This window comes from Abramis brama, assembly GCF_963993115.1.
Source record: "Abramis brama genome assembly, chromosome: 4".
NCBI lineage: Eukaryota > Metazoa > Chordata > Actinopteri > Cypriniformes > Leuciscidae > Abramis > Abramis brama.
In genome coordinates this window covers 44,666,658-44,810,836 of record NC_139966.1, presented here as the reverse complement: position 1 = coordinate 44,810,836, position 144,179 = coordinate 44,666,658, and the positions used below count along the sequence as shown (strand labels likewise).

Genomic DNA, 144,179 nt, shown 5'->3' with positions numbered 1-144,179 from the left:
TATGTTCACAAAAAAAAAAAAAATAAAAAAAAAAAATTATATATATATATATATATATATATATATATATTATATTCAACAATAAAATAAATAAATAAATAAAATAAATAAACATACATAAAAATGTAGAAAATTAGAGCAGCAATCTCTGAAAACAGTAAATGGCAACTGGAAAATAAGTCCAAGTCATTTTCTTCATTCAATTTCTTGCAATATAATTGCACATACAAATTTTGTGAATGCATAAGCTATCAAAGCTATCAGACTCATCTAAGAGACACAAATGCCGCTGTCATAATTTATTTGTGTATAGCGTGACAAACAATTTAATCTTATGCCAGATTATGTGAAACATGAAACTGACTGTGATGTTTTAGGCTGTTATGTAATGCTTGCTGTGAGATATCAGAGTCATGGATAGCTGGTCTGCCTGTGTGTGGCTTGCAAAGATGATGAATTGTAATTGAACAGGAAAGGATCTCACTGCCACTGAAACGCCACATATCACATGGGTAGTTGGTGTGAAAAGCTTTTTACATGCTTAGTGAGTCATAAATAGATGCCATATATTGGTATTCATTATATTAACTCCATAAAACGAGCTAAACTGTTCACAATAAACATATCACAATATATAACATATATAGTTTAACATATATATTATATATAGGATTTGTTATATATATATATATATATATATATATATATATAAAAAGCTTGTACAAAAAGCTGAATACATAATCTTTCCATTGATGTATGGTTTGTTAGGATAGGACAATATTTGGTCGAGATACAACTATTTGAAAATCTGGAATCTGAGGGTACAGAAAAATCTAAATATTGAGAAAATCGCCTTTAAAGTTGTCCATTTCTATTGGCGATAGTGCTGCATCCATTCACAAAAATAAATGTTTTATATATTTAAGGTGGGAAATTTACCAAATATCTTCATGGAACATGATCTTTACTTAATATCCTAATGATTTTAAAAAACTGTAAAAAAGCAACGAAAAAAAAATGTTAATTCCTTAACGGTATGTACCCTTACTATATACAGTGAAAAACTGTAATAGCTCTCACGGGACATTTCATGTAATTTTACATTAATATACTGTTAAATGTACGGATTTTGGAAGTACACTGTAAAAAAAAAACTTACCGTTGCATTTAACGTACCTTACCGTAAAAAATACGGTAGCAAATGTTTACTAATTATACAAAGTTTTACATCATCGAACTAAAAATTACGGTGAAAAACTGGCAGCTGGTTGCCAGTATTTTACCGTAAAAAATACGGTATAAATATTTATGTTTTACGGCATTGAACTAAAGTTTACGGTAAAAAACTGGCAGCTGGTTGCAGGCGATTTACCGTAAAAAATATGGTAGTAATATTTTAGGTTTTACGGCAGTGATCTAAATATTACGGAAAAAAACTGGCAGCTGTGGTTGCCAGTACTTTACCGTAAAAAATACGGTAGAATTTTTTTTGCTTTTACGGCACTGAACTAAAGTTTACGGTAAAAAACTAGCAGCTTGCAAGTGCTTTACCGTAAAAAATACGGTAGTAATATTTGAGGTTTTATGGCATTGAACATTGAACTGAACTTTTATATAAAAAATAAAAAATAAAAACCTGCCAGCTGTGGTTTCCTGTAATCTAATTATTGAGAATTACCAGAGGTTCAGACGTTGATGTTTTATTGAAAATAATAAAGTTTGAAGTTACCATTATGGAGATGAGTGTTTGCTTTAGTTGGGCTCTTGACCCTTGACTTTTTAACTTTAGATTTACTCTGACTGCCTTAACTGTGTGGTAACAGTTACACAAACAATAACAAACGTTATGGCATGAAAATCAGAGAGAAAATGTGACCAGGTGATGATGGCAGGTTAATGATGACATAATCGTCATATTGTGGCCTGATTCACTGATCTCATAAAGAGTCTTATCTCTCACTTTATGAGCAAAGTGATAATATTAATTATAATATTAAAAATAAATATTTCATATTATTGAGTATAATATCTCTGTAAGCCAGCAGCGAGCAACAGATAATCTGAAGAACTTTAAAAATACATGGTGTAGAAAAAAGGTTTTGAACTACTGCTTGATTTAAACCAACACAGACATCAAGATTCAGTGTATGAATCTCAACAACGGTGACAATCAACACAATAATCAGATAAAACTCTGAACATCACAAAACAAGCTACTAAAAAGCTGCAACAAAACCAACTTCAAAAATAATAGCAGATATAATAATAAAAGAAAATACTAAGGCAATTCAGCATAATGTATTCCTGCTGCAATGCATGCTGGGAGATACTGATGAGTTTTGATTGGAGGCTCCATCAAGTGCACTGCACTTTTATCATCACCATTGTTGAGATTCATACGCTGACTGTTGATGTCTGTGTGTGTCTGAAAGATACAGCAGTTCAAACCTTTATTGTGCACAATGTTTTAAAAATTCTTCTGATTATCACAACACTGATGGATCACATGCTGTAGAATCATAGGGCTACTACAATCAATAATGTAAAATTAATAACACATATAATCAAAGATAAGACTCTATAAGAGCTCAGTGAATCAAACATGGTGATAGCCATCACTAATACACAACCAACATCACATGATTCATTTTCTCTCTGATTTCCTAGCCATAATCAACATGTCTTATAAACACAGAGTTACAGCAGGCAGAGAAAAACTAATGTCAGAAAGTCAAGGGTCAAGAGCCCAACTAAAGCAGTCACCGATCTCCATCATGGTGACTTCAAATGAAACAATAAATCATCAACATCTAAACCTCTGTTAATTCTCAAACAGAACTGTAGACGTCTGACAGAAATAAAGTCAGTCTGGTTAGTAATAAGTGAAGCTGGTAATGCTGTTTGTGGAGTTGTTTAATCCTCCTCTGCTGAGATCTTCACAGATTTAATATTTTTTATCTTCAGTTGATTTCATCTAAGGCTGTGGCTGAAGTCAGTTGTAGTTCTTGTGTTTCTGCTCGTCTCTTTTTTCTGTTCCTGTTGTTTCTCTAAATGGACATTCCCAGAATTCCCTGTGTGACACTTCACATTTGATGCTATTTCATTTAAATAATTATGTTTCTTCTTGGTTTTTGTTATCAGTTTTATACATTTGGGGTTTATATTACATCATATATTGTTTAATGAATGTTTATGGCATTATTTGGAGTCATGTGTGTGTCACCATGATGGTGTTTTGTGTTTGTGTGTATGACACTGTGCACCTTCTTAATATTGACATGTGCCTCAGTTTGTGGAAAACTAATGATATACTTAAATCATTGTGTGCTTTTCTTTTTTATCACTTGTGTTATTATGATGGTTATCAGTATATTACAAAAATATAAAGCAGACTTTAATACTTTAGTGAAATTTAATGATAACATTTATCGGTTTATGTAATATAACGGTTGTCCTGTGAAAACTAAAAGGTTCCTACTGTATTTTTTATGGTAAAGTACTGGGAACCACAGCTGATGTTTTTTTTACCACACATTTAAATCCTGCTGAAGAGTTTTTTTTTTTGTTTTTTTTTTTCCAAAGTAAGTTTGCTACCATATTTTTTACGGTAAAATACTGGCAACCAAGCTGACGTTTTTTACCGTAAATTTCACAGGGTTTTTTTTACATTGTGTTTTTTTGCCCGTAAATTTAAATCCCGTAAAACATAAAAGGTTGCTACCTTATTTTTTACGGTAAAATACTGGCAACCACAGCTGCCGGTTTTTTACCGTAAATTTCACAGGTTTTTTTTAACAGAGTATATATATATATATATACATACATACATATACACACACATAAATAGCAATAAAATATTAATATACTGAATAACAATATAATACAATGTGTGTATATAGACAAACTAGTCCAGTACACGCACCATATCCATGATCCACATGACTGAATGTGTATATAGACATGCAGCCACACCATAGAGAAATAAATGCATCATACATAATATACATTATAAACCAGGATGTGACGACGGTCACATAGAAGATATAAACGGTGGGCCGTTAGTGGCAGACATGAGGACGGTGGTTGGCCTGCCATTGGCTCACCGGGGGGTTTACAATAATAAAACATGGAGCCCAATAATAATATATAGAGCAGCTCCCAGATGCACAGGCTGTTTGGAAAGTAGAACGAGAGATGAGCGGCTACAACATTAACTCAGTGAGGCTGACCGCTGTTGGCAACCATGTCCTTCCATTATAGACAAGCTCTGTATAATGAGTGAGATAGACTATTGAGCTTTATCTACAAGTGCAGTGCACTAAAAATGCAGGATTGGTTTTTGATGGCATTACTTTTCAGTACAGCCTACAAATAAAAAGCATTTGCACATGTGTAAATGTGTGTTTGCTTTTATGGACACACAAGCCAGTTCATAAGACCTACTGCTCTCTAACAATACAGCCCAGTGGAAGCAACTCCTATTAATGCATTCATCTCATTTGAATATGGTAATACGCAGGGTGATTAGAGCATAAAAATGAAAGGTAAGCTCTTTCCTGCTAATAAGCAAAACCTTTAGAAAGAGCTTGCTCCGGCAGCAGTGAGCACATTTAAAATGTACAGGAAGTATGGGAGTGAGAGATTGTCAAACGTGCACTTCTGAATGCACTTAGAAGAGAGTGATTGTGGTGTTATTTCAGAGGTTATTTCACTGTTTATATTTAATGACTGGCCACGACTCCGGTTCATTGACTCATTCATCGTGTACATGCAACAAAAGCAAGACTACGCAAGTCGTGGGTTCTGGAAAATGGAAAAAAGGAAACAGACATCTTTCAAAAAGGTTTTTTTTTTTTGGGGGGACAAAAATATAGCCACAAAGTGTGCAAAACGTACTCTAAAATGAAATCTATACTCTATTAAGCACCAAAAAAAAAAAGATGAAGCACAAATATTGGATGAAATCATTTAAATTTAACTATATGGAACATTGATGTAATCAAATATTTAAGATTAGAGGGGTATTAAGTGTAAAAGTTTAAGAATATCGAATCATTGTAGTAAAAAAAGTATTGTTTATTATTCCATTTTAAATGACTAAAAACATGATATTTAGTCATGTCCAACATTTTGCACACAACCTTTTCCTAACGATACTATTCTAAAAGTATAAAACAACATGACACATGTGAGACTGCCATCACGTCACAAAATAAAGATACTTTCTATAAAAGCAGCTGCTTTAAGACACAGCCAATGTGAGACCTAAAAAATCAGGCTGGATGACACACACAAGGGCATTCGTGGGGCATGATGTTCCCTCAACCATAAAGATGGGGAATCACATTTAATTTAAATCATTCAATACAAAATTCAGTCTCTTCAACGGCAACAAATGCCTGCATGCTTTTATCCCGGTGAATAGCGCTGCATGATTTGAAAGCAAAATGCAACATTACTTGACCTCAAGCTTGACCTACTTATAATACACTGCAAGCAAACCAGGTTAATGCTGTGTGTCTGACAAAGAGAATGAGGCTGAAAGGGGAGATATAGAGTTGTGCTTCAGCGAATGACAGGCAATGCCACTCAGATACAAGGCTTATTAAAACCTGCACAACGACTATAATTAGATTAAGAAAATCCACTTTGCAAAATTAATATAAGGAAGGTCAAAGGAGTGCAATAAGAAGGGTCTGCTAGTTCAGGCTGGTTAAAAAGTTTTACAGACCCAGTGACCCTTAATATAAGAAGCTAGAAGCTAGAAACATTATCATTATTACATTATATAATGCTTATCAGATCATTAATGTTCATGTTCATTCAAACACTTGATAATGGCCTTATTGGACTTTAGACAGTACTTCAAATCGAAACAAGTGGCATCGCTCATCCCTGTTTTGAATGTTTCTGAGGTCACATAATGACCAACTCGCCACTCATGACATCACTGCAGATGTAATCCTCTGGAACCAATCAAGTGTCTCCTACGCAACCAATGGCGTGTTCAAAAGGCTCGGATAGAAGATAGTTCAGACTCAAGCCGTGTATATTTAAGCACTCAGGCAATACCAAAAGTCATTTGAGGACACATGCTGTTGCAATTTGTGTATTTGTGGAAACACAGACACAAAACAGGATGCGTCTCAAGTAAAAACTTACTCAAGTTCACACGGTGGCCCCAAAATACATTTGGACACTTGCACCACACTTTGTACAAGTAAATGTCACTGAATTATATAGCAAAATAATCAAGCAGAGTTTCATTTAATTTAAAGAAATGTAGCAAAAGCTCACTTTTAGCAAAACATTTCACAAGAATAAGTTTGTTAATAAAAAGTGTTTGGATGATGTCTGGAAGAAGAAAAAACTAAAAATACTATAAAACAGAACCTGTTAATTAGTTAACTGTAAGTATATAACTAAATGTATACACACATTATATACCCGGTATACAGTAGCTTTATACTATATATATATACATATATAAATAATATAATTCCCTAAATACAATATATATAAATTATAATTTACAGTGGAAAACAGTAAAAGGACATTCCCAAAAGTCCCTGCGTGACTTTATTATTATTATTTTATATAAAAAACTTTCAGTAATGTACATTAGGCTGTTTCATGTTATTTAGTTTGTTTATTGCATTATTTGAGTGTCATCCGTGTTACCCTGATGGTGTTTTGTCTTTGTGTGTATTCCAGTACCCAAACTATTTTCATTGCATTTCTGGCAACCACAACTGACATTTTTGTGGTCTAAATGTAACAGGATATACTTCTTTTTTTTTACAGTGAATTAATGTGGTGAACTACACTTGTGGTTATTATGCGAGGACACCTCTGTGAACTTGAGAGGAACTCACTCCATCTACTAAAAAGTACCTTTTTTATTATTGAAAACAGACAAAAAAAGGCAGCCTGTCGTTGTATTAATTATGAGGCTTGTTAACCACACTGTATGTATCCTAGGTCAGACAATGTGGTTGTTTCTCTCTTTCAAGAAAGGACAAAAAAAACACCCCAAATTTGCCTTTTTTCATTCTCTTTCTCACCATTGGAGACACAACAGAATGTTGTTCCTGTAGTGTGACCATCTGTGGGCACAGCAGTGAGGATTGTGCCTTTGACTCCAAACACACACTTAGTGAGGCGGAGTCGACGTGGTGTTTCGCTCTCACAGGGACATCTCACACACCAGGGAGTCCAGGTGGACTCATCAGTCTCCTACTGCTACATAAGACAGATACGTAGACAAGGGTGGAGAGGAACAAGGTCGAAAGATTGATGGAGATAAATAAAAAGACAAAAGCAAAGGGAAAAGCCAAAAATCAGGTAGCAGCAGCAAATATGCTAACGCCCTGTCCACAAGGGACAAATGGAACATCCATAGATACCATCCATACACATTCACTCCACATGCAAATTTAAAGGGATATTTCACCAAAAAAAGGAATGAATGATGTCATCACTTTCGTGTTGATCTAAATCACGTTGACTTTCTCTCTTCCACGGAACACAAAATATATATCTCTGATAAATATCCTGGCTGTTTGTTTGTTTTACTTCTGTGCCATAAGTCTTCTAAAATCCATATGATAGCATGTGAGGCTATTGTTAATCTAATGGCAGCATATGATTTGAGTGCTAAATTTTCACTGAAATTTGAGTCTGTTCCTCAAATAAATATAGGCCTAACATTGTTTCAGAAGACTTAAGTCTCAAGTCATATGGACTTTTTTGATACTTTTATAGGGCTTTTTTGGAGCTTGACCAACCCAGTCCCCATTCACTTCCATCATATAACAGTTTTCTTTTTGTGTTCCAAAGAAGAAAGTCGTACAGGTTTGTAATGAGGTTAAAAAGTTTGTCGAGACAAACTTTAAGTTGGCTTGAGAAAGCCGGACCAGAAAGTTTGAAGAAGTTTGAAGTTTAAAGTAGTTTAAAGTATAGTTTAAATTAGTTTGAAGTTTAAAGTAGTTTAAAGTAGTTTGAAGTTTAAAGTAGTTTGAATTAAATGGCCATTTTAATTTTTGGACACAAGTCATACACATTTTTAATACATTTATGGTGCTTTTATTGTCATTTTGGATCTTGACTGCTCCAGTCCCCATTCACTTCATTCCCTTATATGGAAAATGTTCTTCAGATTTGTGTTCAGAACAAAGAAAGTCATACAGGTTTGTAATGACATAGTGGTAAGTAATTTACAATTTAAGTTTTTAGGTAAACTATCCCTTTTTAAAAATATAGTACTGCATTTATTGTCCTCACATTTTTTTGTCGGCAGGCCAACTCAAGCGCGTTTGCTAAAATGCTTCCCAGAATGCTGTGTCGGCACTGATGTTATCAGAGCACAAGGCAATGCCAAGTCCAACTCCTTCTAATTTCTGACTTGCCCCTAAAACTGCTGTTATTTCGCTCTTATTCAACAAAATCTTGCTCCCCTCCCTTCAAGAATTATTGCAGTAACTGATTCTTTTGGAGGCCACAACTCCAGTTTGCATTGGCTCAAACTATACAAGCCACTGTAAAGTCATCAAGGCTTATCAGCTTTATAGATGGCAAGCCAGTGGATGTCTGCCTTTTATCCTTAAGCACAGAGTTGTACCTTGATGACTGGTTTACAACTTTTCAAAACATTTGCAGTGGGGGGAAGCTGGAGATAAATGCAGAAGGGAATCTGAGAGGCATATAGATATCTCTGCTTGCGCTTAGGTTGAGCGCAGTCGTGACGTTCGCTCTGGCATCTCTATAGTTGGACAAGCATTATGTCATCTTTCCACTATCAGATTATATTTCCGCCACCATTTCCATTGTTACTAAAGCCAGAGTTCAATGCAAGACCTTACAACAAACCTTTTAAAAAACGAATGTAATTTATTTCAGGGATGTGTTAATCTCTTAAATTGTTTCGTTTCAAATGACTAACTAAATAAATATTAATCACATAACAATATTATAGACATTATGGGGTGGGGGGGTAAGAATAACCTTTCCTTGAAATTAGCCTTGCAAAGACTTTCGAAAAAAAATTTTTTAATTAAATAAATTATGTGATATAATATTTAATAATAAAAAGGGACATAACAGTATTTGGTGAGAAAAACACATATATAGATATAAACAGATATAATCATTAAACATACAGCACTACAAGTGGTTTTAGAATGAAATGATTTCCATATCATTGACCATTGAGTATATAACTGAACTAAATTAATGTGTTAAATTGACAACACTGAATATTTCATAAAAGAACTGGGTGTCTGATGAGCCACGTATGTGCACAAGCGCACACATTCATACCACGGCTCTCTTATTTCTGTGGCTCTCAGCTGCCAGACAGAGTAACCCTACACTGAAAGTTGCCCCCTCTGCCTGCTTCCCTCTCCTTCCAAATGTCATATGTGAGACATCCTGCTCTCGGGGACAAAGAGGGGCATTCAGTTTCCAAGTGGGACTTAGCAACATCCAAACTTAGCTCCGGACTCACGGAGAAAGGGGGCATGAGGGGGGTCTACCATGCAATGACAGGGCAGATAGGAGATCCCCCCCCAATGCTGACAGTAAAAATAGATGTACAATAAGTGTTTGAAAATATTTTTCTTTTCACCTTTGTGCTCCGTGGAGGTTGGAACCTTCCACAACAATCGTGCCACCCAGAAGGCTGGATGTTCAGGCATCACATTCAGATTACACCCAAACAGCTTCTGTATCATGATCATGATGATGATGATGAAGGAATAATTCAGCCAAAAATTATAATTCTGTCATCATTTACTCGCCCCCATGCCACAAAGAAAAAAAAAAAAACAAAAAAAAACATTATTTAATTTTAAAATAATATATTTGATGGTGTCTCAAATGCTCTTTAAATCATCCCTTTAAAATGGATTAAGTTGTATTTAAATGGACCTAACATCTTTAAAGATGTAAATTGTATCTAAAAGGGCTTAGTTCAGCTTTAAAAGGGCTAAATTAATAATTGTATACATATATTAATATATGAAAAAAATTATATTAAATATAAATACAAATATAAACATAATATAAATTATAAATACAAATTAATCCCTTTTAGGTTCAAATTAAGTATTTAAACATTAAGGATTAAAATTATTATTTTTCTAATAAAATAATACTCATTTAAATAAAATAAAATAAAATAAAATAAAATAAAATAAAATAAAATAAAATAAAATAAAATAAAATAAAATAAAATAAAATAAAATAAAATAAAATAAAATAAAATAAAAAAATACTAACAGTTATGTATTTTCAGTGAAATCATTAAAGTGAAGAATTAAACAACAAAATACTTATCTGGGATAAACTCCTGCCATAGACACGCATATAAAGTTGAATGAAATGTTTCACTATAGGTCTTTAAGTTAACCCTAAATTAAAGAAATACAAAGAAGACTTGTAAAAACACTGTGAGCTACGCTCCACTATAAACAATAAATATTATAGACAAACAATAAATAAATTTAAAACAGATATATAATGTATCCATCATTTTAATTGCAAATTATAAAGCTGTAAACTGGTGTCTGGTTACGAAGGGAGCAATTGTGCATTTAACCCAGAATATCTCTTTAATGAATGTGCTTTCACTTTAGAAAACCTTGTGTATACTGTAGTAAAATGGAGCTGAGAAACAGGGAAAGAAGGAAGGAAGAAGGAAAGAAGGATTTTGCTCAACATCTACTGTTCTTTGAAGGCAACTCATTATTGCCCAGTGTTTATATTTATGTAGTACATGTACCTACCTAGACTTCAGCTAAATGAATGTGTGTTTTGACCACAACATGGCAGCTCTGATGTTATCGCTCCAGCTCTCTAATGGCTGTGCCTAATGATGGGTGGCAGAGGGAAAACTTTATTCTTCTCTTTTTTTGCTATCGTCCGGATATCCATTTTTCATAAAGACAGAGATGTGTGGCCTTTATGAAGATATAAATACAGTAAATGTGTGTTGATGGCACTGATATAAGGAAGCAGTTTCCAGGCAATTACATATTAGACTGTTAATTCTGTGGCGGAAACAAGCTTCCATAGGAAACTTATTATGGAACGTGTTGGAAAAGTAAAGTAAACTCTAAAAAAACACTCTTGGACACCTGTCCATGTGTACTTGCAGTATGAGGACGCAGAACAGATCCAATGTGAGATTTGCCCTATAACCTGACCTGACATTTTCATCATGTTAAGTGTGTAATAACTTTGTGGAGCTGCCTGGTGAGTGAGAGAGGAATGATGAAATAGCCTCACTATTTAAACGCAGGGTACTCGATTGCACAGGAAATCATCCTCTGAAATTACATCCACAGACGTGAACACATCAATCAAAGCGGTTTCAGACTGTTTTTGGGCTCATGAGTACAGGACGACGCAAGCCGAATGTTTAAAGGGGGAACAACGGAGGTACACATGGCAGATGCTGATTTTACCCTGCTGAGATTGAAGGCAATGATACTCTGGGTTAATCGCGTGTGTCTTAGTAGAGCAGAGCTGTGACTCTGTACAGAACAGAGGTGACACAGGAAGTAGGTCGTTGATGTCATTAACTAAAGAACACAGACCAGCAGAAGAAGATCATCCAAGGTAGATCAATCAGTGACAACATGACAGTTTGAGTCAAGACGAAATCAAAATATATATATATATATATATATATATATATATATATATATATATATAGGCTGCATTTATTTGATCAAAAACACAGTAAAAACAGTAATGTTGTGAAATCGTATTGTATCATAACTGCTTTCTATTTAAATATATTTTAAAATGTAATCTATTCCTGTGATGGCAAAGCTGAATTTGTAGCATCATTACTCCAGTCTAGAATGTGTCACATGATCCTTCAGAAATCATTCTAATATGCTGATTTGGTGCTCAAGAAACATTTTTTATTATCAATGGTTTAAGGGATAGTTCACCCAAAAAATGAAAATTATGTCATCATCATATGATGTGATATGAGATCATCTCACCCTCAAGTTGTTCCAAACCTGTATGAGTTTTTTTCTTCTGTTGAACACAAAAGAAGATATTTTAAAGAATGGCGGCAACCAGACAGTTGACGGTATAGCCATTGACTTCCATATTTCTTTTTTTTCAACGGCTATCAACTGTCTGGTTACCGACATTCTTCAATTTAGTTCAACAGAAGAAAGAAATTCAAACATGTTTAGAACAATTTTTATTTTATTAAAAATTATTTTTATTTTAGGTTGAAATATCCCTTTAATTATTTGGTGGAAACCATGATACGTTTTTGTTTCAGGATTCTGTGATGAATAGAAAGTAGAAAAGAACAGTATTTATTTGAAACAGAAATATTCTGCAACATTATAAATGCCTTTTCTTTCACCTTTAATCAATTTAATGCATCTTCGCCACAAACAAACAAAAAGTATAATTTTTTCCTAAATAAATAATGATTCTTACTTACCCAAACTTTTGACCTGCAGTGATTGCTTTAGCAAACTCACATTTGGTCTTGCTCCATTTTACAATTTGGAGGTAAAATGGATTGCAAACAGCTAATACCAACCTACTTTATATTCAAAAACCAGCTGTACAGAGCCTCAAGTGAATGTGCATCTACGTGTGCTTGCATGTGTCCTACCCAATAATATACATTCATATTAAGTGAACCTTAAATATGACCATCAGCGTGTCCAGCGTGTGTCTCAGGTGTTGAAATCAAGGAGAGACATCATGTGTGCATTCACACATTAGCTAGATAGGAGACCCCGTCCAAATCACCATTTCTCTACTAATAAGACACGAGCATAGCAGGATGCAAGATGCATCAAATGGTGTCAGCAAAAGATGATGGGAGATCATTTATTTGAACAAATGAATGTTTTTAAAGGGAGACTACCATCCATCTATCAATCTGTCAGTATAGCTCTATTAATTCCAGTGACAAACACATGGGTATTCTTAACAAACAGCAACAACAACAATTACACCTGCTGCAAGAATGATGACAAAGTCCGGATTTTGTCATTTGTCCTTTTTAGAGGTGAGCTACATGAGGACAGAAAGGTAGACCAGTGACTTTAAGGAAAAGATGAGTCATACTTTGAGCTTGATTTGGTGTCACTAGGAAATAGAACGGATCCTTGGAGGTGTAAAATGTTAGCGTAGGATGTTACATTCAGTAATGTAAAACACTCCTCCAGAAATGAACCATCATTTAAGAGCGTGTCTAACAGCATGAGCATTGGCGAGTGCGTTACAATGAGCGTTCGTCTGTGCGAGTGCCTTTGAGCTTACATGTATATCACTAAGTGTTCTTGAGAGTGTGACTCTGTAACTAGAGCCACGCTGGTGTATTAAAGAGATTGTTGGAGCCAACCTGCACTGAGCCACAGCAGACATGAAATATTCACAACACCACATGCACGCACACACACAAAGCTAAAACATGCCAAGGCAGATGGTGTGACATTCGAAGAGCACAATCCAGCAGCCTATCAATAGGATACAGAGAACATTTTGTTGAGAGGAGCGTGATGGGTAATAAACACTTTGCTCCCAGAGAGGGGCTGGGTTACAGCGCCACCTTGTGGTGCTTTGCCACGCCATATGTTTGGGCATGTGGTTACTGATTGTTGACCTCTAATACACATGGACAGATGGACGCAGCGCCAGACCAAAACAGAGCCTGGGGAGACGAGATAGGTTTGTACCTTGGCTTCAAAGGCATCAAATGGATTTATATCATACAAGAGTGAGAATTTAAAACTCATCTAGTCAAGCCTTGCCTTTACCGCTGCTTTCTGCGTCCAGCCGGGATCAGAGAAAGAGAAGAGTATTGATTTTACCTTCAGTTAACAAAATGGTTTTCCCAAGCTGACTTAATACAAGGTCTAGCGTAAAAAAGTAGGGTCGGTCTTGGGCGGAAAGCAGAAAATCGAGGAGCCTGGCATGCCAAAACGCACTCAAAATTGCCCGCTGTCATACATGGTTTGCCTCAGAGTGCCTTTCATTCATTTGATGCATTGTTCACTCACTCATCTTCACGTCTGAATTGGCCACGCTCTACAAACTCGGAGCTCAGACAAGCGTTACTCTCATTTGCAGGTACTTCTGAACACATAAACCTTGAACAAAGGGAAAAATAAATGTGCCTGTGAAGATTCTATAAATGTCTTCAAAATATTTTTTTTTATGGTATTAAAAAAATAATAATTAATTTTAGTAATCATTATGTCAATTATTTGATTAATTTGATCTCACTGCAAATCTCACTGCATAAATAAGGAAAACATGCTATTGTATTTCCGATGATCTCTAAATTGAGCACTATAAAATGTATGCAAAATATTGTATGCAAAAAGTATTATAGATTAAAAACATTTTTTAAGATAGATTTACACATTATTAAAACACAATTTTAAAGCAGCAAGAAAGTCACTAAATTATCAAAAGAGTGAAATTAGTTTTTTTATCGATTTAATCTATTCATTTTGCAGCCCTATTTAGTTTGATAAATGTGTGCATCTCACTGCATCAACAAGGGGATATATCTTATCTTGCCTAATGTTTTCCTCCAAAAAATGTGTATTATATTTTGCAGACTTTGCAAAAAATATTTGCTGACAGCTTTCCAAATGAACAAAACACGATATTAAAGCATTAGGAAAGAAAAAATTATCAATAAGGTCAAACTAAACCACACATTTATTGATAAAGATATTTGTTGTTGGGGATTTTCTTTATCGATTTCATTGATTGTTGCTGCCCTAGGAGTTTTCCTGTGTAAATTTGTGCCAGGCATCCTCCCGGATCTACCCCGCAGGACTGCTGCTGGGAGCAGAATTGCTGTACTTGTAGTTGGATCTAACCTGAAGAGACACTGAATTCTCTCTATATGAGAAATGCAATGGCAACCTTTGTCATCCAGAGAGCCTTTCAAGCCAAAGTGAATACTGCCTGCAGCCTTCAAATGTGCGTGTTTGTGTCCTTTGAGCAATGTAAGAGATGTGGGGAATGTGAAAGCACAACAAGTTGCATGTCACTACAGAGCACAAGATGGCCTAACCGGTCTGGACCAGCCCCATGACTGGATTACGTCATCATCCAGGGAGTTGTGTGTGTGTGTCTGTGTGTGTGTGCAGTATCAGTGAGAAAATCCCATTTTGATTTGAAATGCTCCATTGTATAATCCTTTGAGTCTGTGAGGAAAGGATGACAGAATGGAGGAATAGTGAATGATAGAGAGAGAGCGTTGATGTGTCAACGAGAGAAAATCATACCTTCGTCTTAGAATCCGTTCAGTGTATTTACATGCACAATCTTACACCAATTATTATCCAATTATGCTTAATAATTATGCAGCAACATCTATCAGGATTCCCACACCTTTGGAATGTTGGCTTTCCATGACTTTTGTAAAAAAATAAAAATAAAAAAAAAATTGTTTTTTAATAATTATATAATAAAGAGATTTAACATTTTAAACACATTTTTAGACCTTTAGAAAAAAAAAAGTATGAAAGTATCACAATTTCCATGATTTTACAGCCTGATCTCAATTCGTACGAATTCTACGAGGTGGCTAATTCGTGCGAATTCATACGACCTCACTCGTAAATCGTACATATTTTACGAATTGCCAATTCGTATGAATTCATACGAATGACCTACCCCTGACCCCGCCCCTAAACTTACCCATCACGTGGGTTTAGACAAATCGTACGAATTCGTACAAGTGAGGTCGTAAGCACAGAGAACTTTTTACTCACTATCAAATCTTCCATGTTTTTTCCATGATTAAATAGTTAAAAAAATATTTAAGATATTTAATATAAGACTGTAGGTTGTTTTAATTAATGGCAAAAAGTCATAAAAAGTCAATATAGCTGGATTTCACAATATTTCACCATCTTTACGGTCTGGGGTAAGAAAAAAAATCTTTACAAATCTCATGCAAAAACATTGATCATTGTTTTTTGATAGTTGTCTTGTGTTTTTTTTTATGTACATGTAAACGCATTTAGTCAGTGATGAGATTCCTAATCAATAACTGCACTGATCAAAACATGGATTTAGACACGACCCCATGGAAAGAACCTGAGCAGGTCTGCTGTGGTCTCACTCTGATGTGCAGTCGGCAGGGGGCCAGGTAGGATTCTCATTAGAATAACATTAGGGGGCAGGGTTGCAGATATAGTTTAATGAGAGTGATATGACTGCTCTATCCCACCATCCCCCTCCCTTTCCCGGATATCTAACGTCTGCTGTTCCATTTCCATCTCTCCAGAAGAACCTGTATTTTCAGTCAGGCATTCCCTGGATGACTTTAAATGAGGGTGCGAGGAGGACTGTTAGCACTTCTCACCTTGGACGATCTTTCATGCTTTCATGCAACGTACAGGATGAGACACGATCCACAATCAAGGGGCTCACGGCGTTACACATACTCACATTTGAGTCAAGGGTGTGAAAGCACTCTCATAGAGAAAAGGGCAACCTCTTGACGCAAAGGAAAACAGAAGGATCAGAGGGATCAGACTGGATAGAAACAGCAATACATAGCAAACAAATGCATGATGTTTCAAAATTAGATGTCAGTGATGTGTTCGAGGACTGAGAATGAGACACTAGGTCAAATAGTAGTGTAAAGTTAATTAAGACAGCAAATATAAAAATTAAAAAAATGTTTTTTGTTCATATTCAGGACAATTTGTGTCATTGTAAAGAAAAAAAAAAATCTGTTTAAGCACATATGCCAAGTCCTTACAAATGTCATGTTGGTTTCATGTGGTTTTGAAAAATTTCTATAAGATTTATAAATTGAAATGCTTCAATTTAAGGATTCAAAAATGCTGTACCATCAAGTAACAGTTACACCTTCAGTACATGTGAGTATACACCATCTCAGGGGACGTTTACACAACACATATACGACACACGGCATAAAAAATTCCACGACACCGGCGTTTTGGAGGCTTGAAAACACAAACACAAAAGGGTTTCAAAGTGCAAGTTTTTGAAAACGATACCATTATCATCGCTCAAACTACAATAATGCGAATTTGTAGACACAGTGACGTCATGCGCATGCGTATTACGTGTTCAGTCTATAGCCGCATAGTGTTTCTTTAAAAAGGTGACATCGCCAACTACTGGCCTGACATGCAAAATACAGCGTTTTTAATCGTTTTTGCGGATCCGTGTGAACGGGGATCGTTTTGACAACGTTGTTGACAACGTCAAAACACAAATGGAAAAAACGTTTCCGTTTTTAGTAGATTGTTGTCGTTGTAAATGTACCCTTATTCATTATTTTCTAAAATGTTTGTAAATTCTTTTAAAAATATATATTTTTTACAAGTACATGAATAAAACGTTTTTTTTTAGTTTTTATTTTGTAACTAATAATAAACAAACATAAATAATTAATCATGAATATTTAAATTCATAAATATTGTTTTTGTAGGATCACAGCACATATTTTACCAGAACTAACCTCACTTTTTTTTTGAAAGATACTAAATAAGCAGACAACTCTAAAGTAGAAAACTGCTTAAGAATAAAGCAATAAGCCACACAAAGGCCAAGGGGTGTTCTTATGCATTTTCAATGGAACCCATGGCTCAAAATTCTCCTCCAGGTTTTAAGACTATAGAAGACAAAAACAAAATTAAAACATCTCTCAGGGTCCACCATGCGACAAGGATTCACAATGCATTAGTGCAATGGAAAGCACCGGTGTGGAAATGTGAGACCCCAGTGGCTCTAGTCTAAGATTTTCCTGCACGCAACAGGCGTATTGTATTTTTAGGGCAGATGGGACACCTGTTAGTTGAGGACATTAAGGGTAAAAGATGCCCCCTGGAGGCTGGAACGTGATGAAAAGGAAAACACTCCTGAGAGAGAGGAGCAGAAGAGTGAGAGAAATCTGCTTCAGAGTTTTTCAGTGCATGCAGTGTCCTTGATCCCGCTCAATCGCCAGGCTAGTCATGAGAGTAAATGCGTAAATGTCCTCAGAGACGCGGTGCTCTGCCGTCAGAGAGAGGTGGCTATTTCCAAATGCCAAAAATAACACATCCCTCGAGGTATGAATTGGCACAACTGATGTAAGAAAACATATCAATCTATTTCATTAACATACTGAGCTGCCCAGCACAAAAACAGGGTTCTGAAAGGGCATCTGAAAATGGCATCTGATAACTCTACTGGAGCACATGGCACAGTTTTGCTAGTGAGGCATATAATGCACTTTAAAATGCAAATATTCAGAGAAGTCCAAAAAATTGTATTTAAAACTGGAAATAAAGTTTTAGTATTTACAAATATTTAAAACAAAGAAATATTATAGTGTAAAATGAATTTCTGGGATAGGCTTCTACTAATTGAAAGGAAATCAACACCTCAGCCTGGATTTCAATTGTCTTACAAACTAAAGAAAAAAAACATAAAATGCTGCCAGTCTAGTTATATAATTTTGCAAATAAAAAGAAGAAAAGAAACATTTTGTCATGAAAAGCAATTAAAATTCTGGTTCCTCATCCAATAGTTAAATGCCCACTTGAATGCACTGACTACACACAGGGCCTGTTCAGATGAGAGCACGTGTTTGAATACACCTGCCACAAATTTACATATTTCTCTTTTTAATAATTATAAGAGGCACTCATAGCAGAGATAATACAAAACTGACCGGCAGAGACTCTCATAGCAGTCATTCATTACAAATAAAACAGAGGTGGTCACATACCACAGAATATAAGAATATATGCTTTATAGGACCTTTGCAGTCAAGAGATGATGATAATAATAATAATAATAATAATAATAAAATAGGACATTAAATGAATAAAATGCAGCTCAAAGTGCTGCACACATAAGAATATAAAAAGATTTTAAACCAATAAATAAATATGAAAGGCTGTCTTGCCTTAGAGTAAAACATCATAATTAAGGTTATGACGCAATTATGACTTTCATCTTTTTCTTGTAATTGTAATTACTGTATCTCAGTGTGGGCATACACTGTAAAAAAAATATGATCATTGATCGTATGACAACATACGTTTTTATATTTCTTTAACTCATCAAAATAAGTTACTTTTTTATAAGTTATTCAAGATTCAAAAATATTAAGTTGACATGACTCAAACATCCAAGTTGATTGTACTTTTTTAGCAACTTTTTTTACAATGTATAGTATTTTGACAATGTATTCTTTTTACTACCCTGACAGCAACATAGTGGTGGCCCAGATCTGGCCCACATCTGGACCGTGTGGAATCCACGTGTACCAGATGTGGGCCGGATCTGGGCCGACACTATGTTGCTATCTGGGATATTAATTATTTAATTAATAATTGTATTCTAAATGCGGAAATGGGAATGTATTAATAAAAGTAAAAGTAAAGCGTGAACAAAATAATACAAATATATGTATTATTTACTTTACATATTGTAGCTCAAAGACTGAATATAAAAAATTAAGATCAAAGTATAAAAAAATGAAAGCAATTTTAAATTCTAAATTTGATCAAAATAAGAAGCTAAATTTGGGGGTGGGGGGCTAAAAGCAGCACTGTGACGAACCATGTGCCGGAATGTCTTTTCTCTACCCAACAATTCTTCACATGCAATAGACCAATGTGAAAAGAAGGAAATATTTGTTGATGCCAGTGTGGTGAGGCAGAAAAGCGTCAAATGAGGCCATTTACTGCGGGTTTGCAGATGTAAGAAATGGCAGCTTTAAGGTGGGTGGGAGTGAACCGCTCTGTCCTTGTCTCTCTCTTTCTCTCCGCATCGACCTCTTTTCCATCTCGTATAGCTGCTGCTAAAACTCACAAGCCAGTATTGACAGAAGCCAATTACTCCTCACTTCACCTGCTGCAAAGATGAAATAGCAGTGGCATACAGCATCTGCGTTCACAAAGACATCTCCACATTTCCCTTCTCCTACATATCAAAACAAATTGATTTACAATAAAGACTCACTGAGCGCTCGACAATAGCTCAAGCTATATATTGACGAGTTATGAAGCCTTGCGATGTCACAACCTACCAAAGGGTGATGGTCAAATTAACTGAAGAGGCACAAACCAATTAATACCAAGGCAGGATTATGTATATGTATGTATGTGGGTGTGTAAAAGCCTTTCATTCCCGTAGCAAGAAATAAAATCAGATTTTTCTCATTTCTAAAAAGCAATGAAACATTTCCACAGATACAAATGGTGCCTGGACCTGCATTAACCTTTTTTAAAATATACATCTCCCCTGAGGGTGCTGCATAATCCGTCTTAAATCCAGATCCAGATTAAGGTTACTGGTGTGGAGTGACCGATTGCTCTCTGATCCCAACTTTACTTCATCTAAGGAAACGAATGGACAGACGACAATGTTGTCAAATTGATCCCCTTTCACACAGATCCACGAAAATGACTAAAAAAAGCTGTATTATTCTGCCAGGCCAGTAGTTGGCGATGTCACTTTGTAACAAAACACTATGAGACTATAGACTGAACACGTAATACACATGCGCATGACGTCACTGTTCTCACAAATTTACGTTTTTGTTTACGCAGAGACAATGTTGTTTTCAGCTTGCATTTTCAGGCCCCCAAAACTTCATTGTAGTGCAAACGAACACCCAAAACGCATAAAAAGTTAACGTAACATAAGTTTTGTAAACGTCCCCAATCTGATGGAGATCATTTCTATTGATAGCTATTATGCATACAGCAGTGGAGTGATATAGAATGATGGAGTAATATAATAAGGTAACATTTACATTTTATTCATGCTGATATGTATGGACGCTTATTTCTGCCACGGAATAAAAAAATAAAATAAAAAAAGGTATACAACACGTTTATTTCTCACAATTCATACTTTCAGAATTGCTATAACTGCAGAATTGCTAGAATTGTTCTAAACTCGAAATTGCAATAAATAAAGTCAGACTTTTGAGATATAAATAAAACATAAAATAAAAACAAAGTCACTGTTACATTTTTAATTGTATATTCTGTAGTGTATACAAGCTTCCATAGATATTTATATTTAACTACACTGATTTTTTTTAATCCTAAATATGGATGGATGGATGGATGGATGGATGGATGGATGGATGGATGGATGGATGGATGGATGGATGGATGGATGGATGGATGGATGGATGGATGGATGGATGGATGGATGGATGGATGGATGGATGGATGGATGTTTTTAATAGATGTAACAAAATCTTATATTTCACATGTTGGATGTGATAAAAATGTAATAAAGTCTTTAAAAGTAGTATAATATGCTTTAATTGCAACCAGCAGTCTAATAAGCTTGATGATGTGAACCAAGGAAAAAAAAAAAGCTCAACTTAAAAAACAAACAAATATAGCATCTCATTTTACAAATGAGATGGAAGGAAGGAGGCAAAGCAGCGCTCCACATGAGACGAGAGTGCAAGTGCGTTCACATCCCTGTCTCAGCACACTCTCCTTGTCTGCAGTTACGGTCGCCATGGAAACCGTTCCCAAGGCTCTGAAATGTCCCCGAATGGAAAGAGAACAGTAGGGAGGAAAAAAAAAAAAAGAAAAAAAAAAGTATTATGCACATCACCAAGACAGATCCCAGAAACCAGAGGAAAAAAACATAGAAGGTCACAGAAACACACACATTCAGTGATTCATATTGAATTATTTGACAAATGACTGCAGCTTTTAAGTAGCCCAGTGGACAAGGACAGGCTTCAGATCATTTCAGGGTTGCTGTATACGTCAGTTACGAAGACCACTAAACTTGAGATGTAGAATTAATAATATTGTGTAGGAGTAATCAGCTGAGAGATCTGAAGTCTGACTGGTGTCTGACTGACGCACACTGGCTTCAGTTTGCCAACGCTGTGTGCGCTGTGGGCCGGCGCTGCGCATTGGGTAATTACAGAGAGGTTAACGAGACTGACTTCTCTAACGAGATATGAATCACACCGCATATAGAGACTCTGAGGTCTGTGATGGGGCTATTTATTCTTTATTTTCCTTTCCAAAATGAACATTATACAAACACTGCCAGTTTGTCCATTCTAAGGTCGTGATATCGAAAACTTTGCCATTTCTTCTAATTCTCAGTCACAATGAAAAGGCTATTTATTTTTGACATTTACACTTATATTTATTTATTTAGCAGGCTCTTTAATTCAAAGCAACGTTTAAATGAGGAACGCTGCAACACGAGTGAAATCATACAATACTCATACAAGTGCTGAAAAACAAATCTCACATTTAAATAGAATAAAAAAGGAATAATACTATAAAGTATAATTAAAAAGAAATAAAAGGAAAGCAAAACAAAACAGGCCCAAAATCAAAACTATGATCACCTGGAAAAGAAATAGGTCTATTCAACTCACATACAAATCTTACATTTAAATAAAATAATAACTCTCAAATACACTGAACAAAAATACTGAACTTTTTCTATGTACACAAAAGGCCTATTTCTCTCAAATATTGTTCACAAATCTGTCTAAATCTGTGTTAGTGAGCACTTCTCCTTTGCCGAGATAATCCATCCAATAATCAAATAAAATGAAAGCAAAACAAAACAGTCCCAAAATAAAAAATAGGATCACTTGGAAAAGAAATGGGTCTATTCAACTCAAATCTCACATTTAAATAAAATAAAATTGAAAATAATTTTAAAATGGAATAAATTAATAAATAATAAGTAAACTAAACTATTAATTAAATTATAAAATAAAATAAAAATGAAAGATTGCAATAGTGATTGTGTTTGCATCATTATCCACCAAAGACCAAAATAAAAGCAGGTCTTGTCCTCACCCATGACATCTCTCGACTTGCACTGAAAATCAACTAAATCCTGAAGTTGCCCATCCTAAATTCCATGACTGTTGCAAGTGCCAAAATACAGGGAGGTATCAGAGCCACGTCATGAACACACATTACAGAGAGTCACCTGGTTTGACCTGATCGAGCTACTGTCTGTCTCTCAACAAAGTGCTGTTTTTAGACCCTCCATGCCAGCATCCCTCTCATTCTGCCTGATGGAAACTCCTACGAGTGTGCGATGGGATGATTCTGGGAAGACTAAAGTTTTCCCCCCGTTTATTTCTAAGAAGGGAACATTAGCCTAATGGTAGCGTACTGTGCAAGTATGTGTGTTGGTGACAGGTGAGAAGTAGTGTTTGGATCACATTAGTGTGTTTATAAGGTGTTGGAGTCAAGTGCGACTTCTCGCTCTGATTAGCATTGATGATGAATGTTTTGACGAGAGTGTCTTGGTTTTCACACATATTACATAATAACACTAAGAGGAGGTACATTCATAGACTTGAAATAGCACATGAACACCAACCCAAGGTGGAAGAACATCAGATTGGAGTACACCACTGACATAATTTACAAAGATTTATTTAAAATCTAATTTATTTTAGGAATAAAGAATTAAACCCAAATTGTGGACACCTCCTTATAGATAAGTAGAGCTCCTACATGAATGGGGAAGGACTGAAATATCTAAAACTCTGATTCCGTTTTAATAGCTTCATTCAAATCAGCTGCTTCTGCTTCATACAAACTGCTGCTTCTTTAGTTCAAATTTCAGGCTGGTCTGTAGAGACACTTTCACAAGCAGGTCCGTTTATTTCATTTCACCTACACAATATTCTGAAGAAAGCAGTTCAACCAGCAGCAGCGGGCTGGTGTATACGTGTCTGATTTTATCAACAGAGCAGTGTCTTCTGCTGAACAGTAGGACCCTTGTCTGAGCTCGTTCAACTCTTTCAAAGGGCTTTAAGCGATTGGATGACAGGCACATTCCAGGTTTGGGCCAGGCTACACGACACAAGGATACATCAATGAGAGCGATGTGATGGGTGCATGCAAAAATCTAGATCGAATTTTAAACATTTGCTAGATTTTTCGGCTATGAAACAGCCACATTTAAAAGGAATAGTTCACCCAAAAATGAAAATTCTGACTCATGTCATCACAAACACGTATATGCATTTATTTTTTTTCTGAGCTGTCAAGCTCCTTAGAAAACAAAAAAAAAACAAGTAAAAGTATAGTCCTTACAACTTCTGCACTATTTTTAAAGTCTTGCAATAGCTTTGTGTAAGAAAACAGACTGAAATTAAATAATTTAGGATGCAGATACACTCTACTGTTTAAAAGTTTCAAGTTGGTAAGATTTTTTAATGTTTTTGAAAGAGATTTCATATGCTCACATTCATATGCTTCATATGTTAATTTGATAGAAAAATGCTGTAATTGTTTTGCTGTAAAACAAATTGAGATTATATATATATAAATTAATATTTTATTAATTTATTCCTGGGATTGCAAAGCTGAATTTTCAGCATCATTACTCCATCTTCAGTGTCACATGATTCTTCAGAAATCATTCTGATTTGCTTCTCAATATTTTTTTTCTTTCTTAATGATGAAAACATTGAAAACAAGATTAATATTTAGCTTGATATTTTGTGGAAACTGTAAAAAAAAGAAAAAAAAAGAAAACAGGGCTGATGAATAGAAAGTTCAAAAGAATAGCATTCATTTGAATAAAATGAAATATTTTGCAATGTTTTAGATTTACTGTCACTTTTAATCAATGTTATGCATACTTTCTGAATAAATATCATTAAAAACCTAGTGTTTATACATTTTCTGAAAATATTCAGAAAATAATTGTGGGTCTTTTCCTCACAGAAATCCATCATATGACTTTAGAAGACTTGAAATATAGAAAAATCAAACAGTTTATAGTGCTTTTTGGAGACTGACAGCCCCCGGTCACTATGAAATGTCATTGTATGCAAACAAGCTACATTGAATTAATTAGGGTTGTTCTAATGAAACAAAAATAACAGTGAGTAAGTTTTGATTTTGGAGTGAACCACACCTTTAATTTAAGGGAGAGTGCAGAGAGTTTGTTTAGTGGGTCAGTTCCTCTCTGCATTTGTGCTCTCAGATGTTTTACTACAGGTGAATTGTCGCAGGTTTTTGCTTCTGCGTCCTTGACACAGTTAGCGACCGCATCTGTGTCCGATTCCTCCTTGCCAAACTGTCTCCTTGATGATGACGGAGCAGGGGCCAATCGCATTTCTACCACCTCGTCTCATGGGTGGCGAGAGATGAAATGGAGAATACAGGAAGATAGGTTGAGGGAGCACTTTGGAGTTTAGGGGGACCGAAATAGATGTGACACACAACAGCTCTGCAACTGCCCAGTTAGACTAATGAGGCGAGGTTGAAGGAGAGGGATGCTCCCGGAGGTGCACACGCTCACGTCAAAGCCCCTGCCCCCATCACCCGCGGCCTATTTCCGGAACAGAAATTCATTAAAATGGCCCCAGCGAGCAGGCTTTAGGGCCTCAACTGGGTCAAGGCAAAATAGTAAGCTCAAAGCATTCAACTCAATATCAATTTGTCATTTGACAGATTAGATTAGTCGTTTTACACACCTGCATCTCAGAGAAGAAACCACAGACCCTCAACACACATGGTTGACCATTGAGTTTTGGTTCCCACACACCTCACCCCACTCCACACACTGTAAAAAAAATCTGTAGAAATTACAGTATTACTGGCAGCTGCTTGCCGGTAACTTACTGTAAATTTAAATTGATGTTATTTACTGGCAACAGTTTGTTCAAAGTTAAATGAACATTAAGCATTAACAAGTCTTTATCTTTACAGAATAAAACTAAAATATCAGCCTCATGCAAAGCATTCTGGGAACCAAAATCTGAAGGGAAAAAAACAGAAAAAGGTTGATGAAGATTTCTGGTTCCCAAAATGCTTTTCATTAGATTGTTATTTTATAGTTTTATTCTGTAAAGACAAAGACTTGTTAATGTTTAATGTTCATTTAACTTTGAACAAACTGTTGCCAGTAAATAACATTAATTTAAATCTACAGTAAGTTACTGGCAAATAGCTGCATAACTACAGCAATTTTTTTACAGTGCACCTATTCTCTGGTATATCAGTGATACTTGAATACATCTACAATACCAGTCAAACGTTTGGAATATTTACAAAAATATTCGTGTTTTTGAAAGAAGTCTCTCTAATGCTCACCAAGGCTGCATTTATTTGATGAAAAATATAGTAGAAAAAAAGTACAATTTAGAAAGACTGTTTTCTATTTATATATATTTTAAAATGTCATTTATTCCTGTAATCCTGTTTCAGCATCATTACTCCAGTCTTCAGTGACACATGATCCAACAGAAATTAGCTACTTTGATGGTCAAGAAACATTTCTTATCGTCATCAATGATAAAACCAGTTGTGCTGCTTAACAAATCCATATTTTTGGGGGAAATTGTGATACACTAACCTTCAAAAGTCTGGGGAAAGATAAAAAAAGAGACTTTTATTCAACAAGGATTCATTAAAGTGATCAAAAGTAACAGTAAAGAAAAATGTATAATGTTACAAAAAAAAATCTTCTAATAAATTCTGTTCTTTAGAAGAAAAGATTTATCACAATTTCCAGCCTGATGCAACAAATGTTTTCGACAATGACAATAATAAGAACCATTATTAATAATTGAGCACCAAATCAGCATATTAGAATGATATCTTAATCAGAACCATTGTTAATTGTGCAGCAAAATCAGCATATTAGAATGATTTCTGAAGGATCATGTGACACTGAAGACTGGAGTAATGATCCTGAAAATTCAGCTTTGCCATCACAGGAATAAATTGCGTTTTAAAATATATTTAGATAGAAAACAGCTATAGATAGAAGAAGAAATAAGAGTTGAATGCTTGAATGCTATTCTAATTCAGTCAATGGCCAAATTCGGCCAAATTCAGCCAAAATCTTGCAAGACACCAGATAATAAATGTAAAATAGATACTTCAGATTACTGTGCATATTGTGGAAATGTAATAATGAAATAATGTTTAATGAACAATGCAAATTTAACACAATGGTTGTTAGCGGAGTCATCACACATCACAACACAGTTTAAATGAGTAATGTGAAGTTATTAGGATGTTGAAAAGGACAGCAGGAAGAAACCAAGCAGCAGTTTTGCTTTTATCAAATCTGATCAAACTTACAAGGACATGACTGCACGACATTTCTGTGACCTTTTCTTTCGGCTGAACAGAGTCCACTCTGTGGGTGTGTCCAACCACAACGCCACAGGCACCTGTCTCTGTGAAGGTCAAAGTGCTGTTTTTATACGTCTACAGACATGCATGTTTTATAAATATCGGGCATTATTTAAGCAATATTTTAAATAATTTCATTTTAAGAAATTCAATATAGAAATTCAACACCCAGTTTCAACAATGGGAATTCAGTTTGAGTGTTAATTATTTATCAATTCAACCTTAATTTTGCAAATTTATTAAATTAATCTACTCTGCCATTTAAAGGAACTGTAGAAAATGAAATGGAGTGCAAACTGCTTTAGAATAGTGTTGCATTTTAAATACAACGAGCAAGCAGCCTTTTTTTTATTGCACAAAAATGAAGAAAAGCAAACAAATTGCTTTCAAGGGCTTTACCTTTATCTTCTTGAACTGAACTGGCGCTTTGCATATAAGGCCAAAAGGCTGGTCTATTCATCCATCACCAGACAGCTGATTCACACAAGTTTTTCCATGCTTTCTCCATAACATTTGCCAGAACAGTACGATAAACACATAACCTGAGGCGAGAAATATACAAGGTTGGAAAACAGACAGTAAAACAGTGTGATTATGAACATCTGATTTAGTTAACCAATATACAGCAGGTGATCACAGCCTTGCTGATTCGGGAGCCGGTCCAACTAGGATATTGCTTCTACACACAACAGTTCAACAAAGTAAGTTGATAGTGAGTAACTTACACACACACACACACACACATACACATACACACATATATATATATATATATATATATATATATATATATATATACACATTTCAGTTCGCTGTTGTTTTTGTTTGCAATATTTCTCATTGCAAAAATCTCTTGCAGATTTTAATATTTTAGGTCATTGCTGGGCTTCCTGAGATTTTAAGCTATTGAAAGTAAATGCCCCTTTTCTTACAAAATAAATAAATAAACACGTAGGCTAATTGAAAAATAAAAATCTTTATAAACCCACAAGTTTTATGTGAAGGAAATGGACTGGAATCACATTAAAGAAAGATAACAGATAATGGCCTATTTAGTTTAGATTTAGCTTAAAATCTCATGAAACCCAGACCAGCATGAATTACCTACAACCTTATCACACCTAAAGGAAGTGTACCATTTACTGAAATCTTAAGATTAGAGATATGGTCTAAATGGGCGAACCTGCTCCTTCAAGTAGAAGCTTATCCTTGTAACTTTTCTTGCCTGTCTAAAAGGGGAGAAAATGTGTATGATGAATGAGCGAGGGACAGGCCCTCCCATGAGGCCAGGCTGGTGACTAATCAATAGACTGGCAGTGCGGCCTGGCTGGAGGGCTCCATATCAATCATAATGTACAAGCCTTGTATTCTCATCGACAGCACACAGTAGGCCAGAGACGAGTTGTTTCATCTATTACTCTTGGCAGATAGACCACGGGGCAACTGAGCAGACACATAGCATTGTCAGAGTGGGAGAAACACTCACCATAAAAAGAAAAGTCGAAACCTAAAGTTTGGCTTATTAAAGTAGGAGTTGAGATACATACCCTCGGTTTCACAGACAAGGCTTAAGATAGTAAGCATGTTTGAGCTGTTTTAACTGAAAGCAACTTATCTTATTTTAAGATATGTAAGTGCCATTGTTTTGTCTCAAGATGCACACCAGCAATGGGTTTTTTTTTTTTTAAGATACTGAAAGGTCCTGATTGAACTATACATAATCCTGGCTTTATCTAAGCCCTTTCTGTGAAACCAGGCCATGGAGAAATAGAGACAGGCTTTACCTTGTTTGAGTTCCTTCTTTTGTGGTTTGTGTCCTCCTTGACTAGTGTAATTTGAGAGGGTTGTCCTGTCCTGCTTTCCTCCATTGCTTCATGGCCCTCACAAACAGATGCCATGCACTATTCTAAATGTGGCACTAGGATTATCATCAACACATTGCTCTTGTCAGCCTTCCTAGAGTTCTGGTGGTGTGACTTACTCTACTGTGGCAATTTAGGGCCACCTTGTGGTGTAAACCAGTTAGGCAAGTGCACCTGTTTACCACATGGTTTATAAAATTATTAAAAGAAACGCCCTGTGCGGTGAGAAAAAGGAACGAAGTGTTCCTGTGCTCAAAACAATCATATAGAGTCATTTAACAGAAGAGCTGATCCACAGCTTGTTTACATTTGAACTGCTTTGTGCACACATTTAAAACCCAGATATTGCGGTATAATTGTGTATTTATAAAGAACTTTGTTCAAGAATAGGCTAACCTGATTTTCTCCCCACATGGATCCAAAAATGAGCTTGAAACATTAATAGATTTGAGTCTATGCTGATTTTCAAACACATATTCAAGGCGTCCTTCCTCTATCCCAAATGTGCTCTTTGGATTCAGACTTGTGCAGTAATTTGTGTAAACTGATAGCAGTCAAAATTACGACCACAGGAATATCCTGAGTTCAGTAGGCTACATTCATTCTTATGTTAGTATTTGATCTGATATTTTTGCAGTTAATTCAAGGTTTTTCTGAATATGACAGATCATTATTTTGGCTGTACTACAGCAATAGGCTATTTTAAAGTCCCCGTGGTGAAAAATAAGCTTTTATTGTTGTGTATATGACTATGTGGTGTTTTAATATGAATACAAACCATGTGCAGATTCATAACACCATTGCTGAGTATTTTATCTTTAAAACTGCAGTGTGTGATCGTCAACGTGTAGATCTATGAGCTGGTGTGAGTGGGGGCGGGGCCAATTTGCATATTCATTGAACCTGTATACTGAGGCAAGGGTGTAGTCTACATTCAAGCTATTTTAAGGAATGAAGTAAGGGGAAAAAAACGTTTAAAATATGTAATTTTGGTGATCAAATATGAGTTTAAGGGGGTAAAATTGACGGGGCACTTAAAAAAAAAACTATTAGCCCCATTGATTTCAACCGTGCCTATGCAGTGTAAAGGGTTTAACACTAAATTTGAGGAATTAAAAAAAAAGGTTAATTTTAAGCTAAATTCTGCCCCATTACACAAGAAAGACTCACATTATACAAACATACATCTTGTATTCTCACCTTAAGAATATCCATTCTCTCCAGCCGCAGTCCTCAAGCTCCATGGGCCCCAAATGTGCAAGACAACATTCAAAAGACCCCACACGTCCAATATTAACTCTGGCACAATTTTTTACTTTAAAACAAATTCATTTTATGATTCTAGATGTAAAATATGCTTAATGTGTGATTGAGGCAGAGGGAACAATGTGTTCTACACATTTTTGGCAGTTTAATATTTAGTCTCGAGTACTCTTGCAGAACTGAAAACCAGTTCTAAATGTATTTTGGGTCCATGAAAACCTGGTCACATACCACCATTAGGCCTTTGTGTGCTAACATTAATAACTAAAACCTTTATGAAAACAAAAGATTGCTATATAGGCAATACCAATGTTGTCAAGCATATGTGCATGCAGTCTTTGCATATATGCTCATTTTCCTGTCCCATATATTTGAATGAAACTCATACAATGTATAATAAACAAGAAACAAAACCAACATGAAAGTCATATGTGTGTTTTAATAGTTAATACAATTATTGATAATTAACAGTCAAGACTTACAAAAGTAAAGTTCTCACAAAATATAATCATATCACATGAGATGAAGATTTGAGTGCACTTGTGTGATCTCACATTCAAACATTTACCACAGTTACCCAGCAGTGATGACCAGGCAGCCATGTGGCTTTGTCCCAAGGCTCTGGGTGGGTTGCACAGACAGCTGAGATCCGTCGAGGAGGATCAGCAACCTGTAAAAGTCTCTCAAAACACATGCATCCGTTGGCAGAACAATGCATGCATGCACATTTGCTCAGAAATGACATTGCGACATCAGGTTACTGCAACGCTCTAACACCGCGTACATTAAGGGTGGAGCGGGTTTACCTGCAGACCACGTGGTGGTGACCGTACTGGAGGCGGGGCGTGGCGTACACGTCATCGCGTAGCTGTGACGCAGAGCTTTCCGCCTCCCTGAGTTGGAGTCTGCGCAATGCTGTGAGACAAGGAGAGCCGACAAATGAAACCAAATTCAACTCGTAACATGCAACTCAAAGAATTCTGCTGAACGCCTTGGCTTCAATAAAACATTGTTCGATACTACCACACATTTAAATAGTGCTAGGTTAACAATAAAACCATTGGCATTTCACGCACATATTACTGTCTATGGTTTCACAGCTTGCCAGGTCGTCGTCTCGTTCCGACGAAATCAAGTCAGGTTTCGGAAACACGTCAGATTTCATTCCTGAAGAACACGTCCTCGAAGTCTCGCTGTTGAAAGTCCAAAGATCTGTCGTAATCAGAGTCCGACAATGAGAAAACGCTCTCATCAAATTGGACATGATGACTCTGCATTGAGAAATCACGGCTTACATCACATGTTTCAAATGAAAACTCTAATCGTTCAGCGTACACCAGGTCCATTAAATACTGTGTTGTGTTACTTGGTGCCATGGCAACCGGTGGAATGTAACTGTTATTCCTCGTAGTTGTACCGTCGACACGGTCCAGACACAACTGTGGTCTCTTGACTGACCAGGCGCGGACCCGTCGCCTCCTTTCGCTGATTTTTGCACGCAAAAATGTCTTCCTCTTTGATTTTGACCATTTCTTCTTATGAACAGGCGCGGTCTCTGTGTCCTTCTGGTAGTTTCCGTTCATTGTCATAACTTCAAGACACATTACCAAAAAAAACACGCACACAGTCTTTCGTTGCCTAACGTAGATGTGAGAGATCCAAAAATCACCGAGTGATTGAAATACAACAGTAAAATTGAACAAAAAAATTAGACAAGATTCAACTGCTGCTGACTCTTCGAAGTTCAAAAACGAATGACAAACGTGGCCAAGGAACGTGCGACTTACGTACTTAACGAACTTGCGGAAGTGACGTTTTTCGTTTCCAACGAATCAGCTTTGAGAATGAGGTGACGTCACGGCTGACGTAGGTTACACGCTGCCGCCATCTTAGGTGGTAACTAGAATTGTATCCAAAATAAAAGTTTTTGTTTAAATAATTATACACAGTACACACAAGTATATTATTATGTATATAAATACACACATACATGCATGTATATATTATGTTACATAAAGTACTGTGTATATATTTGAAAGCCCAACCTGAGATTGTTACATTTTTTATTAAACTGTCTGTATATTTCTCTTCTCAAATAAACACAACAATTTAATATGACTTAACTGTGTTTATTTTGACAAATGTTATGTATAAATACAATTATATAGTTAGGGATGCAGAACAAAAAGTACATTTGTTTATAAATATATTCCAAATATACACTTGACAAGGTAACAATGTGCAATAACGTTTCAATTTCACAGTGCTATAATGAATGCATCTATAAGTAAACAATATGTGCATTGAATGTGCATATTGTGCATTAAAACACTACTCGGCACAAGAGGGACAAAACCAGGGAGACTCTTCAGGAGGGGTTTCTACAAGTCATGATCACGAGACCATTGATTTGAACCATTTGAAATCAGTTAAACATTGCAACATATTCAAACACGAAGAAAAGCCACTGGGAACTTTATAAACACACAAAAAAACAAAATAGGTAACTTATACAAGCCATCCAACACATGCGTTAATTTTAAAACATCAGAACATTGTTTTTTACCGTTCCACTACCCCGTTTCTCGCGTTTTTAAACGCGTAGAGTGAGATAAGCTGAGATAAACGTTTGATCACTTGTTCTGTTAATCATTTACATTAGGTTAGTCAGTCTGATTATTTATGCTGTGCTCAAATTCAAGCAATTCCAAGGTCTGCGACAGTCTGTAGCTGTAAAAGCAAAAAAGTTATCTACAAAATAGTGATGGCCGCTTTCGAATCGTTGCTTTATGGAGCTTCGAAATCTTCTCGAATATTTTGTTCCGAATCAGCGCGTATTGAACTGGTCAAGTTGTAAAAACAAAACAAAAAAAAAACATATGTAATGGAAAATATCTCGAAGAACATCCAAAACACACAAACATTTAATTTTTCCAAAACAAAAGCAGCGAGGTACCTTGTCGACCTCACCAAAATGTCGGCGCAGCCAGGACCCAGGAGGTCACGTGACGCAAATGCGCCGTCTCTCTGCTCGATGATCTTGCCTCTTGCAGCTCTCTGCTGCCATCTTTGAGAAACTTACGAAAAATAAGATGAATCTATTTGTGAAATAAATTTTTTCTTGCATCAATCTCTTCTTCAGAAAATGTCCGATGTGTTTGTTCTTTTGACCATAAATACAAAAAAACATTCCCCTTTCAAGTAATTCTCGTGATTGCCCGTATCGAAGGGCGTATTTGCATTAATGCACCGCCATTTACAATACAGTAACAGCACCGCCAGCAGTTTTAGTCCAACAGTTTCGGGACGCGAGTTTGTAAATATGACAAGTGAGTGAGTTACTATGTAAAAATGAAAGACAGCACATCGGGTCCTATCTTAGTGAGTATCGATCTTATTGCGCTTTTTTTATGTCGATTCTAATTTTGAATTATGAGACATTAATGAGAAAAGGTGCAACATCAGATCTCGACACTAAGCTGCTCATCGAGTAGTCATAGGCGGGTTTGAGACCACGACAGCCGAAACCAAACGGGATGCTTTTTACGTTCATAGTGACTGAATAATTGTGCTCATTAATGTATCAATAAACACACACACTGTGGCCACAAGGGCCAATAATAACCATATGTATCGCACAAGAACATAAGGCAGCGGAACTGGCAAGGTTAACAGAACCAGATGCATATATTATCGTTTTTCTCAACTCAAAAAAGTCGATGTATATTTCAGATATGACATTGGAAGTATCGCAGACAGTGCATATTTGTCAAAAGCTAACACTTTATGGTCACTATTACTGAAACAACTCTAAATAAAGATTTCCCCCTATAATGAACTCGAGTGAGATGTCGACTGGGAATCGAAGTTTCTCGAGGATTATTTTGTTGTCTTGTTTTTTTGTTCTTCTTTTAGATTCAGAAAGGCCATTCACAAGGCCTCCCTTACACCAATGCACGTGATAGTGCATCAAAATCTACCAGAAATTACTAATTAAAACTGAATATGATAAGACATTTTAGCAGGGCAGTTTTCCACGAGGGTGCGTACATCTAGTGTGTTGATTTTAAATAGCCTATATATAAATATACAGGCTTATACGCGGTATTTTCATAATATACCACGTTTATGCTGTAGGTTTCTCCATTCACAGATGTGGATGTGACTGTCGACCAATACTACATTATAAAGAAACTACAGTTTTACGAAGAAACGATTTTGAAAGTAATTTAATTGTTTTTAAGAAGTAGCCTACATCCTAAGGCAGAAAATACTTCAGTTGCGATTATAAGCTATAACGTATTTTATTTATGTAATAAATGTTTGTACTTTATAGTAGCCTAGATACTGTGCAGTGTGCGATGCATCTGCAAACAAATATGTTTCATCATCAATTCCACATTTTTAAAGGTTTATACTAATTTATACATTTTTCCTGTTCAAGACGATCTCACTTTTCCTGGCATTTTATATTGTGGTATCACAGTTGTCCAGTAGGTGGCGGTATGTATCGACTCTGACCGCCGTGGATTAACAGCAGAAGGAATAAACGTAACCCTCCATTTTCTCTTCTAGTGCCCTTCGCTTGTGCACTAGCGCCATGAGTAGCGCACTTGATGACTCAAAGACAACAGACGCAAGTATGGACCACGAACTTTACACTGTACAGAGTCCCTCCGAGGACATTAAGGATGGCCCAGATCATGCAGAATTCATTTATAAGAGTGAGTAGCGAATAATTGTATGCCTTTAAAGTCCCGTTGCATTTAATTAACTGTCCAATTTTAGCAGTTTAGCATTGAGCTGGCCACGTAAATTGGATGCATGTATTATACAAATCACGTGTCTCACCGATATTAATATCTGCATGTGTCTTAATGTGTATGTGCATCAAGTGTCAAATGAAGAATTTGTTAGATTCGTGAAGTTGCGTGTGACCAACGACTCACTTTTCACTGGAAAGAGAAATTCTTCAACTCTGGCTTATAGGTAAAACAATAAACACCAACACACATGCATAACCATTCAAGTCTTTGCACCAAGAAATAAGTATACAGTAGATGTTTATGCCAGCAGCCTGCATCAATCAGTGTTTAAAATCTGCATTTGTAATCTGTGCTATAGGGCCATCTTGAAAGAACTGGGTCTGCAAAGGGAAATTTCTGCCAGCCAGGCAAGGAGGAAATGGGAAAACCTAAAGATGAAGTATAAGGTATATGCTAATGCCATGTTATGAGTGTTCAGCGGTTCTCAATCCTTTTATACAGGCCCCCAGCACTGTGCATTTTAAATATTGCCCATATGTAGCACACCTGATGCAACTTAGAAACTCGTCATGAAGACCTTTCAATCTTCAGACAGTGCTCTGCATATATATATATATATATATATGCACACACACACACATAGAATTACCTAAATTACATTTAAATATTAAACAACAGAATGTCATTAAATTTAAGGATCACAAACAATATGTTATAAATATCTAAATAACTATTTGAAAAGTATGGTAATAGGATGAATGTATTATATACCTAAACATAACATTTAGTTAATTTTGTGTGTAATTTTAATTAATGACATTTTAATATTATACATCAGAATGTCATTACATTTAAGAATGACAAATTATATATTTACAGAATAAAAATCTCAATAACTATTTAAAATGTATGGTAGTAGCATGAATGTATTATATACATACACATAACATGAAAGTTACACACAAAATTAACAAAATTACATTTTAATAAATATAAACATCAGAACGTAATTTTGATTAAATGTATATATTCATATTCTGTTTAATAATTATTTACACACATAAGTAAATACTGCATGATCTTGCACTCTCCTGCTCACAAACTGTGTCTGTGTACCTTGTGTGTATCAGGAAATGAAGAATCCCCCACCTGGCGTCTCAGTGAACCCCACTAACTGGCCGTGGTTCTCCCTCATGGATGACGCCATGGAGGGAAGACTCGCGGGAAGCGAAGTCAGCGTAGACACTTCTTCTGTGGGCGATGACAGCGAGTATCGGCCGAACAACACCACGCGCAGGAGGAGCAAGAGGGCGCGTGAGCCGAACAGAAGCGAGATCGAGCTGTTTGTCGAAGAGGATGACATGATGTCTGAGGAAATGGGGCGAGACAGGGCAGATCTAGACAGAGACAGGGATGAGATGGAGCACGAGAGGGCCATCCTGGAGAGCGACAAAGCCGCTATTGAATACGAGAGGATGGTCCTGGAGCGGGAGAAGATGGTTTTGGACCGAGAAAGAGCAGGAGTGGAGCGAGAACTTGCAGCACTGGACCGAGACAGGGCCTCCCTAGAGAGAGAGAAAGCCGCTGTGGAGAGAGATAGGGCCTCTGTGGAGTACATCCGAGCTCAGCTGGAAAAGGAAAGAGCGATTCTTGACAGAGAGAGGGCAAAGCTTGAGCGAGAGCGTGCAGTCCTTGAGCAGCAGCGTGGGATGGAAAAGGGGGAGCAGCCGGCTAATCTGAACGACAATTCAGAAGGAACTGACACCTCTATTCCTTTAGTGATGGAACCGGCCTCCTTAGAGAGGAGGCAAAAATTCCTCAACCTCTTTGAAAAGCTCATTGAGAACTTCTAAAATAGAACTAATTGTTCTGAACGGGACCCATTATGTAAATGTCATTATTTTTGTACACCTTCTGTTTGAAGTAAAACCGTTTACTGTTGCCGGAAGTGGATTGTTCTGTGTTACAGTGATTGATTTTGTAATGTTAGTAGCTATTGTTTAAAAGAGCACTTTGAAGCGCTAAGTGTCGGTTTCATGCCTTTGAAGACTTTACAAGCTAACAATGAAAACGTTGAGCCACCTCTGTTTTGGAGAGGTCATCAGAAATCTTTATTCAGGTGTGATTATTTCCATACACAACACACAATGCTGAGCTAATATTTACCCCCATCCCCCCCAATCATTCTCAAACCCCTCAGCCAATACAGCAGATTTCATTTTGAAGGCCACTGGTCATAACAACAGTTTGAGATGTGATATACCAAAATATTGTTGTTCTTGTAAAAAAAAAAAAAAAAAAAATCAGCTTACATATATTTATATTACAGTACAGACTTTACAACAAATTCATTGATATAATGCTTTTATTGCATTAGTCAAATTTACCTTTCAAGAAGTTCAGTGAGCACCAGCTTCAATTAGTTTATGCTAATTATGATAAACATTTGTTAAATTCTATATGAATATTAACAATATTTCATTTACAAAACAAACCTATTTAAACAATTTGGGCTGGCTATTGCAGCTAGCCCCAGTACAGCACACGAAATGAAGGTTTTTGTCATGTTCAGATTTGCATTTGTAAATTAATGACATCTTGTTTTCCAGTATTTGATAAATAAAAAACTTTCAGAGTTATGCATGGATGTTTCTCTAAAACAGATGTATGGGTGTTTGAGACGTCATTAATCCAGATACGACTACAAACCTACATTATGAAAAGTATGTACTGTGTAAAAAGGTAGAAACACAAGCAGCGTAGAGTTGGAAGTGTCCACCAGAACTCCTGTGAGAGTGTAGGTTTATGTATTTATGCCAACCTCCTTTAAAGACAGCCATTCATATCCAAGTGTTTGCTTGGGCCCAAAGAAAAAAAAAAGAGGTACGCACAGAGGAGTTTTGATGCATGTGGATACGTGTGAGTTTTGTATGTGTGCATTTGAGTGTGCGTTTTTCCGGCTTAAAAAAGGGTACCAATGGGGATACGTGGCAAACATATGTAGGCCTGTGGGGTTCTGCTGAGGTTGATGGGATTACCGTCCAGGCGAACGTCCTCTAGAGCGTTGCGGATGTAATTTAAGTCATGTGGATTGCAGAAGGTGTCCTCGTGCATCATCTGGATATTGTTATTCTGAATGATAAAACAGAACGTTTTAGATGTACCATGCAAGTACATACATTTTTATGTATTTTTTATTTATTTAATGTTTACATTTTGGGTGATAATTCATAATTTTACTATAGTGAAGATGTCAATATTAATTAAAGAGCACTATGCGGATCACCAAAAAGATTGACAATAAATGTAATGGTTGGTTTAGGTTTCTCTGCCATTCATAATAACCTTAGGAAATTTACTAATGTTCTCAAATAGCATAATTTCTAAATGTAAACTGCCTCCTTTAAATTAGAATATATACATAAATATTTCAGTTAGGTGGCAAGTGCCATAGATGTCCACAGTGTGGCACTAGTGAGGTGGGAGTACAGGTACCTGTAGGTGCAGGGAGCGCAGACTGTCAGGCAAAGGAACTGGGATGTGGTCTATGTTGTTGTCAGTCAAGTAAAGGTAAAGTAGCCCTGGCATGTCCTGAAAACAGAAAACACGAGTTGATGACAATCCTGTCAAACAAAATTAGCTAAGGTACATTCAACACCTCTCGGAATGAGCAATAGCAGCCCTTCCCGTAGGGACCAGACCATCATCAGCTTTTCTGCTGTCTGCTTTTTGTCTAATTTAAACTAAATGTAAGCTGTTCCCTCAGGTCTACTTGTACAATAGTAGGCTATCACAAGTTCACACCATATGCAAGAAAGCACAGCAAAGAATGTGCTAAAGGCAATGCTTTATTAAACCTTTTTCACATGCTGACTCTTATTGCTTCTCTCACCTTGAAAGCTTCTCTCTGGATGCCAGTGTTGCCCAACTGGTTGTGACAGGCATCAATAAGAGTCATAGAGGGTGGCAGAGCAGGAAGTTGTCTAATACTGTTCTCTCGTAATATCAACTCTTCCAGGGCAGGAAGGCCAAAGAAAGCATCATCATCAATCCTGGAAATGCCGTTGCTAGTCAGATCGATCCTCTTTAATTTATCTTCATGACAACAAAAGACAAAAAGCCATTTAGTAAAATGTATGAAAACATCAAATTCATATTTTAGCATTAAGCTAAATAAATAAAATGTTGCTAACGCTATCAGTTCAGGCTATGAAATATTATTACGATTTTTAGACAAACTGCTGTCTATGAACTCTAGGCCTAAAAAAAAACAGGAATAGTTATTTCCAACCCATTTACTTCTGTAATGTTAAGCGTTTTCGAATTAAACTATATATTCAACTAGAAAACTGTAGGGCGGTGCTTAAATGTATAAATTTTTGTCCATTTTGATTTCATTTTGACATTAAAACAGATTGGTTTTCCCATTAATGAAACACATACTCAAGTTGGCGAAGTCAGACTTGCTGATCCTGGCAATTTTATTGTAGCGGGCATAGAAATGAGTGGTTTCTTTGGCAAGGGGAGGAACACGGTCCAGCTTCAGGTCATCACAGTACACAGATCTGACCAGACAGGTGCACAGCATACAGGTGGCCATACCTTACCACCAAACCAGCAGGTGGTATTCAGAAGACAAACACAAAGACATTAAAACACAGAAGCTGTACTGATGCATATCCAGCAGCAGCCTGATTGGATACAGTATAGTACACTGACTGAAATTACACACTTTTGTCTCAGTCATTAAGAGACTGCAAAGCCACAATGTCTGACAAAGTCACATGAGCATGTGCTGCATACAGTACGTAGGGATCCTACTCCTGAAGGGCCACCTTAGTGCAGGATATTAGCTCCATCCTCGATTAAACACACCTGAACTAATCAAGGTCTTCAGGATCAAAAGAAACTTCCAGGCAAGTATTTTGGAGCTAAACTCTGCAGGAAGGTGGCCTTCTAGGAGGAGGATTGGACACTCCTACAGTATAATATAATACACAAATTAATAGTGATATGTAGGTATCTCTGGTAAACAACAGAACTTCATCAGTTAACACTATATACAAGTGAAATACTGACCTTTTGTATCTGTGTCAATATCTTTGTCAATATCAGGTAACCCTGACCCTATATCACCCCCAGTCCCCTCCTGGGGAGTGGTCAGGGTAGTTAGGAGTATCTCCTCCTCTTGTTAAACACAATAACATTAAGGTGTTAGAAGACAGATTAGCACATGAACAATGGAACATGACAGACAGTGAGTAATAATGACATTGAGAAGTTATAATGCATTATTATTGTTATAATGAACACATAGTTAACCAATATCAGCCAGTTACATGGGTTTCCCAGTGGGAATAACATTTGTAGAAAATGCTAGCCTTGATGAGTGCAACAATAAGTTCAATAGTGATCATAATTCTTGTTAATCTAGTCTAAACTATCCTTGATTAAAAAAAAAAAGAGCCCTAACAACTGTCGTATTTCTGACATAAATCTAAGTCATAGAAGTGCAAGGTATTGATATCATTGTACTGACCTTCATACAGGTCAGGAATGAATATATCAGTGGTGACGTCTGGGGCCTCAGTCCCCCCAGACTCTCCTGACTCCAAAGAGACCGAAGGCTTCTCAGTCTCTTCAGGGATGCCAGACTCTTCAAACCATTCAATGGGCTCAGGCTTTCCAGAGACCTCAGGCACCCCAGAGATCCCAGGGTCTCCAGACACTTCAGCCACCCCAGAGATCCCAGGCTCTCCAGACACCTCAGGCACCCCAGAGGCCCCAGGCTCTCCTGATACCTCTGGTACCCCAGAGGGCCCAGGCTCTCCTGACACCTCAGGTAGCCCAGAGGCCCCAGGCTCTCCTGACACCTCAGGTAGCCCAGACTCTCCTGACTCCTCAGGTACCCCAGACACCCCAGGTTCTCCTGAGACCTCAGATACCCCAGATTCTCCTGACACTTCAAGTACTCCAGAGGCCAAAGGCTCTCCTGACTCCTCAGGTACCCCAGAGGCCTCAGATTCTCCTGACTCCTCAGCCACCCCAGAGATCCCAGGCTCTCCAGACACCTCAGGCACCCCAGAGGCCCCAGGCTCTCCTGATACCTCTGGTACCCCAGAGGCCCCAGGCTCTCCTGATACCTCTGGTAACCCAGAGGCTCCAGACACCCAAGATATTCCAGACTCCCCAAAATCCCCAGAGGCCTCGTGTGGACGGGTTTCAAGCATCAGGTGGAGCTCCTCCTCTTGTAAGAGACAAGGTGGGGTGGCAAAAAGAAAATTAGCGTCCTCAGCAGCAGATGATAGATAACAGCATGACAACAATGCTGGCAATGATGATGAGGTAGCCATTTTGGATCAAGATTTTAACCAATACAAAAAGAAAAATGGTTGTGAATTACAGATCATGGTTACTTGCTTTAAAACATTTAGGACATCCCTCCCCACTGCGGTCTAACAGGTATAGACCATACATTGGACACCACCTCACCCACAGAAAGAAATACTATGCTGAAGTAATCAAGAACCCCCTTAAGCTACACTAACAAAAAAGTTTGCAATAATTATACCTTTAGGGGAACAACAGCTTCTCGCAGGTGGAGTACCATTGAAAGGACATATTTGTAACTTATTTACCCCTAAAAGATTCACAGTAGTACCTTAAAGTTACATATTACTATTCCTAAAGTACTAATATGCACCTTTTATACGTAGATAAGGTTCAAGGTTGCCAAAGGTACAGAGGTTATACCTTAAAGGATACTGCCCCAGTGACAACCTGTTGTACCCTTAAAGATTCTATTTTTGCACATTTCTTTCTCACAGCGTAAATATATCAAGTAAACCAAAGTCCTGAGTACTGACCTCTACCTGAGATCAATATTATGCCTGAACCAGAAAGCCCAGAGACTCCAGAAACAAGGTCCTCTGAGTCCACAGAACCCGAAATGTCACCAGAGGCCCCAGAACCTCCAGAGCCCATAGGCTCTCCAGAACCAGAAGCTTTGATATCGAGCAAGTCTCCAGAGGCTCCAGAGCCCAAGTCACCAGAACCCGAAATGTCCCCAGAAATCTGAAGGATGTCAATGGGCGTCAGACGAAGCTCCTCCTCTTGTTCAAGACAAGGTTAGGTGTTAGAACAGTTATTAGAATTAGAATTACACTTAGAACCATATGGACTCGTTCAGTAAAGACTATGAGTGATTTACTGGTTATGATGCACATAAAAAGCATAAGAATGATGCACATAAAAAGTTCAAGAATTATTAAAACTCATTTAACCAATCGGATTGCCAGTTAAATGGAACAACAGCATGAAATTGTTGGAAGGCTAGTCATGACTATTAGTAGTGTGTGCATTTATACATGCATTGTACAAACCTCCCTGAGCACTAGGGCCCATCAGAGTCCCTGACTCCCCAGAGCCTGATGGAATAAGCTGAGGCTTAATGGGTAATTCCTTGTGGTCATTCTCCGCAACTGTCCTCCGTTCTTCATGCTCCACATTCTCCTCCTCCCTCTCTTCTTCCTCTTCAAATGAGGCACCATTTGAAGGATCAATGTCCTCATCAGGACCCAAGGTGTCAATCTCTATCTGCAAGAAGAATTCAGGTCAGTACACAATACTCATTTTTGTCATATTACAAACCAAAACATGGCTTTCTCAGACGGCCGATGATTTAAAGCACTGACAGAAAGTGCTGTGTCAAAAAGACTGCTGTAGAAGATAATTATCTCAATCTGTTAAGGTACCCAATACTGCTCCTGTAGGGACACCTTTCTGCAGAGTCTCCAACTCGAATTAAACACAACTGAATGTGCTAATCAAGGTCTTAAGGAGCTGAAGTCTGCATGACGTTGGCCCTCCATGAGCTGGATTGGACACCCTTTAGCTATACCGAATTGATTCACACCTCATATTGTTTTAAAACTGTGTACTGATGTCCCAATACAAACCATTTATGCATTAGATTTCTGTGTCCTACTAAAGCATAAAGTCTTGCAGACACATTTGATTGTAAGAGAAACAATTCCAAGGTTCAGTAAGAGGTGTGACTCAGCAGAAGGCTGTCCCTTTGAAAGAGTAATGGGCTTTTCACTGGATATTGGACCTATTCGATCAAAGCTTTCAAATCCACCCTCTTCCATACAACTGCTAATTGTTGTAAGGTGTGAGACAAATTACAGGTCATATTGATGTGCTGATTTTTTAAAACCTATTCTATTCATTTAAAAAAAAAAAAAATCTCTGCATATGTTGTGATGCTGACCAATTCTCTCTCTTTTTGTATTTGATTCCACTACAATCCAGAGTGGGGAGCTGTGAAACCATTCACAGTCTCATCTGCAAACATCTGCTATTCTCTAGAAATGGTCCTTGTGGAACCAAGACATACATGGTAGCAGAAAAATCCATATTTCTGCACATTTTCTTTCCAAAGTGTTGTATTAACTCCAGAGATGGCATCTGTCTCAGAGTGTGGTCAGCTTGAACATACTAAAACGAGATTAAAAAAATAACATAAACTATAAACTATAGAGCAGTAACTTGCAAATGCATAAAATTCAATACACTATTAATTCAGCATGTGTGAAGACAAATGGCCAAAACCTACTCATGATGAGAGCCCGTAAAACAATAAGTCTTAGGGAGGCCTTGCTTAGAATATGCTTGCTTTTCATACACCAAACCAGTCAAACATGCAAAGCCAAAGGCTAAAAGGATGGCTAAAATAAATCAACTATGTGTATAGCAATAAACAGTGACATTGACTCATTTAAAAAAACAGGATGCATGAGAGCTTTCTGGAACCACAACCAAAATCTTTTCTACAACAGTCAGGCATGTGACTCACAAGCTTGTGCTGACATTGATTTTGTTCTTTACTGAAGCAATAAAGAGAAAGGGTAGACAAAAGATGATTTTATGAGGGAATTTACATTGTGTTGTGTAAGTCTGAAAGAATTTGAAAGAAAAAAATTCTGTTTTGTTGAAATTTAGCAGTGCAACGATTTGTTTTATCCTGTTACAGCTTAGTAAGGGGTCATTAGGTTCAACTGAAAGCTAATTTTATATTTTCATCAGCTGGGAATGAAGATGATGGTGCAATATAGGAAATATTAAGCATTTATTAGGCATAGATGTAACTACTAGCAACTTTTTGACAGCAACTCTTGTGAGAGTGTAAAATACACATTATATGTTCTTGTTCATACATGAATTTACACAGACAAAGGCAGAAAGGCAAGCACCATAGACACCTACAAGCACTCTTACATGTATAAGTAACCTCAACTTAATACTGCATAAAAAAGAAGAAACTTACCCCAAGAGCCAGACTGAAAGAGACTTAAGATTCACTCAAGTTATGTAAGATAATTTTTTTATCAGTTTATGTAGGCTACATTAAAAAGTTTTACCAGCAATCTAAATCAACTACTGTTCTGAAACTGTATTTCTTAGAAATAATTAAAAAAAACTTTCCACATGGTGAGAAACAACAATATTCCGCAAAATGTATGAAACATTCATAATATCCTGAAGAGCTGAAAACTAAAACACATTACACAATGAAAATGTGTTGTAACTCACACGTGTGCTTTTGGTTGTGGGTTTAGTTTAACTTCATAACATTCACATCAGGATCAAGTTAAGTTTTTTGGCTTCGATGTGATTCTTCTAAAAATCCATATTGGCTTGTGCCAGTCAAGCATAGTTTTATCTTTCTTCCATGCCAAAGATGATTAACTGGTCGTTGTTTTCATCGTTATATCATATTTATTACTGAATAAATTTCTTCATATCTGTAGCTTAACTTCTGGCCAACTGCATTGACCAGTTTATTGGTCGGAAATGTTATAACATCAACATTTAATTTAATAAAGCATGTAAAGATGGGTAAAATTAAGCATTATAATACCAGATATTCACAAATTCATGTTCTTCACTAAAATATCCCTTTAAAATTAAAATATTTTCTCTATGGATGCTGATACAAAAGTAATTTTGGGAATGACAATCAAATAGTCAGTAAGCATTAGCAAATTTAGATGCTCTGAGCAACTATTGATGATGTGAATGTGCATCCAGCAAAAAAAAAAGGCCACTTAAGTGAAATAATGACATGCCAGTATGACTGTGTTGTACAACTATTGATTATAAGTGAACTTCAGTTCTGTAAAAATGGCAGTGTCTGCCTCTCATTCAACAAGGTTGTGCCAGTGGAAAATTCAGTTAAGAACATTTCACGTTCAACAACATCTGGTCTGACCATTATACAGATGATATGTTGTGTAAGAGAAGTATTTGTTATATTATAGAAAGAAATATAAATCAGTCTGACACACTGAACTTTGCTGCACCAATATGCCTCTGTCCATGAGTAGTTCTTTAAACAAAATACACTGAAGTACAAGAACAAAAAACAATCTTTGAATGCAAATGAAGTATATCACAAATTGAGTTTGTATTGTTAAACGGCAATTTACTGAAAATGATGGTTCTTATGGACTTACAGGACTAAAATTAGTATGCACAGCCGAAAAGTCATCTGTAATCAGAGAGGATGAGTAAACACAGGCCAACATGCCCTCGATGACCGACCCTGAAGCACAGCAGCTGGGTTAAAACCAGTTTCTAAATGAAAATCATAAACCAAAGACTGACATAGCTGGATACGATTATCCCCAGGAACATTTGGACCAGCAGAGCAAATGAAAAGTTGTCAAACACCCTGAAGCAAAACTTCTGCAATACATTCCTGCATGACAATTAGAACTGAGTCCAATGCTTGAGCATTAGCCAAATCAACAGGCTGGAGGAAACTAATGAATATGCAAAGAGAGGAATCGTAATCAGGGTCCAGATATAAATAAGACTTGATACAAAACTCTTATATGCAACATGTAATTGAAAATAAGACTTGCTTCAGGTTAAGGTGCTAATGCAAAGCCCATTTATGCTGCAAAATAGGGTCAACCCAAAATCTCAGTTATTGAGGTCACAGCCATGAGCATATTAACATATCAGGATAATTCATGAAACTTTGAATGACTCTCTTACCTGTGTTTCATCAATTTCATCGTAATAGTCATATAAATCGCCACCATCCACATTTAGTTCTAAATCCACGTTGTTGTTGTCATAGTTGTCTAGTTCTGCTTGTCGGGCGTATCTGGGGGGAGAGGCTGCCACCACACACAGGACCAGGAGTCCCCACATCAACCTCAGCATTACCATCTTCCTGCTACACAGAGTCAGATTGATTAATGTCTAGTGAGATCTTAAAATGCATATGTAGAGGAGCAACAATAGAGAAGTAAACAGGGTACATGTCCATAGATAGGTAGATATGACAGCAAAGATCCAATCCACTTTAGATTTCCAATCAGTAGTTTTATTGTTACCGCCATTGCATTTACAGTCTCTGCATAGTTTTGTGGCCATAGGAATAAAGACAATTGAGCTTTGTAAGGTTGGAGAAGTGTTCATTAACAGGGTGCAGACAGCCTGTAATACTGAAATATAAGCCTCTAAAGTCTTTAGCTCACTTACAAGGGCCAAGAAGCCAGCGCCTAACCCGGCGGCCATCTTGAATCCACTCAGTGGCTGCTTTGTGTGTTGAAAGGTCAGAGGTGAGATGGCTGACATCATACAGGTTTCTTTTTAAACATAATTATGACACATATACTGTAGCATTTATTTGTGGGGGGAAAAAATAACACACATTGTGAAAAAAAGTTTGCTCATAAAAGGTTTTTTAGTTCTTTATATCTTTGAATAAAGGTTCTATATGGTTCCATGAAGAACCCCCTGAAACATTTAAGAATGTGGGTAAATCATCTATCGCAAATTCATGCTAATGGAAAGACAATAAAACATGGTTATTTTCACATTGTTCAATTTCCAGCTAGTCATCAGCTGGCCCAGAGAGAATCTGCAGACCTTTTTTTCCATCTTCTGTGCTGATTTTGGTCGAAAAGATGAGTTCTGTGAGAGCAGATTCTACATGGCCCTATAGTTCTTAACAAACAATGACCAAAACTCTAAAATTCTAATGGTGTCTATGATAAAGATTTGTGAAATATTTAACTGAAGTATTATCAGTTCTCATATACTTTCTCATACTCATCTACTTAATCTCAATCCCACATGTATTGCTTTGTATTCTTTGTCATGTTTAATATATAACCCATAATGTTATTTTTTCTCTAACAGTAGAGAATACATTTCTTTTAAAATGATAAGAGGCTCAGAGGAAAGCAATGACCAACTGGAGTGGAAGAAGAGAAGGGTGCACTTGATGGGCAGACCAAGTTCTGGTCCTCAGGGTGAGACGGAGAGAACGAACCAAGAGAAAGAAAGAGAGGGAGAACTCTTACAGAGCCCCTTTATGAGTGTCTGACTCTACACTCAAGTTCGAAATTCCACCGAGGTTTGTGGACAGCATGGCAGTGAGTTACTATCTCTCTCTCTCTCTCTCTCTCTCTCTCTCTCTCTCTCTCTCTCTCTCTCTCTCTCTCTCTCTCTCTCTCTCTCTCTCTCTCTCTCTCTCTCTTTCATGCACACACATCCATGTAACTCAGTGAAAGGCTATTTTAGGGCATAGCTGCTCTCTAGAAACCGCTGCATTTTTAAACATAAATCAGTTCCCTGTGGGCTTCTGACAGCCAATCAACACATGCCATCACATCACATCATGAATAGATATTAAATAGTGGTAATATCGAAAAAAGACAAAAAAACTAGTTCAGTTTGTATCTATGAAAGAAAAATCGTCTCTCATTAAAGCTGTAGTGTACCAATGCCTGACAGCTTCAACAGGAAAATGCTCAAAGAGGGACTATACTGAACACAGAGCTCGGCTTATACACACTCCCGGCAGTGTTTGCAGTGTGTACACCCCGTGTGAGTATGTGTGTTAGAACTAACTATCCCTATGTTGTTTTTGGCTCTACCCAACAGCATTCCTCATGCTCACTGATTCTACTATTTCTTCTTCTAGTGGTGCAGCCAATATCGGCAAATTTATGACTTTTTATTTCCCAATAAGTCAAAATGCAAAAATATACAAGCTCTGTAGCTTAAGTAAACACATTTTAGTGACATATCTTATCTGTTTAGTAACCCTGGCAATTTCCATTATAACTTATCAGATTTGAAGGTTTAAAACAGGAAGTTTCTGTAATACGGCCTTTGACCTTAAACACATTAACTATGTATAAGACATCAACAGTCTGTAACAGTATTTACAGCTCTTCATCACATTTTCTGCAAATACTCTTAGATTTGTAAAGCTTAACAAAATCAACTATCCTCTTAAAATCAAGCAGAAACATCATCACACCCAAAATGAACCCCCCAAAAAACAAGGAATGGAAAACTGACGAATATAAAGAACATACATGAATTGCCATCATTGCCACACGGGTCACCTGTTCGCCCACTTTAAACTGTTCTAAATCACTGTCAATATCAATTCATGAAGATCATGGAGAATAGAAGTATTATATCATCAAGCCAGCAATCCAAGTCTCTGTAAAGTAGGTTGTGTGTATTTAAATTTTTGTGGCTTTGCAAATGTGCATTATTGTTACAAGAATTACAAATAGATTTATAATAAATATCATGGAGTGCACCCATATATTATATTATAAAGCCAGTCATATACGAGACAAAAAAAACAATAAAAATCAATGAAAGCCTCAGTAGAGTCACTGAGGTACCAAGTGCCAAGTATCATTGAGGCTCAGAAGCAGAAGGGGAAGCCCTTGTGTCCGATCCCTGCTCTAAAGCACAGCACCAGCATTTAGACGAACATACAGAAGAACCCTTACCTCTTTCTCCTCCTTTCCCAAATGGTCCTGTTCTTCAGATCGGACAGGCAGAGGGTTGGTGGGCCTGGCCAATGGCAACAGGTCACTCACAGTGAGTATGCGAGTGTGTATCTGTATGTGGATGCTTCTGGGTGTGTGACGTGTTAGTGTGCACACACTCCCAGACCTGTGTGCCCTACCTACCTGTGTGTGTGAAGGTAAGAAATGAGACTGAGAAAAGGGAGAAATTGAGTTTTAGTCACATCTACAGCAGCGCCCACCCCATACCACACTGCAACACATACACACACACACACACTGAACAGACACACAATTTGCACGCTGACAGACCCCCAACTGCGAAAATCCTTTAATCCCTTACAACCATCTTTCTTTTTTGTTTCCCAAAGAGACACATAAGTTATTCAGTCCTAACTATGAGATATTTGTCTTCCTTTTCCTGAGGTGAGCGCGAGGCATACTCTGCTTTCATGTAGGGATCTGCAGGGCCCCAGCTCACAATGGGCCCTCTGTAAGGCTCCTCTGTTAGTGCAATGCTGAGAAGAGTAAAGACCTCCATTCTGCTCTGCGCCAGGACTCTGTGATACAGCTCAGACCTCTGCTTACTACCTAGATGCATCACACTGCAGAAAACCTGCTAACCTATTAGGAAGTGGCATACAGTGAGATGTTATTACAGGCCTCAATCTCTTTTTCCATCCTAATTCTCTTTTTTGGCGGCTGGGTAATCATATTTCTGCTGAGTCACATGAAATAAAAATCCAATATTAGTCCGTTAAGGACTGGGACTGTCAAGCAATTCAAATTAATAACAAATGGCACATACTGCATTTTGTTTCAGTCTCACTGACACGTTTAACCACTAATCTCGCTTTGTTTGATTAATTGTGACGTTTAACGGGTGGGTAAACATATCTACTATTTGCAGCCTGTTTTATATAGTTGAGCTTTAAGAGGCACCAGAAGAAGTGCTTAGCTGAACCATATGGCATGCACCAGTCATGCAAACCCACTGAGCAGCGCCAAGCAAATCCATTTACTTGCACGATCAATTTGAGCAGCACAGGCCTGCACTGTGTAGTGGGGGATTTAATGTAACACAGTAAGTTATGTCTAAAATCAACGTAACTGATGCGACCATATATATGCATTAGGCTTGCAGTATAAATGCAGCCATTGCTTCAACTGATACCCACATATACTGTGCACTCACTGTTGTTCTTCCTCTCTGTCAGATATGTATAAATAATTCAAAGAAAGTGTTCAATTTTTTGTTGTACATTCAAAGGGGTTTGTAACCGCAAAGCTCTTGAATCATAAATATGTGCTGGTATAGAAGATCTCATACGCCATATTCTCATGAGAAGTTTCGCAATTCATCTGAAAATCTTATTAAACAAACCGTTTTCAAAGACTGGAATTGCTTTTTGCAGACACTAAATGTTTAGCAAAAGCTAAAACTGGGTGCTTGTTGAAATAAAGTCTAAACACAAGTTACATTTTTGTAGATGAGTACACTGTTTGTGGATTACAGCTTCCTTTATGAGGTTACCTGACTGGCTGCTCTACTTGATTTGGACCCTTCAGGTCCTTGTTCTCAAAGCTCTATGAGTTTTCAGTAACCAAAATCTTTTTATGTATACATGTATATAAAATGAGTCAGTGCAGAGACAATGCTGGACCATTGAAACCAGTTTAATCAGGAACATCAAACAAAAGTTATCTCATCTTAGATTTTCCCTTTTGTCAATCCTAATTCCTGTCATTTTTCTGCAAAGAATGATAAATGAAAACATAAAAATAATTGTCACATTTGTGCGTTGAAAAAGAATATTCACATTATTTTATACCCTAGAAGAAAATAAATCTTAAAATCAATCTAGAAGGTTCACTGGTAGTACCATTGTCAACTGCTAAATTTAAACTGTATTTATATATTAATAATCAGAATGTAACACTACAATTAATGACAGTGAATAAATCTGAAGTGCTCAATCTATAAAATTAATGTCACTAAATATTGATTGAATTTTGAAATATTGATTGTACAAAGATGTAAAGAAACATTTAAAAAGTAGAAGTAAACTTATGTCAGTACATGTCAATCGCTACAACAGAGGCAATAAACAATTGTGATTTCTAAAGTTTCTCTAATTTCAAACTTCTGTTGGTGCTGTTACTGAGAGTTACCATGCATTTAATAAAATACAATAAACCACCGCTATGTACTAAGTTCACTACCAGAAAATTTGGCTCCATAATCAGACCACAACTCTTCTGTCCAAAAACACCCCAGAATTGTGTGGTGAGGTAAAAGTTTTGGGGTAATGGTACACCTACTAAGATCGATTTGTTTGAAATAAAAATAACTTCTGCACAGGATGGGGAAGATTACATGCAAATGAGGACAATTATATTTAGGAGCTTAGCCTGCTAGTTTGCCATATGCATGGAATTAAGGAAGGCACAGTGGTTTTCTAATACAGCCATGAGAAACCATTCACAAATGCACATATGAACCAGTCTTATGGATCTCAACCCTGCTGAAAAGACCAGAACAGGAGACCCCCAGAATATCTCATGGATACTGGTATCCCCACCCAGATTTTTAACTAGCTTAACTAGATGTGCTTTCTTGGACAAAAGCTCCACCAGAAAGATCATGCTAGTTAAACAGTTTTATCAGCTTAGTTTCACTGGCCCACTAGCTAGACCAGCATTAGTACAGTAAAAACAAGCATGAGTCAGTCTGGACTAGCATGGAAATTCATTCCAGTCTTGGCTGGTCTTTTCAGCAGTGTATAGTTTTCAATATCTTACTGACTTTCCAAAAAGATAGTCCTTTATTGGACTCTTTTCTAGTGTTTTAGTTTACATGCATTTTCAGTTCTGGTAGATGAAATGGACAGGAGTATCTAGATGGTCTGGCACCTTCATATGACAATAGCCCTGAGGAGACGGAAACACATCATCAGCTCTCGTGGAATGGGTGGTTTGATCTCATTACCATCAAGGCGAAGGTAACTGAGACGTGGGCCGTTCTCATCAAGGTAATCATCAAGTGCACCAGGTGGACAGATGTCAGAGCTATTCACACCTATGAAAATGACAGAAAAAAATATATATCTTACTGATAAAGTCACAAACATGGTGGTACAATACAATTAAGGGTGCATCCAAACTCCAAAGTTTCCTTGCTCTCAGTCAATAACTTAAGTTGTCTATAAAGGTTCTAACTAAGGGAACTTTCCAAAGGCTTCATAAGTCTTTAGAGCTTTACAGATAACCAAGCAAGTATAGACTACAGTATCTCATGGTCAAAATGAAGCTACAAGTTTCAGATACTTGTAGTTTTTTGTCCACACCAAAGCAAAAGTATGAACTGTGATACTTTTGAGACATGTCTGTATAAATTAATTCCTAAATGTTAAAAAAAAAGAAAGAAAAAAAAAAGAGTTATGGACTTACTCTTGATCTTATTGTGATCCAGATGCAGGTGCTCCAGGCCAGAAGAGATAACGGGCACTTCTGTGAGCTGGTTGTGAGAAAGCTGTAGATCCAGGATGCTGGAAAGGTTAAACACGTTTTTTGGGATACCTCCATTAGCCAGCTTATTGCGGTTGAGCCTGAGAGACGCCACTTTCGGAAGACCCTTGAAGTACTCAACCGGAATCTTCTCAATGTTGTTGCCATCCAAAAATATCTGTGTAGTTGTGGGTGGTAGGCCAAGGGGCATGCTGTTTAGCTGATTCTTTGCTAAATTTATCTGGATCAAGTTGTTGAGGCCTTTCAGACTGACCTCAGTCACTGCATCATCCTGAAGCTTGTTGCTTTGCAGATCCAGCAAGGTGAGATGGTCCATCCCAGAGAAGACACCGGCTGGGATCTTTGAGATTCTGTTTCGAGACAGCCGTAACTGCTCTAATTTGACAGGCAGAGGAGATGGAATGGAAGTCAGCAAGTTGTCTTCCATGTAGAGGTGTACAAGGTTAGACATAGCCTTAAGAGCATCAACCTCCAAGCCTTCACTTGTGATTTTGTTGCGGTTAAGGTTGATCCACCTAAGTTGTGTGGCATTGCGCAGAGCATCGGTTGAGAGGACATCAATGAGATTGTTCTGGAGGTACAGGTACCAGGTATAGGGAGGGATGACAGGAATGCGTTTCAGACCCTTGTTGTCACAGTAGACAGCGTTAGGGAAGTTTGGAGGGCAGAGGCACTCTTTAGGACATGCCTGGAGCTGAGAGATCATGTGCTCGTAGGGAACTTCATCAGAGCGGACTTGGCTGGCCAAAACTAGGGCCACAAATGCAACCATGAGCCACTCCATGGTTAGGTTTAACCTAGGAAAACATAGAGACAGAAAAGAAGTAGCAAAATTAGCTGTTAACAATATTAAAACTATATAACTCTTAGAGATAAAATTAGAGACTTCATTTTAGTTCTAAACAGGACTGTCACTAAAGTTCACAGGACTTGGTACAAAAATTGAATGGGTTTCTCCCTTCAATGAGTTGCCCTCCTTGTCACAAGGTCTGAAATAATGTTCCTAGCTGTCCAACGCCATACAAACCACCCTACAATTACCTCAGGTTCTTTCTAAGTGGATAAACTCATTGACAAAAAAATTAGGAACATCCTAGTTAAGATAATCACTTCCTATGTCTTCATCTTTTAAGTAGTAATCCTCTTAAACTCAGAATATGCTTCCAGGTCAGCCTTAATTGACTTAAGCCTGGCGTAGTGCTACTCATCTCCATTCAGAAGACAGTTACCTCTTGGACTCTGGGAAACATAAGGCTTCAGGTATGTGCATGTCTGACTACTTCTAGAGAGAACAAGGTATAACAATCATGGCAATTTAACAACACCTGGCCCTCATGTTGCAATCAGGACACCTACACATTAGGCATCCGTTGGCCAGGTTCAATTTGTTGTATTCCCATTTGACCTTTAAACATTTATATCTATCAAATGCACGTTTGAACTTCGTCTAATGTGTATTATGGTTTTCCCTCAGAAGTTTCTTTGCTGACATCCACATATTACTCTTGGCTTAAATTTATCATGTAAGGATAAAAGAAACAGCAAACAGAGAGAGAAAGCTCAAGAAATAATATGTTAACACGTATTCATAGCTGAGCTTTCTCTCTCATCTGGTATTGGTTTAAATTTTTGGTTCTGAGCTCTATAATCGACTGTCTGGAGATCATTTTCTATGGGCAGCGTTCTCAAACTAAACCAGAGGGGATCAAAGGGAAGCTCTGGATATCTAGTGAACAGGTCAGGTGAAACCAGCTTCACCTGTAAAGATCTCTAAAAAGTAAGAAAAATATTTTTAAATCATGACCTCCAAACTGGCTTTGCAGGAAAAACAGCTGATATCTTTAGTACCCTAAATTAAGCAGCATACTTCTATGTTAAACCAAGACAAAATAAACACAAAGCCATTAAGTTTAAAGCAGATGTGAAAATGACTTATAGCTCACAGTATGCATTTCTGGAGGACAGAGGCTTTCTCCTATAGTGTAGAAGAAACTGACAATATCCTTCCCAAAATATTTCTAATGCACAGAATCATTGCACAAATGCTAGAGACCTACCTTTGTCTTCTTGGGGCTCTTCTACTGTATCTTTTGCTGTGGGTACAGATGTCTCAACTGAGCTATTTTGCCATCTCCAGCCCCTATTTGTAGTGTCAATGATATCTCATGATCCCTTCACAGACAGACACACTGGACACAACCTTAGCCAATCATAGGCTCTCGAGATCAAGAATCATAATCCTTTGGGGACGGACACTGGCGTGTTGGTCAAAGGAAGACATGGGCCTTGGCCCAGTTATAATTAGGCTAATACAGGCCTATATATTACGTTGGATCCTTCATCCTTTTCTTCATCGTCCCTCACAACACCACCTGTCTCCTGTCTTTTGAGTAAACAAATGTCTCGATCAGATCTATCTAGATAGATAGATAGATCTGATCGAGACATTTGTTTACTGATCTTTCTCGAGATCTATCTTCATAAGGACTCCCAGTTTGACTGGTAAATGACAGTTGGCCCACCTTATTTTTGTAGATGCCTACAGTTGCAAAATCAGTAATGAAAAAATTCTGCTATTTAATGTGCATGATCACCAAAACGCATGAGCTGAAATTTTTGTCCCCACGGGAGCACTAGTCTGGATTTAGAGGCGGATTTGTAGTTGGCACAGGTAGCCACATATGGTGTAGTTGTTTGACTGCCAAGTGCTGATTACTTCTCAATTCCACTGATGACAACTACACCTTACTGTGTCATTGTAATCCGCTGCAATGGGCTCCTCCAGTTGAGACCATTAGTTATCCAGTCAGCAACTCGTGTCAAGGATGGTGCAGCTCTACGTTAGAACCTGTGGTCTAAGGGCAAAGTACAAACACCAACCTAATCCAATTACAGAATTTAAAACCTATTATTCACAGGAATGTAAAAGAGCTTTAAACACAGAGTGTCAGGACACGACAAGAGGTCATTCTTGGGGAAGCAACTTTAACTTGCTGTCTAATTTAACTATATTTCAAAGATGACTTTAATAAAAGCATACAAACTGTGCAATATCAATATACATCTAATACATAATATCAATAGGGAAATATTAAAGACTTGCTATACTCTACACGTCTCTGAAACCAAGATCACACTACAAGACTAAACCTTGTCACCCTTTCATGTTTGTGACTAGTCTGCGACAAAAGCCCCAGATCATAGCAGGTGCCAACTCTTTTAGTGTCTGCACCTGTGAGACTAGACACGGCGTACAAATTTCATACTGGATTTTCTAATCACCCAGTCTTCAGGTAAGTGCATTGTCTTGACTCGTGCGAGAGAAGCAATAAACAGCCAATGCAATCATGTTTGTGATTTTTGAGCCTTTTTCAAAACTGACCCCTTAAATGTGCACAGGGAAACTTTCTGTCCTGTAATGTCTTGCTTTGTCTTGAGTAGCAGGGATTAAGTAATCACATCCGTTGCCTATGATCAAAACAGTTTATACTGCATTGTGCTTAGTGCTTATGCTATCTGTGCTAATGCTAATTGTTAAATATTTCATGACAACTCACTCAACACTTTTTGAAATCTGAGACTGTTAAACAACATTTGAACACCTTTGTGTTTAATTATTACCTTTAGTAAAATCATTTACAAGCATATTTGACTGGAACAAGGATTAAATTCATCAAAGATGTTAAAAAGAAATGATGCCTGAGATATGACAACATGGTCAAGACAACTGTGGCACATTATGCTTCTCCTAAAAAGAAACACATGCTCTCATTTAATTTCCTGTTTGGGGCATTTTGTCTCAGGCAGTTATGTTACAACAAAATGCTGCACTTGTACTTTCTTTGATATAAATATTATTTAGAAAGAGCATCACTTAACTACAAAAAGATAATTAAAGTTGAAATAATTAATTGCACATTGTAACAATGTTGCTTACACAAGCAACATCTGAGACTTTCCTTAAAAAACATACTGTGCTGTGCTGGAATCTGGTACAGCGATGACAGATATTTACAATAGTATTTTGATTTATACCATTTCAAAAAATACCAAGGTGCTATCATGGTTACTTTTTTTGCCATTTTTATTAGTATTACACAAGCCATTTCAATGTTATCTCAGTGAATACCACTACATAAGAAATGCATATACATTTCAAGTTTGTGAGCCTGTAGATGATGGTTATTAAAAAATTTCAACTATAGTTAAAGGTTACACTTTATTTTTTTATTTTTTTTATTTTGACATTCTGTTGACTATAAGTAACATTGCACCTACGTGTCAACTAACTCTCAGAGTATTAGTTCAGTATTAGTAGACTGTTAGGTGTTAAGGTTATGGTTAGTAGAATAAGTTGGCACGTACTTGCAAAGTTAGTTATAATTAGTAGAATGTTTGTTGGTGGACCATCACATTAAGTGTTGGCAGATACTAAGCAGACAGTCTACTAATACTCTAATGAGAGTTAGTTGACATGTAGGTGAAACGTTACTCTTAGTCAACAGAATGTCTAAAGGGGACCATCAAAATAAAGTGTTACCCAATTAAATGAAATTCTATGAAATTCATTATTTTATATGAAGATCTGCAGCAGAGGTGTAGAGAAACATAAAAATAAGGAAAACATTACGAAATTGAGTTTAAAATAACTCAATACTCCACAACAGAAAAAACATGAACCCCCTATACCCACCACCCACTTCCTTATTGCATCACCACCACATATAAGAAAAAAAAAAGAAACAAATATGAAAACATTACCTGCTCATCTCAGTCATAGAGCTGATTTTGGTTTGCGCAGGTGGAGGCAAAGTGTCTGTTTCTGTTTTTGGGGATGCAGTCAATCTCTTGGTCCGCCTGCTTTCCTCTCCAGTTTGAGTCCAGTCTGCAGTTTCTCCCTCTTTCTTTCTGGTCCGGACATGCATCAGAAGACACAGCCTTATTAGATTACTATTGCTAGCAGTGTAACGTCCCCAAGGCCAAACCTTTGACATCAGCTGGTGAGGTTGAAAAAGGGGGTGTGTGAATGTTTGACAGATACGTGTGGAGTCTTTCCGCAAGCGTGCATTGGGAACTTATTTCTAGCACAGCACTTTCTTCTCTTTTCTTACTCTCTTCTCTTTGTACAGTAAGGGTCTGTGGAGTCTCGGGAGGTGGGGGCTTGCAGCCCTTGCAGCCAAACACGCAGGTGGCTTGGAGACATTTAAGTCTTTCTTTTCAATAGACATATCTCATCTCCATCACTCACAACTTTGAGGGATCATATACCCCATTAAACTAGGCCCCCCTGGGCAATGCACATCATCAAGCTGTCATTTTGCACTGATGGAGACTCGTCCCAACCTGTGAAAGGTGGAATTAAGCTGGAATGCAAAAACTGGTGAAATTACAATGATGTTAGAGGGTTAATCCAGCACTCTTGCCATATCCCAGTAGGTCTCTCTCTCTCCTTGAGTTGTGCATAGCTTCACAATGAATGAAAGGGCAGTGTGTAGTAACCAGGCAACATCTATTTCAACATCTGGATCCTATTGTAGACATTTCAAGATGGAGAAGAGAAAAGTGGGATAGAGGAGGTCTTTTATTTGGGTAGGACACTAATTAAAGTCCCATTGCATAATTGAAAAAGGAGTAAAACTTTGTCCTATTGAAAGGATGCTATTGTCTTAAATTAAAGAGGATTCATGATTTCTGTTCTTAAGTATTTGGGACCATCAAATCTCACACATTCCCACACAATCAAAGCACTCATGCATTTTCAGATCTCCAGATGTTTGGTCATGCCCAAAAAGCTCCACAAAAGTTGTGTTTTTTTCTTTACACCAGCCATGTTTAATTCACAAATAAATTCTTTTGAGTTCGATCTTTTCAATTAATTGGCTCAACTGTTTCACAAAATCAATCTGAACGATTCAATAACAAACTGGCCTTACCTGTTTAGGGCTGCATTTCCCAAAAGCATTATAAGCCTAAGTAGATTGTAGTAACTATTGGCATCAATGGTCTTTAGGATCTCCTTAGGTTTACAATGCTTTTAAGAACTGTTGGCCAGAGCAATTCTTAAGCCAATGTCTCAATAAAATAACTTGATTTGGGTTTGGTGAGTCAAAACATTTCTTTAAACAAACTGTTTGAAAGAACCAATTCACGGAAATAAGCCAGACTTACCATCACACTTTACAGATATTATGCAGCTTCTCGATATTTAAAGTAGCGATTATTGTAGAAGAAAAAAGGCAGAGTCCTGGTTCTATCCATTTGATTTTATGTAGGCAAATCTGAATGCAAGCTTGCAGTTGAATGTAAGAAAAGGGTAGGGTTTAAGTGGACAAAATGACTGGTGATCATTTGTATTAAAAATATATGAATAAATTAATTTTTTTACAATAATAACACTCTCCAGAGCATTTATCCACCTTATTTAAAACGTAAGAGCGGATACAGATTATTTTTAGCTGTACAAAACAACTCGTTATGCTGCTTGATATTGCAAACTGGTATTTCTTACATTATTATTTTAATGTATTGTCATAATTATAAACACACTGGTTTGCAGCACAAATAGTTTTACCATTTACTGTACTTTGTTATTCGGAAGTCTCGCACATTCACAGAAAACAGCTTACTTCTTCTAAATTTGGATAAAGATAGGGTGAATTTCACTTTTATGCCAACTGTAAAGATACATTTCTCTGTGCAGAGCAACATAAAACAAGTTTATAACTCTCTGACAATGATATCACATGTAGCAAATAAACCGATTTCATCCCTTCAGGGAACCTGTGTTTACTTTGGACGGGGTTTTTTTGTGTGTGTGTGTGTGTGTGTGTGTTCTCACATAGCATGACAGTCATACAGTCAACAGTCATACTCTAAACAACAAGAAACTCTTGTGTCCTCTCTCTCAAGAGATCAGCTGTAGGAGGACAAGCTAAGAAACATCACAATGGTCTCTTCCCCCACAAAGTCTCTCCAGTGTTTAGTAGAATCTGAATAACAGGCGGTGGTTTTAGCAAGACCTCAGTTGCTCAGCTGACAAGAACACTCGCACAAAACATATGACACAGCAACATATACACTGTTAGGTCATGGAATTTAACATAAAACAAGACATTTAAATCAGCATGTAAATTCACCATAATTTTCTAAATGTATGTCATTTATCCTATTGTGAACGATTCATTTGTGCAAATGAACTCTTTTTGTGTTCCACTGTAAAAAATCATTTGGGTTTTTGAAAGACTGAGGGTGAGGATAGGCTACTCCAAAACTGCATTTCATCATCAAAATCTGGAAAACCAAAGCAATCAAAAGGTTTTTTGTGGTTGGTCCTGCAAAATCAGCTTGTGGTGAACTTAAATGCTCAGGCTGCTATAAAGTGACAAAGATATTTCAAATGAAAAGCCAGAACTGCCTATCCATCATCTGTTTCTAACACATGGACAAAAGAACTCCCACAATGCCTCTCTATATAACTATCAGATGGTCACCCCAGACCCTCCATTCCTCTGGAATGCTGGGTTGTCTGCCTGCAATTCTACTGTTTTAAATAAAACACTCATTTTTAGTGCTAGCTCAGACTTGTGCAGAAATATATGTAGTAACTTTTGAAGTGCCTATCATGAAGGTGTGTTTCAGGATTGATAGACAGATGGGAGCAGATGTTTGGAAGAGGTAAAGGGAAAGAATGGACCAAATGTTGGGCTATTTTATGATTCATCCAAGGTATGTTCTGAGCTGAGGAAGGGAATGAATGTTTACAACTAACTCAAATACTGGCCCTCTGTCTGAATATGCGAACATCCCAACTGAACGTGGCCAAAAGTTGAACTGGTGTAGAACAGCAAACTGAGCAGCTCTTTTCAAGTAAAAGTGTTCTAAGTACCAAGTACCAAGAAATTTGTTCCGCAGGGCTAACTTGTACTTGTTTTACACCCAAGTAAATTGTTTTTGTGTTTTTTGCTAGTAGGCCTTCATCACAGGTCAGTGAATATACAGTCAAAGGATAATGTCAACATGGCATTAGCAGATGTAGCTGGCCATGTAGTATTTATGTTACACACCAGCATACTTCATCAAGTTTGCCATCAAATTCAGTATACATACTCTGACATTTTTGGTAATTTGATCATAGTCTGGGATTTATGGACACAAATATTACATATATCTTAAAACTATTTCAATAATCCTTACTAAAGCCCTTAATAGAATGATTTCGAAAGCAGTATTAACTGAAATGTTTACTTTCAGTGGATATGCCACAAAAATAACACCCTATTCGAGCTATTCTACCAGAGCCTTTTCATCTTACAATCACTATATTTATATTCACAGCCTATACTTCAGCTAGAGACATCAAGAGAACATGTTTCCTACAGGAAGTAGTTCTGTTATCATGGCTAAATTGCAAACAGAACAAAACTCATAGAACTTTGTCCATTCATGAGTCTGGCTGAGTGGCCAGAAAGGATGAGGATGGAGGACAGATTCATACCAGAAGTTTCTTTCCATACCAGAAGAGTCAAGTTAGAAGATCAGCAATCAAGTTAAAAATAATAAAATATCGAGTAGCTTGCCTGTGCGTAAAGGAAGCTATTTTGTGTTTAGTATTTGTAGAGGCTAGAATCAAGCCTAATTTTAGTTAGACAAATCAAGATTGATGCCTTTATGTTTATGAATCATAATTTATAATGATTTATAATATCTACTGAAGATTTCCTGTGATGATGCTTTAGAGAATTCGCCATGATAAAATGAAGTGGCAATTATTAGTACTGACTATAATGATTGATACCATCAGTATCCCCCCACATATGTAAGAAATCTGGTTTATTCAACAAACTGCTTAAGTATTTTTTTTTAAACAAAATAGAACAACAAATGAGGGACAAATAAAACTTTTACAATAGTCTGACAAAGTTACTGTAATCTTGTGGTTCAATGATTTGACTAACATTGTGGTGATGTGAAATGTTGTATTGAATACATCAACAACAACAAAAATCAATGCTGTTTACCATAGAAGTAAAAGCAATTACAGTTACAAAATTAAGATGAACTGCATGCAGATACAGTAGAATATGGTATAAATGTTGGCAGTGTTCAGAAATTCAAGCTGCTATTAGTTTGCTATTAATACAACATTTTGGCACTGTAATTCCTCAGTTAAATAAAAAAAACAAACATACGATTTAGTTAACAGTTAGCTAAACCTCAGCAAATTCACACAATGTCCAGCAATATTTCATTTCATTTTAGTGTTTCAGTTGAATCCTAGATAGCCTTCAACATCGCTGCACATTTAGCCATTTTATATACAAGTAGATATTTTTCATAACTTTTACTCTAAACAATCTAATTTCCTTACCGGCAGGCTTATTAATAATATGATTACAATTTTGAGCGATTAAGGTGTTTAACATGCGGAAATATTAAGATGCAGTTAGATGACATATAGTGCAACTTCTTATAGAGTGCACACTGGGATATTCACAATTTGCACAAATATGTTTCTCTTTAGATGTGAATATCTTGTCAAATTCAACTACTACTCTTCATACAATATCATACAAGACTGATTTTTTTATGTGCAAGATTTTCAAGATTCCTGAATATTGCTGCCCATTTTTCATAAAAAACGTGTTCATCAACATTATAGAGAGTAAATATTGTCGTCAACGTGCAAGTTACCAGATGTGGTTGCCAGGATCATGAATAAAGACGTGCAGATGTCAATCAGCGTGTCTAATAAGAGCAATAGCCTTAATTTGTTTGATGAACTACTGGCGGGATGTGACCCTATTCAAAGATGATCTCTGAGGCCTGGCGTAGGCAGTTAGCCGTGTCATCTGGCATACTGCTGTGTGTGATGTTGTTTCCATCCAAGCGCAGGGTCCTCAGTCTTGAATAGCTGACCGGGGAGCTGAACTTGCAGATATTCGTCAGGTCAAACTCTGAAAAAAAACAGGTAGTAGAAATGGAGTAAAAACCATGAAAAATCTGTTGCTTGATCAGACGGACACAGAGAAAGACTTACTGCTTATCTCGTTGGCTTGCAGGTACAGGTGCTCGAGCGATTCGTTGATCTCTGGAATGGTCTTCAGCTTGTTGAAAGCCAGGTCGAGCTCAAGGAGAGAGGACACGTTGAACACACCTGCAGGGATTCCAGAGTCCACCAGCTTGTTGTGAGAGACACGCAGATACTGCAGGAGCGGCAGCTTGGCCAGGTAGCCACCAGGGATGCTGTCGATGTCGTTGTTGTCGGCGTAGAGCATCAAAAGCGAAGCTGGAACTCCCGAGGGAAGTTTCTTGAGCTTGTTCTCGCTCACGTCCAGCAGAACGAGGGACTTGAGGTTTTTGAAGGCGCCTGTGATGCTCTCAGTAGTCAGCTTGTTCTTGGACAGGTGAAGGGAGGTCAGGTTTTCCATCCCAGACAAGATGTTAGCAGGGAACGAGCTTAGCTGGTTGGCAACCAGCTTCAACTCATCCAGAGACTTCGTACGAAGACTAGGGGGTTTGGTCAGCTTGTTATGACTGAAGAGGAGCTTCTCCAAGCTGCCCAGTTTATCAATGGTACCGGCCTGGATCTTTTCGCTGGTGATGTTGTTGTTGTCGAGGACGAGCCAGCGAAGGTCGGTGACATTGTCGAACACGCCAGCCTTGATCTCCTCAATAAAGTTGTTCTGTAGGTAGAGGTATTTGATTCCAGTTGGCACAATGGGAATGAACTTCAAGTTGCGCTCGTTGCAGTACATAGCTGTGGGGAAGTTGGGGGGACATTCGCACTCCTGGGCACAATTGGCAGTTGATGCTCCCTCCAGTGGTGCGTAGGGCATGTAGTATTCGTCTTCGTACTCATACTGACCCAAACTCTGACATACCAGTGCAGCCAATAAGAAGGAGCCCAGAGCAAACATGGCTGCACAACTTAGATGAATCGAACCTGGAGAAGAGAAGAGAAGAGAAGAGAAGAGAAGAGAAGAGAAGAGAAGAGAAGAGAAGAGAAGAGAAGAGAAGAGAAGAGAAGAGAAGAGAAGAGAAGAGAAGAGAAGAGAAGAGAAGAGAAGAGAAGAGAAGAGAAGAGAAGAGAAGAGAAGAGAAGAGAAGAGAAGAGAAGAGAAGAGAAGGTTTCTTTGGTTATAATATTACGTGAAAAAAAAAATTGTAAGAACACCAGACCTTTCTACTGTGAATCTCAGACATAAACTAAAACCAGAGACATTCTTCTAATGGAAATTGATGACTTCATCCTCAAGAGTGCAAAAAGGCCCAGACAGCCGTTCCTCCCCACACAAATTAGATGCACATTTCTTATGTGCAGATCCAAGTTCATCTCAAGTTACATTAACGTCACCTTATGTCTCCTCGGTCTTTGCGTGCAATGCTAAATTATAATTGAATTGTAAATGAACAATGCAAGAGTACTTTTATAATATTGGCTAATAAAATTATATTTCATGAAGGTTTAAAGAAGAATAAATTGCAGCAGGTGTCACACACGGAATTTTGCAACACAGTATTTGTGTCAAAACTATTCGTAGCAGGAAAATGCCAAATTAAATCCAGCACTGCAAAACCTCTCTCTGTTTAAGCACAACATAACAATTCATGCATGCTTAATAATTCTCTTCTACTAGCTCATGCATTCATAAATAATCAAATTGAATTATTTAGAACAACTTAATATAATGATTTAACTAAAATGTACTTGATAGAACTGGAAGCATCTCAAACATTACCAAGCCGAGTATCCGCAATATGTTCATACTGTTTCAGTCCACCCCAGAAAATCTGCCAAGCAGATTTCTGATAATCTCATCCAGACAGATCAAAAGCAAGCATGAGCATTCAGATGCTAGATATCCTTACCTTCCTGCTTCTCTCTCTTTGTAGGACTTCAGGTAGAGTTGTGTGCGGCCCGAGGACTCTGGAGAGAAAGAGTAAGGGAGGGAGAGAGCAGACAGCAAGAGAGAGAGAGAGAGAGAAAAAGAGAGAGACACTCAAGCCAGACTTTAGTCGCCCAAGATTGATAGAAAACAGAAGTCAGGCGGTTCTAGTGTGTAGATGTCAGCAGTTGTTCATCGTGGCACATATGGATTCTAACAATGTTCAGGTGTAGCAAAGCAGCTTGGGACATGTAGTCCTTCATGGGACAAAGAAGGGAGCAACGACTCACTGGGGAGGGTTTGCAAAATATATATACCTGTATAGCTGCCACACACACACACTTTCACACACACACTTTTCCAACCCATCCTTTCCAAACAATCCCCAAAAGACAATTCGACTATTGTGTGAGTCGCAAACAAGCCAACAAACACCTCGACCACCGGTTCCGTCATAGCCAATGCTAAGAATTTCTCATAAAAAATAAATATTCTTAAATAAAACAAAGGTTAACAAAACTATTTGGAAAATCGCCTAGAAAAAATTTGGCTACTTGAAATGACAGCTGTCTGCTATTAGACTACTAGGCTGTAAATACGACTTGGAAAAATTGACCAAATAAGAAGGTAGTGGGCCAAACCAGTCTTACATAACTGTGTTGTCTGTCTTCAGCATCTGAACGGAGAGTGTATCCAATTCTTAACAGCTGGTAGACTATATATCATCAAACAGTGTGCCATCTTTTAATCTTAAGCCTCATAAAAGCCAGACGGCTTCTGTCTGGCTGTAGTCATAGACCTCTGTGATGGGCAGCTCGCACACAGCGGTGGACTGGAACTCATGAGGGATCCAGGAGAGACGGACCTGATTGCAGGTCAGTTTGGCTTTAATAGCACACGTTGGCTTTTAGGAATGCAGTAAATCCAGAAAACCAGATGAGAGGTCGGTTCTGTAAACCTTGTGTTTATCAGAGGAGATGAGATTATGTACTGTCTTAGATTACTGCAAAGTCAAAAAAGATTATCAAGATAAAATCAGCACTCCAAATGTCAAGTAAAATCCCCCCCCCCCCCCCCCCCAAAAGTAAATAAATAAATAAAGTGTGTGCGTGTGTGGGGGAGGGGAGGGGGGGCATCATTTTACTTAAAAAAATATGACAATTCAAAAAAGCCATGAGTAACAATGAATTTGTATTCCAAAAATAAAATATAAATTAATGAGGTCAAATAAATTTAAATGTTAAAAGAATAAATCACAATTGCAATAATGTTGTAAGCATCTATGATCATCATTACTAAAAGAAAAAGAAAAGAAAAAGAAATGATGGGTTCAGTGTGTTGATTCAAAATAAAATAAAATAAAATGAAATAAAATGAAATAAAATGAAATGAAATGAAATGAAATGAAATGAGATGAAATAATGAAATGAAATGAAATGAAATAATGAAATGAAATGAAATGAAATGAAATGAAATGAAATGAAATGAAATGAAATGAAATGAAATGAAATGAAATGAAATGATGAAATGAAATGAAATGAAATGAAATGAAATGAAATGAAATGAAATGAAATGAAATAATGAAATAATGAAATGAAATGAAATGAAATGAAATGAAATGAAATGAAATGAAATGAAATGAAATAATGAAATGAAATGAAATGAAATGAAATGAAATGAAATGAAATGAAATGAAATGAAATGAAATGAAATGAAATGAAATGAAATAATGAAATAAAATAAAATAAAATAAAATAAAATAAAATAAAATAAAATAAAATAAAAACATTAATCATGTTATTTAAAATAATTAAATACAAATTAAAAGATTATTATATAAAATTATAATAATGGTCATAATTTTACTAAAAAGAAAAAATGATCGGGAATAGAAACAAGAGATTGTGAGTCAAATAGAAACACGAGTTACATGCTTTAACACAATGGCGTGTTCTAGCATGTGCACTAACTGCTAGGCCACGGATCAGATGCAGTTGAATGGTCTTAAATTGCTCTGCAGCAGTGCCCATGCCTGTCAACAGCGCTGTGACCTTATCACCCGTTCCTCATCTGTCATGTCTCCTGGAGGTCATCGCTCCACTCATCTGTCGGGCCTCCAGGGCAAGAGCTCATGTTTGGACATCGTGTATGAAGTTATGTAGCAGGGGCAGGTCAAGGCAAACCTGTGCGGCTGTACCTGATGCAGGTATGCAAGACTTGCAATTGCTCTTAAACCATGTAAAAATGCTATATATGCATGGTTTCTAATAAAAATAAAAAAAATCTGCAGAAGCACTTTTTTAACGATCTTAGCATATTGCTTACCGCATTCTGGAATGCCATTTCAAACACAACCCTATAATCACAGTTATTTGCCAGGTAATTTATTAAATGCTCAGTTAACTGGTGGTAATTATCTTTGTTTAAAACACACAAGTGTTATCACTGATATATATAGCCTATATATTCATACTTTGAATTATTTTTTACCTATTTGTAGGCTATTTGTTGTTTTTATTAGTTTAAAGAAAATGTCTACATAGCTTTTATTCTTTTTTATTTTAGTTTTTTAGTTATTTATGTACATCAAGTTAAACTACATGAAAATTAGAAATGTTGCTTTGGAAAGAAGTTTTTTTTATAATTTTATATCATTTTTTACGTTTTTTATTTTTATTTTATTTTACCCTGAAATGCACTGTATTTAAACAATAACATATGTCATATTATTGTAAAATTCTCTCAAAAAAAGTATAAAAAATATTGCCACATAATTTTTAGGGACAAGGTCATTCCCAGAACCATCATATTTGTTTGGGTTTTATTTTAATTTTAAAAGTTACTTTTTTCATATTTTTGTAAATGTATGTGTATTTTTTATAACATTATATGTTGTTTATGACATTCATTGAACTGTCAAATATACAGTTACCACCCAATAACATTGTCACAATTTTTCTTTTTTGGAGAAAAATTCTGACAAATACAGCTGGCAGTTTTATGGTACAAATGTATTTATTTGACCAGAAAGCCAGTGTCTAAGCCTGACTATTCCCAGCCCGACTTGAGCAATGACGTTAAGTGTTTTGTATAATACAGTAAGTATTCTGTTGTCCAGCTGTGTTCTCTCTGTCTTTCCTGTCTGAACACATGGAAAATGAGAACCTCAGCATCCTGAAGATCATTGGAAAGATTCTCGACTCCTGTTCCATGAGCAGCTCCAGCATTGACCCAATTTGAAGTGTTTACTGAGAGATTTGTCTCCTTGAAGATTTCTGTTGAGTATCATTTCCTCTTTTCATCTCACCTACATGAGTTTACAGTGACGTTAATGGATATATTCCCTCTGTTTACGCACAGGAAAGTCTACAACCTCAGCCTTGGTTTCTAACAGCGCCAGACACTTCCAGTCAAGTTTCCTAATTTCCAGGTTTTTCCTGGCCTGGACGCTTTGGAGACAGACAAAACTGGTTGTAGAATGACTAAATTAAACCACATATTATGAACCTAACAAAATGAATGTCGATTCTTCAGATGTTGTCAACAGCTTTACAAGGTTTCCTCTTCTTGGTTTAAGGCGTTATTTCTACCTGATCTGACATTTACAAATGACTTTTAGTGGCAAAACCCTAATGCTATCAGGTTGCTCCAGTCATACTAACCAACAGTTTTTTGCCAGCTGTTTATTGAGCTGAGTCGTGATACTCATTTAATTATATTAAATGGAGTACCTCATATGGTTCCCATTTCAATGCATGTCTGTGTTTAGCCACACAATTCACATCGGTTTCAGAAACACAGAGAGAGCTGACTAAAGAAAACAAAAGAAAACACTGTAAAACTTTGCAGGGTGGCTTATGTTTACAGTGAAACACAGTAGCAAAACAGTGAGTTCACAAACCTTGGTCAACCTGTAAAAGACTGTCATTTTTACCAGTTTTATTAACAGTAAAGCCCTTTGAGATCTTTGAGATTGTGCTAAATTAAGAAATCATGCTAACATTACTTCTAAAAGTAATGCATTACATTAACTAATTGCGTAACTATATGTATACTTTTTATGGACAGTAATGTGTTACGTTACTTTTGCATTACTTATTCTCAGCTGGGCTGGGCTTGTTTGTTTGTGTTTTAATAACCAAAACAAAAAAGCTCTATTTTTGACAAATGTAAAAGGCCCTGTCACACCAAAAGTGAAATGAATAAGTCTCAGGCTGAAGGAAATGCAAATTCACGCCTGTTCAGTAATGGACACATCTCAAACAAACCAGTTGTGCTGCCATTCTGGATCACAGAAGAATAAGACAAAGAATAAGAAAGTCTTCAGCAATAACAACAAAAAATTTAACATAAATGTGATGTTTATCTAAAGTAATTTTGCTTATTAGTAAATGCATTGGATAATAAAATGAGATTAAATAGCCTACATAAAGTATATTTGTTAATTTAACATTTAATTAATGCAAGTTTGCGTAATATTCGGAGTTTGCATTTTACTGTTTTTATTCATTTTGAGGAATATTGAATCTGTTTTTGTCCAAGTGAGTAAATGCGTGCTCACATTTACACTGTAAAAAAAATACTTTCATGATTTGTTATCACAACTTTTTATCTTTTGCCAAATCAACTTAGATAATGAATGTGGTTCAGATAACATAATATTTTGAGTGTATATTAATGAAACCAATCTCCTTCATTGTATTAACTCAATTTTTTAATTTCAACGAACTCAAAATTTTAAGGCAACCAGGAAGGCAACTTACTTTTTTTACGTTAAACCAACAATATCTTTTTACAGTGTAGTCTTGAACTACAATATCCATCATATTCACACAGCACACACAACGCCTCTGCACTTCAGATTTCTCTCAACATGAGGACAGGAGAGCTGTCAGTCAATAAATGGGAAAACAAAGTAACCTGCATTACTTACTGGTGGTAAGTTCGATCCATTTCCATTAATAAGTTAAAACTATCAATTTCAAACAAATCAATTCCGAGCTCTGATTTTCTCTCAAATCTGATTGATTTGAGGCATGGATCAAAACTATATTACATTTTAGTAAAAATATATGTAGGTAATTATACTGCTGATTACTAATGTGCATTTTATAGTTAGAAAAAATAAATAATAATAAATAAATTGTGATAATTCTGTGGAAAGTAAAGTATGTCTTGACTTTTTTAACAAGATTTCAATTAGTCTTATTGCATTTTAGTCTTATTGCACTTATTGCATTTTAATTAGTATTAACACATTTGAATCTACTTTGCTGTATGTATATGCTGCAACGCATTCTCATCCCCAAATCGTCACTTTCAGACATTCTTCAATATCCGACGCACAAAGCACCCTTTAGCGTCCATATGAGACGCTTCGGTTATGGGTAGGTTTAGGCGTCATGTAACTGACGCTTTCGAAAGTTCGTCAATATCCGACGCACAAAGCACCCTTAGCGTCAATATGAGACGCTTCGGTTATGGGTAGGTTTAGGTCTGTGGTAGGGTTATGCGTCTCATATGGACGCTAAAGGGTGCTTTGTGTGTCAGATATTGAAGAAATTTTGAAAGCGTCAGTATATGACGACTTGGGATGAGAACGGGCTGGTATATTTGCTTTGAAATACATTAAAATGTAATGCAATATAATATTGTCAAATGCTGAAAAGGTCTGAATAAACAGATAATATATTAAAATATGTATTAATAAATATTAATATATAATTCATAGCCAACATTATGAACCCAGTGTGAAGTAGAACTAAGTTATAAAACTTAAATAATGTAACATTTTTAAACATTTTGCAAGTGTGTGTTTGTTATATATAATATAGGCCAATAGGGTTAGGTTTAGTAATAACTCTATGCACACATTCTTTTTCATTTTTAAATTTTAAAGTTATACAATTTAGCTCTGTCATACCGGGTGGGTGTTTGGGGCAAACTACTATTTCTAAAATGTCTTAGCTGGTGCTGTTTTAGATCAATATGTTAACCTTGTAAAATCCCTCCTATCACCTCTCTCCTCTTAATTAACAAGAGGCTTTTTAGGCAGACGCAGTTTAGACACAAATAGTCGAGTGTTGGGTGAACAAATGCACCTCAGACACCTCAGTACTGCCACAAACAGACACAGCGCTGAGCCTCACATTGGCAAACACACACACACACACACATGGTAGCGCATGTGCCACTGGGTGGCTGCAAGGGTAAGTTTAGACTTCAGTATATCCACTTAATATAATACCAGCAAGCTAGTTAAGATGTCACAGCTCACACACTTGCATGTTGTGGAGGCATGTGAGACAGAGAGCTCATCAAAGCTCTCACAGACACAAGGCTTCACCAGTGGCCTGTACTACGGTATAAGCGTTTCCCATTCTGAGAATGACGTCACTTCTGTCATTATGTGACGCACGATTCATCAGCTCTAAATGTGACAGGAGTGACTCCCAACCCTATAAACAGAACTTATGACATAATTTTTAGTGCTGTCAGTTTGATGAAAATAACTAGTCTAAGCCTGATTAAGCTCATACTTTTTTTTTTTTTTAAATGAAACAATTTCAGCTTCATATTTCACAATGTTACTTTTTATCAGGGTTATATATATATATATATATATATATATATATATATATATATATATATATATATATATATATACTATTAAAGTATTTATTAATATTTTGAATTAGATTTTTTTATACATTTTCAGTTTTCAATTTAGGTTTAGTTTAAGTATGTTCTTTTTGGGCATTTTTATTTCTTATATTTTATTTTATAAATAAAACAGAAAACCGTGTATAATGAATGTATATCATCAGTTTGTGTAGATGAGAGTTATATGACTCTTGGGTGATATACTTGTCGGGATTCAGTGAATTAAATCTTTCAGTACAAAGACTAAATGTGTCATTTGGATTTTATTTATAAAAATGATGGCCACTTTAAAATGTATAAATGTATTATAAATAGAATTATATTCAACTGACAATTATAGCTATTTTTTACAATAGCTATTTACAGATACTGATGATGATATTCTCCTCTGTGAGCTTCCTCTGCTCTCATCTTCTCTGAAAGCTTTAGTTTTAAAACTCTTCTTCAGTGCCGTCAGATGATTTTAGCTCTTTACTGCCACAGTTAAATAAATATACCACCTTTCACACACTTAGCTCTCTCTCTCTCACACACACACACAATCCCACACTGTGTCCTCTCCATCTCTTTCACACACACATTGCACTTTAACATTGAGTTGTGGAGGAGGGGCTTAATTATTAAAGCTCATATGAGTTCAAATAGTGCAGCACAAAATAGTCCACAAGGCGGCACCAGAAAGAAACGAGAGAGAATCTGGTGGCTTTGTTATGAAATTGATGAATGAAACAGACTCCTGTGTGTTTTAATAAATGTACACCTCTGCTGTATGCTGCATCTCAACATATAGCTTTGAAAACTAATGTATAACAGTATTAAAGCAGGCTATTACTTACTTGAATGTTTTTATTTTGTTTGCTGTTGTTAGTTAATGTTCAGTGTCTTGCCATTACATAGTGCTCTTCATAGTTGATCAAAAATGCACCTAAGCCAAATATGATCTTCACTTATGATATTTTCAGAATTACATTCCATCCTTTGAAGTGTCTGATTTCATAGGCATATATTGGCTAGAGGCTGTCATTATCCAATCAGGAAATTATATGGGCCTAATATCTTTTTCATCTTCACAAAGGCTACTATTAACAAACACCCTAACAGCTAATCCCTGTGTTTAGAGAGACTCGTGACTATTTTTCTCATAAAGTCTGTTTATGGTCAACCCTGCAGTGGTGTATTTGAGAGGACACACGATAAGAACTGATATTTTAAAAGGCTGCCATTCAGAGAAAACAAAATCCAAAGAAAAAAATATATTTCAGTTCAAAATAGAACATTGAGATGAATTAAAGGAAATTAAACCACACAATTAAAAGGATTTAAAATGAACAAATATTTTAATATCCCCCCATATAAAACTTAATTTATTTTGTGTTTTAAGTCTTTGGACAATAAAACAGCCACATGAAAGGCTCTGGAAACCTTTGTTCCTTGGATTGACTTTGGAATGGATCCCTAAAAGTGCTATAATATTGAAATATATATATATATATAATTTTGTGCTTAGTGTTTGAACTTGAGCAAAGGCTGTATAATTCATATAAATGACACAAACACATCAGTTTAAACAGTTTTGGTAGAGAAAGAAACCAGAACTAGCACCCAAACGTGACATTTTTACCGTCGCTTTTCAAGGTCTTCTGCGACTGTAGCATCCATCCCAGAAAGTTTGCCTTGTGTTATTTTGAGGTATCATTCAAATTCATTCACCTGAAAACCAACCCTGTGCATGAAAAAACCCATTAAACCACCCAGTGAAAGTTCCCAGAAAGCATGGTGAGAGATTTGACTGTTTATTTGGTTCAAAAGACACCTGTGTCGGAGCCCTCATTGGACAGAGAGAGAGAAAGAGAGAGAAAGGGATTACCTTTATTGCTGATATATTAAAGTCCAAACTACTGTAAGTGCTTGTGCTTCAAAGCATTGATAGGATTCTTTTATACAGCATTTATATACAGCGTCTATACAAGAGACATTCATGACTCTCATGAAAGCAGGAGGTGTCCATGTCCGCCGTCTCCCTCCCGATCCTTCCAGACTGAAACACAGACGATCAACAAACACAAAAAAAGAAAGAAACACACACACTCGCACATAACACCACAGTCTTTGAGAAGCTGCGTAGAAAAAGCATACGTATACGTCGGGGAATCGTTTTCGTGGAAATGACAATAGTGTATTCTACATCTCGAAGCGCTATGTTGACCTGGGCAGAGCAGACGGGATCCAAGGAAACTAATGAGCACAAATGTCACCGAAACATTGAGACGAAGAGAAACTCGTACAGCCCAGCTCCCTGTTTTCTCCCATTTCAATTGATTACGAGGGAACCAATGATTTTTAACAGCACAATCTGGAGTAGCGCTACACGGAAAGTAATAACTGAGTACATTCTAGCATACAAGCTTTTGTTAATTGTTGACCCCTTGCTGCCCGCTCCGCAGGCCAGCAGAAAACATAGAAGAACATGGCTTAGGTCCTGAAGATCCGAGACGGACCTTCGAAAAAGATCATTTCGTCTGGGCGATTTGCGCTATTGGATATTCTAAGTGGTCATGGCTTTATTTTATTTCTTTTTCTTTTTTTGCGAAACTTCGTACAATTTCAACACATTATGTATGTTCAGTACAATACTGATATGCATTTGGCTATTTGAAAGTTTCATGTGATATCTGTCCAGTAAAGTGCATGTTGAAAATGGAATTGTAGTTTATTTCGAGTTAACTGAGATATGACATTCAGACTAAGTTATGTGCTTGAAAGGATTGGGCCAGACAGGAAGGGGCGGGATAAAAACAGTGACTGAGCCGTCTGATTGGACGCTCTATTTCTTCCTGTAGTTGCCCAGTTGAATGGCCGAGCGGTCGAAGACACAGCGGAAGGTGATTGGCTGGACCTCCCAATAGGGCACTGGATTACTGAACAGGCTAATGCCCGAGTACATGGCCTTCTTTGTATTATAGCCGGGTGGGCAGAAGTCCTCGGTTCCCACAGTAGCAATCTTGTTGACGTGAAGGTAGATCACCTGGAATTCAGAATGAGAGCATGACAATGTGCGACTTAAAGTCACCATGAAATCAAATACAGCAATAGCAAACCACAACCATCCAATCAACTCCCTATGGACAAAATCAAGTCCCGCCCCTACATTTTTAGTCTTGTTCTAAAAGCCGTTTCACTCAGGTATACGATCTTACGAGGGAAGAAAAGACTATCGCGACTTCTGTTTCATGCTGACTTTAAAGATATGTGGAAATGGTGTTAACTTGAGTGGGATCTCTCACCTGAATGTATTTGTGTTCTGGCAGGCCGGACGGGATCGTAGTGAGCACGTTATTGTCCAGGTGAAGTTCCCTCAGGTGAGGCACATTGGCCAGAGAACCGTTCTCCACCACACTGATCTCATTATGGCTTAGACCAAGCCTGAAAACACACAGTGATATTATTATTAATGAAAATGAAAGCAAAAACAAATTTTCATTAACTGAAATAAAAAGAAGAACAAACCTAATTTGAAAAAACTCAAACTAAACAAAAAAACTACTAAAAACAACTAAAATAAAATAAAAATCATCTCAAATCAATTTTAGTTTTTGATACATGGTAGCCTACATTATTGTTCAAAAGTGTTGAGCATTTTTTTAATTTTTTTTTAAAGAAGTCTGAAAACGCAGTAATATTGTGTAATATTATTACAATTTGAAATAACTGTTTTCTATTTGAATATATTTTTAAATGTCATTTATTCCTGTGATGCAAAGCTGAATTTTCAGCTCTTCAGTGTCACATGATCCTTCAGAAATCATTCTAATGATTTGATGCTCATGAGACATTTCCTATTATTATCATCAATGTCGAAAACGGTTGTGCTGCTTAATATTTCTGTGGAAATCATGATACATTTTTTAATGAAAGAACAGCATATGTCTAAGATAGAAATCTTTTGTAACATTATAAATGTCTTTAATTTCACTTTTGATACATTTATTGCATCCTTGCTGAATAAAAGTATTAATATCTTTCATACTAGAAAACGAAACAATTATAAAGTAAAAAAACTAAACAACTAAAACACAGATACATTCTCAGTGCTGTATTGCTAAATAAAGAAACAATTCTACCTATATTATTGATTTCCCTCATCAAATATAAGCAGAATTAAGCTGCAAAACAATCTTCCAGTCTTCTTATTCAGCGGTTAATATTAGAGTCAATACTCTATAACAACTCAGCTGTGATTCAGTCTCGGCATGAACAGTGGAAAATCTGTGTAATGAATGTTCTTATTTCTCTGTGTGATTCAAAGCAAACTGATCCATGCAATGATGTCATGGTGTTTGAGTCTCACAAGGTGTGTGAGCCAACCATCACCTCCAGCTAAACTGTTCTCATGCAAATTCTAAACACACCTAATGAAATCTGAATTATTATTATTTTCCCTGTATCACACGCTTTTCCTCCTGAGTCAGATCGTGCTGAGGTTTTAAGCTATACAGAGACATTTTTAGCTGTTTCTGTCCAGCCTCTTCAAGTCTGCCATGCAAGAAATTCAACTGGTTGTTTGCACAACAAAATGAGAAATGTATTAAGGAGAAAGATGTATTTACTTGGACAGGTTCTTCAGGCCCTTCAGACTGTCTGCGGTCACTTTAGTGATCTTGTTTCCATCCAAGTGAAGTTCAAAAAGAGAGCTGGGCAGACCTGGACATTTTTAACACAGATTAATTTGTTGTATTGATTCACTGAAGTGAAAGGGATATCCATCATCATTCACAATAGGGATGATTCTGTACCTTTGGGAATGGCAGTGATGTTGGTGTCAGCAATTCGTATGTAAGAGACCCTCTTCAGATCAGCAAAAGCACCATTATCAACTCCAGAGCTACTCAGAGGGTTAGAGCCCAGCTCTGGAATGGGACAAAATGTCAAAATGTGCATTAGTTCACAGTTAGATATACATAGAAATGCAATATTTTTACACTGCTGATTTGATGGTGATGTGCTATTTCCTTTAAGTGCAGGATAATAAAAAATAAAAAAAAATAAAAAAAAATAATAAAAAATAAAATAATAATAAAATAATAAAATAAATAAAAAATAAATAATAATATAAAATAAAATATATATAAAAAAAATAATAATAATAATAAATAAAATAAAATAAAATAAAATAAAATAAGACTGAGACCGAGCCTGCATACATAATATTTATAAAACTGATGATTGATGTTTTAATTTAGATGATAAAGAGGCCACTCCACTGATGGTTTTCTAGGCAGCACGGACAAAAATTCCTACCCATGACGATGACATTGGCCATGCCGGAGAAGGAGGACTTCTTTATCTTGTTAATCTGGTTCTCGTGAATGCGCAGCTCCTGGAGGCTTTTCGGTATGTTTGCAGGAACTTCCTTCAGAAGGTTCTTGGACAGGTAGAGTCTCTCCAGATTGATCAGAGAAGAAAAGGCCTTTGCATGAATAATGGTGATCTTATTGTTGACCATGATGAGTGTCTGAAGGGGAAAAAAAAGGAACTTTATGGCATTTGTATGACTGCAAATATTATAGTTTATAGTTATTAGTGTTTAAATGCACACAATTTCAGTTGATCAACCTAAAGTTGTTTTAGTGTTTGTGTGACAAACACTTTTCACCCCTGATATTCAGTCATAAAAAGGTCACTAGCTGCTTGCTATAATCTATAGTACATTCCAGCACATAAAAATCTTCATTTATTTTCACTGTGATAATTAAATAGCGACGGCTCACATAGCATTTTGGCAACATTTTCTCACTCTCTGTTCTGTTTGCATTCATCGCTCATTGGCGCCTAACAGATCCAGGCGCCATGTGAATGTTGAGCTTGGAAAGCGAGAAATAGCAAAGGGCCCTCGACGGGAGGCTGTATATTTATTGAAGTTCAGGAGGCTGAACAATGGATCCGCTCCAAAAGTGAATCATTACACTTGTGCACCTGGGAATGACACATTTCACACTGAGAGCTGTTTTCTGGAGAGGATGGATTGGAAACACAGAGGATTCTACATTCCGGATCATAAGTTTCCCCCAAGCGACATTTCGTAAAGTGTCTCTGAAGTTCTCCAGAGAATTTTTGCAGTGTTTTCGAAAAATAGGGGCAGATATTTGCCTTCAAAGATCGCTGTGGTTGCAACGCATAGTTTTAGCACCCAGTTCCACATTTTGGCAGACAAACAGAGTTCAAGTGTTTTCTCTGGAGTGTTTTTCAGTGCTGCTCAAGCATTTGTTTTTTGGGAAAAGAATTGCTTTTAGTGTAGAATTTCTTTTATGTGAAACAAGGTTCACAAATGGCTTTGATTTGAAAATTTGGACATAATATGTTCCTTGTGTTAAATAGCTGTTTTCAATTTCGTGGAAAAAACATCACGCTGTCATTTCAAGTTATCAGGACGAGAGTAGCCAATTGTTCTTAAAACGTATCAAAGTTAAATAGGATTTGTCCTGTGAGGACTTTAAGGGGGATTGAGAAATGTCATTGCTTCTACGATCCAATTTAGGGAATTAAAGAAAATGTGGTTCAAAAAAGAGAACAAGGGAGAGAGTGAGTAATTGAATATCTCACTTGGAGACTCTTCAGGCCTTTGAAGTCGTTTTCTCTGATCTCTGAGATCTTGTTGTTCTGCAAATCCAGGAGAGTGGTATCAAGTGGAATTTTTTCTGGAACGTTCTTCAGACCTGAGAAACACAAAACGCAAGTAGTAAGAAAAATGACACTGATGAAATGGGATAAGAGCTAATCTGGGTTTTTTTTATGGCTAGAATCTACTTTGAAATCAAATCAGCTGTGGACATATGAATCCTGGTCCAACACCAACAAATACTTCAAGAGTAAATTCTGGTACTAAATGGCAGAAAGAATGTGAACGCTGGACTGGACTGGTCTTGGTTTTCGATGAGCTTCAGCCATCATTGTATAGATGAAACTGTTTATAGAAACTTTTATGAGCTACCATTCTACATGTGTATAAGAGAAGCATTTCTAAGAAATGTCTGGACCAAAGCTAAAGGGACAAAAATTATAAATAATATTATGTCTACATTTCTATTCTCAAAAATCAAATTATTAAATTACTAAACAAGTTAAAAAATAAAATAATTTCCAGAGCTACATGGTCTGAGCAGACAGGTCTAGTGAGTACTAAAGCACTTTAAACATTGAACCAAAATAAATAAGGAAAAAGAGGGCTCTATAGACTTCTAAAAAGTCTGAATGATGAATGTGCAGTTGGACTTTGGACCAATCAATTTTAAGGGCAAGAGCTTAAGTAACACAGTAAAAAAAAGGTTGGAGTGCAGCACATCAGTGAGTTATGATGAGGGGTTCACATACGTTTTAGTGTTTCGAAACAGTTCTGAAGGTTCATTGAGTTGATCATAGACAGCTGTTATGCCAGATATCTCACAGTTTTTCTTGGAAGGATTATACATGCTGTATGATGCTGTCAATTGCAAAAGCTGACATAACATTTCCACAAAAGGGAAATTTGATTTTGCCAACATTGGACAACATGACTCAGTTTTCATTTAATGTGCTGCAGACCAGGCTACATGGAAACAACAAAAAGTATTTAGACACTTAAGTCACACTTTAATATTTATGAATGTCTTTGCATTATATAACAAAAATATCGAAACAAATGGCATATATTTTAAATAAAAATGGCACACTTTGTTTGAATCAAAACATTTCCAAAAAAAAAAACGTTTTCTCGTAAACTTGGCATCATTATCAAATTAAATTCATACATTTACAGTCCAAAAGCTTTTTTAGTTTCAAACATAGGAAAAATAAGGTAAACACATATCCACATACATAAACATAAATATATCTGCTTTACCAACTCTAAAAGCTCTTTAGGCAGAACCTCACACAAACATTGTTTGGTCTTGTGTTGCGGTGAGTTTCCTCATCAGTGCATGTGTATAAACAGTTTAAGAATATGTCCCTGTTAATTATATAACCACAGGACAAAGGACCCAGAGATCACAGCTGGACATATCAATGCTGTCGAGATGTCTCACACATGTTCTTTTCGTTCTCCTCTGTTTAGTCTCATTTTCTAGTGGCTACACATCTCAGCTAAAATCACAGCAATCAATGTAGGTCAAAGAGAGTTTTATTATGGAGTATATTATCAGTATGTAATCCAAAAAGCAATAAAAATAACATCATAAAATCTTTGGGGGAAAATCAAAATCGGAGTTAACCGTTTTAAAATTAAACCCAAATGGCAATAAGATATTCAGAACGTGCAGCTCATTGGCAACCCTTATGGGACAAACATATGAAACTATTTAAAAGAAAACGGTCCTCTGTGGTTAAAAATATTATTTAACCACTGAAATCAGCAACTGAATCAAAATCAAGAACAGAACAACACAAAGCCATCGTTAACAGGCCCACGGATGCTAAACTCATTCCTTATTTTGGTGAGAAGAATAAAAACATGAGATGCTGTTTAATCCACAAAATAAGTCACACTTCCATGTTTCTCTACACCGTGAACATTCAAAAAATAGCGGCTTTTGCACCAGAGGAACCTTTTCATAGTTAATTATTCATAAATGGAAGTACGCACTTTTTTGTGTGTTCACACCGGAGGAACTGGGAACGAATTTACAAGGAACGCTTTTTGGGAAAACTAAACTAGCTCCTACTTCAGAGTAGGGACTAACCAAGCACAATAGGAACTACCAGTGACGTAAGTGTACGTTGATTGGTCGAACACATGCCATATGAAACAGCAGCCGCCATTTTTAAAAAGCTAATGTTAACGGCATTTACCTACCGCCTTTGTCTGAGCTGTTGTGTTGTTTTCTCAGTCTCTATGATATTTAGCACCGCAAGTTGTCATAGGCGATTTCGCCTCTTAGCCCTCCTTTTTGCTCTTTCCATCGCATTACTTATACGTCTATATTCCATTTCAGTTATCATGAATCCCACAACACAACAAAGGCTACGTTCACACTGCAGGCTGAAACGACCCAATTCCGATTTTTTTGCCCCTATGCGACCTGTATCTGATCTTTTCATGACAGTCTGAACGACACAGATCCGATCTTTGCAAATGCGACCCAGGCCACTTGGGTATGTGGTCCCAAATCCGATACATATCCGATCTTTTGAAATGCGACTTCAGTCTGAACGGCCAGGTCGCATGTATCCGACCCGCACGTCATTGATACGCGAAAAACGTCATAATTCTGCGTTGAAGTAGTCGTCGGTTTGAAAACGGACTGCATATTCGTCGAGCTGAGGTAAATCTGCCGAACGGGTCGACCTCGACGAGCCCGTTAATTAAAAAAAATAAATAAAAGCCCACGGCCACCATCATTATATATGACTAACGTTATGTTAACTTGTTTGTGCTGATATTAGATAGGTCAGCGGCTGCTGTCTGGCTCTTGTGTAACGGTCGCTGCGCGCGCTCGTGTGTGTGTGTGTGAGAATCACAGTTAGTTGAAGTTTAGCTACTTCCGCAAACAACAAGTGACATCGTTGACCGTTGAGTACTCTTCTGCGCATGCGGGTCACTTCTGGGTCATTTCACGTTCACACAGGAGATCACAAAAGGTCGCATTTAATTGGAAATGTGAACGGCCTTGCAAAAAAATCGATTTTTTTCAAAAAATCGGAATTGAGCATTAAGCCCTGCAGTGTGAACGCAGCCAAAATAACAGCTCCGCTCACAGCGTCCTCCGTTCTCCAGTTGTTGACGCTGTTGAATTCTGCGTTTAAATGACATCGTTGTCGGTCGCTTCCTACTGGCGGTGTGAATGCAACCTGGAAATTGGCCCTAGGAGAACATTTAGTTCTCAGGGGAACCACCCTGGTGGCTTCCTATTACTAATGGTGCTTTTCCAGTACCAGCTCGACTCGGCTCGGCTCGCTTTTCGCTCCGTTTTCCATTGCAGATAGTACCTCCACAATAGTACCTGGTCGTCATAGCGACGCCGTAGGAAACTGCCGTGACTTAATCTTTTACGCGAGACACACCCGCTACCCACACACACAGGACAATGGAGGAAATCGAGTGTATGCTGTTTTTTTGCTGTTACTCCGTCTGGCGCGTGCAATGATGACGCAGTGAATCGTGACGATTCTCTCTGACCAATCAGCAGTCTGCCGTGTTTTCACGTCACATTTTAGTATCGCCTCAGCTCGCTTAGAACCTCGCCGGAGGTGGTATGAAAAAAAGTACCTGGAAGCAGGTACAGGTACAACTTTTACACAGTGGAAAACCAAACAGAGCCGAGTCGAGTCGAGGCGAGCCGGTACTGTGTAGTGGAAAAGCGCCATAAGTTTCTATAACTACCTGGTGCAAAAGCCCCTAATGAATATTGTACACTTAACCCACTTTCTAATGAGAAATACATGTAACTAAACTGATATCATTGGTCCCAAAAATTGGTTAGCAAGCAAAAACACAAGCAGGCTCTTAATCAAACTTTCCTAGACAAACAAACTCAATTTTGCCATTGGTTGTTCTTGGGTTCTGGCATTATTTCCAGACGGTTTTCCCTGCAGCTGCAGAGCTGTATAAACTGGGTCACATATTTCACTGGAAAGAGGTGAAGTTAGATGGAGAACAGGCCTGTCGGCACACCTATCCCCCTCCCTCCCTCTCTTCTTTTCCAGGTCTGTTTCAAGCCAAAAGACCTGCGGAGCAGATGAGAGCTGGAGGCCTTCTCTTTGGTCTTCTTTCAATCCCATTTTCGTTTTCGTTCTTTCTCTGTCCATTTCAACTGGAGTTGAGTGTTAATGTTACGAAAGAATGGAATTGGCTCTTTCTGAGAATTGCTGTTCTAGTTTTGCCTGGTCAACAGTATTTCTTTCCAAACAGACGTTCTGCCTATCAAACAGTCCTCTGAGTAATTTCCTGTAAGAAAAAGCTGTCCTAACAGAGACGACATGCTTCAGCAACTCAATTACATTGAATTACGGGAGAGAAGGGTAGAGAAATAAAAAGAGATCTTATGACAAAGACAATAAAACTTAGTTAAAACAATCGGAGAACAATTCAGAAGGATCAGTCGACTCTTTGTAACTATATCACTCTTTTGTTTCTATTGCTCTTTTCTGCGTAAATCACAGTGACTCAGTGGACAGGGCAGCTTTACAGGAAGAGAAGTGGAAATCGTTGGAAGGAGCCTGATAAAAGAACAGCCTTTCTCAAGCATTACACACATGCCTGGGGATTCAATTAGGAAAATGAGGCAGCCGTCTGGAGGTTAATGCCTAGTCGTCTATGGAAGTGAGTGCAGTTAACAGCATGTGAAAACATTTAAAGTAGTTTTGAAAAAGTGACATAAGTAATTCAATGGTGACTCAACAATGGGCAGATCAAACAAAGAGAGAGGTTTTGTTCATGGCTGCTAGGCTGCAGTTTATGCCATGAAAAAACTGACATCAGGTGTTCTGCGTGGTTGCTAGGGTGTTGCAAGACAGTTGCTTGGGTGTTCCGGGTGGTTGCTAGGGTATTAAAATACAGCTTGCTAGATCGAGAAAGTACTTTCAAGTTTTATAAACATTATGTAGGCTATCAGATGGATAACAAACAGACTGTGGCCGGTGTGTGGGTTTATTCATAAAGTCAACAAGTTTGTTGTTGCCATCGATCATTTTACATTGTTGCCCAAATCCAGTCAGAAACATAGTGATAATGGTTAAAAGAAAATCACATAGAACATATGCAGCTTTCATCAAGCAGTCTAGTCTAGTCTAGTGTCACAAAGTGTTTACCTAGATCAGAACACTGGGACACTCGCAGATGACACTGGCATCGGAAGGGGCAGAAAGGTCCATCAGGTCCATCGGGTAAAAAAGGTGGTGTCTGCACGGGTGGTTTGCGAGTCGCAGGCAATCTTTCATCTCCTGAGCCTGGTTCGTCCTCCATCATGAAGTCCATGAAGCCGGACTGACGGAAGGGCAGAGCCCAGCATACGGACACCAAAAGCAGGGAGAGACAGGCCGATTTCATGTTGCTGATGAAGGCCTAGAAGGTAAAATGGAGAAGAGAAGGGGTTAAAGGTGAGGGGTGATATGCTGGATCTGGAGGTCAAAAGTCAAATGACAGATGTAGAGTGCATGAATGTGACTGAGCAATGTGGGTTATAACTAGGCAGAGGAGAGGTCAGGGGTCAAATGTAGGCATATTAGAGTAGAGATACTAGATATGCTGGCTATTGCTGCAACTTTTCATGGTGTTAGACTGATGGTTAGCTTTATATGATTAAATGCATTACTATACATTTAATAAAATAAGGAGATTAATTATATTAAGAACAGAACCTCATGGGTTGAAATAAAGTATTTCAAATTCTCCTTAATTATTCCTAAAAATGCTTCATACATTTTTAATCACTACTGCCATTTGTAATGAAGAGAATCAAACCATTAAATCAAATGCGGTAAAACAGGAGTTTCCAAACTTTTTGCCTAGGACTTGAAATATGATCTCCTTGCGAGGGACTCCCCTCACATTGGCATAAAATACAGTATTGTTCTGAAGTTTGGGGCATTTTTGAAAGAAATGAATACATTTATTCAGCAAGAATGCATTCAATTGATCAAAAGTGACAGATTTTGTCCAATAAATTTAGTTCTTTTGAACGTTCTATTCAGCAAAGAATCCTAAAAAATGTATTGCAGTTCACAGAAAAATATTATAATAAATAATGAGAAATGTCTCTTGAGCATCAAATTAGAATGATTTCAGAAGGATCATGTGACACTGGAGTAATGACTGTTGAATAATCAAATAAATCAATTATTGAGAATACAATAAATGAATTGTGCTTATTCTCATTATTTAGCAAACAGTCTTTAGAAAGCAAAATGAAACCGTAATAATATCAAATTATATTAAAGTGATTTAAATATTCCATGAAGCCCCCTGTGGGTCCCAGGATCCCAGTTTGAAAACCCCTGCCATAAACTGTTAAAAGGACAACCCTGCACTCTATATTTGTGAAAACTGTTGAAAGTTGACCTGGGTTGACCAAACTCATTCATGCCTCCAGTTAGGGAAAGTTCTCAGAGAATCTCAGAGAAAGTGCACAAAGTTGTCCACGAGCCCACACATAAACATATGTCTGAGGAGAAGCTGAACTTCGTTGAATGACGGGGAAATTGTAAAGTAGGTACAGTAACTCCAGAGCCCAGTTTGTCTTTTCAGGGTCATATCAGGTCCATGTAATCAACATACAGCATAATTACAGTAGTTCAAATCCTCCGGGCGGCCACGTCACTTGCACAGTGAATAACCACTGTGCCTCTGTTGTTAAACTCTGGAACCCCAGAAACTGACCTTGACAACCTTTGGGAAAAGACGACTTCCTTTTCCTAATTCCTCAAGCAGTAGGAGACAGTTATACATACATTTAATCTTAGTGCAAACCTATAGAAGATGAATTTGCTGACACATTCCATTGAGGAACCGTGAAAGACTTCTGTTGGAAACATGGATAATCACTATTTCACTATCACTATAGATAGCCAATATCTACTAGCAAATGGAGTGTAGATCCAAACATTTGTCTCAAAAGATAAACTTTATAAACCTAAGAAAATTAATGAGAAGTTTCAAACTCCTACAAGTCCTATTCAGTAAAAAATGGAAAAAGGTTATTCCTGCAATGCATGGCAAGTGACCTTCAGCCTTAGATTCCTTGTTACTGTTGATTTGCATCACATGAGAGCAATGTGAAACCATTTTCTGAGGTTCCATCAGCTCAACCACAACCAGTATTCATGTTTCTAGAGAAACAATGAGAAATTGTAGTTTTATTCAACACCATTTCAAAACAACAACTTACTGACCTTCATTTAGACATGCTATTTAATGTAATGTTACGTTTTCAGGCCTGGATACAATATCCATCCCCTTAGACACCTTTAATTACCTTTGACCCAGTAGGCAATGAGACGCTTTGAGCAAACACATTGCAGAATCTCTTTGCCCTTTAACATTTAAGCTTTTGGTAGATTTACATTTAAGGTACGTCCCTGGGAATTGAACCCATGCTTTGTGCCATTCTCTACCAGTTAAGCCACGTGAACCCCTTCTTCAATATGCATTCCCAGCAGGAATGATGCCATAGTAAGAGTTTAGAGCCTCAGGTCCTGGTCAGCAGAATGAAAAGCCCTTTAAGCATTACAGGCTGTCACCACGAGCGATTCTGTTTGAAGGGGGATCATGGGAAGCTGTTGCTGCATTTGAGTTGCGTCCTGTCAACAAACCACAGGCTGCTATGAGAGCCAGGCAAACAGACAAGACAGATTGATGGTGTCATGCCGTTGTTGGGAAAGTGCAGGCAGGGTCCAAAGTTCCCATGCGGCAATCACAAAACTTGTCTTTTAGCGAACAAATAAATTGGTAGTCTCAGTCGTCACGCCCATGGACCGTTGGCTGAAAGGCTCATGCATAAGGCACATGAAATGGGAAACACTTCACAGGAGTTTCGAAGCCATCATCTGATTGGTTACAGGATTTCCGGGAGACGAGTATGTCGCATTCTTTAATGTAAAACAAAGCTGTTGTGATGCCAAACCCCCTCATGGAAAAAGAAAGGCATCATGTTTACAACTGTGACAATGAGCGCTTATCAGGATCAGCTAAACGCTGGATTTTCAAAAGTATGGGAAGTTTTGCGGCGCCATTGTTATTAAATGAATAATTTAGTTGATGCGCGCCGGTCTGTTATTGTAGGGACATCAACTTTTTATTTTCACGCTCCTAAACATGACGTGGAAACAAAACAAACTGTGATTGGTTACTTTACATGTCAGTAAGACGTCCTCTTGGGCGGATCTTGGCCAATGGAAGCATCGATGGAGACCTATTGCCATTTGTCTGAAAGTCTGCCTACGCAAGACTAACAAATTGGTAACTTTATAAGGAACTTCAACATAAAACTTCATGTGCCAACCACCAAAACAAATATATTAGGAACATCACAATGTGTGAACATGATCTCATGAAAAATAGGAGGTATTCGTAGGTAAATCGGGGTTGAAGCACACAAACATTAATTATTAATATTGCATCTACGTAAGCATTTTTGCGTATAAACAACTTCAGAAACCTACAAATATGAAATAATTTTTCTGATTCATTGTATTTAACCAAATGTGATTAATTAAATATGTTTAATGTCATCAACATCAGTATAATGATGTCATTCTGTGGGATTTCTAATATTTTATTTTATATAAATATATATATTTTAAAAAATCTATATATTTCTAGATTTTAAAATATATTTAAAAAAAATATATTTATTTTTATTTTTTTTACAAATAATGCAAAATAGTTTCATAGCTGGTAAGAAAAATGTATGGCTGGTTTAATTGGCTCAATTCACTCTCTACTTGGATCCGCAGATCCCATCAAAGAGAAAGACCAACTCAACAGGAAGGATGCTATGTCTGTATCTTCTCAGCAGGAACCGATGGAAAGGCTCAATGTGTCAACGATTAACAGGACTGAGTTTAAATAAACTTGAGAAGTGCTTTTTCACAGACGCAGTTCTGTGCCTAACTATCAGCTTCTGCCAGGCTGTTACAGGCCCTCGGATTTCTCTCCGTTTGCGGGTCAGGCAACAGTCTGATCCAGCTGAAGTGCTTCACAGAATCCAGAATCAGCACTGGCCTGTTTCTGGTCTTATAAATGTGGGCTTTTAATAATCGAGAGGAGAAAGGAAAATTTCCACTTTAACTCTCAAATTCTCTCTTTCTCTATGCATTTCTGCCCTTGTTTTCACTCTGTTTTCAGGTCTGGGTTGTGTCACAGCAGGTCTTTAAAGGGAGGGTTGAAACGTCTAGTTTTCTCTTTTCTCCCTCAATCTACCAATTTTGTCTTGATGTATGCAAACATACTTAAATAAGATAAATTTGAGAGCCAAAGATTGGGGACCTGTTTTGATAGAACATATTATGTGTATGTGTAGTGTAGACTGACACCACAGCTAATATAAATAGCTTATATACTGTATAAATACACACACTACATTTGAGTTTAATCTCAAGACTGCTCCACTACAGGTGGTTTATGTTACAGAATTGGGACATTAGTTTGTTCAGTAATTATAGTTCTGCACTGTATCATTCAGACTGCATTGTGTCTTAGAAAGGTTGGCTTATCCAAACAGAACAAGTGATTTATGGGATAGCGTGGTGGAGATGAGGTCATTTGAGCAAACTCAGATTACAATATTCATGTTAACTGTTTATTACTGTAAATTGTAGTAGTAATAGTAGTAGTAGTAGTAGTAGTAGTAGTAGTAGTAGAACATGTAACTTGTACACATTATAATTACCTGTTGCAATTAACTGCATTGCCATATAACAACTCTTACTAAGTATTTGTCTTGTTTTTCAGCAAAATGTCTAAACATTCCATTCTAAATCAAGATAAATCTCCAAAGTAGTGTTTTCTGAAAAAAAAAAAAAAAAGAAAAAAAAAATATATATATATATATATATTAAGGGAGATTTGTTGCCTAAAACAAGAAAAAAAATGCATTCATTTGGTAATAAGCAATCATTAAATAGTATAAATTGCATGTTGAAAATGGAATAAAGCTACTTATCTTACTTTCCTTGTTCACACACACACACACACACACACACACACACACACACACACACACACACACACACACACTGACCTGCTGATCCTTTCAGCAATAACTCACAGAAAGGCATTTACAGGCTACAGGACATTTAAAACATATGTGCTCCCTTGCTCCCTTCATTTTAAAACATAAAAACATAGACGGTCCAATCTTATCAAACACCCTGAAAATTGCCTCTTATTTATGAAAGCATTCGCCCACTAAAAGCTCTAAAATACCCAGAATTCCCAAAACACCAAGAGAATGTTATAGAAATGTAATTATCTGCTCATTCCAATGAGTCATGTATCAAAACAAAAGCACAAAAAAGGGCAAAAAACGAAATATGAGGACTTAGAATTATTCAGCTCAACAAACTGCACTCCTGGACTCCACCAGCACACAAGGGTTTTTACCACTCTGCTCTCTGCGGTCAAACTGGTTCCAGACCACTAAACCAAACTCCAAAGCCACTGCCACACAATTAGACTTTCTCACAGATCAAAACAATGGTTAAACCCATCAAAAAAGTTTCTTCTTCAAAAGAACCTACCTCGAAAGCCCCAAAAAAGTCAGATATCGAATAAGCAATTATATGCTGAGGGACGGCTGATTATTTTGGCTAATAAGAAAATGAATGAAAAAAAAAAAATACAACAAATTGTATTGTCTAAGACAACAAATTTAGTCAGTCCCACTCTCTGACTCATTCACATTTACATACAAGCATTCCTTCACTCATCCTCTCACTTCCTCCAAAGCAACTGCTTTAACTTTGGTCCAAAGCTCCCATTTCCTTTCCTCAAAGGGTTAAAATTAAATAAAAGAGGGGAAAAGCAGACAATGAACAGCATGGTTACCATTTATTGACTCTATCTTTCTAACATCACATAGTTTGAATCCAATGGAGACCTTTGGCTTCCAAAGAATACTTATTGCATGGCCTGAGGATGCTGTCTTTGAAGGGAGGAAGAGAGGGTTTCCTGTCATGGTACAAACTGTGTATGTGGGTTCTGTTCACAATTAATGAAAGTTGTAAGCCAAAAAAAAAGAAGTAAAACATTTTCTAACCCTAGCCCCAATCCCTAAACCCAACAAAAGACAAATAAAGTTTTTAATTATTATGGCACCCACGAATTGATAGTTTAGACAAAGTGTCATCTCAAGATCACAAAGTGTCCCAATTTATGCACATTGAATGCGTCTAAACCTTCGGTTACCTCTTCCTCTCCCCCCTCTGAATGTTTTGAGTTAGCTGGGAATTTTGTGGTGGGATTACCAGGAAGTGCCTTGTCAAACTTGCCTACGATTGGAGGGAAGCTATACCATTAAAGGATTAATGAGACACCAGTCCCACGCTCTCACTCTCTCCATCTCTCTCTTTTCTCCTTCAGAGCGCTTTCATCCTTCAGCCATTATGGCTCAAGGCACTTTGGCTTCCACACCATGAATAAAGAGTTTAGGATGCGACTTTGAGCGAGTGGAGGCAAGCAGACGCAGAGCGAGGCCAGAGGACAAAACATCTCTCCAGACAGGTATATCCGAGGAGAGCGCTGTTAGAAATCCTCTAGTGTTTTCAGGCCTTACATGAACTCTCTCTAAATGCCAAGTGGTGCACAAAAGGAAGAAAAACTGGGATGGAAAAGTCAGGACGAAGCTGTGAGAGTTAGAGCACACGAAAAGATGGCTTTTTCACAACAGTGAGTGTGTGTGAGGGATTTCACAGAGCAGGGAAACTTATCGCAATTTGGAAAAGACAGATAATGTCCTGTCCTCTCAAACTGAACAACAAATCAAATCAAATCGGCAATCAATTTGCATGAACATACACTTTTCTGGCTTGAAATACAGATGATGGTTTTCTCATCAGAATGCAAACATGACCTTAATCCACATGCAAACCATCCATAGCTATTAACAATGTACAAATATACAGGGAGCTTCAAAAGTAAGGTATTTTTTAATCATAAACACACTTCTGTATTCTCTCAATTGCACTATATCTGAAATATAAAATCTAGAATGTCCCAGAATGAATCAAATTCATTGAAAACTTCACTTAAAAGCTTCAAGCAAACAGCCAAACCAATGCAGAGTCCTCATTTCTGCACCAACCTTTAATGATCTGCAGAAACCACCAAACCGCAGATTCCCGAGGGGTTATACCCACATTTCATCAGTGCAAACCGTCAACCTCTCTATGAGACGGTCAATCTGTTATCTTAATCACAATCCCTACTTTTCAGCACTCAGAGGAGTTAACAGGAAAGCTTGCGGTGAGCTGATCTTACCTGTACGTACAGGAGCGCGTAGACGAAGATCCGCAAATCCAGAGAGGGCTGGAGCCGATGTGCAGCGCGGCAGGCCGAGGGCTGATCGTTGTGTGGACGCCTGCAGCCAAGATCAGGCAGGTGTGCTCTGTCAGGGGGGAGGGGATGGAGAGAAGGACAGAGAGGGAGAGAGAGAGGACGAGTGAAGGGAGGGAAGAAGGGAGGGAAGGAGGGAGCGAGGGAGGGAGGGAGGGAAGAACAGGAGAGAGGGAGGGGTTGATTTCTTCGTCCCTTTCAAATGAGACAATTGGAGAAGAACTTCCCCCGGTCTGGAGCGATCCAAAAGCAATTGGAACGAGGGGGAAAAAAGTTTGGAGACGAGAGGCTGGGACTATACAGGCATTGGCGGGCTCCCATACTGTGTCATCTGGTAAAGATAGGGAGTTCTGGATACAACAAAAGCGTCTCCCTCCCTCTCGCGTACCCTTTCGACGGACTTCACGCTGTTTTTTTGCGTGGTGGAAACATTCCCCTCCTTTCCACCCACCATACTTTTGTTTCTTTTGAAACAAGAAACTTTTTCAGTGACCCGTAACCTCAACCACACATACACACGTACAGCATTTCCAAATCCTTATTAAGCTTGTTTATTTGTACTGAGTAACAGGCATGGAAGAGCATTGAATGTGCAGATGGAGGAACCCAGAATGGAGAAGGAGGAGTTGGCTTGAGTTCAGCTAGTTACTGAAATCAAGACTCAGTTTTTCTTCTCTCTGTGTCTTTCTTTATTTCGGTTATTCTACACTTGCCTGACTTTCTCTCTCTTTCCTGTCGAAATTGAAAGACTGCTGAATTGGTATGAGTCAATTCTCCTAAATCAGCTTTTGAGCTTTTCTGGCACACTTTCAGGAGACAGGAAAGATAAGCTGTACATTTTAGAAAGGGGTGATTAGGATTTCAGTCTCAAGCCTCATTCACACTGACAGCGATTTTATCACACCACTGGATGCCCTGCATTACTGGCCATTTGAAAAGCGTATGAAGATCTGATTACAAATGAGATATAATTCTAACGTCATTCAACTGTGACAAAGAATCAGGTTTTTCTGCTGGTAAAATTTACATTTTGAATGGGAATATGTTATCAGTTTAGAATACTTCATATCATGATTAATTAATTAATTATCCATTAAAATGACAATTATCAATGTCAATTACCAATGGTTGTTCTTGCTCATGTAATTATATATATATTTTTCATTCAATATGTAAACAATTGTTAGTCGGATAGCATTGAATGCTCATCAAGACCCCTAAATAAGGTCTAAAATCACCAATGAGTTTGGACCAGACTGTTTCCGACTTTATCGGCGCTGAAAAAGTACTATGGTTTTAAAAAATTCTTCTGACTGACCACTGAGCTATTTGTCAGCTATAATAGGGACAGGTGGAGCTTTGGAGACACTGTGTGCTCATTTATCGGAAAGCTGGAGAGTGTGATGTGGCGTCAGATCAGTGGAGGATGCAGATGATGACCTGTTCATCATCTCCTCCGGCCATCTGCCTTGGGTTGAGCTCAGAGTCAGAGGATCTGGCCAGTAAACCTGAGGCCAAATGTCCACATAAAACTCAGACACTTTTGTGTGACCCACACCCTCCTATTTACCCGCTTCACATTCTGTCCTTCTCGCTCTTTTCCTCTCCCTTGCTCACCGCACATGAATCTGTATTTAATATAGTCTGGATTTTCTTTTCTTTTACCTTGAGTAGTTTTGTTCTTGGTTTTCGAGAATGAGGACCTGTCACGCAACCTGATCATATTGCATTTGCTTAATTTGTAGAGCTTCTACCAAGTGACACATGAATTTGCGCCGAAAGTTTGACGTCTTTGAAAAAATATGATTCTCTTTCTTTCTACAAAATTTTTGGGTCACGGCTTCTCACTTGAGAACCGCTGCACTGAATGATGCTAAATATATTCACTGATGGGACGCTTTTGCTGACAAATGAATGAATGACTGTGATTTTTTTGACCCTCTGCAAATCTGATTTCTCTTTCTGTGCAGTCTATTTCATAATGAACCAATGGGATCAAAGCAGGTTACAGCTGTTGCATGAGTTTATGTTTAACACCACCAGTACTCTCTAAAGGATAGTTGACACAAGGGTCCCTGCTGGTGTCAATGGCTGTTTGGCTGCATGTCTGCATACACACACAAGCTATAAACCCTAATGTGGAAACTATTACGCTATTAGTCAAATGGATGAGAGGAAGTTATTGGCTATGCAGGGCTTTAAGACCAAAGGGGAAAAGGCACACACACACACACACACACACACACACACACACACACACACACACACACACACACACATATATATATACTGTATATATACAGCGGGGAAAATAAGTATTGAACACGTCATCATTTTTCTCAGTAGATATATTTCCAAAGGTGCTATTGACATGAAATTTTCACCAGATGTTGGTAACAACCCAAGTAAGCCATACATACAAAGAAACAAACAAAAATAAGTTCAGAAATTAAGTTATGTGTAATAATGTGAAATGACACAGGGAAAAAGTATTGAAAACATGAAGAAAGGGAGGCGCAAAAAGGCATGGAAAGCCAAGACAACTGCTGAAAACTTACAGTAATTAAAAAGCAATCCAGCCCCCTGTCAGTGGAAATTAATAACAGCTGGTTCAGTCCCAAATGATGGCCTACAAAAAGGTCTCATTGCCAAGGTGTCACACAAGACACATCTCATGATGAGTAAAAGCGAAGAGCTGTCTCAAGACCTTCGCAACCTAATTGTTGCAAAACATAATGATGACATTGGTTATAGGCGCCATTCTAAGCTTCTGAATGGTCCAGTGAGCACTTTTGGGGACATAATACGGAAGTGGAAAGACAATAATTTCACCATAAATTTGCCTTGCATGATATAAAGTGTTAAATTAAGCATCTAAAATAGCTTTACATACCATATAGCATGTCACACTGCAGGACATGCAATCTTTCCAAAGAATATTTCACGTCAGCCACCCATAAATTGGGCCCGTGAAAACCATGTACTCACATTAAAATTTCCTGTAGACATCTTGACCTGACAAAGGCTTTGAATCATTGTTATAAAAGTAAGTTGTGTGAGATCCCACGTCATTCAGAGGTTAGTTACACAATACAAAGTGTAATCGGGACCTATGACTCAACTTTTTGCAAGCAATCTGGATTCAATCTCAGAAATGGTTCAAGTAAAGAGTGGCAAGATTGAAGTAGCTCTGTCTGCCTTATGCTTGGCATTTACACCGATCTGCAGACCAGACGAGAGACGTGATGAATGCATCTGAAAAGGGAGGTCAGAGTCTGTTAAAATCATCAGAACCTGCAGGCAGAGACCTGACCAAACCACGACGGAGAAGCGAAGAGAAATCTGAACCTTTTCTGCTTCTGGATCCGCTGAACAGCTGGAACAAGATGAGGAGCAAGAGAAAAAGAAAAACATAACAAAAAGACAAAAGATTTCAACATTCAATCAATGTCACTGACACACCGAACATAATCCAATAATTTAATAAACCACTATAGTACAATAAACAATACAATGTCATTAGTTAAGAGCACTCAATGGAAAGTCTTGCTTTGGGGTCCAGTTACACGGATGAGAAACACATTAATTACTAATTTTGTTTTGTTTTTACTCATTTATGAATGTTAAAATTCCTCTTGTCTCTAGTATGTTATATTGTCAGAAATATGCATCTTCATTCGACTGAATGATTTTTAAAAAAAAGTCACTACTGCAACAAGAATGTATTACAACCCAAAACATTGTAAGAGTGTTCTATATGAACACAACCAACTTCGTTAGAGATATTCAATCAAATCAAAACCATAAAATAGTACCAATTATGTGAATTATGTATTGACCAAAAAAAAAAAAAAAATGTCTAGCCACCTTTTGTCGTGTTTCATTAGAAAAAATATTATAAAAGTATTCTTTGACATTGCTTGACATTAACTTTTTTGCTCACCAGCCACTGTGGCTAGTGGTTTTTCCAAAATGACTAGCCACTCAGCATTTTTACTGGCCACAGTTTTGACATTGATACCATGGGGAAATAACTGCCATATAGATATTTTTAATATTATCTCATAATGTGGCAGCAGGTATATTAGGCAGCTGTCACTTTAAGATCTGACACTCAGATCCATTATACTGTTACACATGCATTTTCTTTCTCAACTGTTTAACTTAAAACATACGTGAATACTCGCCAAGACCGGCATTTTGACATTATTTTGTGTGTATTTGACAGTTTAAGCACAATAAGCAGTGAAAAAGAACTTAATTTAGTTCGAAAATGAAATGTGTGAGTGAGTCAACTCACTCTTGGAGAGATGAGAGAGCGAGAAAGCGCAGCTGGTATCGTGTATTAAAAGTGTTTCAGATATTTCGGTATCGATATGTATAGAAAAATCATTATTTTTTAACACTACATTGTAATTAGTTTATTATTTCAGATGCCTTTTTTTAAAAAGACTACAATTGAAAAATGTAGATATTATATGTGAAATTCAATCCGCCAAGTGGCTAGTAGGAGTGACTGCGTGACACACCACTGCTGAAATATTTGTGAGTTTAAGGCTATGTTTTGTTCACTGATTTATATGTGTTTTTTTTTTTTTAAATCAGTCTGGTTTTGTGAAACGGATGAAGGCTGTCATTAAAAGCTCCTCTAATCTAATCCCTGTATCACCGACCACAATCACTAAAGAGAAGCACACAGACCCCACATCTGAAATCAAGGCCTTAAGACAAAACACAGCTGTGGAAGTATGGGCGGTATGGAATGTCCTCTTACCTCCTGTCTACACACTTTCTTTTAGATTTGTGTTATTATTATTTGTATGATTATATCCCCGCCTGTATGTCTAGCATACTTAGCAAGCATTCAAAGCTTTACATTTATTAGCAAGACTTGCCAAACTCATTACAATTGGATTTTACAACCAAATTGTGTGCAGGATGTGTGTAATCTCCTTGGCATCTTTGTAAATGTATATTTGTTGTACTGAAATTCGAGAGGGCCAAGATGTGACAGATGACAGACCGCATTGCTATTTACGTAACTCAATTACCAATTTAACAAACCACTAAACTTTATCCTCAGTTATTAAACTACAATTTCATGCAATTAATTACTTAAAATCTGGTATGTTGGTGGTCGAGTGAGAGTCAGACTGCTTTTCTTCAAGTGGGCTGATCCAGTGTCAGTTTCTCTGGTTCAGTCTGGTTTTGATTTATAGCTTCCATCAGACACCAAACAGCTTTTACTGCTGCCAACTCAGTCATAAGAGCCCAAAAAGAGCCATAAAATCCATGTCAAACCAGGCAAAACCCAGCAGAACCCCACACAAACCTGAATATAAATCCAACAGTCCCTAACTAAAGGAACCCAGAGACCCGAAGAAATTCTTGTATATGCGAGAACATACAAGAAAACAAAACACATAATAAACCTTTACAAAGATAATGATGTGAGACTTTGCTTTTGTTGCAGTTCACCACAATGTCTTTTTTCTTTTAAACTGGAGTGTTACTGGTTAGAGGATTTTTCCCCACAGGAAAATTTTTTGAATGTACATATGGTTTTACTATAGTCTTTCTTCATGAATAAATGAATGAATTATGTGAAATATTGTCTTTTGTTGGATTTGGGGACAGATTAAAACAGCCTGACAGCCTGAATTATTCACATTCTGTCTAATGTCACTTTCATCTACTTTTTTTATTTTTGTTTGTTTTTAAAAATGCTTGAATTGATTTTATCTGGTAATTTTGTGTTCAAATACAAAAGATGTGATGTGACAGAGGTTGGCTGGATTCTAAGGCTCCAATTTTCCTGCATGGGGTGAGTTTTCCTCATCGTCTAAATGTTTTAAGTGTGTGAGAAAATCAAATGAACCAAACTAATAGACTCATATGGCTAATATGTTTTCTGAGAAAAATAAAATCATAAGTTTGAGTTTGTATTTGAGTGTATTTTGTGAGAAAAATTTCTATGGAAAAATCCTGATAGACAGTAAAATGTGATGTCTTTACCAGTCTCGTCAAGCTTGCAAGCGTAGTATGGAATGTCTGCAGTTGTTTGTGTACGTGTATGTGTATGTGTGTGTGTGTGTGTGTGTGTGTGTGTGTGTGTGTGTGTGTGTGTGTGTGTGTGTGTGTGTGTGTGTGTGTGTGTGTGTGTGTGTGTGTGTGTGTGTGTCTGTGGTCCTGGTAAACCTTATGTTATGGGGTCAAAATGTCCCCACAAGGATGTCAATATCAGAAATCCTTGTCCTTGTGGGGACATTTTTTGGGCCCCATGAGGAAACAGCTTATAAATCACACTAATTGACGTTTTTTGAAAATGTAAAAATGCATCAAGTTTTCTGTGATGGGTAGGTTTAGGGGTAAGGTTAGTGTAAAGGTACAGAATATACCGTTTATACTGTATAAAAACCATTATGTCAATGGAAAGTCCCCATAAAACATGGAAACCCAGCATATATCTGATATATGCATATATCTGAGGAAGATATTTAGAAGAATGTCAGTAACCAGACAGTTTCTGGGTCTCATTGACTTCCATAGTATATTTTTTTCCTACTATGGAAGTCAATGGGACCCAGAAACTGTCTGGTTACTGACATTCTTCTAAATATCTTCCTTTGTGTTCAGCAGAAGAAAGAAATTCATACAGGTTTGAAACAACATGAGGGTGAGTATATGATGACAGAATTTTCATTTTAAAGTGAACTATCCCTTTAATATCTTGCACAATGTTGCTTCTCAATTAAATTGATTTTGTATTTAGGACAAAGGCAAGACTAAATACCTATTTGGAAAAAATGGGATAACAACACAGTGACAATTTTTTCACTGTTTTAACTGATCAGCACCAGCTAACGCAATCCTATTTTGGATCAGTAAAATACAGTAAAATACAAGCAAGCCTTTTCTCCTCTGCAGCTGAAAGATGGAAGTTTTAAAGAAACCCAAGAGAGCCAAATGTCTGCAGTGCATCACCGAAAAAATGTCAGTGATAACAACATAAACAGATGCTTCCACCCCGAACGCACACAAATGACACAAAAACACACCCACACCCCAAACAACATCCAATACACACATACTCTAGTCCACAATACTATGCACACACACCCTGACAAGAAAATGTATTAGGCAATACCGGAGGAATGCACAAATTCAGGGGAGATTTGGAGTCTGGCTGGTCAGGAAAGGGCGGGATGAGGGGAAAAAAGATTCAGCCTAGAGTCCACACACCGAAACACAGAAGAAAGCATGATGCTCCACCTGGCTTGATGCAAAGTTAATCATGCCATTAGAAAACACAAGTAAATATTTCCTTCATGTAACTGTGTTTCTCCAGATACTGTGTTTTAAAGTGATTGCTTGTCATGTTGTTGCTTTTTCTTTTTGTGTCTGCTGCGAATGAACGTTCCCATCAGCTTATTGTTCCCAGACCTCTGCAATCCTGTTGATTTTATCGAGGCCTTGGCTCAGCTCTCCTGTCTAAAGTTTGAATAAACGGTCAAACCCCCCCCCTGCTCTGCCCCAGACATCTTGAACCATTATTCTTTTTTTCTTTTTTTATCCTTCCCTGGTCTTTCTAATATGCTGGCCTTATCACACACCAACACACCTCTTTGAAGTTCAGATAAATCTAAACTAGCAGTTTCGCAAAGCAAAACTATGTTACAATGAAAGGCAAAAGATAGCACCAATATCTAACTTGTACAGAAAAACCATTTCAACAAGATTATGGGAGTATTTCTCCACCCACCCACCATCACGGCTAGTGCATCGTAAGCCAGCCGAATGACTGACGGGGAGTTTGGCTGAATAGAAGGTCAGCCATCTTTCTTCAACTCTGTTCTGAATGGAGCAATGTGGAGCTTTCAGCCTTTCTCTATGAGCGTCGCCCAGAATGCCTAGTAACACTGACTGCCAGACGAAACACTTCCTTTGTATATGTCAGGCATCGGTGCCTGGCCATCACTATGCCTGTTTTTATCTCGTTGTGTGCATTTGAGAGAGAGAGAATATAAAGAGACAGTTTCTTATTTTTTCTCCATTATGGGTGCCAGTTTCCGTCCAAAATACATTTGACTACTGTTTCATCATCATGCATCAAAATCCATTCCGAAAGTTTTGGTTGTTGTTGTTGTTTTTCCTTGTTAGCTTAGCAAAATGCTATTGACAAACTTAACTCAACTCAATTCCGCGCCATGTTTTCCAACATTTGTGTGTTGGGTAAAGTTTTTTTTAATGCTTAGAGTTTGCTTGTTAGCTTAGCAACATGCTCAATTGAAATCAATTGCAAACAACATAAATGCAGCGTAAATACATATAAATGTTGTTTTAGATGTGCCTCAATTTCAGTGTAAAAGTTTTTGTTGAATGGATTGTTGTTGGCATTGTTTGGTTTCATTAGCATTAATAGCTTATCATTTCCTATTATTTTAAATGAATTCATTGATTAAATGTCAGAATTTGTACAAAAAAAGATGAAAAAACTGCCCATATAATGGTAAAAAAAATGCCTCTGAAAATCATTTTAAGTATGAAATGGTTATGTAAAAGTTAATTTCTGTCAGAATATGAAAGGCTTTGGGAGTCAGCTGTCATTGACTGGCCTAAACCAGTCAAGATAACAACACAAAACAAAATATTGTTTAATTATCGTTATCAACAAATTCCCAGAAAACAGCGGGATATAATTTTTTGTTAATGTCGCACACTCCTACATTGCTGTCACCCACAAATCTGCCTTTGGTGAACAAAGTCTATCTGGGATGAATGAAATCCTGATGTCACTGTGAATCCTTTCACATGCTCAGTGGGGCTGATTTCCCATCATCCTCCAGTGAATATAAAAGCAGCCCAGTCTGTTTCTCTTGGACGTACGTGTGTTTGCACTACAGTTTGCATATATATTCTGGGCTGAATGCTTCACATTTTCATAACTGAGATCAAGTGCCTGTGGCTTGCTTTCTGCTGCCACTAAAGAGTTTTGGAGAGAATGAGTTATCCATACTCACACTGAGTGTGACAAAAAAGAGCGAGAGAGAGCCTGAGAAGCAGAGATGAATCCTAATTGTAATAAAACTAGATTTTCACATTTTTAAGTGGTTTTCACCATGCAAAACTCGCCACAACAATTTAAGAGTGTTGTGAGTGGTGTTCTAGGGGTCGGTTTGAATCCCTAAACCAAAGAATTATCAAAAGCAGCCTTACACCGTGCCTACTCCGGATGTGACAGTTGTCACGTCGTGTCGCAACAGCTTGAGGATGTCTACACTAGATGCGACAAAGCGACGATTGCAAATCAATTTGTTCTTCGTATCAGAAGTAGAGAGAGCGTTTGAAGTACGTCAGAAATAGAACAGGGCATCATTTACTGTCAGGAATTTGTCGTGTTGTGTCGCACCGCATCCAGTGTAGACAGCATCACTGATTATAATGGGTTGTTTTTTATTTTGTCGCGTCGCTCGCGTCCGGTGTAGACGGTGTTAGTGAATTGCTAATAGACCTTATTTACAGCAGCGCCATCTTTGATTTTTAACGAGAGAGGCTGCATCCAAAATCGCATACTTCCCTACTATATACAGTAGTAGGCAAAAAACAGTAGCCTATGTGACAAAAGAAGTATGTCCGAATTCACAGCACTCATAAAAGAGTAGGCAAAAAGTACCCAGATGACCACCTACTTCCGCTGAGATTCTGAAGTGTGCATACGAAGTGAAGTGTGCATTTACTATCCCATGAGGCCTTGGGAGAGGATTTATGAATGGCATTGAAGCGACGTAACTGATACATGATAATGACAACATGGCGAATGTAGTACGTCCAGATTACATTAATACTACCCACACTCATACTATATACAGTGAGGAAAATAAGTATTTGAACACCCTGCTATTTTGCAAGTTCTCCCACTTGGAAATCATGGAGGGGTCTGAAATTGTCATCGTAGGTGCATGTCCACTGTGAGAGACATAATCTAAAAAAAAAATTGTCAGAAATCACAATATATGATTTTTTAACTATTTATTTGTATGATACAGCTGCAAATAAGTATTTGAACACCTGTCTATCAGCTAGAATTCTGACCCTCAAAGACCTGTTAGTCTGCCTTTAAAATGTCCACCTCCACTCCATTTATTATCCTAAATTAGATGCACCTGTTTGAGGTCGTTAGCTGCATAAAGACACCTGTCCACCCCATACAATCAGTAAGAATCCAACTACTAACATGGCCAAGACCAAAGAGCTGTCCAAAGACACTAGAGACAAAATTGTACACCTCCACAAGGCTGGAAAGGGCTACGGGGAAATTGCCGAGCAGCTTGGTGAAAAAAGGTCCACTGTTGGAGCAATCATTAGAAAATGGAAGAAGCTAAACATGACTGTCAATCTCCCTCGGACTGGGGCTCCATGCAAGATCTCACCTCGTGGGGTCTCAATGATTCTAAGAAAGGTGAGAAATCAGCCCAGAACTACACGGGAGGAGCTGGTCAATGACCTGAAAAGAGCTGGGACCACCGTTTCCAAGGTTACTGTTGGTAATACACCAAGACGTCATGGTTTGAAATCATGCATGGCACGGAAGGTTCCCCTGCTTAAACCAGCACATGTCAAGGCCCGTCTTAAGTTTGCCAATGACCATTTGGATGATCCAGAGGAGTCATGGGAGAAAGTCATGTGGTCAGATGAGACCAAAATAGAACTTTTTGGTCATAATTCCACTAAACGTGTTTGGAGGAAGAAGAATGATGAGTACCATCCCAAGAACACCATCCCTACTGTGAAGCATGGGGGTGGTAGCATCATGCTTTGGGGGTGTTTTTCTGCACATGGGACAGGGCGACTGCACTGTATTAAGGAGAGGATGACCGGGGCCATGTATTGCGAGATTTTGGGGAACAACCTCCTTCCCTCAGTTAGAGCATTGAAGATGGGTCGAGGCTGGGTCTTCCAACATGACAATGACCCGAAGCACACAGCCAGGATAACCAAGGAGTGGCTCTGTAAGAAGCATATCAAGGTTCTGGCGTGGCCTAGCCAGTCTTCAGACCTAAACCCAATAGAGAATCTTTGGAGGGAGCTCAAACTCCGTGTTTCTCAGCGACAGCCCAGAAACCTGACTGATCTAGAGAAGATCTGTGTGGAGGAGTCGGCCAAAATCCCTCCTGCAGTGTGTGCAAACCTGGTGAAAAACTACAGGAAACGTTTGACCTCTGTAATTGCAAACAAAGGCTACTGTACCAAATATTAACATTGATTTTCTCAGGTGTTCAAATACTTATTTGCAGCTGTATCATACAAATAAATAGTTAAAAAATCATACATTGTGATTTCTGGATTTTTTTTTTTCAGATTATGTCTCTCACAGTGGACATGCACCTACGATGACAATTTCAGACCCCTCCATGATTTCTAAGTGAGAGAACTTGCAAAATAGCAGGGTGTTCAAATACTTATTTTCCTCACTGTAGAACATACTTTTTTTAACGGTCGTGAAGTAATTACTTAATCAAAATAAGAACCTACTCAAGAGAGTATGCGATTTCGGACACAGCCAAACATAGCGAGGCTGTGAGGGATAGACGTACATCTCTTCAGTGGTTGTACTGTTATTTAATGTGTTTTTGGATTGTTCTGAAGACTAAACACTGCAGAAATATCTTTAAAAAATCTAGGAGCTTTATATACCTTTTTCACATTGAAAACACAGTAAGTCTATCCTTTACAGCCTCGCTTTCATACCTGTCATGGCGCTGCTCTGAATAAGGTCTATAAATTATGTCTGAGTAACATTTCTGCAAAACGAATCACTTTTTTGGCGTTCGCAAAATCCAATGTGAGTACCCTTTTACCCTTTCAACCTGTCTACTTCAAAATGTCATGTTAAATTAAACGTGTTACTGTTTCTAATTATGTGTGAAATTTACTAGCAAAATATGTGGAAATTGTTGAAAATTGTTTGTACCCCAATTTTTTTTAGTGTGTATGTATTTTTGACACTTTGAGCTGCAAACTCAAAGTTGCTGACTGATGGATCATAGATTTGCTGTTTCTGTCCCACATCACCATGAATCAGTTTCAATCTGCATATGTGAGACCGTGTTCTTGCATGTGTGTGTTCCAGCTCATTCATTTTATGTAAGACGCATCTCAACTGATCAGTGTGTGAACTCTGTCCTGCTTACCCACTACGAATGTAGCGGCGTGTCTGGCATGACAGAGTGCCTGCTTACCTAAGCGCGCTTCTGCATCTCATCTCATCTCATCTCCGCTTGGCTCTGTTTCCTGAGGCTGATCTCATATCGACACACAACACATCTGCTTCTGTTCATTTCTCCATCTGAGCAACTGTTGTGTGCTGCAAAAAGAAAAATCATATTGTAATCAAAATTGAGTCTTGTTTGAAAAGTCTTAATATTTTATGTGATTGCGTGTAAATTTATCTTGTTGTAATAGTGTTTTTTTTAACACAAAATTATTGATTAAAAGCAGCACAAAGAAAGGTTCAGCTCAACATGTTTTAATACAGACACTTGATCCATGAACTGATCAGCTTCATTAGATCACATGTTTATATGATCCTAATGAGTAATAACGGTAAACAGATGTGGCTTCCTGTCCGCAATGGAGGAGCTTAAGCATAAGGTTCTGTTTCGAACCGCATGCATATGCAGCACTTTAGCAGCACAGCAGTGCAACTGCAATAGCAGGCCTTGGTTTGCTATATATAAATACTATTCGGTAACACTTTACAATAAGGTTCATTAGTTAACTACATTAGTTAACATTAACTAATAATGAACTGCACTTATACAGCATTTGTTCATCTTTGTTAATGTTAATTTCAACATTTACTAATACTTTATTAAAATCTTGTTAACATTAGTTAATGCACTGTGAACTAACATGAACAAACAATGAACAGCTTTATTTTTATTAACTAACATTAACAAAGATTAACAAAAACAGTAATAAATGTATTGCTCATTGTTAGTTCATGTTAGTTAATGCATTAACTAATGTTTAATAAAGTAACCTTATTGTAAAGTGTTACCTACTATTCAAACATTTGGGTTTATGTTTGATTTTTTTTTTAATACTTTGATTCAGCACAGATGCATTAAAGAGGTGGTATAATGCACTTTTCACAAGATGTAAAATAAGTCTTTGATGTCCCCAGAGTGTGTATTTGAAGTGTTAGCTCAAAATACCCCATAGATATTTTTATACAGAATGTTAAAATTGTCACTTTTTGAGGGTGAGCAAAAACACACCGTTTTTGTGTCTGTCCCTTTAAATGCAAATGAGCTGCTGCTCCCAGCACAGAGGGCGGAGCTTCAACAGCTTGTGTCCTTTTACCTCACACAGACATGCACTGGAAATTTCAAAAACTTTTACCCTTTTATGTTCAAACCAGAGTCAGACAATGATGGAGAGACTCAAGAAGAAGTGACAATATGTAGAATGCAACAGGACATTTCTGAATGGTTAGTTGATGAATTTATGTAGCTTATGTGTAGTTATCTTCTAGTCATTGATTAGCATATTCTGTCTTGATAATCTATAAATCGTGTTCCCGGGGGCGGGGTTTATGTAAATTTTAGGGTTAGTGATGTCACTAACCCGGGAGGAATGTCGTGTAGTCCCTACCAGCCGTTTTTGTAGTCCTTAAAAAGCAATTTCATTAAAATAAAATATCTCCCTTTGCTTTGAATTTTGAGTGTTGCTGCTTTGCAGATGTTGTTTATGCTCAAACAGCAACATTACACACTAACTAAAGTTAGAAAAGTGAAATCATAATCAACCACCCCTTTAAATTGCTCAAAAGTGATAGTAAAGACATTTCTAATGGTTCAAATGAAAGCTGTTCATTCAAAGATCCTGATAAAAATGCATGGTTTCCACAAAAATATTAAGCAGCACAACTGCTTTCAACACTGATAATAATAAGGAATGTTTCTTGAGCACCAAATCAGCATTTTATAATGATTTCTGAAGGATCATGTGACACCGAAGACTGAAGTAATGATGCTGAAAATTCAGCTTTAGACATCACAGGAATAAATTACATTTTAAAATATATGAAATTAATTAAATTGTAATACTATTTAAAAAAGAGCATAAGAGATTTCTTTCAAAAACATAAAAAAAATCTTACCAACCCCAAACTTTTGAATGTTAAAGTCTCTATTATTGAATTATTGAAGAAACAAAAGGGGGGTGCACTTAAAAACAGGAGAGTCAAAAATTCAAGATGGATCATGCTGAAAGGTCTGAAAGCTAAATGAAAAATGATGAGTCTGCTAAAATCACCTTTAAATGCCAGATGGTATATCAAAGCCTGTGTGAATAACATAACTTATTCACACACACACACACACACACACACACCCACACACACAATTATTGAAGATCCCTCCAGGCTGCCTCAGTGAGATGCAGGAAACACATTAAAACAATTATTATCTCCAAGAACACATCCTGCTTTCTTCTGAAGGCCTCATACTTGCCCAAACAGACACTTATGACTTTTAATACACTTTTGGATGCACCATTAAAAAGTGATCTTTGCTGATGAGTTCGTGTTTAAAAAGTCTCTGATTTTTTGGCTTCGTCTTTATAACTTTACAGTTTTAAAAGCTGAAAGTTGTGAGGAGTGATATGAATCACTAGATGTGCAGTGCGGTAAACCTCCTCGCAAGCAAACAGCATAGTGAAGTTTACAAACTGGTCTGCCACAGCTGGAGATCACATTACTGAATGTCTACAGGCCTATAAGAAGCTGCGTCATGAACGCATCAACTTCCTAGTGGAAAACGGTAAACCATCTGAGCGTTTTCACAAGCATTTCGCCCTCAGCTAATGAAGCCACCATCCTAATTCCCACTGACGTACACAAGACAGCATTAAAAGGAAGAAATTACAGAAAAATGGGAGGACAAGCATCAGCTTTGGAGTGCTTAGGTAATGTCTGCTCAAAGAGGAAACATTGTTCTACAACATATTTTTTGTCCAGTCAGGGCAACAACAACAAACAAAAAAAGGGAGAGAGAGGGATGGGAAAACAGGAATTGCACAAGACTATTTTATAACTCTTTATTTTATAACCAAAATTTTGCTAGCTGCTAACTGTGGCTGTTAGCACATCGCTAAGCTGTTGCTAGGATGTTTTGGGTATTTGCTAGGTCATTGTTTACTGGCCCAAGTCAACATTTGACTGTCTGTCCAGGAAAAACTGTAAGTCGATCACTTAAAAAGTAAAAAGACACCTTTCCCCAACAAGCTGTACAATATGATTTATGATTCATGGTCCAGGACACATAATTTTTCAAAGTTTAATACTTAAGATTAAGAATTTGTTTGAATAGTAAAAAAATAGTGATTTTTACCTAGCGAGCACCATGTGTGGCATGTTAAAAGGTCTCTGTATGATTGAAAGGTGACAGCAGGGGAGAATATAAAAAAAAAAAATAAAAAAAAAGGGATAGAGACAAAGAAAACAAGACAAATATGGTGAGACAAAACCCTGTCCTGATCAGTTTTATATTGAAAAGTACCTTTTCTTGGTTTTCTTTATTTTTCTTCTTCACAATGGCATTTTAGAAAAAAAGCTTTGGAAATAAAGTGTAGGAACGTGGAATTCTCATAAAGATCCTAAGAGGACACCTGAATGCTCAGGGGTCTTGTAATCCAACCTCACAGGGAACATTTATTGATAAAACCTGGCAGGGTGTAAAAAAAAAGCATACTGACCTTTGACCTTTCAGCTTTAAGACTGGCAGTCAAATGACCCTATAATACCACTGTTAATGGCTCTTAACCTTGTTTACGTCACTCAGTGAATCAGATTGCTCCATCTGTGAAGTGGATAATAGAACTTTAGGTATACATTTACATATTTCCAGTTTAACGTACCTAATAATCTAAAAACAAAAGGTCTTTTAATGTATTTTTTCTGCAAGAATCAGTTCAAAATTATAAATAACCTGAGATGAACCAATCCTGTATCATACACACATAGACACTGTGCAGAAGAGAGGAGGTGTGGCTTGACCACATACTCCTGCATGGAGCTTTCCAGGACAGAGAAAACTGCTTCATTTAAATGCATATATAGTTGCATGCATTTGTATATATTCTATGTGAAACCGCATGTGAGCCTGTATGTGTTTAAATGAGTGACTTTCCATTTGCAGGTTCGCAGACACGTTGTGTCAAAAGTGTTTGTCTCAATGAGGGTTAAATAAAATAGAGGGAAAAAGAGAAAAAGTGATGTGAGAGAGATCGTGGGGCTGTAAGTTCAAATACATACATGTGTCCATATGTACAAGTGTGGGTGTGGGTGTATAGAGGTCCGTCTGGCTCCCATGGTCCTGTCTTCGACTCTTACTCTCTTGCTAAGCTGCCACCTCCCCCTTTCTCTCTCTCCTCCCTCTGTTCTGTCTCTCTCTCTCCTTTTCCTCTCCACTGACTCAAGCGCCACCTCACTTCGGCTGCAGTAATAGCAGAGTCACTCAGCTTTATAAGATTGTATAGTCGCCACTTGATCAGGGTCCCTTTAATCTGAAGGGCCACACAACACATTTGTAAAGTCATACTTTTATATAAATTAAGTGAGCAGATTATGTGTGGTGAGCCATTTTATATCATGTTACAGTTTTCTTTTGCTCTTCAAGTGATTAGATTACTTTAATAAACATAAAGTGATGAATACAATTTACAGTCGAGTTTTATCCAGCGGTTAAAGTATAAATGCACACTTGTGATGTTTTACTTGTTACTTCAATCAAAACACTGATCTGATTGTAACATTTAGTCATTTAGCAGACGTTTTATCTTAAGCGACTTAAATAATGAGGACAAACCCTAGATATGTATCATACAAGAGTCAATAATATTAGCAGTACTCCAAATAATAAAGAGAACAGAAAGATTGATCAAACTAAGTTTTTTTTAAATTATTCATACATACAAGACTCCCTAGTTCCATGTCATCATACATCTAACAGGTTCTCCTGACCAGTGTTGACCTGATTTTCTGTTTATTGACCTGGACAGACGCTTTGTCTCTATCCATTTATTCCTTTTCCTTTTCCAGGGTGGGGTTTCATTTCCTGGCTTTGTGTTTGCAGACATTCTTCTTTGGTAACTAAGTTCAGGCCCTCTGTTCATTAAACGCCACAGGCTAGACTAAAACCTACTGGAATCACAGATGTTAGCATTAGCATTAAAAGAGCAGGCAGGCTTTTGTAGTTATAGTGATCCTCATTATTTTCAGAATTTCCTTTACTTTTAAATTTACTGTGCTGAACTGTCTACTTCAAGCAACTGCATTTTCAGGCAATGCAACAGTCATTGGGTTCACAAGATTTGAAGATATCTGCAATCTGAGGCCAGATTCTAATAATGTTTGTTCCTAAACATGCCCTATCTTAGCTCACATTTATGCAAGGACTGCCACAGCCGCACACTGTAATTCATTCAACCATTCAAAGCGTTAACTGGAAATATGGAGAAAGAGTGATAATTAAAGAAATATTTGTGAATTTTAAATGTTCCTGAAAAAAAAGTGTAGGGGAAAGTGGGGGCATTTCCAATGGGATTTTAGAATGGGATGCATTACTCAATCGTTGTTGTTTTTTTATTTATTTTTTTATAAATTTATTTTACATATATTGTAGATATTACATAATAATTCAGCTTATCACTTTGGTAAATTGTGTCACTATAGAAGTCATATTTCTATAGCCTTTACTTATAGCTGATTCTTTAGCATTTTAGTTAATAGACATCCTGACAAATAATTAGGAGAATCTGCTTTCTCATTTTTCCTTGCTTAGAGGACAACTTAAGTAAAATGTGTCACTGCTTACCCACCCTCCTATTTGTAAATAGTAACATTGGGCTGGTTATAGTAAGATCAACTGAACAAGTAAAAAGAAAAACAGTAAAAATTAAAAATTTATCAAAAAGATAAATTATAGGGGTCAGGGTCCTGCTGGACTGTAGGGAGGTTCTGGAAGAGTCCTTCACCTTCCTAAAATCCTTCTTTTTTTCTGTCTTCCTCCCTTCTTTCCCTCTCTCCCTCTCTCTCTCTCTTTCTCCAGCTGTCTCCCAGTGCCACGTAGCTTTCCTGCATTATTAGACAGATGGAATTCACCAACCCTACACATGAAGCTGCTATTTGCTTTTTTTCCATCTCATTTCTCTCTCACTTTGTCACCCCCTTCCCCCTCTTCACCTCTCTTTCTTTGTATTCCCTGACTCATTCTCCACTTACACACACTCATATGGTTTGCTTAAAAAGTCTCACATAATTGAAAGTAAAGACCTCAAGACTTTGGCAGCGCCGTGTCAAAAAAGCCTAGTCATATCTTTGACCAGGCACATAATATCTGTTTTAACAGGTCAGGTTAAATTAATGTCCACAAATATTCAAGATTTTGGGGGCAAATGTAAAATTTTAAAGAACAGTCATTAACAACCCATTTTGATCTACAGCTGATATGATTATTGTGGGGAGCAGAGCCGTATACAATCTGCAAACAGATTTCAAATGTTTTAATAGAATATATGAATAGAACTGCAATTCATTTTAGAATAACCAGGAGAAGAAAAAAAAAAAAGAAAAAAAAATGATTCAAAGTTTTGTATCGTGCAGCATTTTTTTTTTTTTTATGTACTCTTCTGCCATCTATTGGTGAATACAACCAAGTACAAGTGTCTCTCACAATGTAGTATTGTCCTTAATTCTGGACTCATCCTGTGTGCATAAACTGGAGCAAGAGGACACTCAAAAAACTTTCAACCAAACATGTTTGTTTTGCAGTGGATTTCTTTCCTAAACACACACGCATATTGGATGCATTGGCGTGGATGGACTGTGTAAGTCCCAAGTGAGAGAAAGAAAGAAACAGCCAAGTTAACCCCGGCCAAATTCTGAATAATGTGCTTTTCTTCATCTGGCAAGAATCACCACAGCCAAGCAGCAAACCCTGCCAAGCATTTACCAAGAAAAATAAAACAAGCAATTTTCAGAGAATCTTTTTTACTAGGGATAATGCAAAACATGCTGAGAATATTATATCTACTTGTCATGATGAATTTCCTGTTTGAAACCAATAAAAGCATGAATTTTCAACAGTTTATCTTTGCAGCGTGCCCTTGAGCTATGAAAGGTCATGAAGAACCACTTTGGCAAATCAGTGCTGATATAACATTGACAAGAGAGAGATAGATAAAGTAGACTGCCAAGTTAGAAAATGGGTGTTTTATTTTAATAGGTAATACACTTTATGAAATACACTTATGAAACATCAATATCATCTTAAAAGAATTGTCTTGAGATTTGTCCTAGCAAAACAGCCTTGTTCTCTCTGGTGTTCAACAACTAGTCACATTTCAGTGATGTAACAGTTGCAAACATCAATGCATCTTATGGAAGAGTCAAGTCCCCCAAGACACAGACATTAAACTTCGGTTATTTTTTGGATTTTATTTGATCAAATCAGTGACGCAGCAACAGGAAGGTATAAGGAAATGGACATCAAGAATGGATGGTGACCCAGGTTGGACTCAAAACCATGTCCCCATGAGCACAACCGCTCTTTATGTGTCGAAAGCAACACACTACACAATCCTATTTTGTAAGGTCAGTGCCTGGATATAATTCGTGCCCTATATGACGTTTACAATCTATATCACTAACTGCAAATTTCAGACTCTTCATCCTTATCAAAAAAAAAAAAGTTCTCCATCATGGTACCAGATGCCGCTTGGCTCTGTTAAAGGTCTTCAGTCCAGACAAGCAAGAAAAACCAAGCTAAAACTAGTAAATTTCACTTGATGACCATTTCCAGGGCTTCCCAATCAGTTTAGTCTAGTAAAAGTGAACCACCTGAAAGCCTCGGAGGCATCGGAATGCCAACGTGTCCAGTTGGCCCAGATCTATCATGTTATATTCCAGGTCCACCTTGACCAGGCGGCTAAGGGGAGACTCGTTGGCTCGACCCCAACAGAAAGCATCACGTGGAATTGCATGGATCTTGTTGTTCGCAAATGTTGCAGAGTGCAGCCACAATGGGAGCTGCCGTGGAACCTGTTGTAAGGCGTTGTGACTCATGTCTAGCTGATGCAGAAGTGGAAGAACTCGGAAGGCACCAAGGGCCACCTTGGTGATCTTGTTTCTAGCTAGTCCTAGGTGCTCCAACTGAGGCATTGAAATAAAAGCATCCTTAGTTATGCTAGATATGAAGTTTCCTTCCAAGTTGAGGGTCTTTATGGTCCAGGGTAGATTGTGAGGAACCTGCTTCAAAGAATTGCCCTCTAGATTTAAACTCTCAAGGTTACTGGCATTCAGTAGTGCTTCTTTCCCAAGTCCTTTATTGGTCAATCTATTTGCACTTAGATCCAGCACCCGCAGCTCCGCCACACCCCAGAACATGTCGCCTTGAAGACTTTGAATGCGGTTGCCTCTGAGATAGAGTTCTTGAAGACTGAGTGGCAGCTGCAGCGGAACAGAGGAAAGCTGGTTGTAGGAAAGTGTAAGTGTTCGAAGCTTGCCCAAAGGAAGAAGAACTCCCGGAGGGATAGTAGACGATTTGTTCCCCAGGCTGTTGTTGCTCAGGCTGAGGATCAGAAGGCCTGGGCAGCGTCCGAAGGCTGCGTCAGACATCACACTTATCTGGTTCCCATCCAGCCGTAGTTCCTCGAGAGTAACTGGCAGGTCGGTGGGAATGCTTCGGAGAAGGTTCCGCTCCACGTATAGTCTCTTTAGGCTCTGGATCCCTTCAAAGGCACCCTCGATCAACGCATCTGTTAAACGGTTGTTGCTTAACACCAGGAACTCCATGGAGTCGTACTCAGAGAGCAAGTTCAACTGAATGCTATCGATGTGGTTGTTCATTAAGAGGATGTAACGGGAGTTGTATGGAATTCCATAAGGTATTTTGCCCAAATCTTTGTCAGAACACTGCACAACCCTGGAAAACAAGAGATCATATTACATGTCAAATTGAAGCATAGAAACTGAAGCAATACTCAGTAGCATAAGGGAAATTCTTAAGCATGTTGTTTTAAGACCTAGCAGAAACATACCTCCCATAGCAGGAACATTCTGAGGGACAGTAGTGATCTTCAAAATAGGGAAAATACGAAGGTGTTGTTGGCTTCAATTTCCGCTCTCGTTTGAACTTTTTCACTTTCTTTGCTTTTTTCAAAACTTTGGTTGTCTTCTTCACCTTTCCTTTGATCACCTTTTTTTTCTTTGCTTTTAGTGTTGTATTGTCTTTGAGTTTGGCACCTGCTGCTTTTTTTGGGAGTTTTGCCATGAAAGTACTCGGAGGGGTCTTTGCAGTGGGTCCTGCCCTTGCTGCCATTGCTGTGGCATCAACACTCACTTCCTCCAGTGGGTGAAGTTTAGAGCTATTTGTGACGTGGAGTTCCACTCTGAGGTCATCAATTGTGCTGCTTTCATTTACTAGTAAGGTGGTTCCCATTGCCTCAGCAGTTGAATTTACAATGTGAAGTATTGTGGTTTCAACTGTAGTTTTGGATGAAAGTGCATTATTGGTTATGATAGACAAGGTCTCAGCAGTTGCTTGACTTTGTGATGTGGAGGGGGATGATGGAAGTAGAGTAACTGATTCTTTAAGCAAGTGCAGGACAGGTTGGAAGGCAGTGGCCATGGCAGGAGGAGTGGTATATTGATTGACTGTTGGAGGTAAATGTTCCTCACCCTCCACTTCTTGTAAATAGGTGGTATTCCATGCAGTGAGGACGGGTTTGGTTGAGAATGTATCCAACAGATTTTGTCCTTGCTGATCCTCTTTTTCTTTGACTTCCTTCTTTATTACATCACTTTCTGTGTGCCCTCTTGTTTGTTTCTCGCTTTCTGTTTTCTTTATATCATGCTCTTCAGTTCCCTTACTGTGAACTGTGTCTGTTTCTTCATCCACCCCTTGGACTGTGGCTTTTTCTTCACTTCTTTTCTCATTTCCAGTGTTGAGAGCCTCCATCAACTGATCAAGTCTCTGCTCGGCCCAAAGATCACCTTCTACAGATACATTCCGCAGGACTGTCACATTTACACCTATAAGAGTTAATACACCTTTGTGAACTTTACAAACACTTTACCCCTCACAAATAAATGATTCAGTTGTTTTTAGGACATTTCCAACTATAATAGAACATAGAATAGAAAAAAAAGAAAATAGAAAGATCATTTGGGCAATCTACGTTACATGATTAAATAATTGCACTAGTCATTATGTAGGGATATTACTGACAAACTACAAAAAAAATTCATAATACAAATAAATGTACATATATGAATTGAACGTAATGCATGTTTATTAGTCCAAGTGCATGTCAGAATTCTGTACTTAACCTTAAAACACAGACCTAACAAAATATTAAGTAAAAGTAATAATTTAATAATGAGTACACAATAATTTAAATTAGTTAAATTTGAGGAACACTTACTTGGCTGAAGCACAAAAGTGTGTACAGGCACAACAAAAATCCAAAACAGCAGCATTGGAGGCTTCATTTTTTGGCTAAAAATGGCTAAGGAGAAGAAAACAATTCTCTAATTACCATGTGAAAAAATGTATCGTTAAATGTATTTGTCTGCGGTGATTAACCAAGCACTTGGAGACTGAAATAAAAATGCTACACACATGAAATGGCTGACAACCAAAATAAAGGTGCCAGGAAGCATCTGAACGGCTTCCATTTAATCGTGAGCAATAAATCCAGATCTTGAAGATTTTTTTAATGAGATCTGCCCGGCAGGCACAGCTTACCTGGAGTGTGTTCAAGGTGAGTATGTGGCGTCCTTCAGATGTATAAGTCCTTGTTTTCAGCAGATATGGAAGACATGCTGGCTTCCTGTGTTGCACAGACTGTCTTTAAACCACCGAGACTGACTCAGTACACACATTCATAAACAAATAGATGCGGATACGGACTAATGGATGCATTTAAAGACTCACCTTCTCCCTAATGCAATTCCACATACACACTCAGGAAAATTAAACACTCTTGAGTAAAAGCTCTCTTCAAAGACACTTATCATTACGGGAATTTTCTCACTCACACACTAAATCCAGAAAAATCTAACGGATCATTTCAGGGGAACGGAGATAGACTTACGTTAGAGAGGTCAAAGGTCAGGATTCATTTTAGGATTCACACTATTTGCTTTACTTTCACAGACACCAGTGCTGACCCACTGGCACCACAATGACAAGTGTTTCCCTAAAAGGTCTGTGACATTTGACCTTTCAATAGGTTCATATTTAACTGTGTGAGGTGAGACAAAAATTTCCTAAAGGGCATAACCAAATATTTAAGTCTGAGAATTCAAATGTAAAAGTTTCAGAATCTGTCATTGTAAAAACCATTTTGTTTAACCACTATTCTAAGATTGTAATAGATAGAAAATATCAAACCAAGAGACAAGTGCAAACAAATGGTGCAAAACCTTTTGTCAGAAATTCCTCCACTTTTCTGGGATCATTTTTGCAAACCACTGCCTAACTCTGACTCCCACTGTTTGTCCCAGTGGAGCTTTATCAGACGCAGATTTATCCAGAGTGTGAGAAAATAAAAATACGATTAAAAAAAGATGTTTGCTGCCACCACCAAGCAGGAGAGGAGCGTGTGAGCTGGCAGGCAAATACAGAGACAGCATATGAATAAAATATTATCTGAACAATATTATTAATTCAAATAATTATTAATCAAATCTATCTGTATAACACGTTTCACAACGAATATTGACTAATTTCTCAATAATGTTTTTTTTCTCTGACATTTTCCGTAGGTCCCCTAGCACCCCCTTGAGGCCCTCTGGACTACAGTTTGAAAGCGTTAAGACAAGTATAAACCATTAAGACAAGTATTTCTATGTAACTTAATAAGTGGACATGAGTGTAGCCCCTCACAGGCTGACACAGCGGGTCTGCACTAAATTTTTTTAAGGATGTTTAAGCTACCACACCTGATAATCACATCTAAAATACTTCATTATATACACACACCACCTAAAATACAGCAGAGGGTGAAGTATAATTATAGATATTAAAATACAAATAAAAAAGATGTTATAAAATTATGAATATTAATTGTATATACATAAAAAATAGGAAGCATTTACAAAAATGGGTATTTAAAAAAAAACGGATTTAGTTCTTACAATAAACCACAAGGGGATGGTATAGGACCGTTTAACTTTGACAACAAGGCCTTTAAAAGGGGGCTCAGAAAGTGAGGACTGGGCAAAATGTCCTCATTTACAACAAACTTTTCCAGCTACCTGTTTATGAAGTGCTACTGGCATCAGCACACATAAAAATAGAAAACAGTAGGACACTGAGAAATGTTTCAATGCTATCATACTGACGCAGGGGCCCTGAGCTCTAGATGGACAGAATGAGGGAACGACAAAGACTCGGGAAAAGACAGGACAGTGTTAGTCTCGCTATCTCCTGGGATGAGGAAAGAACCTGGGGCAGTTTGTTCAGGACAAACCACCTGTATGGGAAAAGTGACAATCAACTGTTTGGAAAATGGCAACAGGGAGGAGAATAAAGGGTGTCATCTCACATGCACTCTTAAGAAGAGCTTATATTTGGGCTGAATATGATATAATATATCTGAACAGGCCTTATACCAGTATTGCTACTCATTTAAGATGGTGTCAGTGGTAAACACTTCACGTGTTGAAAGACAGCCATGACACACCTAGACTCAACACTAAAGCTTTTGTTAACTCTCCTGTGTGCACGTGCTAACGCTGTAATGACACACACCTGGTCAGGAGACAGCTGAACAGACAGCTGTCCAATTACATTTTCTCAAAGGACTGTAATTTCAACACGGCTTGTTGTTTATGAATGCAAATATCCTAAAATTAAAGCTGACAGTCTGTATTTTACCCGAACAGTGATGAAGTCAAAGACAGCTAATAGAAACCTCATGGTTGATTGTCCAAATCGACAGTTTAGATCTGAAACAAAAGCAAATGTTTTAGCTTTCAAAAGGACTAATTGACGGCACTTTGAGTGCGTGTGTGAGTGTGTGAGTGTGTGCAGGCTACATAAACACTTATTCATCAATTCACTCAATAACCAATCCACCGCTGCAATGAAGTTTCCACAACAACTCGCTATTAAATGTGTACGCTGAAGGTTAAAAAGATTATTTAGGCTCATGTGAATTCATTAAAGCCCAAAGTGTTCTTCAGTTTTGACGCAAACATTTAGCGTATACATACAGCAAAACGGCTAAACCCAAAATATACTTCAGTTTTGACACAAACGTTTAGCGTATACTTCAGTTTTGATGCAAATAAACAATAAAATAATATGCGCAAGAAAGTTTCATCTTTGTCTGGTGTCTTCTATTTCTGCACAGAAGTTATGACCGATAAAAACGTACTTGTTTAAACTAGAATTGCCCACCGGTTCTGGGTGATAGGCTATGGAGAACACAGCGGACCATCAATATCTTGCATACTTTACTGGGATTTTATTGTAGGCCTATTGCTCCAACAACAATTCCCAAGAGTCAGGTCACTGGTGAAAATGTACGTGACTACACCATGTTTCTGAATATGCTTGGCTCTTTTCTATTATTTGGTAAGTAAATAAGATGTGATAAATAAGAATGCTTATACAAAAGTAACACAACTGTTTATTGAACATCAAGTGATAAACAGACAATGTTTGAGGTAAAAAAAAAAAGCCCATTAAATTACCATGATTCCCATTTTGGATCCTGTCCACCTTGGGTGGTTCAAACATTGACCTGATGCTGAGGAACACCTGGGTCTCTCACAGAGTAATTTACCAACCAAGAAAGTGCTTTCTGGTTTTGTGTACAACCTGACTGGAATGTGGTATTATTTTCAATAGAAATGGTCAAGTTTCTGCTGAAACTAGTGATGCTTCTATTGAAAACAGAAGGGAAAACAGAGGAAGAAGAGCCAGAGTGAGAACACAATGACATTGACTGAGAATAGGATATCCCCTCCCCTCAACCAAAGACATCTGCCATTTTCTCTGTCTGCTGGGGGTCAGGGGTTTAAAAGGTCATAGGTCGCAGAGAGTGATTTGTTTGTGTCACGATCATACAGTACCGAGCAAATGAACTCTATGCTTGCCTTATCTTTATACGCATATAAAACCTTATCAACCGTCTGTCTCTCTGATGTCACTAACTACAGGGCAATCTGTCTGCCGCCCATGTCTCTGACAGAAAAGCCTGTGTAAATTTTTAATCACAGCTCACCGCTAACTCTGGCTCGGTCTCACAACCTAGAGCCGATCACCAGAAGGTTTCTAAAGTAGAAGTTGAGCAAGCGATCTCGAGAAGCACTTCACTTTAGTCCTGGATGACCGGAAACTGACCGCACGCTGCCAGTCACACATGCACAAACATAGACTTTCAGGCACTTCGCTCGCCTAGAACATCCAAATATTTTCACGGATCCATCCTTCTTTCATGAGATCTGAGGCTTGAAGCGGGGCCCCAGCAGGCCCCTGCTCTGTTGTCTTAACCCTGCCTAGAATATCCCAGCGTATTACTGCCCTCTTCATGTTTTCATTGGACATGTGGGTCGGCCAATGTGTAGAGAGCAGCTCGACGTCTTTGGAAAGCACTGAGAGCAATAAAAATGCGAGGAGACGTGTTGAAAGAAAAAACGAGATACATGTGTCATGTTGTTGACGAATGGGAAATTTATAACTCACCCCCTAACATTAGGGTCAGAGAACATTATATTTTAAAAATACTAGGTAACTATTTACCTTTTGGGAATAGCAACTTGTTAAGAATATAACCACATTTAGTGAAATTTAAGCTTAAAACAAGAAATACATATGGTCTAAATTACCTAAAATCAAATCTGACAACCATTAAGGTCAGAGTTGATTAAGTTTGTGTCTATGACGGGAAGTTGCATTCCTGACTCCGCTTTAACATGTAAGAATGAGACTGATGTAAAAGACAGAACAATCTATATAATGGAGCTTTCTATCTGTGAGGATTTATTAAACGCATACACACAGACAGACACATATAGGCATTGTATTGATTTGTGCACATATGTAGGACGCTAGAGACTAAGACGCAGCTGGTGATATTCTGATGATAATGCGAAATACAAAGATAGAGAGAGGGAGACAGATTTCCAGAGTGCTGTTTAAAAGCCTGCCAAGTTAGACTGTGATTTAAAATTTGGCTGTAACCTACTGCATGATTATTCAGAGGACCATATGTACAGATTGTGCGTGTGCGTGCGTGCGCGTGTGTGTGTGTGTGTGTGTGTGTACTTTAAAGCACACCATATGCTTCATGACGCATGTATCAATGCTGCATTTCCCGATCAATCAAACACACGCACACACAATCCCAGAGTGCAATAACAACACTTAAAATACGCACTAAAAACAGATGCAATTCTAATTCACAATGCGTCTAACTGCACCATTTGATATAATAAAACTATAAGATTTTAAATGTAAATCACACAAAGTATAATACCATAAACATTTGCCAAATTTGACAGCATTACAATTTTACTGGATATTCTACAGATAGCCATAGTTTTATGTTTATTTTTAAATGTATCCATCTAATAGTATGGTAGAAACATTGTGTCAACTTAACAGTTGCATATCTATTTATAATATTTTTATTTTTCTATTTTTATTATAAATCCGTCTTTATACATGAAAATAAATGGATACCTTTGTATTTTAGCTACAGCTTGAAGCTTTATAAATTTTAGCATCATATTACCAGAAAATGTCAGAAGCTATGTTTCATTCAAAGTTACGCATTTAACTTGTGCGCAAAATTGGAATATTGCATAATACATAAGGCAGCATGTCCATCTCATATGTCACTTCCTGGGAAATTGGCGCAAAATATCTAAGTTTTTTCTTTATCATAAATGACTTGCGTCTCAGAGCGCGCAGATGAAACGCAATAAATGCTGTCATTTTATCTTGCGTTTGGATGCTGGTGTTTGGGAAAGAAATCGTGTGAGACTCTTTTGGAAAGTCATTACCAAATCAGTCTGATGCTAGACTTTGGCTCAGGCATTTCACATCCACTATTTAGTCCACAAAGTCACGTGAGTTTTAGGTTGCGCATCGAGGGATTATTTGGTAAATGTGTTTCCAACGTAGTTCTTCTTAACTGATAAAAAATGTATCCACCTCAAAGGAGCGCATGCATTTTTAATGCACATTTTTAGAATTTATTCGCCTATTATATTTCGCCCATAATTTCCAATTATGTAGATGGAAACATAGCTAGTGGCATAAAAAAAAATTAAAACTCATGACATAACTACAGAAATTATACAATAACTTATAAAATATACATATAAATATATATCCCAAATATTGCAGAGTGCTTTTAAGAGAACAAGGGTAAAGAGCCACCCATGAGCGCATTAGAGGAAAGACATGTGGCAGACTTCTAGAGACACTGCTGATTTGTCTGGTGGTGAGATCTAGGCTTAAACTGTGTGTATCTGCAGGGGGGTCAGGTTGGCGAGACGTATTATTATGTCATGACAGCTCTCATTGGCAAACTTGTGTTTGTGTGTGTTTTGGGGGAGGCAGGAGGTTAGCTGTGGGGGGCATGATAGGTGACGCCACAGACGACCAAGACTGCATGACAACAGACCTCTCATTGGCTGCATAGTGGCTCTTTTAACCAATCATGCAGTCCCTTGAGTAGGGGAAAAAAACCAGATGCTTAGCATTGTGTGAAAGTGCACTCTCTCGAAATTAGGAGAGACGCTGAGAGAGAGAGAGGTTTTGAGTTGTCGAGTTGAGTTTCCCAAAAGACGATTCATCTTTCTCAAGGTGCTGTGGTGCGTTTCACAAAAGGAGATACGCAAAAGTTCAGAGATCATATTTGCATGTTAATAGAGCTTGAAATGCACATTTTTCAAAAGCAAACCACCTTCACGCTTCTTCCACCCTTTAGATTTCCCTTCCCAAGGGTTCATTTTAGAAGCTTTTCTTGCAAACTTTGAAAACAATACGTCTGGGTACGGCTTACAGGAGCATGTCTGCCGTAGACAGATGTTCATTTCATAAGCTTGTGTCTCTCTCGCTCGGATGATGATATGTTTTTAGGTCAGGCTGAACAGACACTGTGCAACAGCAGATAAAACTGATTTCAGATGGTTAGGAGAGATCAGTGTTAACCCTTTCAGTGTCCAGAAAACTCTTGTGTTTATGTGTAAACTATACTGTACACATTTTTAGCTATTAATTCATGAGATTTGCAAACAAAATGTCAGGGTGAACTGGCATCAGCTGAAGTTGATATCAACTGCCCATATGTCAAACTGAAAAAAAGGAGGCTCGTTAAAAGAATGAAGTCATTTTTGATTATTTCCTAGTATTGTTTTTTTTTTTAATATAAAACCCTTTCACAGCTTATTAATATTTTAAAGAATAAATAAATAAATCACAATCATGTGTTGCATCCAAAAGTCATCTGGTCCAAACAACTTTAAATTTCAGTTAATTTGACCTTTTTATGGCAAAGCAAGGTTAGTTCGGGTTGGGAATGTCATGTGGTGTGATATATTTCTGAATTAATTATTCATAACATTTGTTAAAAAATATACCTATTTATAAAACTAAAAAATAATAATTTATTACTTTTTATTTGATGGTTAAACCACATGACATTTATTATTTAAATGTTATGAGGTGATGAGGTCAGTGTACAGCACAGTATTCAGCAAGCAGACAAAGGGCCTATTCAGCTTGAAATGTACACATATTAAAGCTTGTACTGACACCTACCTGAACAAAACTCATCACCACAACCAATCTACTGTCTTTTACCCTGGATACAAACTATAAATAACTGTCAAATCCACCCTGTTGAGAGAATTTCAATAATAACACTGTCAAATTGGTTTGTCCCCTAAGAAAGGCTGTTTTCTTCCCATTCTGAAGGGTGTTTAAATTAGAAGAGTGTCTCTCAGTCTCAATCTAGATGTCACTGTGTTTCCATGTCAACCTGTCTCAGATCGAACTACCGGCTGACATGTTGATGATTAATGTTGTAGAGCCTTGGCTTGTTTGCTTGCACCGATGGAAAATGTGCCAATTTTTCTACTCCCCTCCCCAAAAAAAGATATGGCCAGATTAGGATGTTAAGTCCTGGTCATTGGCTGTTGCTGTTCTGGACTTGTGCACAGAGATTCAAACAAGTGAATCATTTCATTTTGATCTGATTCATTTACACGAACCATGCGAACAAACCGATTCACTAAAACAATTATGCTATAATAACATATAAGACTGCTTCCACATGCCACAGTTTGTTTACACACAGTCTTGACAGAAACTGAGGGGCCAGTCTGTTCTGCTCCAGGAACCCCAGACAATCCACTTAAAATGAAGAGAGCGCAGGCTGTCCCTTCTCATCATGGTGTGGTAAAGTGAAGACCAGACCATCAAATCTCCTGTGTGCTGTGCCAGTTTGGGGGGAAATATAAAGCCGGTGTAATTTTATAATGCTGTATATGTGTGTCTGTTTATGTACAGACACAGTAGTAATCCAGTCTTTTGAGTGGATTAAATTGGATTGTCTGGAAACCTTCCTTCTGCACTCTGGTATACACTGACTTAAACATTTGCTTAGCTATCTAAATAGGGAAATATCATAGATTTGATAGTTTTTATTTAAAAAACAATAGTTTAAGCACTTGCATACACTTGTTTTATGATGTATGTGAATGATATGAATAAGTTATACAAACTCTCTCTTTATTAAAAAAAAATATAAAATTATAAAAAAAATGAAAACAGAAAAAAATACACAGTATCTTCTATATATATATATATATATATATATATATATATATATATATATATATATATATGTATATATATATATCCATATATTCTTTATGTTCTTTTTACATATAATTACATACATATAGTTTACATCTCACAAAAAAATTCTTTTTTAATTCAAACAATTTTGAATGCCACACAATGACCGCAAATAAACTTGTCTCTATACTATAACTGAATACATAAACACAGTTATTTTACTGAGCTTATGGTATTTTCTCTTGCACAAAACTTTTCCATAGTTAGATTTTTATTAGGTAATTTATTAAACTATTTTCCTTGTGTGGTCCCCACAAAGCAGGTAACATCAGGTTTTACTTTGGAAACATTTGGTCCCTTCAATTTAGGCATTAAGACCAGACCCACACACAGTCTTCCTGTGGGTACATGAACATGTTTTAGTGTGTAGGCATCTTCCAAAGTTTATACACAACACATCATAACACACACTTTCAACCAGATGCTAGATCTCTCAACGGAAAAAGAACAAAACTACACAAACAAGCTTCTCCAACCCATTACTCTCCCTACTGCACATTACAAAGAAATGTATGTAGCTCTTTAGATTAATGTGTGTGTGTGTGTGTGTGTGTGTGTGTGTGTGTGTGTGTGTGTGTGTGTGTGTGTGTGTGTGTGTGTGTGTTTGTCTTATTTGCATCTGCTTGAAATATTCCGCTTCCTTTATGTGGCTCTGGCCTCCCACATCCTTCATTAGCTCTTTTATCATCCAGCAACTTAAATAAAGTCCCAGCTACACACGAACATGTGTGGAGAGAAATACTTCTAACATAAGGAAAGAATCAAAACAAAAAGAAACAGTCAAACACAACTAGATTATTGATCATCTTTCCAGAAAGTTTTCATGTACTTAGTTAGCCATATCTCTCTCTCTCACTCTGTCTCTCTCTCTCTCTCTCTCTCTCTCTCTCTCTCTCTCTCTCTCTCTCTCTCTCACCCACAGTGACTAACACTTCCTGGAAGACTTCACAAGCAGTTATTTTCCTGCTTACTGATTATCGTATAGCCACTAACTAGAAACACTCATTACAGACCAATGCAGTCGTCTGTAATTAGGAAATACCTGTTTAGTTCAATGAGCAATGTGTATTATGTAAGTGTGGGAGTATTACTGTATGTGTGTTTATGGTTTATGTTCTGAACGGAATACTACTGCACAGTTAACACTGTATACTGCCATTATCATTGTAAAAAAACAATTTTTTTTTGTATAAAACATTTGTCTAATTGTGCATTAAGAATGTATTGTTATTTGACCAGATGTCCAAGAAGAAAGAAAACTAATAAACAAATTATTATTTCTGGTTCATTTATTACATTGGAAATTGAAGGTCATGTTGAGTGAATTGCATAATGGGATACAGAATGTTGCGTACTACACGTTTTGGCAATAGATCATCTGTGCATATAGTATACTGTACATACTGCGTCGTGAAGGTGTGTGGAAGAAAGAAAAAGGACAAATTATGATATGACTCTTCAATATCTTGATTGTTTCTCCTGGGCAGATATGATATTACATGGAGAGCAAATGGAGACTTCTGCTGAATCTCAGATATTAATTACTCATTCAATCTCAGAGTTTTTGCATCCACTTTTTTCTCTCTCTCTACACTCTTAAGGCCCGTTCACACCAAGGACTATAACTATGATTCTAATAATGAAGATGTAATTCGAAATATAAAAGAATAGCAGAGTCTACACCACAACTACAACGATAACGGCACAGAAAAACAATATTGTTGGAAACACTTTCAGAATGATTTTTTTCCAGCTGAAATCGTGTGATTCACTTGCCTGATATACTGACACCAAATTTCTTTATTTTTCTTTGTTTAGTGGTAAAAAGAAGTTGGAAATACTTAAATTTTCAGCGATATACTGTTAACGAATATCCTGAGCGACATTTAGATGAATATGTAAATATGCGCTTTAAGCAGCAGACAACAAAACTGCAGAGCATGCTTAGAATAAACAGTCCGCTGGTGTGAACTCTAATATAGTTATCTTTATAGTTATCATTATTGGTGTGAATGGGCCTTTACTGTATGTCAACATGGACTCATTAAAATCAATTTTTAATGAACCCAAAGAATGTTAGGGGAAACATCTGAAGCAGAGTTGATGCTTAAAACCCAACCGAGAGCCACAAAAATCTGCTGCTAGGCATCTAACATAAACAGGAGTCAATGGAATAACACTAGTTTATTTGCATTCGCCATTAACCATTATCTGCTTTCCATTATCCATTAGCTCCTGTTTGCAGGCTTTTAAGTGATTATTCTCAGAGGTTACAGGTTTAGCAGTGTTTAGCAGTGGACAACTACTGTATTCTGTAATGAGACAAATTCAATTAAAAACACAGATGGTGTTATCAGCCACTGTCAAATCACAGTAATCTGCTGTGTGTCGGGCAACTACACTTTTAGAGGATTTGGGGGGACATGTTTTCTGTATCTCTGGTTGTGCATGTGTGAGTTTGTGAAAGACAGTAATAATACAACCAACCAGAATCTCAACACTAGCTGGACTGAACAATATCAACTGACCTAAATACTCATCACTCAAATGTACAGAAAGATTATAAATATGCAAATGATCACTGCATGAGTAATGAACAGCTAGTGGGCTGAAAAGAGTCACTGATCTGTGTTTGCCACTCCATATTGGTGTAACATTTAAATTATTCAAAATGTTAATCTAAAAATACAAATCTGTCATCATTGCTCACCCTCATGTCGTCTCAAACGCGTATTACTTTTTTTCATTCATGGGACACAAAAGGAGGAATGTCAAACATGTCGTCATTAAAAGCTCGTAAAACTACTGAATAAACGTCACTATGTTCTGAGTCTTCTGAAGCAAAATGACAATTTTGTGTGATGAACCAACCTACAACGACATTTTATTCACAATTTTACCCGCTTGTATGGAAGCTTGTTTCCGCCATGTAAAATAAAAAAGGTAATTGTGACTTTATTACACAATTCTGACTCTTTTTCTCACAAATGCACGTTTATATCTCGCAATTTTGACTTTTTTTTAGCTTACATTCTGTTTTTAGACACCTAACCTGACCTCAGGTAAAACATTAAAAAAGTCAGAATTCTGAGATTTAAACTCACAATTGCGAGAGAAAAAAAAAGTCAGAATTGTGAGAGGAAAAGTCGCAATTAACTAAATAAACAAGCTTCCATAGTATCGGATGAAAATATATTTTTAATAAAAGGATTAGGGGTGTAACGATACCCTCATGTCACGATTCGATACATATCACAATACTGAACTCACGATACGATATTATTGCGATACTCCAAGACATATGATAAAAGGTTAACAAAAAATGTACTGTTTATTAAACTGATAAATTTGATATTACATTGTGTGTATAAATGAATATTCTTGGACTTGGTGCTGAAACCCAAAGCACAGGACAATAAAGACACCAGAATAAAAATATTCATGATTCTGAAGCTGAAAATAGTTATTTTAGACGAATATGTTTCTCTGTCACTGACTAGATACATTTAAAATAATGTAGGCTACTTTTTTACACAGATATTCCCCTATTGCATTATTATACATTATATTCAACATTATATATAATATTTTAATGTAGTACTGACACAAAAACTATGAAAACTCGCATAGTAATTTTTATTTTGGGTGAACTATTCACGATACATATTGTCACTATTCACGATACATATTCTTGCATTTTTGTATTGCGATATATTGTGACACGATATATTGTTACACCCCTAAAAAGGATATGTACTTTATGATGACTAGTGAGTGAAATATGTACTTTTCAAGGATTACATGAAATTGTAAGGAGAGTGACATACTGCTCCTTTTTGTTGTCATTTACTAATACTATTTTGTCAAAAACCCCAAGTATATATACACACCTTGATTTACTTCTCTTCAAATGGAAAAAAAGTGATGGATGTTCTTCCAAAGTGCATGTGTAACATGCTTCCACATGAACAAACCTCAAGAACAGAGATCCACACCTGATTGTATACATGTCAAACACTCCCTGGAACATAAAAGAGGAGGTGTAACCACACACACACACACACACACACACACACACACACACACACACAAAAAGCCTTTAAGTTAAGTTTCAGTTCTGTTGTGCAGCGACTGTGCTTTTAATTAAAACAAAAAGTGTTCTCCTTAGGCTTTATTTTTCATCTAAAGTCTGGGAAACTGCTCATGATTTCATAAGACCCTGAAGTCAATTTTTAGCCAGTGAGTAAAAGTAAACAAATGTTTTTTTTCCCCGCATATTTTGCATATGCAAGTATATTTGAATAAGTGTAAACGCATGTGTCCGCGCATATGAATTTCAGCATGTTTGAGTTTGCGAGTGTGTCCTTGTACGTGTCACCATGTGTGTGTTTGGCCTCCACAGTCCTTCATTAATGCAGAATTAACATGGACATGTTCAGAACATCCTGTCCCTAAGAACCGAGGTCACTGCGTTTATCTGAATTATTCAGTCCAAGGAAAAACACAAACAGATTACTGTGCGCTGAATGCATCAAAAATAAGGAGGACTAGAAACGACCCCGTCCCTATTGTGTACTGTAGCATTAAACGTATAAAGTAGTTTACCCAAAAATGTACATTCTGTCATCATTTACTCACCCTGATGTCTTGGTTTTTGCACCAATGCCATAGAAGAACCATTTTTGGCTACCAAAAGAACCTTTCAGTGTACCGTTTCTTATTAAGAAGAACATTTTAAAAACCTTTTTCCACTTTAAAAAGCCTTTTGTGAAATGGAAAGGTGCCATGGATGTCCTTCATGGAACCATAATCCTTTATTTATACAATGAAAGTCAATGGTGTCCAGGGTTCTTTCAGACAAAAACAGAAGAAATACCGTATAGTCATACAGGTTTGGAACAACATGAGGAGGAGTAAATAATGACAACATTTTGACTTTAGGATGAATCTCTTTAAGTACTGAAGATCTGCGAAGGCAAAAATGCAACATCCAGTACACATATATTTTCTCTCTCTCCATTCAATCAATCTATCTATTCTTTTGTTCTATCCAGATGTCTTTCAATGCCCGCGTAGCCTTCCTGCATGGTATTTAATAAACGCATTCGACCCTGCCGCTGGTATGAACAGCTGCCCGTCTGTCCTCTATTTGTCTGCCTCCCACTTACTAGAATATTGATGCGGTCCTGCTTTAGCCGCGTTTGATGTCAGCGTTTGTGCCGTTGTTACATCATTAAGACGCGGCTGTCTACACTGCAACATCAGATAAGCCTGTGGAACAATACAAAAACTGGGAAAAAAGTATTTTACGCCAATATTATGTAAGGTGTACCAAAACCTATGATTATGTAATTGGCTTAATCATACAGAAAGGTTTCTTTATTATAGATGCAGATGAATTCCCTTCTCCACCCACATACGCATATATATTTTCCTGTCATGTCAGTAAAGGGCAGCTTGTGCCAGGATTGTAACACAACTCACACTGAGGATGCTTATGCGGTGAGGGGATTACACACACACACATTTTGTGGTGTATGAGGTTAGTATGACATACGCAGAGCACACACCATCAGCCCAACTTTACTTTGGCCTTTAAGGCGTTATGGCTGCGCAGAAAAAAAGAAATAATGACAGAGAAACTGTATTTCAGAATGCCTCGCGCTCTTAAATGGGTCGAGTTAGACTGCGATGTAAGCAGGTGACATAACGCTCGGCAGTAGTATAGATGCTGTCACTATCTACACCAAAGCATCTGAATCTGTCCATATGAACCTCTCCCACAGGAAAACCACCCACAGCTGCGCACACTGGCCTAGAAATAACTGATTAGACCGTATGTATGTATGTATGTGTGTGTGTATAAAATGCAAGATCGTGTTTTTAAAAACCAACTGGCCTGTTTTCTTTCTTTTTTTTTATCTGGGATTTCTGTAATGGTGATGTAACTTCAGACTGGGTGCAGCAAAGCCTTTTGATTTGTCTACACAGCAGGAAATTCATAACACGATCTCTGCCATCCTACATCCCGTCACTTGCATAACCGTATTGAACCGGTTGCCAAGGCAGCCGCACTGCCATCCATGTTTAACGCATCGTTGGGTCACTGAAGGCCTTTTTTTTTCCAGCCGCACGATTACACAACAACGTTCTTGGGGAAAGGGATGGTTTAAGCAAAGGGAATGTTTATGTGTATAGTTTAATTTGTCATAAATACTGAGTTTTACATTAGAATTGTCTACATTAGAGGTTCATGAATGTGATAATCAAGCGTGTGTGTGTGTGTGTGTGTGTGTGCACTTCCGTGCTTGAGCCCTACTGATTCTATCTGTGCCATGCGTTTCACAATGGAGAGTATTGTGTTATCTATTTTCCAGAGAAAATTTCAGCTTACGACAGTTTCGCTACCACAGATATATTTGGACTCTGTGTAACTGACCTCTCAACCTATGAAACCGCATTACCTTTTAACCTCGGGGAAAAATTGGACTCACACTGAAAATAAATACAAATTACTGTGCAACATGGAAACAATACATATACAATAATAATAATAATATAATAATATACAAATATATAATACTATTTAAAATACAATAAAATAATATATTTTAAAATACATTAATATAAATACGGAGTAACAATTTTAGCATTCAATCTTAATATTCTTAAAATAAAAAATAAATATTATTTAATCTTAATTTCATTCATATTCAAACATAATATTTAATTACTGTGCAACAAGGAACCCTTAAAGTCCCCCTAATTGTATCCCGTAAAACTCATCTTTGATCACCAAAATTAGCCTACATATTTAAAAGTTTTTCCTTGAAAAAAAATCCTTGACTATAACTCTACACCCTTGCCTCATATATACACGGTTCTATGAATATGCAAATTAGCCCCGCCTCCACTCACACACACCAGCTCAGAGATCCATTCGTTGACGATCACGTTGACAATTTCAAACCGCGTTTTTTGGTTCACTGCAGTTTTAAGGAGAAAATACTCAGCAATGGTGTTGACTAGACATAAAAAACAATAAAAGCTTGACTTTAAACAGACTTTAAGGGAAATGTGTAAACTAATAATAAAAACTGCTGTGTGAATATAATAAACGCTGATTCAGTCCGGTTCTATAATCAACACAAGGTTTTTTTAGGTCAAGACATAAAAGTCAGAGAATTTCAATATTATGACCAAGGTCAATGTGATTGTGCATTAGTATTAAACCTGATTATTTAACCGCTACTTACTTGATGGACAACAGGGCTAATGTGGCTTTAGATGTTTAATTCTCCTTTGTTGAAAAGTCACTTTGGACTATTGTGTAACCAAAGGCCAAGCATCCAGCTAAGAAGGATTTCTGTGATCAGTTCCTCATGACTAGAACCAGGAAAAAATCAGAAAAGGACTGTTTCTTAGAGAGAGACGCAGAGCACCACATCTACTTTTCCTTGTTTTTACACAATTCTGGCTATTATTTATTTATATTTTGTCCTGTGGTTAACAAAGGAAAAAGTATTACGTCATTTTTTTTTCGATTAATCCTTATAACCCACAACAGTTTCTCAATCTGAATCCTATTCTAGATTAAATGTGCCAAAATATTGTAATTAGTTTAAACCAGTTTTAACTGGAATAAACACGGCAACTGTTCCAAACCCTATTGATCTGCTTCACTGCCTAACTGTCTATACCTGATCATCATGGAACTTCATAAGTGACTGATTTGAATCGCTTTACATGCCAGCAACTCTGTATTTCCCTTACAATTGATTCCATTGAAGGATGACGTTAGCATGTCTCTAAGCTAACCACACAAGGTAACACTTTATTTTGATAGTCCACTTTAGACATTCAACTAATTATAAGTAACTTTGCAACTACATGTCAATTAACTCTCATTAGTGTATTAATAGACTGTCTGCTTAATACCTGCGAACACTTTATTTTGATGCTCCCGCAACAGACATTCCACTGACTACAAGTAACTTTGCAAGTACGTCAACTTGTTCTACTAACCCAAACCCTAATCTAACAGTCTACTAATACTCTAATGACTTGTAGTTGACATGCAGATGCAAAGTTACTTAGGAGAATGTATAAAGTGGACCATCAAAATAAAGTATAACCCAACACAATATGCATAAAAAATACACAGCACACAAATATTCTTGCTGAAAATAAATAATAAATAAACCAGCATGCATGCTGGTTTGCTGGTCTCCTAACCTGAATGGTCTTTTAGGCTGAGTGTTTTTTGGGCAATTTTCAGCTTGTCAGGCTGGGAGAACAACTGTTTTCCAGATAAACCAGATAAACACCATCTTGGTCAGGCTGGGAGACCGCTTTAAACCAACTAAGATCAACTTAAACCCGCTAAGAACTAAACAACAACAACGAGTAAGTTTTTTTCAGTAGTGATTGGGTAAAATAGTCCATATTTAACTATATGGAACTATAAACAGATCATTTTCATTGCTGATAGATATGAAATAAGTATTTATAATGAACAGTTCTCGCACTTTGACAACTATCTTAAATTTGGTTTGTCACTGAATGTGTTGCAATGCATCCTTCAATTTTATTTAAATCAAACTGAAATAAAATAAAATACAAATATATAATATAATATATATATATATTAAAACGTATTACTAAAATTATAAATGTTGCCATTGCAACTACTTGAATAAAACTGAATACAAATATATAAAAATAACAAAATCACATAAAATTATTAAAACTTTAAGAAATTAAAAACTGATGATATAAAAATAAAGGCTAATTCAATTTTCTTAATTTAAATAATGTTAAAATAACACTGTTGCCAACCGTTTTGGAACAATATTTGCAGTAAAAGAATATATATATTCTATATATATATATAAAAAATATATATTTGATGACCCTTGTGAAAGAACCATCCAAAATTCTACATTCTACATTCTAAAACAGATCCTCAGTGTCTTGTGAAAAAGGAGGGTCCTACAGCTTTGTGAGATAAGACGAGGTCAGCTTGAGCCCATATCACTAACTATTCCCTGTCTAAAATAACTCACTACCATGTTCTGACCTTGGTACAGGTGTTGCTACTCCCAGCCAATCCAGGTCCTGTAAAAAGAGGTCAACTGATATAATGTTTTCCATTTAACGGACAGATTGATAAATGGACACCATCATCATCATCTCAAAACTCCCTTAACTATGAATTGTCATTCAGGATAAAATCTAATCTTAACCATGGGCATGTGATGCATTGTTTTTGACAAGCAGAACAGTGTAAATGGATAAAGGGAATAGCTTCGGCTATTTTTCCTTCAGGTCAAACCTGTTTGGGACAATGATGTGACCCTGCAACATGTTTGAGAAAGTGCATCTACCTTGCCCTAGATCTTTAGATAAGAGTATCTGCTCTTAAGGCATGTTTGGCTTGTAAATCCCCTTTATGTGTATGTGTGTGTGTGTGTGTGTGTGTGTATGTGTGTGTGTGTGTGTGTGTGTTTGTGTGTGTGTGTTGTGTGTGTGTGTGTGTGTGTGTGTGTGTGTGTGTGTGTGTGTGTGTGTGTGTGTGTGTGTGTGTGTGTGTGTGTGTGTGTGTGTGTGTGTGTGTGTGTGTGTGTGTTAAAAAGTGGATGGTGGGGTGGTGTGAAATGATTATTTACAGCTGTCAGAAATCTTAATCTAATCCGTGGACACTAATTCCTCCCCGGCTTGTACTATAGTTAGGATTGCAAAACAAAGATATCATCTTGTAATATAAGCATCTCTCTCCTTCCTGTCCCAAATAAGGAACTACAGCTCTGAAGAAAAAAAAGAAAGAAAGAAAAAAATGTGACTTGTTATTGCTCAATAGTTCTGATATCAAATTACACTGATTTCCCCTAAGGCCCTTTGTGACTTCAAATTTCTACTCCACCTTAGCTTGTTTTGTATAAGACACAGTCACAAAAGATTGTTGTCAGACATTTCCAGAGAAACACACACCATAAAATAGTATGAGGATATAGTGAAATACTTTATGCTCTACACCATGGATTTACTACTGGGGCTAGTTGTCACACTTTTTAGACAAGAAAATATTTCCTAGAGTAAGTTTATTTTTCAAAGTCAGTTTCTGCAACTTAAAGTCTTTGCTACGAAAAAACAACAACAAAAAAACACCATTGTCCTAAAAAATACACTTCATTAAAAAAATGAATGGGGCATGATGTCATTTATGCATTTTACAGATGCTTTTATCCAAATGTCACTATATGGGGTATGTTTTCACAATGGGAACCTGTCATTAAATAGCATAGAATTTTCAGCTATTTAGATTTCAATTAAAAAATTGAAAGCAAATAGGACTAGATGTTAAAATCTTTTTTAAATGTCAAAAAAAAAAAAAAATAGTGAATTGTATAGGTTTTCAATTGTTTTAATTGAAATAGATGAATGTATTGATTTAATTATTATATAAACTATATATATATATGGAGTATTAGTAGATTATTCTAAGTAGCAGGAACCTTTATAGAAGGAACTGGTTTATATATATATATATATATATATATATAAACCAGTTCCTTCTATAAACCAGTTCCTTAGAATAATCTCTGTACAGTTTTTATGATCTCTCCAGATCTTCATCTACTAATACTCCATTCCCCACATTCTTGCTGTTAAACTAACCGCGAATACACTGACTGCGAATCAAGCACACAGAAGTATAAGCCAAGCTAAGCTATTTTTCCATTTGAAAAAGAACAGAGTGTTTTATGTACTTTCCAAAGACTGCGTCTACCTGACAGCTACTGTTCACCATTTTAAAGACCCTACAAAATATAAATTGGAGTTTTGTTACTTTTAGTCCATCTCTATTAGCTTTAAAGTCTATATTAGTATACTCCTACAAGCTGACAAAATTAACTTTAAGTACAAATTCGCATTTAAAATCTACACTCCAAAGCAACAGTACAGACCAAACAATATTGATGACACATCCTGAACTACACAGATTGTTGTACAATTAAATGCTTTCTGCAAATCAAATGCCCCACCCCCAATACCTGACATAAGCTAGCAGTAGAAATTAGCAAATCATGTTCATTGACAACAAAATCGAAGCATTTGCTTTCCCTTCGCATTGCTGTTTAGGTAACACAATAACTCATGTGTAATTTTCTCACTCCGTTTCTCTCACCCTGGCCTTTTCAACACTTTCGACCTATCATGTAACCATATTTAAACCTTAATTAGTCCTCTCATTAAAGATCAAGAACATCAGATTAGCATTAGCATTAGCATTTTCAAGATAACGAAGGTGGTTTTCACATTGAGTGCTCGTCCACTGGGGAGAAAGTAATGGATTTTTGAATTATAAACACACACTATCACTTTAATCACAAATAGGCACAAAACATACACACATACATACACAAGGCAAGCAGACAAATGTACCCAACTCATCCATGTGCACATACTATGTACAAACATTGTTATTTTTGTCTATAGATTCTTCTCGTTAATAAAGGCTCTTCCAAGTATATACTAATCAGCTGCTCCACCCAAGCTTAAAGAGAAGTATGTCCTGTACAAACAAAGAAAACACAATGTGACTGTCACTGAATGTAAGACGAGAAGGTTGTGTTAGCATAAGATAAGTTGATTCGGTTTGTTTTTCTGATTGTGAACTGTGGTCATGCTGACTGCACAATCACCCTGTGAGAAAACAGTGTCAGTTCAAATAACACTATAAATGTGTTAAATTAACACATTCAGTACACAAAATACAAAGGGATTCTTGAAATTTCTCGTGATCGGGTGGTGGGGCATGAAGAGGTCACAGAGGATTTTACCGACCCTGTTCATCACCCACAAAGATATGACAAAAAGCATTTCCAGTCCAACATTTCCACATGCTAGGCACATAGTAACCTCTGCCTTCCCCCAGCGGACACACGGCAGAAGAAAGAGGGTGTCAGGCGGGCAGAAAAGACGGAGTCTCTGCAGACAGTGACCTAGTTTTGGTGCAGACATACACAGATAAGTGCAAGTTCAGTGGCTTATAAGCAATCACTTACTCACTAAAAGCTGACAGACATTAGTGGGGGACAACAAGGAATTTATTCAGCAAAAGAAAGAAAGAAAAATTAAGAATGGAAAGCGATGCAGGACGCATAATGGTTTAGATTTGCATGCAGCTATTAAAGCTGAAATTTGTAAATGTTTACAGACCCAAACAAGCCTGACAAGCTCATATTTCCTGTCTTGATGTATATCCTATTGAAGCAGGAAGTGGGATATTTCAAAGATAATTTATTTAAGATTCTCAAACATGAACATTATTTGCTACATGATTCATTGTGGGGTATAGTATTAGGTGGCGGGGCATTATTCAAAAGTGCACCTGATTGGACAAAAATCTGTGTAGTGCAGGATGAGTCATCAATATTTTACTCTTTTTTCCAGACAACATTTGAAATCGTTTATATTTGATTGAAATCACATTCATCACTATATAGCTTCATAAGTAGGCCTGTATCTACACACAACTTCAATTTTGCCTTAAGGAGTCTTTAAATTCTTTTTCGCAGTTAAGTAAAAAAGTAAACACTGCGGCATTACTAATGGCATGAGTTTTGGGGAAGGACTATTTGCTTTGTCGGAACCAATTTGTAGTTGTTTGGGAAACTGGTCTTTATTTTACGGCATTATTTATTTTATTTTGATATATTATTGTACACTTTACCTTTTTAACCTGAGCAAATATAGCACAAATATATCCTAACTGGGTAAATCCATATCACTCAAAATTCATAACTCACAAAAAAAAAAAAAAAAGAAAAAAAGAAAGAAATTGAGACTGACAATAATGCAAGAATATTCTCATCCCATTCCCCTTAACCCCCACTTGCCTTATTCTAAATGGAAGCCCTAGTCTATTGGGACAGACGTCTGTTTAAATCGATCGACAGAATGAATTACAGAACATCAAAGCCTCCAAATGCTGCTGCAAAGAAAGACCAGAGACAGAAAATGTGCCGTCTGCTCTGACTACACAATTTACATTTACTTAATTAACCAGTACAAGCCAAGGACACAAGGGTTTTCAGCGAACAGAAGCCGTTTTAAACCAGCTTAACAAATCACATTTATTGTTATCATAAAAAGGGTGTGCTTCACAAATGGCTGGACGTGTGGTTTGGAACAGAAATACCGTCTGTGCATGTACTGAAGGACTCTAATAATTGACTCTATTCAATTAATAATCACATAGACACACAAAAGTGCAAAGTATTTTTACTGAGAGTATTTGCATATGAACATATGCATATGTACAGAAAATCATAGAAAAGTCACAACTATGTAGCAAAGTTTAATGAACACCTCCATCAGCTACAGTGTGTGTTTGTCTGTGTGAGTGGGTGAGCGCATTGGGGGGTGTTTTGGGTGATGTTCAGTGTATGTCCTGAACAGGCTGCTGGGCTTCTGTTCAGCCTTCTGGGACAATGTGCGGACAAGCGTACTGAATCCATCTGCACTCATTCGCTCTGTTTATCGGTCCCTCTTTCTTTAGAGAGTGTCTCTTTATATAGTATATACACGAAGGCTACATCACGTTATGACCTCATCATATTGCATGATTATTTAATCTAAATTCTGCAATTTTGTGCAAAAATTCCAATATTTGGCACTTGAAATAATCAATAAAGCACTGTTTAAAAACAAATTAATTGAAATTCAACTGGAAATGGAAGGTCAAGTTGAGTGCAATGCATTGTGGGATACATCATTCCATACAGTCTGTAATTGATTGTTTTGCTGTTATAGTGTATATGTAATTTGTTTTTATTTTTAAGTTTTCATTTTATTTGCCTTGCTTTATTTTTCAAATTTGCTTTGTGCTTTTGTCTCTTTATTAAGTTTTTTTTTCTTTTAAATATTTCCATTTAGTATTCATTTCTTTTTAGTTCAGTTTTAGTTTTAGTAATTTTTATTATTTATTTCAGTTAGCTGGCAAGGCAACATAAAAAAAAAAAAAAATGTAAGTAAAAAAAAATTGAACCTAATATTTAAACTGTATTTTAATGACTGAAAATGATTTTTAATAGTTTTAGTTAACATCAAAAACACTGGTCGTATACTTCTCATTTTAGCGAACATTTTAGGTCACCCTGTTATTCACATACCAAAGCTCAGCATAATGTGCACAGAATACATACTATACACTGCAGCAATAGTAATCCCGACAGCCTCTGTCTCTCTCTCATTCTGTCTGTCTTCCTCCAGGTGGTCTGATCGCCTGATGCTGCAATGGGCACTTCATCGCTACCTTCAGTGGAAAAGCCAGCCACGACCTTCAAACGCCCTCGCTGTAACCATGGCAGCAAGAGTTTAGTGCGGCGTGCTGCATACATTAGCATTCGCTAATGCTCACCCTCTCATCAAAACACATTGATTTTGTGCTGTGGATTAATACAAAACTCTCCATTAGATGCCAAGCCCTCTGCCCCAACAAACAGCATTTGAAATAGAGCCACTTATGAGGGAGGGAGAGGAAAAAGGGAAGATGCAGAGCGTTATTTTGCAAACATGTCCATTTTGATAAGATACTGTATTCTGTGTGGTTGAACAGGGTCTGTGACCACAGATGCATCAGTTTAACCCTCCAGTTACAGTCCGGCTGAGGTAACTCACATGGAAACGTACAATTTAGCGTGATGTAGGCTACTGTTGTTGTTGATGCTAAATGCCGCACATGTAGCTTTGTCAAGAGTGCTTATTTGTACTGATGAGAGATTAGATGAGTGGATTAGACAGCGAACGGAAACTAGCAATCAGATGTGGTTCTCAGGGTCACACAATCTCCAAATACATATCCTCAGAAGTACGCAAAAAGTACGCAAACATAAAACTATCAAACGTTGCTCCTCTTCCTGTAAACATATACTGTAAGCGCATTCATGTGAAAGTCAAACAAAGAGCAAATTGCATCATAATGCATCACAAAATAACTTTGGACTCCATTGACTTTCATTGCATGGACAAAAAAAAAAACACTCTGACATGGTCTCCATGAGGAAAGGGCTTAATAAACATTCTAAATAATGTATAAAAATCCAGAAATGTTTCTGTAACGGATAGAAAATATCTTTAGCTCAGTATAAAAAACAACTAGAGTCAATGGAAAGTCACACACTGGCATCTCCAAATACAAATATCATCAGAATTACGGACACAAGTGCGTAATTGCGCAAACACTTCAAAACAACCAAACGTTGCTCCTCTTTCCGTAAACATGAACTGTAAATGCATTTATTGGAAAGTCAAACAAAGAGAGCACATTGATTAAAAAGTCTTAAAGGATCTGTACTTCACCCCAAATTGGAAACTCTTACTCATTTACTCACCCTGTAAGACTTTCCCCTGCTAAACACAGAAGAATATATTTTAAAAGAATAGAAGATATTTTGGTAACACTTTACAATAAGGTTCATTAGTTAACTACATTAGTTAACATTAACTAATAATGAACTGCACTTATACAGCATTTGTTCATCTTTGTTAATGTTAATTTCAACATTTACTAATACTTTATTAAAATCTTGTTAACATTAGGTAATGCACTGTGAACTAACATGAACAAACAATGAACAGCTTTATTTTCATTAACTAACATTAACAAAGATTAACAAAAACAGTAGTAAATGTATTGCTCATTGTTAGTTCATGTTAGTTAATACATTTACTAATGTTTAATAAAGGAACCTTATTGTAAAGTGTTACCGATATTTTAAATGTTTCAACTGTTTTTCCCCAACAACAAAAGTCCATTGACTTTCATTGTATAGACAAAAAACGCTAAGGCTTGGTCCCCAGAAGGAATCAGCTTAATAAACATACTAAATATTATGTAAACGAAAATATAAAATGCAGAAATGTTGCAGTGAGGGTTATATTTAGGTTTAAGGAATAGAAAATATTTAGCTCAGTATAAAAAAATTACAGAAACAGAAGTCAATGGGAAAGTCCCCACCATCATAGAAAGTGTGTGTGTGTGTGTGTGTGTTTTGGTTTATATTACATTGTGGGAACCAAATGTCCCCACAAGGATAGTAAAACATGAGATCACCTCCATTGTGGGGACCAGCCAGCGGTCCCCACGAGGGAAATGGGTTAATAAACATACTAAATTATATTTTTTTGAAAATGTAAAAATGCAGAAAGTTTTCTGTGATGGGTAGGTTTAGGGGTAGGGTTAGTGTAAAGAGATAAAATATACAGTTTGTACAGTATAAAAACCATTAAGTCTATGGAGAGTCCCCACAAAGATGTGTGTGCCTGTTTGTGTGTGTGTGTGTGTGTGTGTGTGTGTGTGTGTGTGTGTGTGTGTGTGTGTGTGTGTGTGTGTGTGTGTGTGTGTGTGTGTGTGTGTGTGTGTGTGTGTGTGTGTGTGTGTGTGTGTGTGTGTGTGTGTGTGTGTGTGTGTGTGTAAAACACAGGCAAAGGGGGCATCAGTCCAAACAGTCTGTCTACTGTATGGCATTTCAGCAGCTTTTGTGCACGAGCCCATGTGTGGCTCAGATAAAAGGCATCCTCCTCACAAAGACTTAGATCAAGCTTTTGCACAAGGGGAGCTTTTCAAAAGTGCATCAGAGCGTAGGAGCAGAGAGAAGGGGAGAGAACAGACACTGGAACTGACGTCAAAGCAAGCATAAAGGTGTTTGCTGTACAAAGGTGTGTGTATGTGAGTTTGAAGCACACAGGTGGGAGTCAGTGCTGTCCATCATTCAGGAATCATTCATGCAGCAGACAGACCATATCTCCCAACAATTACAGTAAACACAACAGAACATACAAATGCTTCACAAGCATGGAAATTACAGAGTGAACAGTAGCATTTTCATGAAAATTACAGAAAATTGTAATATATGTCCTGGGTCAACATATTTTCTGTTTTATATTTTCATATCCCTACCCCTAAAACTAACCCTACCCATAAGAAATCCCTAAAATCAGAGGGAAATGATGGACAAGACTGATGTAGAAGCACCTAACCCTGGTTATAAGCCTAAACTTGACATAAACTGTAAACTTGTCGCTCAAATCTGATTGGTTGATTGGAAGGAATGTTGTTCTAGGATCAACAAAGATGTTAATCCAGGAACATGTTGCACTTGATGAAATCATGTTCTGCCTAATGATCATTTCTGGAGATATCTACAGATGCTCTCAGGGGTAAAAAACACTCTCAAGATGATCTGGAATATCATGGGTACTGGCCATGAGACATCTAAATATTATTCCTTACTTATTATTCAAATGGGCCAAAATATTAGCTATGTGGTTAAGATAATTTAGGGAACAAGATTTGGGATTCACATTTGAAGATGAAGAATGGGGGAGGACCACTGGGGATTTAAAATTGATGTCTAGATATATTAGAACAGATATTTTACACAGATTCTACTGGACACCTAGAAGGCTGTTTGAAGGGTTTTTTAATGATAATCCTTAATGTTGGAGAAGCCGGAGAGAGGAGGGAAACCTATTTCATGTCCTATGGCAATGCTCAGTCCAGTATTTTTGGAGAGAGGTGCATGATTATGCCGACTCAATATGATCTTTGTCCTAGTTTATACATTCTTGGTAACTCTCTGCCTTTAAGACATGTTTAAAAAAACAATCACAGTGGATACAGACAGAGCTGCATCATGTTGGGCAGACGTGTGATTGTGAAAAGCTGGAAATCTTCCGGAAGGCCTCCGATTTTTGAGTGGCTTTCGGAATTAGGGCGGGTGGCAGCCCCCGAAAAACTCCTATAGTCTGAATTAGATGATTAATATATATTTTGATAAATTGGGAAAAATTGTGCATTTCTGTAATCCAGAGTAGTAGCAAGCATGTGGCAAGACAAAATAATGGTTATTGTAAATATGAAATAGCTCCTAGTTGTCACATTTTGAGTTTGCTTTTGCTCAGTTTTCATGTCTTGTTTTCTGTTTTAGTTTCATGGTCAGTCTTCTAGGTTGTTAATTAGTACTATCATCACTGTCGTGGTTGTGTTTCCTCCGAGTTATTCTCCTGGTTATTATTTTGATTCTTGAATTAAAGATTTATTTTGAGTATCTCCTTCGTCGTGCGCTTCATTACAGCCACCGACCATGACAGAAAGCAAGACCCAAGAAACAAAGACTCAACAATGGACTAAGCGGGTGGTATACTGTGCTCCATCTTTCAACATGGTCGTAATATTGAATCATATGTTGAGGAGTTCGTACAGCACTGCCATCTGACTGCCTGGGTTGATCAACAACTGATGGTTTTGATTTGGAGTGGTTTAGACCCACACTTCACCTCGTGGATACCAGCTGGAGATCCCAATATAACCCTTGAGTGGTATCTGGACTTGGATCTGAGGTGGCGTGGCTCACTGTACACGGTCGGTGAGGTGGATTACGCCAATACCAACACCGCTTTGTCACAGCCATCCCAGCCCTATTGGTACCTACTATATTCATCTCCGAACCGGTCTCAGAACTCCTCCCAGTAGCCCCTGAGTCCACTCCTAAGTCCGTTCCAGTGAGTGATATCTCTGTGTCCGTTCCAATGATTGAAATCTTTGAGTCCTTTCCAGTGTGTGAAATTCCCGAGTTCGTTCCAAAGACTGAAATCCCCGAGTCCATTCCAGGGATTGAAATCTTCAAGTTCTTTCCAGTGAGTGAAATTCCCGAGTCTGTTCCAGTGAGAGAAATTCCTGAGTCCGTTCCAGTGAGAAATATTCCCGCTCCAAGGATTACAGCTAGGGTGACCACCTGCTAATAAGCCCAAGGGGGGACAAGGGGTATGTTTCTGAGGGACAATGTGGGACACTGCCTGGCGCGGCGGTGGCCCCACCCCACGGGCAGACTCACTGATAGTGGTTTACCCATTTCTAGCACATACCACCTTACATGGTATATTAATAATGCCCTATTCCCATAAACATGTGTAATTGCTGATGTATGCTCATGAATAGGCCAACCAATGTGTATTTTTTTCTAAATAAAGATTCCTAATATTTTGAACATTCAATTAATTGACAGATGCACTTCCACTTACGATTTACTTTAGCTATTTAATTGTATTTATTTTTCATTACAATTTATTCACTTTAAATAAATTATAATATAAAATTATAGGATTAATAGGAATTGTAGTTGTCCGGTGTACTGTACAGTGTCCTGGGGACACTTTTAGGACTCAAACCTTTTCACCAGCATCTGAATCAAATAAGGAAGAAAGATAAGAGACCGAATTAAAGCAACATTCATTTTTATGATAAGCTTCCAAATGTTTTTTCAGTATAGACAGAGGAGTACAAACCCATCACCATCACAAGGTGACAACAATACAAAAAGGTGCCAAGATACAATCCTATGCAATGACATATTTTGACCTAAAAGGCTACTGTTTCCTAAAAGTGACACATTTGCACCCCACAGTAGTCAATCAAACTTCATCTTAGACAAATGGGTTCTTACATAACTAGGTTTCTTACCTTCAGGTTTCTTACCTTCAGGTTTCTTCTTGAACTTGTATTTCTTGTTGGAGCGTACAGCATTGAGGAGAACCTTCTCTTTCACTACATAAGTGTAGAAGTCCTTGTAACTGAATGTGAATTTTTCGAATTGGAAAGCGCGCATCTAAAAGTTCCTTCCCAGTGTGTCTGGTATGCACGTGCGTGCGCTGTCATGACAACAACGAAAAAGTTGACAACAACCTAGTCAGCAGTTCAACTGAGGGGTGAGGTGTGGCAACAGTAGCGTGCTGAACTGTCAAGTAATGTTCGTTTGGCTGCCTGGGGCTCGAGGATATAGAGCGACCAACTTTTTTTTTGAGCAAGCATTGATGATTATGCGTGACACGGTCTCAATTTGCGGGACGCATGAATTGGGCTTCAAACGCTGTGCGCGCACGCGCTACGCGGGACGGGTGGTCACCCAAATTACAGCATTACCAGTGCAAATAGTCACAATGCTTCCAGTGAGAGAAGCCCCTGAGTCTGCTTCAGTGTCAGCTCAAATTTTTGGTTTGCAAATAAGAAAATCAATAAAATACAAATCATAAAAAAGAAAAGGGCTATCACAAAGTTGCCTATGGTCTATAGAGGATAATATGAAAATTCTTTATTTTTACACTGACATTTTGTTATGTTTTTGCATGTAAAACAGGTAATAATAATAATTGTATTTATTTATTTTATTTAATTTTAAACAGGTCTGTAAATTTCATCCAGGTATTATTAACTGGTTTTACTGTATTGTTATTAAATATGTACACATTTTTTTAAATAAATAATATATTGTAATTTACTATTATTATTATTCAAATAATATATATATTTTTTTAAAAAGGTTTTATTTTTATTTTATTTCTAAAAATCTTATTTCTGTAGAAACACATTATAAATGCTTTCATAGATTCTCAGTTGATATGGAGACATCCTGAAATATAATTAGGCATATTCATTTATCTAATTTCTTCTTGCCTAGAGGACAACATAGCATAAAGCAGCACGGCATAACCCACTCTCCCCTAGTGATGGTCTGAGTATGTCTGTCTGAATCAGACGTCTCTCGGCCTGACTGTAGCACAACCATTATTAATGTGTTTTGTGTGGTCTCTCCCACCACATCTGTCTGGATATACACACATCCATAAACAACCCTCCGACCCCATTCCCATTCCCTAGGGGTTCATGATGGAACTGCTAGGGCTTTGAGAGATAGCGGTGGAAATGGCAAATTAAATAAAATACAGTAACAAAAGCATAATTTTAAAAATAAATACAAAAAACTAAACAAAATATAACACTATACTCTGATTTAATATACAAAATGAAATCTTTGTTTTTGTTTTTTTAATTTAGTCATTTTATTTATTAAAATGTTTCTTGAGATCTCAAAGTAAATAACTGAAATCACTGGGGTGGAAAACACTCAACCACTCAACCCTATACATTCACAGACTAGCTAAAGTGTCCCAGACTAGAAAACAACTTATATATCCTTCATGAAGCCAGTCTAGCTGTTACAAGATGAACAAAACAACATTTAATATGCTCAGAATCTCACTTTAAATCACCTACACTAAGACATGATAAACCCAGAGCAGGCCGTGATCTACCCAGCCAAGTATGTAGCGTGAGATGTGAGAGCTGGTATACAACTGCCATAAATAATAAAGTAAATGTGTCACATTCACCGTCTGTCATCGTTCTGTTCATCTTCACTACAGTTCCCAGAATCCTCCTTGTTTCCACACCTGAACTCACTCCCTTCATTACCCACCTGTTCGTCATCATCATCATCTGCATCACCTGTCTTGTGTTCATCTGTGTGTGTATTTAAGTTCCTGGTTTTCACTCTTCACGGTCGGTCAATGTTTATGTTAATGGTTTAAGTCAATGCTCTGAGGGCACGCTCCCTGTTGTTTGTATTTGCTATATTTGAGAATTAAAACCTTTGTTTCTTCATCTCCGTGTTCGCCTCCTACATCATCCATCCAAAGCCTGACAAAATGCTACACTGTTAAAGTTGTGCTTTGAATATATAGTATATTACTGGCAGAGGTATAAAAAAGTGCACTCAGTATATTCAATATATATGTGCATAAAAGGCTTATCATAAACTCAAAGCGAGAGCACTAGTATGTAGTTGTGAATAAATGCATGAAGTGTAATGCAGCATACAAAATGTTACATGCACACTACACAGTACTGCATGGGGGTTGCATCTGTGCTGCTGTTTTTAGGAAGCAGATCGGAATCAATGAGGAATCTGATGCAATGACAGGTAAGTATTTATGCAGTTTTCGTGTGAGTGTGTGTGGTTGTGTGTCGCATTCTCATTAACACTTGAGACCCAGATGACATTGTTGTTGTGGGTTTAGTCAGGGTAATTGCTTTAATTACTACACACACACACAAACACACACACACACACACACACACACACACACACACACACACACACACACACACACACACCCATAGACAAGCAACAGAAGAACAGGGCATTTACAAAATGTCTGCCAGTGACATATTTGCCCAACAGATTAATGCAAATGATCAAAATGATTTACACACTTTAAAATAAAGGTTCTAAAAGTATGCTTGCCATAGAAGATCCATTTTTGGTTCTTAATCTATCAATTATTGTAAGAAATGTACTTTGTAATCAGTAACGGTTACAATGTTTTCATGACAAAGTTACTTGCTCTTAAAGGGACAGTATGCCCAATCAATGATCTGGTTGCAGCAGTTATTAACAATTATCTGAAAGGTCAATGATCAGTACATAGTGGCATCATTTTGGTCTGTTTCTCGCATAAAAGTTTTAGTATGACTTAAAAATGCAAAAATGAGAGTAAATCCATTTATAATGGATATATGGAAAACGACTGACACGTGTTCTTGCTGTATGTTTATATCAATATTTATAAAGCTCATTGTGGTGATTACTGGGATTATTTCAACATGCTTTGCCCGAACTTCGGTGATGAAATCCATTTACAGATCTGTTTTACCCATCAGCACAGCTTCGCAAAGATTCACAGCAATTACAACACAAAATTACAAACCAACACACCCACGTATCTATCAATCAAACACACACAGCAAAAACCACAGAGGGAAACATGGACGTTACTAGTACAGAGTCATCCATCACACATGCATGAATATCATTCAATCATGGTTCTCATACATCACGCATGCACAAACGCTGGTCTAATGGAAATGGATGAAGACGGAGAAATCACATTGACCTTCGCTTTTATATGTGAGCTTTAATGTATATGCAGCACTGCTAAACACACAAAAAAATTTTAATAACTCCATTACAATTCAGGCTTCAACCCTATTCTGACCGTCTATGAATTATTTAATATTTCTGCCTTACTTTAAGCACACAAAGGCAATAAATTACAGTGTTGTGTATATTGTATGTGCTATTTATGCAGAGCAGTCACATCTTTGATGTGTTCAGATGAGTGTGTGTGATTCACATATGTGAGCGTTAAGGACATATGAAGGTGATTGAAGCATGTGTTCGTGTGAGATGAAGCGTCCAGGCACATATGCTGTCCACTTGTAATATGATATGATGATTTGGCTATAAGAGCAGTGTAAACTCCAGTAGCGTGTGACTTTCTACAGTCACCTGCTGTTGTTTCTGCACACCTGAATAAC

General features: G+C 37.3%; 6 protein-coding genes and 1 long non-coding RNA gene across 11 annotated transcripts; 1 reads left to right on the top strand and 6 right to left on the bottom strand.

Annotated features, from left to right (window-relative positions):
* Positions 1-30,708: 30,708 nt before the first annotated feature.
* On the bottom strand, positions 30,709-32,054 carry LOC311080667. The gene is made up of 3 exons (XR_014605672.1): positions 31,585-32,054; positions 31,366-31,501; positions 30,709-31,204 (listed from the first exon to the last, which is right to left on the bottom strand). It is a non-coding gene; the product is annotated as an uncharacterized lncRNA (long non-coding RNA).
* Positions 32,055-33,540: 1,486 nt separating this feature from the next.
* Positions 33,541-37,694, top strand: LOC311080666 (uncharacterized protein). 2 transcript variants are annotated; one of them, XM_084110750.1, is made up of 5 exons: positions 33,541-33,618; positions 34,865-35,013; positions 35,185-35,278; positions 35,414-35,501; positions 36,186-37,694. In XM_084110750.1, the coding sequence occupies exons 2-5, from the start codon at positions 34,890-34,892 to the stop codon at positions 36,906-36,908; spliced, it is 1,029 nt and encodes a 342-aa protein (XP_083966876.1). In that variant the 5' UTR covers positions 33,541-33,618; positions 34,865-34,889; the 3' UTR covers positions 36,909-37,694. The 2 variants fall into 2 exon arrangements, with proteins under 2 accessions (XP_083966876.1, XP_083966875.1); XM_084110749.1 differs by having other exon boundaries at positions 33,541-33,670.
* epyc (epiphycan) lies at positions 37,341-49,105 on the bottom strand. The gene is made up of 10 exons (XM_084110748.1): positions 48,894-49,105; positions 46,120-46,303; positions 42,438-42,651; positions 41,922-42,167; positions 40,595-41,302; positions 40,135-40,242; positions 39,499-39,657; positions 38,948-39,150; positions 38,551-38,646; positions 37,341-38,187 (listed from the first exon to the last, which is right to left on the bottom strand). The coding sequence occupies exons 2-10, from the start codon at positions 46,294-46,296 to the stop codon at positions 38,017-38,019; spliced, it is 2,082 nt and encodes a 693-aa protein (XP_083966874.1). The 5' UTR covers positions 46,297-46,303; positions 48,894-49,105; the 3' UTR covers positions 37,341-38,016.
* Positions 49,106-50,572: 1,467 nt separating this feature from the next.
* On the bottom strand, positions 50,573-57,478 carry kera (keratocan). 2 transcript variants are annotated; one of them, XM_084110678.1, is made up of 3 exons: positions 57,201-57,478; positions 52,362-53,236; positions 50,573-51,990 (listed from the first exon to the last, which is right to left on the bottom strand). In XM_084110678.1, the coding sequence occupies exons 1-3, from the start codon at positions 57,431-57,433 to the stop codon at positions 51,827-51,829; spliced, it is 1,272 nt and encodes a 423-aa protein (XP_083966804.1). In that variant the 5' UTR covers positions 57,434-57,478; the 3' UTR covers positions 50,573-51,826. The 2 variants fall into 2 exon arrangements, with proteins under 2 accessions (XP_083966804.1, XP_083966805.1); XM_084110679.1 differs by lacking the exon at positions 57,201-57,478 and adding an exon at positions 54,497-54,608.
* A 3,775-nt stretch (positions 57,479-61,253) lies between these two features.
* Positions 61,254-64,610, bottom strand: lum (lumican). 2 transcript variants are annotated; one of them, XM_084112059.1, is made up of 3 exons: positions 64,308-64,610; positions 62,476-63,381; positions 61,254-62,392 (listed from the first exon to the last, which is right to left on the bottom strand). In XM_084112059.1, exons 2-3 carry the CDS (start codon positions 63,353-63,355, stop codon positions 62,238-62,240), a joined length of 1,035 nt encoding a protein of 344 aa, XP_083968185.1. In that variant the 5' UTR covers positions 63,356-63,381; positions 64,308-64,610; the 3' UTR covers positions 61,254-62,237. The 2 variants fall into 2 exon arrangements, with proteins under 2 accessions (XP_083968185.1, XP_083968186.1); XM_084112060.1 differs by having other exon boundaries at positions 64,178-64,311.
* Positions 64,611-72,764: 8,154 nt separating this feature from the next.
* dcn (decorin) lies at positions 72,765-91,099 on the bottom strand. 2 transcript variants are annotated; one of them, XM_084111318.1, is made up of 8 exons: positions 89,934-91,099; positions 82,769-83,021; positions 77,588-77,700; positions 76,286-76,499; positions 75,781-75,894; positions 75,595-75,688; positions 74,272-74,410; positions 72,765-74,012 (listed from the first exon to the last, which is right to left on the bottom strand). In XM_084111318.1, the coding sequence occupies exons 2-8, from the start codon at positions 83,004-83,006 to the stop codon at positions 73,812-73,814; spliced, it is 1,113 nt and encodes a 370-aa protein (XP_083967444.1). In that variant the 5' UTR covers positions 83,007-83,021; positions 89,934-91,099; the 3' UTR covers positions 72,765-73,811. The 2 variants fall into 2 exon arrangements, with proteins under 2 accessions (XP_083967444.1, XP_083967445.1); XM_084111319.1 differs by having other exon boundaries at positions 89,944-90,259.
* An 18,274-nt stretch (positions 91,100-109,373) lies between these two features.
* LOC311082196 (podocan-like protein 1) lies at positions 109,374-112,610 on the bottom strand. Its single transcript, XM_084112935.1, has 3 exons — positions 112,497-112,610; positions 111,111-112,104; positions 109,374-110,995 (listed from the first exon to the last, which is right to left on the bottom strand). Exons 1-3 carry the CDS (start codon positions 112,561-112,563, stop codon positions 109,894-109,896), a joined length of 2,163 nt encoding a protein of 720 aa, XP_083969061.1. The 5' UTR covers positions 112,564-112,610; the 3' UTR covers positions 109,374-109,893.
* Between the last annotated feature and the right edge of the window lie 31,569 nt (positions 112,611-144,179).

Bases quoted from the DNA above. Each gene is read 5' to 3' on its own strand.
- LOC311080666 (XM_084110750.1), top strand. From the start codon at position 34,890: ATGAGTAGCGCACTTGATGACTCAAAGACAACAGACGCAAGTATGGAC. The intron at 35,014-35,184 runs GTGAGTAGCGAA...ATGTGCATCAAG, and splicing joins TGCAGAATTCATTTATAAGA to TGTCAAATGAAGAATTTGTT. The intron at 35,502-36,185 runs GTATATGCTAAT...TGTGTGTATCAG, and splicing joins ACCTAAAGATGAAGTATAAG to GAAATGAAGAATCCCCCACC.
- epyc (XM_084110748.1), bottom strand. From the start codon at position 46,296: ATGGTAATGCTGAGGTTGATGTGGGGACTCCTGGTCCTGTGTGTGGTG. The intron at 42,168-42,437 runs GTTTGTACAATG...GTCTTGAACAAG, and splicing joins GGGCCCTAGTGCTCAGGGAG to AGGAGGAGCTTCGTCTGACG. The intron at 38,647-38,947 runs GTGAGAGAAGCA...TTCTGTTTTCAG, and splicing joins TCCAGAGAGAAGCTTTCAAG to GACATGCCAGGGCTACTTTA.
- kera (XM_084110678.1), bottom strand. From the start codon at position 57,433: ATGTCAAAGGTTTGGCCTTGGGGACGTTACACTGCTAGCAATAGTAAT. The intron at 53,237-57,200 runs GTAATGTTTTCA...ATGTTTTCCTAG, and splicing joins TCTATGACTGAGATGAGCAG to GTTAAACCTAACCATGGAGT. The intron at 51,991-52,361 runs GTAAGTCCATAA...TCATTTTCATAG, and splicing joins GGATCACAATAAGATCAAGA to GTGTGAATAGCTCTGACATC.
- lum (XM_084112059.1), bottom strand. From the start codon at position 63,355: ATGTTTGCTCTGGGCTCCTTCTTATTGGCTGCACTGGTATGTCAGAGT. The intron at 62,393-62,475 runs GTAAGTCTTTCT...GTTTTTTTTCAG, and splicing joins GCAAGCCAACGAGATAAGCA to AGTTTGACCTGACGAATATC.
- dcn (XM_084111318.1), bottom strand. From the start codon at position 83,006: ATGAAATCGGCCTGTCTCTCCCTGCTTTTGGTGTCCGTATGCTGGGCT. The intron at 76,500-77,587 runs GTGAGATATTCA...TTTCCCCTTCAG, and splicing joins AAGGCCTGAAGAGTCTCCAA to ACACTCATCATGGTCAACAA. The intron at 75,689-75,780 runs GTACAGAATCAT...AAAAATGTCCAG, and splicing joins CATCACTGCCATTCCCAAAG to GTCTGCCCAGCTCTCTTTTT.
- LOC311082196 (XM_084112935.1), bottom strand. From the start codon at position 112,563: ATGAAGCCTCCAATGCTGCTGTTTTGGATTTTTGTTGTGCCTGTACAC. The intron at 112,105-112,496 runs GTAAGTGTTCCT...TAACTCTTATAG, and splicing joins CACTTTTGTGCTTCAGCCAA to GTGTAAATGTGACAGTCCTG. The intron at 110,996-111,110 runs GTATGTTTCTGC...CTTGTTTTCCAG, and splicing joins GAATGTTCCTGCTATGGGAG to GGTTGTGCAGTGTTCTGACA.